This window comes from Oculina patagonica, chromosome 10 (genome assembly GCF_052425735.1).
Source record: "Oculina patagonica isolate OP01 chromosome 10, crgOcupat, whole genome shotgun sequence".
Classification (NCBI taxonomy): domain Eukaryota; kingdom Metazoa; phylum Cnidaria; class Anthozoa; order Scleractinia; family Oculinidae; genus Oculina; species Oculina patagonica.
In genome coordinates this window covers 19,934,159-20,077,024 of record NC_135767.1, presented here as the reverse complement: position 1 = coordinate 20,077,024, position 142,866 = coordinate 19,934,159, and the positions used below count along the sequence as shown (strand labels likewise).

Sequence of the window (142,866 nt, the reverse complement as noted above, 5' to 3'; positions counted from 1 at the left end):
ACCAATCAGAGACACTGCACGGATCCCTATAAAGCTACGTTATCAGTTTGGAATTTTTAAGGCGGGATAAGAAACGTCAGTCTACTCCAAGCATCAAATAAGATATTGACCACACCACAAATGGCCTTGCAGCAAAACCACAAGTTCTTTTGTTTTGTTTTGTGTGTCTTTTTGTGGCCAAATGAAAACCACAGGGGCTTTAGGGAGCGGGGTGGAAACTCCCATATAAAACGGACATAGGGGTGAAAGTTAAGGATTTTGGTTTTACTTAAGCCCTTTAGGACAAAATCTGGTAATATTTTTTTAGTCCTCAAGATCTTGTTTAAGGTTCCAAGTGAAAAAATAGGTGGTTTTCACTGTCACGCCGCGAAAAAATAAATCCAAAACTATTGAGTCAAAAAAAATCAAGAATATTACAGGTTGTAGAAAACTACTATATTAAGTACTTGTCTAAGTCTCATGTCTGTATGGTATTCCGTACTCGAGTTATCCATCAAAATGCTTCACGCAAATTTTGAGAGCACAGTATGGAGACGCCATGTTGGAGCCCAACTGCTTGGGCTCCAACATGGCGGCCGGAAATCAACGAAAACATCTGGCATTCGCTTCTGCTACAAAAAGCGGTCAGATCACCATCATGAACAAGTAAAACATTCAGATGAACACTTCTCGCAAAACCTCAACTGTTCAGATTGTTAAAAATAACAAGATTAGGCATTTTTTTTCAAGCATACGTGACAGCCTTCTGGCGGACATCTTGATGTCGTGTGGCGTGAAACTCCGAAATTCAAAATGCTCTATCTTAAAGAAGGCGGATGCTATCGAGCTAAAAACCTTCAACAAGATATGTATTAAGGACGTCTAATAGCCAGTGAAGGATAAAAACTCAGGGGCCTTGCGATTCTGGATTTTAGAATTTTGATGACGTCACATGAAAACCAAGAATAAAAAATGTAATACTTTCTGATTAGGCGTGAAATATTGCGTCTTTCAGTGGTAAAAAATGCTTGAGCCACAACAAGATTGGTCTCCTTCAGAGGTTTAATTCAAATTTCCCGACGAGCATCTTGTCTCTTTTGCATGGGAGTCCCCCTGGGAGTCTCTCTGGGAGTCCCCCTGGTTCCTAGGGTCACTCTTTGGGTCTCCCTTTGAAGACGAACCCTGGTAACAAGGTTGGACATTCCCATAACTTCCCCCTTGCTATGTTATTCATACCATTACAACGTTTTATCTACTTTCGTGATTTGTTACAGATCCAGTGGCGGATCCAGGGGAGGGGGCCAGGGGGCCCGGGCCCCCACCTTATTTTTTTGGAAATAGCGCATTTTCTTTGAATTGCCGGAATTATCTTCGCAGAATTCAACATTCATGGTCAAGCGGGCCCCCTCCTTAGCTGAAGGTCTGGATCCGCCACTGAGACCCGCTGGAAATTTATAAAGAAAATAGAAAACAAAAGTTATTCCTAGGAGACAGTACAATAACACTGGTAGTTGCTACGAAATTACTACCTTAATGTTACTATTGTTAGCGACTACTAGTTTTAGCGATTTTTTCAGAGCAAGATTTACCCGGCGTAATTTAGTGATTTTCAGAAAATTTTAAAAAATAGTGACATCGTGTACACCAGTTTACACTAAAAGATGGGAATAAATGGTCAGTCAAAAAACAAACTCACTTGACAATGAACGAACATTTGCATTGCCAGAAAGAAAAAATTACCGGTCATCCATTTTACAAGTCAACTATTATTAAATTTCGTTTTCCTTATGAGGTGGAAGCAGGGGGGGGGGGGGTGAACTTAAATTTAACAAATATTTAGCCCGGGCCAAACGAGGATGAAAGTTGATGATCGAGAGTTAACTCTCATGGAAGTTTTCGTCAACTATCATCGACTCGGGCCAAACGGGAATGAGAGTCCGTTAAACTCTCTTCGACTCTCACAAAAAATTTGAGCACGTTCAAAGTTGATGAGAGCGCACGAGAGTCAATGAGAGTGCATGAGAGTTCCAGGTCAAACGAGAGTAAGGGGGGGGGGGGGAATATAATCAACTTTCATCCTCGTTTAGACCGGGATTTAAATTTGACTAAGACAAATTTTAGCAAGTACTAAATTTAGCCATTTTCACCCAACTCGCTAAAATGGCTAAAATGAGGATATACGAAATTACTATACAGTAGCTCAGTGGTTAGAGCGTCTGACTAGATCACAGATCAACTTACATAACAGTGTTAATTCCTGAGAGCTGTTGTATCGCCTGCAGCATGCAGCCTACCAACAAAGCTCTCCTTGTTGCTGAAGTGGTCAACACTTGAAAAGCTACACTTTGAGTAAATGAACATGATTCTGGAGAAAGAAATCGTGAGATAACTTTGTTAACAATTCCATTTCTAAGAAATCCCAAATTCATTAAGAACCTCAAGTTTCTTTTAAAAGTGATTAGGCCATCCCAATAAAATGTTTCGTTTCCCATCGCCCCGTCTCTTGTGATGGTAGGTCGGTCGGTCGGTCAAAAAAATAAAAATAAAAAAGGATGAACACTTAAAGGCCTGGCTGCTAAGTAAGAAAACCAGGTTACAAAGTCAACTCGAAAACGACCTTTTCGTTCTTATTTCTGAACAAATGTCTGAACAGCCTTAAAAAACGAATTAGATGTTAATTAAAGACAAGGACATCACATCATACCAATTGTTGTTAATAAAACACGATCAAGATCATAATAAAGTTCTTGCTTCTTTAACTAGTGAATGTGGCCCGGGGGGGGGGGGGGTACTCAACAAAGTTTTGTACGGGGAGGCTCCGCCCCTAGCTCTTACCCTTACCCTTTTATATACCATTTTGACAAAAATTGTACCCCCTTCGTATACCTTTTACTGAAAATAGGTACCCCTTTCATATACCTGAAAGACATGGTTATTTACTGAAAATAGGTACCCCTTTCATATACCTGAAAATAGGTACCCCTTTCATATACCTGAAAGACGTTGGTTATTATCACTTCATATCCAACAAGGGCGAATGGGATAATTGTTCTAGTAAATTCTCAAACCGATTTTTTGCCGCCGATTTTTATTTCAGTAATTTTACAAAGCGGTCAGAAGAGCATATAACTTTCGGTCACACGCGCACTATTTTCCATATTAGGTACACCTCCGACTAATGGCTAATAGTCGGATTTTTTGAGCCAATCAGAGAGCTAGAAATGCGATAGTAGGAGCTAAGAGTTTACTAACAAAGGATATCCAGAGTTTGAGTAGCCAATCAGAGCGCGCCAACAACGCTATCCACCGTTTTAGTATATACTACTAATAATTATTGAATGATCTGGTGATCCAATACACTTACTGCTTTTCTGCAAAGATTCTTCTTCATCACAAACATTTTTCATGTCTCCAAGTTCTGAACTCACATCTGTTGTTCCCCGTAGTTTCACAAGCATTTTCTTAGCTCGTTCAGGGTATCCTTTACTAAAAAGCCAACGGGGACTCTCTGGGAGCACTAGACAGCCAAAGAACATCACAATTGATGGCACAGCAGCTAAACCAAGCATGAATCTAGCAAAAAAAAGCAAAAGTTGTTGCACAACATCTTTTGAGGAACATAGAGTCAATTTTTTCTACACTGACTGTCACTTTTGCCATCCATTTTGTGGTCCAAACCTGGGTTAATCCACAATTGTGAGGCTCCCCCAGGGATTTCAGGGACCAAAAGAACATGACTGGCCATTAAAGATGAATTCCAGTCCGTACTGCGCAATCTCGGCTGCAATGTTTATGTGAGCCTCACAAACAAAGCAAAACTAAAAATTACGTGACAAACTTACCTGTTTCTTCATTATTAACGCCAGATATCCTTGCAGAACAAGTAATAACAAGTAGAAGAACCTTGACGCTATTTCAAACCGACGTTTCAGCTCATCGGAAGTTCTTGAACGAAGCGAACTGTAATGGCGGACTAAAAAACTTCATGTATGCTGTCACCGAAGTGTAACATTTCAACGAATTCAAAACAAAAAAGTAAACAAACCCCGAGTCTGCGCAGTACGGACTGGAAATCAGCTTTAGCGTTTTGGGAACATGCAAACAAAAGAAAAATAAAACTGGAAACAGGGGAACAAGAGAATATTTTAGGGATCAGGGAACACCAAAATCGAAATACTTTCAGGGAACACAGAAACACAAGGAAAATTTTGTTGAGAAAAGGAGACTACACTACTAGACCATTACAAGTTTCTACTAATAATGTATATAGTAATAAACTTTTTTAAAAGTCACAAAAAAATTGTGACTTATCTCTGTACCTCCATCCATTCTTTTTGTTAGAACTGAAGATGCCATCAATGACTGCAGCAACAAAAAAGCCAGCAGTAACAAGAAGTTGGTAAAGAGTGACCAGACGACCTCTAGCGCTTGAAGGTGCTGTTTCAGCAATGTAGACTGGAACGGTAACAGATGCTCCACCTGTGTTCAAATATTAAAGGGCACTGCTATCTTAGCGTTCTCTGACTGTTTTAAGGTTAGATAATGCTATCCACTTGATAAATTACTGCCAAGCAGACACACTGGGTTTTTTAAAACTTATCTACTACCCTGTTGGGCGGCACATACCCCTATAGGTATTTTGGGGGAGTACCCCCCTCCCTGGGAATGATAGACCAATTTTTACTCGAGTGTCAAATTTAATTAAATTAATTCATGTTTGTTTTGGTTTGGCATTACTACGCTTGTCCCACTATCTGAACCAACCAAACAAAAACACTAAAACCAATCTTGAAATCACTCGCATGCATTTTCCTGCACTTCACACAGGTTACATATGTTTGCTCAGTTTTTATTGGTTCACTGGATTGTACATCTGTGCCCTCTGTGATTGGCCGGGGTGATTAGTTTGGTTTAAGCCTGCCATTTGAAACAACACCAAAGTCGTACATCAAACTATGACATCTGAGCCTCTCTACGGGTATTTCCGAAGTAATAATATACGCTGAGAGCACGGCAATTTATCCCAAACAGTGCAGCAAGTTGAAATTGAGTGCAAAAAGTTGAAATTGAATACAGAAAGTTAAAATTAAATTGATTGACAGGAAAGTCGCAAAGCGCGCCAAAACAAAATGGAAGCCGATGTCGGAGTGTTTGAGAGAGCAAAAATCGAGCAAAAACATAACGATTCATGAAAAGTTTGACCGATTTAACGAAAGTTATAAGTATATAAACCAATGTACTAGGAATTGGACGTTTGTACAGCACAAGAGAGGCTTTACGAAACTACTGAAAGCTACCAATCGTGGATTCAGTCTTTACGCGACGGCTCGTAAAGAAGAAAGATTACAAGCGTGAATTGAAGTTGGCCATTTCAGCCCATACCAATACAACTGAATAAGTATAAAAGCACCTGATAATGCATGACAGAGAGCTTTAAAATTCCCTAGCGGCATCTGGATTTTACAAAGCCCTTCAACTCCGTTATGTTAAAGAACGAATCGGAAAGGTAAGCCACTGCCACTGGCTCAAGTGAAATTTTTGTATGTGTATTATTGACAAGTAATCACATGATTTTTCTCGTACAGTTTGGGATAAATCAGCATTCGTAAATTATTCAAAGACTGCAATTTGGTTAGCCTTTGAAAAATTTACTCTTGCTGATTTATCCCAAATTGCACTCGAAATCATGTGATTACCGTAATGATTCGATTTAGCGCTCTCCTTCCTATAAGCGCCCCCTTCCGAATAAGCGCCCCCCTTCGAATGTGTTTTTGTAAATAAGCGCCCCTATTCCAATAAGCGCCGTCATTCAAATAAGCGCCCCATTCTTATAAGAGCCTCTATTCTAATAAGCGCTCCTATTGTGGATAACTGCTCCTATTGAAGTCATCGACGTCGAATAGATAAACTCATGAACATTCACCGTACCGTACCTGTATATATTTACTGCTAAAATGAACAATTCTTTTAAAAGTAACTGAAATTTTAACAATTTGTTACTGTTATAGTTTCTGTTTTTGTTAGTTATTTTAATATTTATTTAAGCTTTGTTTTGAACATGTGGTTGTTTCTCAAAAAATAATAAGCGCCCTGTCTCAAATAAGCGCCCTGTCCCGAATAAGCGCCCTTCCTTGAGCTGCCAAAAGTAAATAAGCGCCCCGGGCGCTAAATCGAATCATTACGGTACCTATACAAATTGATGACGTAATGATCACCGCGGAAAAAGCGAAGATCTCAAGATTGAAGAGCGAGAACACTCCGATATAAAACTGTAAAAATTTGTAAACAGTAAGATATAATGTTTGTAATTTCTTAATGTTGGCATTTGATCACATTTCACGAACTAAGATCTGCTTTGAAAAAAAAAAGATTTGCAAAAAAATTGTGAAGAAAACAAAGACCGTGGGTACCCATAGAGAGGTTCACATCTCACACAAGCTTATGTTGTTTACATTTTGCATAATGTGAGTCACGAATATTGAACAAGGTGACATTTTAAAAAAGTGCAGCTAATTTCTGTTAAAAGATTATAAATTGGACGTTTGAACCCACGCCAAAACACGATGACTATCACATGATATCATGTGATAATCATATTTGGTGATAATTTTTTGTGTGATTATTTTTGAAGTACCTTTAACCATAACAAGTCACTTTAGTGGATTTCGTTACGTTTCTATCACAAATGAATAATGAAACGACTCTAGCTCTTGAACATAATACTTCAATGTTTGTTTCATTACGCCTATTCCAAATCCCACAGTGTACTGAGAAACTGAGAATACTGAGAACGTACTACTGATCAAAAATCTAGACTTGATCGAAAACTAAAACTTGATCGAAAACGGTTGCTTCTGCGTGACAGAAGAGACAGCCAAAGTCCCCCAGCAGTAATGCACCGTATCGACATCTTCTCGCGCACAATACTTGCTTCAATGAACTTCACTACCCGATTATTATTTCTCGCTTTTTTATAAGGATGGATCAGCCAGTAAGAATACAAACTGAACAAATCTGTTTGAACTGTACTGTACAGTACAGTTGGGATCTGCACAAGTCATTGAGTTAACCGGCCAATTAACAAAGAGGTACTAAACAGAACTTTCCTCTGGCAAGCGCACAGTTGGAGGGCAACGAAAGCGCTACAAGGACAGTCTGAAAGTCTGCCTAAAAGACTTTAACATCAGCACTGAGTCCTGGGAGTCTCTTGCCTCCGACAGACCCTCCTGGCGCCAATGCATCACAAAAGGAGCCCAGGCAGCAGAGAAACGCAGGTCCCGTCAAGCCGAGGAGAAGCGAGCAGCACGCAAGGGAAGAGCCGTCAGCACAAACAGCACAGCCCCTACCCACTTCTGCTCCACATGTGGGAGAGGCTTCCTTGCCCAGATTGGCCTTATAAGCCATCTGCGGACTCACCAAAGAATCTAGATGTCTTATGGTCATCTTCGAATACGAAGGACGAACAACACAACACACAACACACACTAAACAGCTAGTGTAGTGTCGTATATTTGCCAAACAGGGCTACATAGTGTATAGATCTCGTCATTTTGCGAGGTTATCTAGCTTTACTTAGAGTTGTTTGTTTCAGTTTGGGATATTAAATGAATGATAGATTTTTCTACATTAAGTAAATAAAGATTTTGTTAGTGCTACTTTTGTGTAGTAGTATCAATAATGACCTTTCATTCATTTACCAGGGCAACAGTCGTACTGGCCAAGATGTTTTAATTTTACTCATGTAGCGAGGCGTACTCACTTCAAAATTAAAGACAAATATTTGTAGGATTTCAATGAAACCTGATCAATACTAGGGCCGTGACCAGACGTTTGCCATAGACGAGGCAAGATCGTGCCAGGGAGTTCTGGGGGCACACCCTCCAGAAAATTTTGAAATCTAGAAGCTTTGAAACTCTCACAGAGACATTTTTTATGACGTATTTCTTGAGAAAACTCAATCTTCTTCCACTGGGGAATATTTTCCCAACAAAGCATATTTTGTTTTTAACACACGATATTTGTACTTGCGTCATTTCCCCGACCAAAAGATTAAAAACCTTGGGAAGTCATGTGTGACCTAGCCTCCCGCAGTGTTATCAGAATGGAATTTTCAAAAGGAACAGCATCTTTTCATTCCGTTTACGTGTTGAAATAATTGTAATGTTCTTTTTGTCGAAAAACTCTCACCGAAAAGTCCATGTAAATGGAAAGCGCTCACTGATTTCGATTGGGTCTTTGATTTCGTACAGGTCTTTGTTTTCGATTGGGTCTTCGGTTTAGTATGGGTCTTCGTTTTCGTTCGGGTCTTCGTCTTCGATTGGGTCTTCGTTTTAGTATGGGCCTTCGTTTTCGTTCGGGTCTGCGTCTTCGTACGGGCCTTCGCACCCCCAATATCAGGCGATGATTTTTGGAAAAAAGGTGCGGCTTATCTGCGGATTTTTACGGTAATTTCCTAAGCCTGGTTTTCACTAGCGACGCAAGCACAAGCGTAACCATAACAGCTCCCATTTCTCCCTGAAAACGGCTCCGACTCAAGCAAAAGCACAAGCGCATTGCATTTTGATGCTTGTGCTTGTGTTTCCCGCAAGCACAAGCACAAGGATCAAAATTTGTCCCTTTTGCGTGATCGCTCTTGTGCTTGCGCTTGTGCTTGCGTCGCCAGTGAAAACCAGGCTTTAATGTTGGCATTTGACCACATTTCACGAACGAAGATCTGCTTTGAAAAAACGAAGATTTGCAAAACAATTGTGAAGAATGTATGGGTATCCATAAAGAGGCTCACATCTCACACAAGCTTATGTTACTTACATTTTGCATAATAATTGACGCTAATGAACCAGCAAAGGTTGATAATTTTTAAATTTTACGTTGTGAGTCACGAATATAGAACAAGGCGAGATTTTGAACTGAAAAAGGGCAGTTAATTTCTGTTAAAAAGATCATAAATTGGACGTTTGAACCCACGCCAAAACACGATGATTATCACGTGATATCATGTGATAATCATATTTGGTGATAATTTTTTGTGTGAATATTTTTGAAGTACTGTTAACCATAACAAGTCACGTTAGTGGATTTCGTTACGTTTCTATCATAAGTGAATAAGACAGTGGCGGATCCAGGGGAGGGGCCCGGGGGCCCGAGCCCCCACCTTATTTTTTCGGAAATAAGGCATTTTCTTTGAAGTGCCGGAATTATTTTCGCAGAATTCAACATTTATGGTCAAGCGGGCCCCCTCCTTGGCTGGAAGTCTGGATCCGCCACAAAAGACTCTAGTTTGACATAATACTTCAATGTTTGATTCATTACCTATCCCAAATCCTACAGTGAGCCTTCCAATGAGAATAACCTCTCTCGAGTGTGCAGCTGCCATAATCACAGCTCCGACCGTGAAAACCATCCCAGAGGCAATAAGCATCGGTTTTCTACCGAGTCTTTGATTCACAAAACCGCCTAATAGGGCTCCAGGTATAGCTGTTCCGATTGTGGCGCTTACAATGAGCTCCTGCCAGAAATAAGATAGATGAAACTCCTCTTTTATCAAAATCATAGCGCCGGAGATTACACCAGTGTCATATCCGAACAGAAATCCACCAATGGCTGCGAAAACAGTCAAAAAATAGAGGTATAGTGGAGTTTGTTGCTTCGTTGAAAGATCTGAGCTTTGTACCAAAGCTACTTTCTCAGTTTCCTTGTCGAAGAATGGTGACTGATCGTTGCATTGATCCATTACGTTCCCTGTTTCGTCTACGTCCAGAACCAAAGAACGTTCAATCATGTATTATATAATAACCTAATTTCTACGCGCATTTTGATTGGTTCTTACTTATGATCTATCAGAGTAGACGCATAGATGACGTCACGCGGTGGTGTGACTCGCGCGCGTGATCAAGTTCATAGTCCAAATCAGAGTTGTCGGCAAAGTTTGTCTAACTTACAGGGCCACGACAAAGTATCAAAGTTCAGCTTAATTACAAATCTTCAGTGAGAAATAATACGCCAAGCATCGTTCACCTTTCGAAGCATTTAACATGGCGAAACCATTATAGCCCGGCATTATAGTCTGTCCAGTCGTGAAAATGCGACGGCAAAATGGAATCAGTTATTTGTTAATCTGATGCTCGATTTAGGAACTGATGGGAATTACCGCATAAAATTTGTGATCCCATCACACATAAGGTATCACAAGGCATCACAAGACATCACAAGGCATCACAAGACATCCAAGACATCACAAGACATCACAAGGCATCACAAGAAAAGCGCACTAATGACGTAACCGAATTTTAACCCCCGGTGTGCCCCGGCAAAAGTCAGACAAACAAACCGCTCTCCGTAAGAGCGATGTATGGCAAAATGGAGTTGGCGGGCACTTCGGATGCATATTTAGCGATTGTTTCACGATGCTATTGCCAATTGGGCTCAGAATTCGAAAGAAATCTTAAGCTCTACAACGTAGAAAGCTAAAACCTTGGTTTGAAACAAAAGGTTTGTCAAAAAAGCGATTTTTCAAAAAATGTAATGTTTTCTCTCAGTTACTGAATGGATTTATATTGAAGAAGGATTCGCTGAAACAGAAAGATATCATTTATTTGTACGCGAAATGCAGAATGTTTATGCTGTTCTAAGTGGCTCATTGTGCAACACAACAGACTCAACCTCAGATGTATGCCACGACAAAATTACGCAAAGAAACGCTTGTCCGACCGGTCTCATTGCCTGACCCGAATATTACTGAAAGGTCAATTTCACCGAGTTGTCGCGGCAAAATACAATTTAGAGTGATGAGCCCGACAGCTATAGCTGCAGTCTTTCATAGTGATGGGGATAAGACAGCTTTGTTAAGAGGAAAGTGATTCAAACTGCAACAATATATCTGATTATAGCGGAGCTCCTTAGCGGCCCGTAAGGGCCGCAGAGCGGAGCACCATACCCATAAAAAAAAACACATGAAAAAAAAAAAAAACACATGAAATAAAATAGGAAACCTCTGCATCCGAGTTTTCATGGTCATCATGGCTAGCGGCATGCCTCGCGGGCGCGTACGGCGGCGTACAAACGTACGTACGGTGTTGCGCACATCCGGGATCTTGAAAGGTCTTGACAACTCGCGCAGTACTGGCGCGAAATAATTTTGCAGTGTGAGGAAAAAAAAGTGTGAGGTCTAAACAGCTAGTCTGAAAGTTAGAACTTGAGACAAACACATTTATTTTGGCTCCTTGTTATGCCGATGACTACAAACGAGAGCAGGGTAAACTTAACTTCGAGGAAACAGGGTTTAAGCGATTTGCGACGGGAAAGAGATCGCGAGAGATCCAGAAAACCCGGACAGAAAGCAGGCGAAAAAGTATAGCAAAGCGCCTGTCGAACCTGGTAGCAAAGTAGCGAAGAAAAGCGACTAAAATAGCAAGAGAGGTGCCGAGGAAACAGGCAAAGAAATAGCGGAGAACAAGGGAACGGAGATAAAACGAGCAGACGAGTGTACCTACTGCGGCCAACTGGTGAGTACAAAACTGCAGTGTTTCCGTCATTTAATATCTCTACGTTTTGTCTTAAGCTTACTTTATACGCAAAGTAAGCTTATATTGACGGCACATTTTACTTGCTTTCGCCACTAAGCATTTGCTTGTGACATGAACAATGTTGAAAAATACTATTCCTTAAAATTCAGTTTTACCAGGTTTTACTGATCAAATAGGAGGATTTGATTATGTAAACAAATAATTGTTGGGCCTTCGAGGAACGAATTCACAAAGAATATCACTTCAACACATCTCGAAGAAAATTAAGCTTACGATTTTTAAATGCTTGTGATATGATTATTTTGTTTTACAGTGCTGGAAGAGCAGCTGAGATGAGAATGAAAGTGATGTCAGTTTGCACGAAGCACCTGGAATTTCGTTAACTCCGAGTGAAATAGATCGATTCAGTGTATGCAGTTTATTGATATTCATGATGGAGGTAAAATTACTGTTCATTTAGTCAGAGTAAATAAACTTCAGCTTCATTACTTAGCTCTTTCGTTCCCAAATATATTAAATAATCCACTTGTCATGTAGTTCTGTTCACTATTGAGCGTTCATGTGGATTACATAACAATGTCAACAATTTTGAGATTTTGAGGTCTGTTTTGCTGGTTTCATTCAGAATGTCAACAGTAAATGTTATATTTGTCATAAAAAAATCACAATCTTGTTGTGGAATTTGGAAAATGCACACAACAAAGGTTAATGACTACTGGAAAACTGGAATCTTTGTGAGTAAATTCATGCCATTTTAGACACTGTATGCAGCTGTGCATGCAAACTTATTATTAATTAAATGTGTATCTTTAAAAATCTTAGTATTACTGTTAAGAAAAAAGCTTTTAAGATGTGGCAATGTTTTTCCTATGCATGTACATGTATATATAGGGGTAGAGGGGAGGGGGAGTATTTAAAGGTCAAACCTTTTAAAGAGGGAGTGTAAGGGTTTGCAGTGATGCTTTGAGTTTATTAAAATATCAGGACCTGAACAATCGATGGAATCGATAATCGATGGCAATCGATAACAATCGATGACAATCGATATCAATTAATCGATTGATATTGATAATCGATGAACAATCGATCGCTAAAGTTTTTGTGATTATCGATTGTCATCGATTATCAATTTCATCGATAATCGATGACAATCGATCAATTAACTAACATCGATTTTCATCGATTATCAATATCATCGATTACCAATTCAATCGATCATTTAACTGCCATCGTTTTTTATTTGACTAGTATTTGATAAATATGTTTACTTTAAAACACACGGTCTCTCTTGTATGTTATATTTTATTAGCAACAACAATGATAACCTTTCCAAAAAATGTCAATACAACGAGAAACTTACTAACTTAACAGTAATAAGGCAATAATTATTTAAAACAAACGTTTTGAGCTTAAGTCTTATTCGCCTCCATCAACGAAGCGTACGCTTTTCGGTCTGGTTTGCTTTCGAACCAACTCCTGGCAAAGTAAATAGAAATCGCAACTTACAGAATTCCTCGCTGTCTAAGTACAATGTAATTTTTCTAAAACTCTGTCTTGTAGTCCATAAACATTTTCTCGCTCGTCCGAAATATTTCAAATCAAACAGTAGCAGAGAGAACTCAAAAATACGTCGTCCGTACGTCGGAACGAAAACGAGACAACAGTGGGAGTCTGGTGATGAGTTTCGCCTGTCACGTCCGCCATTTTTGACTCGGTCACGAATAACGAAGTGTCTTTGGAATTCTAGCGCTAGCAAACAGTAGGAAACTCGAATGAAAAACAGAAACATTAAAGCTTATGATGTAAACTTCATCTCAATGGAAAGGAGCTTTATTATTTTTTTTTACAAAACAACATATGTAAGTATTTACTTCATGCTTCGGATTGATTGTGTGTTTAATGCCAATCGATGGCAATCGATGAAGTTCGCGACCACCAAAGTGTGATTATCGATTGATCATCGATTGGCCGATGCCAATCGATGCCAATCAACAGTAATTAATCGATTGTCATCGATTGATCGATTGATTTTCCGATCATCGATTTTCATCGATTGTTCAGGTCCTGAAATATTTACAGTAGAACCCTGCTAACTCGAACTCTGAAGGGAAACGAAAATGAGTTCGAGTTAGCGGGGTTTTTCGAGTTAGCGGGGTTGATTGAATATTTTATTTGCCAAGTTAATAATTGATAGTTTACTGATTTTTAAGCACTTCAGTATACAGTACTGTGCAAATTGAACTTATCTTGCCAGAAACTCTAAAGCGACCACACATTCTTTTGTTAAGAGTGGAAAATGACTGTCAAATACATGATCTGTTCATTGCTATAATCAATGGGCAACCGTTGCGAGTTGCAAGTTCTGGAATTCGAGTTATCAGCGTAAAAAGTTTGACCCAAATTTTGTTCAAGGGAAACAAAATTTAGTTCGAGTTAGCGGGGTTTTCGAGTTATCCGAGTTCGAATTTAACCGAGTAAAAATGACTGAAAAGTGGGGTCAAATCCAAGGGAAATGGAAGTGAGTTTGAGTTAGCAAGGTTGTTCGAGTTATCCGAGTTCGAGTTACCGGTTTTTTTTTCTGTAGTTGACTTCGCAGTTATCAGTAAAAAAAATAGTCTGTGCTGATACATCTCTGTTAAATATATAAGGTATCCTTTCGCATCCAGTAGTTTTGCTTCACTTTATACAAGCTTGCGTTAAGTGTTTTGTTTTATAAATTATTGATTTTCATACCAATTAATCAATTTTAATTTAATCTGTGGCATTTGACTTTTTTCAGGGTTAACATGAATTTCAGAATTTGCAGAGCCACAGACACAAAAACAGAATGTGGACAAGGACATCAAAAGAAAACAGGAAGGATTAAGATTATCCAGCTTGATGTTTGGGTGTCTTCATGATGCCATTTTCAAGAGACTAGTAAATTACATGTAAATTGAAATCAAGAAAAGCTGCAAATGAGCAAAGTTTATATTTTAAATGTTAACGTATTTACAGTGTACTTCAGAAAACAACTTCTTGATTGACCTGTCTCTTTCACATCTTTTTAGATGTAACAAGGGCATTATGAAGTGATCTTTTTAAGAATAATTTATGCAGCCAAAACAGTAACAGCAGAAATGAATGGGAGTTTAAAATTGCTATTTTCAATGTTTTGGCTGGTAAGAAACCACATGTGACCAAGCTAAAATCTCTTTGGCCGGTTAACATGACCTGTAAGTGTCCAAATATTTTGAGCCCTCGACTACACAGGACTTACATGTAGTTGTCTAATTACTGTATATCATAAGATCTTTGGTTGACCTTGGGGGAGGTAGTGGAGGTAAAAAGCAATGTAATAATTTGAATTTGGATTGGTAATGCTGAAACTGGTGTAATTCTTAAGTATAGAGGTTAAAATCGTGATTGCAAGCAATATGCAATACCAATTTCATTCTTATGTGTTGTATGCTGCGTACAATTTATAAGAACAGCTATAATGTTAAAATTAGTGAAATATTCTAAAGCCAGATTAAATTTGCAGTATCCATTAGGTACCATGAAGCAACCAAATTGTGACTCATTTGCTTACTTTGTGAACTTCATGACGAATGGGCAACATGACTCCACAAAAATGTGTACAATAAAGCATACAAATTTTTAAAAGAGCAGTCAAAGTATTGATGCTTTTTTTCTTGCATAGTTTTATACACAAGCAAACATGATTCTATTTTTTCTGCGTAATCAAAGAACAAAACTGAGTTTGAGACACACAAACAATATTCTATCTTCCCAGAATTTTTGTTTTTTTTTTATTTCTGTAAGTGAAGTGAAACCCCTTAAGAGGAAGGGGACTCAAAAAGACATGTAAAAGTAAAAAAGGTGCTATCATCCTTTTTTTTTGGGGGGGGGGGGCGAGGGGGGTGGGATGGGGTTACAGAATGTCCCTTCTTTGCTTCCAGTTAGTTTCACTCCGGTTTGCTTGTAGTTAGGTTCACCCCTGTTTGCTCGCAGTTAGCTTTATTCATCCGGTGTGCTTGGGATTAGCTTTCACTCTAGTTTGCTTGTGGTTAGCTTTCACTCCGGTTTGCTTGGCATTAGCTTATGGCAATATGCTGTAAACCCTTTGCTACATGTATGACCTCTGCCATTTCCATTCAAAATTAAAATATAGGCAAATAGTGAAAATAAAAACAAATGAATGAATGAAAAAAAGAAAATTAACCATATTCTTAATGTAGATGTATATTATTTCCTATATACTCTAAATGTTAAGTGCTTTGCTAATTTACCACGTGATATGCCTATCTACCCCAACATGCAGCCCTACTACCCCCTCCTTATCTTCGAAGGTTACATAATTACCCGTTTTGCAGCATAATTTCCCATCCAGACTTCTGGATCATAATGCTGTCGGTGGAATTAAAACGTTTTGATTGATTTTGTTTGTTCTCGGCTTATTTGGTGTTGCTGTATACGGTACTCCCATATAAGGGCTATACGGGTATGTGCTGCTCAACAGGGTGTGCCTTTTGCCTCTCTGACTCTGAAACAGGGTATACAAATCACTCTTTTGACTGTGGAACACTATCAAGTTTAGCTATGAAAATCCGCTCCTCTCATTGGTTTTTCTCCAAGCCACAGACAAAGTCAAGTGAGCGCTTTGTGATGTACGCTAGTGTTTTTATATCTATCTTCATATATTTTTCATTGTGGATATTGTCTGGAACAGGGTACCTATTTTGCACTGTTTGTCTGGAACAGGGTCGCAAATTGAGCCGTTTTTCTCTGGAACAGGTCCAGAGTCTCAGCGACTCAGTGGCACACCCCTTGAGTAAATTTTAGGGAGTACCTCTCCCCCCCCCCCCCCCGGGACACGGTAAAAAAAAGTAAGTAACAATATTAAAATTTATAAAAAAAAAATAAAACGAATATTATATTCTTAGCCTTAAAATTGTACAATGGCTTGAATTCAGGTTTCAATAAAGTGCAAAATAATTAACTGGGGAGCTCCGCTTTTAGGCTTGCCTAAATCTATATATTACCATGAGAAAGTCGTTTGAAAAAGCAGTTTCAATTCTTCCTCTTTCTTTCATGTGTCAACAGACGGCCGGCCTGGATATCGGTGCCGCAAATTCGAGAATTTCTTGCAATCGACGTTCTTTCTATCTAGGGCCTAAATGAAGCAAACATACAAGAATTATTCTTCGCAATTCGTCGCAATTCTATGCTCTAATCAATGATAGTAATTCGCTATCCGCCGCTTAAATTTCCCGGCATCTTGAATAATATTGCAGTGAGAACCAAGGCGTCATTGCCCGAACTTCGACTAATAAATTCAATTTTGGGCCATATTTTGGATATCTTGAATCTGTTTTTCACTAACTAATGCAAGAGTGTTTAAAAATCTACCATTTTTCGAGCCTTTCGAAAGTCTCGGCCTCAAATTGTGCCTTTATCACCTTTTTTTCTGGTCAAGAATGCGTCCGCTCCATACAAAGCCTTTGGCCAAACTAAAATTGTTGTCTGACTCATGCGGGGGGTCTCATGCGGCAAAATCTATTTTTAGTAATAGTGCGCTTCGCTAATGTCACAACGTATCAGAAGGTATCAAACGGGATCACACAGTATCACCACAGGCCGCCCAGACGTTGTATTCGATTTAGGTGATTATAAGACAATGTATGAGAATACTTTGAAAATTGATCTTAATAGTACTTGTATGGAAGATTTGAATAAAATTGTCTTACCTTATGTTTATCTTGCGTTATTTTGACATTTCTGTGCTTCTGGAGTGGGTTTAAAGCCGTTTAGACGAGTTTTAATTTTCTTTTTTCAATATTCAACAAAACGCTGCCAAACTTTGCGACTTTATCTAAAATTTATCTAGGAATAATTGGCTAAGATAGGTTGCTGTGTCAGGAACTTTACGTCACCATGGCAACGGCATTTTGACAATTAATGCAATTATTTTCACCCTTTCACGGATTTTAAGCACAGTTTTATTGATTTTGAGTACTTTGCAGTTATTTTGGGTAATGCAAGAAGCTTCTAGGAGTCAACATCGATAGTCAGTTGAATTTCACCGAGCACATTAGCGGTGTCAGTAAGATGATCAGAGCAGCTAGATCTAAAGGGTGGGTATCATTATGAGATTGCGAAATCTGATTCCCACGAGTGCCAAATTGAAGCTGTACAAGGCGGCGGTCCTACCACACTTGACTTTATAGGGCCTGTTAAAAAGCAGGTAGGGTAACCCTAGTGCTAGGGTTACCCTAGCACTAGTGTTTACAAGGCAGCTAGGCTTGTGATTTCTCGCGATTGGCACGGAATGGATATCTGAGTCACCCACACGAATACTGATGTTGTTTAGCTTTTCCAGCTGTTGTGGTACAAAAACACACCTTTTTATCATGTCATGTGATACCCTGTGATACCGTGTGATACCTTGTGAAACCGTGTGATACGTTGTGATACCGTGTGATACGTTGTGATACGTTGTGATACCCTGTGATACCGTGTGATACGTTGTGATACCGTGTGATACCGTGTGATACGTTGTGATACCGTGTGATACGTTGTGAAACCGTGTGATACCGTGTGATACGTTGTGAAACCGTGTGATGCGTTGTGATACCTTGTGATACCGTGTGATACGTTGTGATACCGTGTGATACCTTGTGAAACCGCGTGATACGTTGTGATACCGTGTGATACGTTGTGATACCCTGTGATACCATGTGATACCGTGTGATACGTTGTGATACCCTGTGATACCATGTGATACCGTGTGATACGTTGTGAAATCGTGTGATACCGTGTGATACGTTGTGAAACCGTGTGATACGTTGTGATACCGTGTGATACCGTGTGATACGTTTTGATACCGTGTGATACCTTGTGAAACCGCGTGATACGTTGTGATACCGTGTGATACGTTGTGATACCCTGTGATACCATGTGATACCGTGTGATACGTTGTGATACCCTGTGATACCATGTGATACCTTGTGATACGTTGTGCTACCCTGTGATACCGTGTGAAACCGTGTGATACGTTGTGAGACCGTGTGATACGTTGTGATACGTTGTGATACCCTGTGATACCGTGTGATACCGTGTGATACGTTGTGATACCGTGTGATCCCGTTTGATACGTTGTGATACCGTGTGATACCTCGTGATACCGTGTGATACGTTGTGATACCGTGTGATACGTTGTGAAACCGTGTGAAACCGTGTGATACCTCGTGATCCCGTGTGATACGTTGTGAAACCGTGTGATACGTTGTGATACCGTGTGATACCTTGTGAAACCGTGTGATACGTTGTGATACCGTGTGATACGTTGTGATACCCTGTGATACCGTGTGATACCATGTGATACGTTGTGATACCCTGTGATACCGTGTGATACCGTGTGATACGTTGTGATACCGTGTGATACCTCGTGATACCGTGTGATACGTTGTGATACCGTGTGATACGTTGTGATACCGTGTGATACCGTGTGATACGTTGTGCTACGTTGTGATACCCTGTGATACCGTGTGATACGTTGTGATACCCTGTGATACCTCGTGATACCGTGTGATACCGTGTGATACGTTGTGATACCGTGTGATACCGTGTGATACGTTGTGATACCGTGTGATACGTTGTGATACGGTGTGATACCTTGTGATACCTTGTGAAACCGTGTGATACCTTGTGATATGATACCTTGTGATACTGATTGATATTATGTGATCCCTTTTGATCCCTTTTGATACGTTGTGATACCGTGTAACACCTTGTGATACCGCTCAATATGTTGTGATGTCTTGTGTTGTCTTGTGATGCTTTGTGATGTCTTGTGATACTCTGTGATACCCTGTGATATCGTGCGATAATGTATCAGTCAAATCCAAAATCACCAATCCCCCCCCCGGGCATACCCCGGGCATTTGACTTCAGGTTAGCTCCGCTTAACTATTTTGTCTTCAAAATCCGAAAAGTGTGGGGAATTTGACGCTCTGTGAAGCCCTAACTGGTGGGGCGTCTAAACTACCAACAAAGCGGGGAATTTGACCAAAATTTTTCTAAAAAGTCAAATGCCCGGGGGTTTGCATGGGGGGACATGGGCGGTTTTGGAATTGACTGATACATAATAATGCCATTCTTGGCCCCAGGTCCACCCTGGATGTCTTGAGGCAGCATACAATTACAACTTCTTTCTTTCTATTTATTACGCCTTGTTGATTGTGTGATGGGATCTCAAATTTTATGCGGTAATTCCCATCTTCCTAAATTATGCATGGTATATTCAATCATGTCTCAACTTAAGCGACAGAACTTGAAGACCGAATAGGACTGAAAACAAGCACGTATGTCACGGACTCAAGACCGACCGACCGGACTTGGAACTATCGGACGGACGGACTACATCCTAGTCGTTTCGCAAAATGCCAAAATCGTATAACTCGATTTTTCTCTAAAATAAATGACTTTAATTTTTCCTTACACCACTTAACGGATATAAAACCTAAAAGAAATAAAAGCTTGACAGTGTTATACGCTGACTGGCCTCAAACTCGTCCCAAGGGCGTTTCCTCCCGCTCTGAAGGGAAAAGCGCCCTGGGGACGAGGTTGCACGACGGTTGCACTAGCCTGGGCCCCAAAAATCAGCCATCTTCTTTTTGCTTATAAACCTGACGGGAGTATGACCAGTATCCTAAGTACTGGAGGAAAATTCCGTCTGCAGTGCAGTGCCATACCTTCACTAACTTGGTACTTCCTTATAAAATCGTTCCAAGGTCTTTCTCTGACAGTGTCAACTACCAATTTCATTAGACGTCAAAGCAGTTTTCTGGGCTTAAGCAGTGTCAAGTTTAAACGAGAGGGAACTCAAAATGAAACGCACAAGTTGAACAAAAAGAACTCCAAAAAACGGTGAAGTTAAACCTCGGCACGTACAAGCTATTTCATACCCCCATCATCGTACAAGGGGGGGGTGGATGGAACCCCTCCCCGGAGTTTTCGTCATATTAAGGCATAGCGAAATTATTTTGCACTGAGAAGAAAGCCCTTAGCTTACTCTACAAGATGACATACTTTTTATTGGCTGTGACGTCATATTACATCATGTGACGTCATTAGAGCCGCCAGCTTGGATCCGCCATCTTGGATTTCAGCATTTTGTAAGAAAATCTCAAAATAACGGAAATTGATGCAGAATCAAGCCAGAATGCTTATGGAATGTGAAATCAAACAAATCTTGCACTTATGTTTCAAAAAAACTGGAAAAAAATAAATAAAAATGTTTAAAGTGATGCTTTTTGGCAAGACCTGCTTGTATTTGTGACGTTGCCATGGCAACGTCAAATGTCATGGACACATGGTTGACATATCAAAAATTTCGCAAAGGATGAATGAACAGTTACTGAAAGTTTCAGCGTTGTAGAGTAAATACTTTTTTTTAAAAATTGGAAAAAACCTTATGGGGGGGGGGGGTGGCATCCACACCCCCCCCCCCTTGTACGTCCGAGGGTTAAAACACGAGGGAGCTCAAAATTAAACGCACAAGTTGAAACAAGGGAGAACTCAAAATGATATGCAGACGTTTAAACAAGAGGGAACTCAAAATGAAACGCACAAGTTGAAACAATAGGAAACTCAAAATGAAACGCACAAGTTAAAACAAGAGGGAACTCAAAATGAAACGCACAAGTTAAAACAAAAGGGAACTCCAAAAAAAAAACGCACAAGTTAAAAAAAAGAGGGAACTCAAAATGAAACGCACAAGTTAAAACAAAAGGGAACTCCAAAAAAAAAACGCACAAGTTAAAAAAAAGAGGGAACTCAAAATGAAACGCACAAGTTAAAACAAAAGGGAACTCCAAAAAAAAAACGCACAAGTTAAAAAAAAGAGGGAACTCAAAATGAAACGCACAAGTTAAAACAAGAGGGAACTCAAAAGGAAACGCATAGGTTCACATAACATAAGGCGGGGAGATTAAAATGAACGCACAAGGTGATTTGCTGATGATTGGAACGCCAAAACTATTCGTAGTGAAACATGGTGGTTCATGAGGGAAGTTGTCTCTCTGGTCTAATCAAATTAAATGGTATATGGATACGTCCGCTGGGACACTGATAGAAAATTTTCTTAGCGAAAGGAAAGTAATAGGGTTGAAGCTTGCTCCAATGTGATGTGTGTTTTTTGTTGTTGTCATAGGTAGTAGAAAACGGGAATTTCTCGATTCCCGCGGGCCCTAATTCTACTCAAACAAGGGATCAGTTATATTGTGTCCAGATATGTGAAAGCGGCAGATTTTGCTGGTGTTCTCCGCACATATATGTGGTTGGGTGTTAAAGGGTTAATCTACTTTAGTTGTACACAGGTATTAGCCTTCACTTACATCAAAATCAAATCCGGCAAAGAAGTGAAGTTGGTTGAAGCTGACATATTTAAAATCGTTAGCGTTTGGTCCGAGTGATTCTCCCGGCGTATCCAATCGAACGTTCGGTAATCGAACCCAATCGAACACCAATCGCTCGATTGCATTCGGTAATCGAACAAAATCGAACTCACAATAAAAATTGGACAATCGAACAAAATCGGACGTTCGATTACCGAACAGTAGAGAATCGTACTCAATCAAACGTTCGATTACCGAACTCCTGTTTGTTTATATTGCGGACATTTTGTATGGTGCACCGTCGCCCTGATTAGTACTTCGTGATTTACTTATCAAAAGACGGATTCCAAACAAACTCGAAGCGGATTTAGTTCGATTGTGTTCGATTGGTTCGAAAATCGAACTCACAGCAAAACAGATGTTCGATTTTGTTCGATTTCCGAACCTAATCGAACGATTGATGTTCGATTGGGTTCGACTGATTTCTGGTTCGATTTTGTTCGATTGGATACGCCGGGGATTCTTTACTTTTGAAATAATGTTAGCCATCAAACTTCGCTACGATGATCCCCCAATTTTCCTATGTCAACTTAGTGTTTTACTTCCCTGCAAACGTAGCATAACATTTTCTTAAAAACTCACGTCACGCTACCATTTAATTTACATCAGACAAGTATGTGATTACAGCAGACAAGTATGTGATTACAGCACTGACAGAAAGGTTACACTTTTGGGTTAGTTTTTATAACATGAAACATAAACGATTGTCCACGTTTATTCTCTTTACACGAAAGTTTTTGTGCAACATTTACGGGAAGATCGTTTGGCATTCACCGTAGCCTGCGTAGCAGGCGCCGTATAGTTTCTGCGCGCGTAAACACGCTTAAAACTACACAGACGCCCGCTACGCAGGCTACATTCACCGCAAGTGAAAAAGCAATCTTTCTTTAACCATGATTCTGGGATCGTTTGTATCTAACAAATGGTGAATACATGTTCAAGGCGCTGACAAAGAGTAAGATGTTGTTAAAAATGAAGTATCTTCGGGATCCTTGTACGACAGAATTCTGATCAAATCCTCGCATCAGCTCTCACTGAACAAATAAAAAAAAAAAAAAAAATAGACATTTGCGATTCGTCATAAAAAAGCTGGTACAAAAACAAAGTCCAAAATAATTTCATGTTTTTGTGTTCTATTCGTCTTCACAGTAGGCTGGTCCCCAACAACACTTCAACTGATGCCGGCATTCCGGAGTCAGGCACCAACCTTCTTCATCTGAGCACCCGCAGTTCTGCTTACAGCTTCTTATAAGATCAATGACTTCAGTCGTCTGCCTGCCCGGGAGGGTCTGGTTCAGAAAGCAAGTTGAAAAGATACTGTCTTGACAGGCGGTGGCCTGGGTAATAGCTTCCCATGTTGGACCAAAGTCTTCAGAATCACAGAAGTAGCATTTCAGTTTCAGCGTCATGTATACTCCTGTAAAAAAAACCCGTAGTAAAAAGGAAGCTGGGCAAAACAGACCTTTACATTGTATGAAGGCCCATGTTTATCCTATTGGCTTTGCGGCCGTTTTTTTATTGTTTTGAAACAAAATTGCAACTTCAAAACAATAACACGGCCGCAAAGCCAAATGGGTTAACATGGTCCTAAGATTTAATGGAGCCGAAACCAATTGTGTAATCCCTCTTTTAGTTTTCACGCATTTTAGGCACTTTAGACAATTAGATATTTACAGGAGCGCCAATTGTGTCTATGGTCTCTCACCTTGGAATTTAACTTGCAACAGCGTTTATTTGTATTGAAATTTAGATTTTCGTTTATGCAAAGGTGCTTGTCTGCCTGCTTCAGAGGGTTAAAAGTAGGGTCTTTTCGGCGGGCACCAATTTCCTCCTCCTCTTTTTGGCCCCAAGCCCCTAACGGCTTCGCTGCTCGTTGTCGCGGCTTCGCCATTTGCTTGTGTGCGTTTATAAACCCAACAAAACCACCAGCTACGCAGGCTCAAAATACCGTGACAGTTCGTCGGTACCCCCATTGATACTCCTGAGTGGAAAGAGGCACTGAGAGAGTAAAGTTAGCGGCTCAAGGACTTAGGGCTTAGGCATGTCTTTAAAAACTCCAGATTTCGCAAGAGCACCTTAAGTGAAACAAAACCATGAACGAAATTGGCTGTTTGACATGTAAAAAGAATTGTTGAGAAAAGCTATGAAAATAGTCTTTAGAAACTTTGCCTGGCACAAAGGAGTATCAATTTCCTTTTCAAGTTGGGTTAGGGAGAACATAGAAATTTATTTGCTACGTACTCACCCTCCCCTCTCTGTTCATGAACCAGAGAAGATGACACGGGTCCCTCAAGGGGCGTCCGTGAACCTTTATTCAATAAATTGTACCACACAGCTAAAGTGAACCCTGCAAAACCAAACAAAATCGGAAATATAAGCTCTCTTTGATGAGACATATGCAAGAGACCGATTAATATTATCCCTAGTTCTTATGCTTTCAGTGATCACATTTCATACTAATCTCCTACCGACAGTCTCCTTTTCAATTCAACTGGTCAGAAACAGGGAGGAGTGGGGGCTCTTGGAAAGTAACTGGGTTGAAATTTGAAAGGGGGGAAAAAATTATTCGTACTCGTACTTGATCTCATACCCTTGATGTGGTTATTTGACCTGATTTGTGTTAACCTTGAAATTCTCGATCAGTTGATAGTTTCTGTTTTCTGGCAAAATCCGTCGAAAAACCGCTGAAACCAGAGATTATTCAAACGTACCACTGACGCGACGAACCGCTGTGCAGGAAACCGGTAGACTGAATATAAAATTAATTTGGCTTAAACTTATTTCTCTTTCCGCCTCAGACAAAAACACCCGCGTGTCCTGGACTTAAGTTTATGTAATTTCACTTTGCTTTTTTAAGCATTAAAAGAAATATTTTGTTTTGAACGTTTCTAAAAATTCTGTCAATGAAAAAAAAAAGAAATAAATAATAACCATAACATACAATTACCCGTTTGCTAAGAGACCGAACAAAATCCACGCGTTATTAAAAATTTATGTCAGTTGGTCATTTGAGAGCGAATTGAAGCAGATCAGGAATTAACCGAATGAGGCAGTTCTAGTTCTTTAAGCGCTCACGCGGATTTTAAACGAATATTTACTTAGAAAGAAGATCAATAGACTTTTTCCTACGTTATTAAATAACGCTTAATTCTTACCTAGAAAAGTACTGACGGCGAGAATTTGTTGCCACTGGGGTTTAGCGTGAAAGCGTTTTACTGTTTCTGTCTGCTGATGCATTTTCTTTCCGATTTTCAAACTCCGAGATTCCCTGAGATAAACTGCTGACGAGCTTCGACGATGATTTAGGAACAATCCATGATGTCAAATATTAAATCTTTAGTGTAGAGCCACTGGCATTTCAGCTACACTAGGGTTGCTTTCTTTATGTCATAGTTTCACAACAACCGTGATATTTCGCGCTCGCTCATTGGCTGATATAAAATAAAAGAGACATGACAAATACTTTACTCGACTGCTCACTCGCTCATTTGAAGAAGCAATGTAACGATACTTTTGTAAAGATATTTTAAGTAATTTTTATGATAAGATATGAATTAAGAGGAAACCTTATTTCTAACATGAAAACGCCAAAGGAGTAATAAAAACCCAAAATAAACAAGGATGGTTTCGACTGAAAAAGATTAAGACAGATTACGAACAACAAACTTGAAAGAAGGTAATGAACGTTTATTGGTTTGTCTCACGATAGAATCGCTTTGAGCGGTTGATCGCGACGTTTCGACTGCAATACTGCTAGTCTTCATCAGGCGTGTATTGCAGTCGAAACGTCGCGATCAACATCTCAAAGCGATTCTGTCGTGAGACAAACGAATAAACGTTCATAACCTATCTTACACCACGATGAACAATATTCACATCTTTAATGAACTTGAAATAAATTGCCAATTTTTTTCCAGTTGCGTTGTCCGTGACGTAGGTCCTTTCAGTTTGCTATTGTGAATAACTTTTTTTGTCAGTTTTTGGACTCAAGTATTGCAATGTATGCATGTCCTTGGGCCATAGCAAATTGACAAAAAAACTGCGAAAAAAAAACTCTTAGCAATTCATGAAACTGCGAAAGTGTGAGACATTTATCATTTTGATATGATTTTTTATGATTTTGTTGTTACATACGCTACCCCTTTACTCATTAACTGTTTTTGTTCTTCTTCCCTGCCCAGCTTCCTTGCTTGACTTCCGGTGCAGAAGGAAGTCGTGTCCAGTCAGAAAGCGGAAGTTTGGTGCAGACGGAAGTAGGATTCCTGACGGAAGTCAAGGCAGAAAGGCGGAAAGCGGAGAGGGACCGAACTACCATTTCCGGTAAGGGACCGAGCTACGATTTGCTCTAGTTTTCTGGGAATCAATCCTGGGAACGTGGTTACAGGCGGACAACAATCTCATCCCTAGGGTCTTCTCGGCGACGAATTTTCAAAATGGCGGTCTCTGCCACCAGCCGCCTTCTTGAAAGCGGAGTAGACCCTGGGAACGAGGTTGGGCGACGGTTGGGCGGACGACGTTTTCAGTTGGCGGTCAGTCGCCATCTTGGAAAGCTAGCAACGTCAAGAAGGGCCTGGGGGAGACAATAAGAAACACGCCTTTTACGCGAATCAAAGGGAAAGAAAAGTCGGCTTACATGTTATTTAATGTTATCTTCCAATGTTACTAATCTTATGCACTTTGAAGTTTGCGCTTTTTAATCACTGAATTTACACAAAGCCAAACCACGCAAAACATTGCAATTTTTTCCGGTACCTTTCTTGCTCGATTTTTACTATTTTGCCGTACAAGCTACCAAACGTTTTTAAGGAATTCAGTTGTTCAGTAGATTCCAAGAAATAAACTTGTAGTTGAAAATAGACACTAAATCAATTCCCCAGAAATTTTGATTGGCGGGCGATCAGTGAGAATACTTAATTTTTTTCCCCCTTAGCCAAATAAAAATAACAGTTGTCTTTGGTTAGCTTTAATTTGTTTTTGTATGATCCTTACATTAGAAAAAAATGCGTATGACCGTTGACCGCTGAAAGCAAATTATCCGTTATTTTTCCCGCCTTTTAGCACGCAAAATATGCGCAAAAATTCGAATGAGAAAGGGCCCAAAATTGCAGTGTACTGTATGTATTGAAGCCCGCTAGCTACTAGTTTTATATATTTAACAATTTAATTTTTTTCCGCGGACTTTGCAGAATTTTACAGATAATATACAATGGCACGAATAACTATTATAAACTTTAGTTCCGCACAAAAACTGTGTTAACGTTGGCGCTTTGTTTTTGTTTTTGTTTTTTTTACTATTATAATATTTTACCGTGAAAACGAAAATTTATTCAGCTGAGTAAAACGTAAATCTTCCAGGCAGATTTGTCTTTAATTTGAATCAAAACAGATCTAGTCCTTCCAAAACGCACGATTTTACTCAATCGCTGCTCGAATCAAACATGGTTTCGGCTTGTTTTGTGTTGTCTGCATGAAGCTTATCTTGATTCCGTTAAGTAGTCTTTATCTGAGAGTGCCCGGCACCGACCACAATTTGCATTTGAAACTGTAAGATTTTGTCTTAGAGTAAAATCCAAGGTTTTGTTAAAAAAAATAAGCTGCAAAATTTCGAAACGGATCAAGAACTTCCTATGTTGAATTCTCCTACGAATTCAAAACAATAACACATTTAATAAAACCAGAATCATTTCCTCTCTTAAAATATTAACGCAGTCTATGAAAAACAGCTAGTTTTTATGCCACTTAAATTCAACTCATTTTAAATCAATGCTCAATAATGTTCCCATTGTTAAGCATTTTAAGAAAACGGGTTCTGCGTTACCTGAAAGGGTTTCTGTTAATCTTAAATATAATCCAGAAATAGCTATTTTATGTGCACTATACATTCATTTATCGTAGTGAATCGAAATACAAACGTTGGCGGCTTACTTGAATGGGATTTATTGAGTGAGTTGATGCGTGAGGCTTTTGATTTCGGGGCCAGAATGTTCACTGACGTCAAAACAATAATGGAACATAATAAATCGATTTGTCGACGACACTGAACTAATCAAATAAAACACTTTCTTAAATTAACCGGCAAGAAACATAAATCTGGTTTGGGAAAAAATACATCCCAACTATATAAACAAAATCCTAGAAAAAAGGAAGAAACCATTTAAAAGTTTTTTAGTCGCGAGCGCCATCGAAGAATTAAAAATTACACACTGGCGCGTGCTCAGTGAAATTTTAAAAAAAAATCCGTCCCCTCCCTTTCAATTTTTTTTTTCGCTCACCTCTAATCTCATTTAGCCTTATATTTAAGAAATCAAATTCAAGATAAAAGGCAAGACATTGCTAATTTATAAGTGGCAAAACGATATCAAAGTCTGGCTCTTCTGATTGGCGTTTTTGGTTATGGAAAACAATCAACAATGTTTTATTTTCTCTGATCACAATTGATCGCGCGCGCATGTCTTCAAATCGAACTGAGATCGCCCAATGTCCTGACTTGTGAAGTCAGGGGCATTTGAGTGCGTCGTAAAGAAAGCGAATGCTGTACTGTTTTTGACAATCTGAAGATGAAGCAAGGTTAAAATTCTTCGTTGGTATGGCACGGCCGAGACGGGCTTCGCCACTAGGCTCTGAAAACACTTTGTCAGGTCGGAGATCGAGAAATGTTGAAAGGGACAGCGGAATAGCTCATTCTCAGGTAGGCATTCAACGTAAACCTCACGGTAAAAGAAAGAAATTGCAGAAAAATAGTAAACTGGCTTCGAACACGAAATCAGAGTGCTAGTTAGTTCATTTCAATCGAATTTGCATGATTGTGTTTGCACCTTTTGTAAACAACTTCTTCATTTGCCGTAATCATGAAAATTCACACAGATCTATGATACCCAAACATCGCAGCTCTCCTGGGGAAATCTTATCGTAGCAAAAAACTGCATTCTTGTCAGAAATACAAAATGAACCCTTTCGTTAAGAAACATTTGGCTTTGCCAGGTACGTTTTGTACAGAAAAAGGCTTTTTGAAGCCGGTCTTTCTTTCGATTTTTCCAGGGAGCGTAGACGAAACACGATATGGCACTCGTATAAAATTCTGATAGTCTAGGTTTAATACATGGATGTGTGGGTTTGATTTAATTCCATAATTTTATTTTTACTATAACTTAAATATTCTGAAATCTGGGACGGCTTATTTTCTACGCCGGAGGGCTTGTTTTAAAAGGATTCGCAATGGCGATGAAAGCGCGCCTTCAAATACACAAGCTTTTTGATAAAAACGCCAGCAAGACTGAAAACATCTTAGCCGAAACGATGTCAGTTTTTCTAAACGCAACAGTGCGCAGTTTAGGAAGTTTTATCGCATTTCTGGCCTCAAAGTTATAGCGAAAAGTAAAACATTTTATTTTAGAAATTGAAAAAGAAAAATGGTGTATTTAATGTTTTCTTTTTTTATATTCATCATGTTTTTCGGTCAGTCTAGTAAGATTATCAAACGATTCGAAACGTGAAAAGATATCAATTTTATTTTGACTTGCGCGCTTAAACTAATTCAGTTAATACAAAACTGATTTTTTTTTCGGTACCGAATAAACATTTTTGATTTACATGGTTTTATTTCACGGTTTTGCTCGCACGAACAAATGGATCAGTGTTTTCTTTTTCGCTTGCAGACGAGGAGAATGAACGGAAATTGAGTATACGGGGACAACTATTGTGCGGTGCAAAGAACCGAGCGATTAAAGTGGCTTTTATCGTAAAACGCGGACCAATCAAACTCAAGAATACCAGAGGCTAATAGCACCCAGCTGTCTTGTCTTTCAAATTTTGCTTTATTTTTCCACCGGCCTAGAATAGCTTAAATTATTCACAGAATCCTTCCGACAGCACGATTTTGAAAGGGCGAAAAAGCTTCCTTGCTTCCGTATTTTTTGAAAATTAGCGAGAGAGAAAAAACATTGCGGTAAAAAGCGCGTCAAATGTCATTTTTTCGCGGTAAAATAGCGCGCGCGATTAAATTTCAGCTTAATTTTCCGAAGCCATATTTCATTGTTTTCTCATTTTCAAAGAATATCCGATTTCAAATATTTTGTTCGCGTCAAACAAAGGCAAACTGGCAGGAGGGCTCCGTATGTGATAAACAATTGAAATTCATTGTGTGCAAATGTCCTCACTGACAACATAAAGGAAAAGTGTGACCGAGCGAATAAATTAAAATGTCTTCTTCCGGGTATTGCTATTGGCTGAGAGTGAACGGATAATAGCTCATATTTTTTTTTTCACTTTAGGCAATGTTTACTGGGTAATATAAATACACGTATTTGTCATGTTGCCCTTGCCACTGACGTTTTGAGGTTTGCATATATGCTTTTTATGTCATTTAGGTCGCGCAAGGCGAGAGTCTTAGAAGTGAAGATCTGGAGGACTTCGAATCCGGCGAGCAGGACAAACTTAATGGCATAATGGGGGATACGGCAAAACGCTTCTCTTCGCTTTTAACAGTTATTTGTCGCACGGCAAAGAGGTCGGCAAACAAGGTGGCGAAAATACGAAAGAAAAAGAACGGCGGGGAAGACATGCAACCCACAATATCGTCAAAAACTGAGGCAGTTGTCGGAAGCCCTTGTAAAGCGCGTGTCTCGAAAAGCTCTGCTTCTACCGAGGATGACAAAGGTATGCCCTTTTTAGAAAATTATTTAAGCGCTTCTTCATTTGCCTAAGTTCAAGTTAAAAGTTACATTTTAATAAGCGTTTTATCACCCACAGTCGAACAGCATTTCAATGAGACTTATGAATTGCACCATATCCTCGGCCAAGGAGGATTTGCTGTCGTATATTCTGGCACAAGAGTGCGAGATGGAATTCCGGTAAGTGCTTTTCTTTTTTCCTTATCAATTCACTGCTAATCGATGTCTAGCGGGAAAGACTGCAGATAGCGCACTAAAGCCCTGATTGTTCCTGGTTATAAGCAGTTTCTAAAATAAAAGCCGCACAAACTTACGTAGACTCCACATTAAAATTCCACTGATAACAGACTGTTCCAATGAATGGTATATCAACTTTACGATCGAACGTTTTGATCGTTTGTTCTGATCAAAGGAAGTATTGATGCTGTTATGCTGATCAAACGTTCTAATCGAACCCTCGTATCAGGAGTTTGTATTGAGGATTCTGAATCCATCTACTCTTTATCGTTCCGTTTGATCAATCGTTGACAATTTTTCTCTCAGTTTTAAAAGGAAACAGCAAACAACACCCTTTTACATTGCTGTGTTTGTCTTCGGAGTGTTTTGAACCCATTTAAATGCAATATTGGTCGAGTACCATACCTCGCAACCTCGAATATTATTATTTTTTATTTTCTGCTATACATAGGACTTTTTGAATCTAATTAACAAAACGCTTGATCAGAAAAGCTTTTTACTTTAATAAGAAATTGCCACTTATTACTAGTTTATTGCTTATGAACGCTTCTACAGTGAAAAACATCGAATACAAACTGCAAACGCTGTGAACTTTCTGGAAGTCGGAAGTGCAAGGCACCTCCGATCGAAAGTGGCATTCAACTGATCGGCCTTAACACTTGTTTTAAGCCTATTTATATCCCGGGTTATATGGATACATGCCCCAAGTTCTTTTTCTTGCAGCTAAATGTAAGATTGTGGTCATATACTTCAGTAAATTGCCGTGGTAGGCTCTGCCTCAAAATAAATATTGATAAGAGGCACATACTGCTATAAGTTTTCTCTATATCTGGTCGATATGGCAATTATCTCGCACGGCAAGTAATCAACTGGTAGAATCTTGTCACCCGAGGCGTAAAAGCCATTATCTACTCCATAACATGGAACTTCTTGATAATTCGTCAAAATTACCATATTAAGAATTTTTTTCTAGATATTTTGGAAGGCAACTCAAGCTCGCTTTTAGCTGTACAGATCCTCAAAGCTCATTCAAACAAGAGTCTTTTCGGGTCAGCCACGATTTTTATAAATGTTTTCAAGTGCGGCGCAGAATTGAACAAGAAATAAAAGCAATTTTCTGTACGATATAAAGTTATTCTACTTAAATTCATGAATTATAAATTTTAATTTTGTATATATTTTTAGACATATTGTGTCTCCATAACCGACAAGGTAGTATTTTTTTTTTTTATTTCAGCGACTGAGCAATAATATTTTTATTTGATTTTAACTTGTGTCCGTAGAATATCATTTTAAATTTCAGTTTTTTTTTCAAATGGGTAGAAATCATCTATTTGTTATTAATTATAAAACCCTTTGCAACATCCTAATATTCTTTAGATCCATATATATAACCTATTGTAATTCATCGCTTCCAAAAGGTCAATGTCATCCAGGCGACAGGTGACACATTGGAAAACATTGAATAACATGGAAAATCCTCAACTGGAAATATTGCCTTCATGTAGTACCAAACTTCTCAGAAGCATCATTAAAACAACTCTATGGTGCTCAGAAGGAGAATTAAAGGGACCGTGTCACGGTTTTAAGCCACTGGCTGGAAAGTCCATCAAATTCGTTTAATTTCCCCAGTGAGGTTCAACGCAAACAAGGCGGATGGCAAAGGCGAGAGACGGATGGATGTGGGTTTTGATGGTCCGGGGCAGTTCGTGCTGTCTGACGCCTGGGGACACATTTGGCTGCATGGCTTGTTTTTTTTCATTTGATCATGATATTCTGCAATTTCGTGACAATTAACAATTTGCGTGACATAGTCCTTTTAAGGCCTAGCAAAACGAGGACACGTGTTTCCAGAAACATTCGTAGCGTGCGCATGCTTCTTCAATGTTTCCCAGTTTCGCCACACGGGAAGCATTGTTTCCAGATCCAATCTTTGTCTCCAGGGAGAAAAATTTGCTTCTGCCCCTACACTGTGCGCCATGGAACCATGGAAAAAAGAGGAAACAATTAGGAAAACATGTTTCCTCGTTTTGCTGGGCCTTTAGTTTTTCGGCCTTGGGAGGAAAATGGCTCAAAATAATTGTGAAATTCCCCAGGCACCAGGCGGCCAAAAAATACATTTTTATAGAAGAATATTTCAACCGAATATTTTCTCTGATGAGAATTAATTATGTTATCTGGAAAAACACCACTGGTTGTCATAAAGGATATGGAGTTTAATTGAGTAATCGATTATGTTTTCGCTTATTTCCCAGGTTGCAATCAAGGTCATTCCCAAGTGTAACGTATACTCGTTTGAAGAGGTTTGTAAGCCTAGATTTTGAACGTATCTTAATGATTATATTTCATATATATTATTTGCATGTCATTTGATGATTGGAGGCTCAAATTGACGTCCGACCAGACAAAAATAAAAATAAATCTCTTTCTTTATCAAATTTTGGCTAGTGCAGCGCATTGATCAGGAAAAAACTATCGCATCAATGGATCGACTGGCGATCGATCAAAATATACAATCGTCCAAAGAACAATAAAATTTAGGAAATTCTGAAATCGCGCCACTATGCAAAACAAGAAGTTTTGGAAAGAGAAAGAACTGGGGAGGAGAAATTGTCCCCAGTGTTCTCTCTTTTCTTCTCTAAACTAGCCCCAGGTCTCTCTCAAGTCGCCTGAGGCTAACTTTGGTTCTCACAGGAAAACGAAGTTCCAATTCCAATGGAAGTTTACCTTCATCGCTTTCTGGATCACCCAAACGTCATCAAACTACTCGACTATTTTGAGCATGCGCAGGCGTATGTGATGGTGTTGGAACGCCCGCAGTACAACAAGGATCTGTTTGATTACATCACTGAAAAGAGGCGATTGGACGAGAGCGAGGCTAAGAGTATATTTCGCCAAGTCGTGGAGGCAGTTATGTACTGTGAGTCTAAAGGAATATTTCATCGTGATATAAAGGACGAGAATATTTTGTTGGATTCCATGACTGGTCTGGTGAAGTTGCTTGATTTTGGTTCAGGCACGATTCTCGAGAACACTTTATACACCGATTATGAAGGTGAGTTCGAGTTGAGGATACCGACGTATAATGTCACGCAACAAACTGTAACACAATCACGATGTACAATGTAACGCATGAAGCCCACGAGCTCGAAGTGGTAAAACCCGCATGTGGTAAATAAAGCATAGTAGAAAAAAAAAATCATGTAAAATTACCGCACGGCAAGAAAAGGATGAACAAAAGACTGCTTCGCTGACGAGTGAGTAATTTAAATTTTTTTTTAAAAAAATGTTATTGTTAACGTTAGAATTAACGTTTTGGCCTAACATTTGCTCCTATTACTAAGTAGCAAAAGCATTGCCAATTTAACGTATCTACAAGTTTCCCAGGCTAAATTTCATTTTCGAGGATTTTATGCTAATGAAAGCTAATTTTTTTACGCTAATGTATAATTCAGGAACGTTGATAATACTGATCCAAGCGAGCAGTCGTTCATAGGGTAGAACTTGTTAGTATAGTAAAATCCCGATTTCTTAAACTTCCAACGGATACGAAAATTGGTTCGAGAAATCGCAAAGTTCAGAAATCGGGGGTAAAATTACAGTGTTCGACTGGGGGGAAGGAAAATACTTTTAGTTCGAGTTGTCGGGAGGTTCAAGCAATCAAGGCTTGAATAATCGGAATTCCGCTGTATTGGCGCACTTATGTTACGTTACGTTACGTTACGTTAGATTGCGTTACACGCCAAACGTAAAAACGCACCTGTAAATTTCTTTCTTCAGGGACCCGAGCGTACTGTCCTCCTGAGTGGTTTCGCTTCCATCGCTACTACGCACGCCCAGCTACTGTCTGGTCACTGGGAATACTGCTGCACAACATGATCATGGGCGACGTTCCTTTTACGAATGAGGTGGAGATCGTACGAGCAGAGTTGAATTTCCCGGATGATGTTAGTAAAGGTAAGGAGAAAAATGTTTTTTCACCGAAACAGGAGGGTCTCGGGGGAGGGAAGAGGAGAATATGGGCGGATATAGAGTGGCAGGCGCGCAGCACACCGATTTCCACCGTTTTACGATCGGTCAGAGTTTCATAGTACATCTTCTCCAGTGTAATCGAGAGACGAATTGTCCGCCAATTGCAAGGCTTCATCCGAGGAGAATAGAACTGGCCAATATCCTGTCTGAATGATTAGAAACCAAGGGGACAAGGGATTTTAGGGGGTTAAAATCAAAACATTTTCCTGGGGGTGCATGCCCCCGGCCCCCTAGACTTGTTCCTTCGGCACTCGTTTGGATCTTTCCTTTTTCCTGATCCGCGCCTGAGTGGGGCGAAAGTGAAGGGGGAGATGGCAAAGGGGAATAAGTAGGAGAATACGGGGGAGCAAAAAAATAAGGAAATAGTTTTTAGAGGGACCATGGGAAGGGTGTATAAGGAAATGGGGAGGGAAATACGAGGAGGCGTAGGAGCCGGCCAAGGGGAGAAGGGGCAGATGAACGGAGCTTAATATTAATAAAGAGGAGCAGAACATGGGGGGATGGAAAATAAGATAGTGGGGACTAGGAGGATGATGAGGAAGGTGTATAAGGTAAGGGGAACTAGGGGAGGGGGGAGGGGAAATTAAGGGGGAGGAATAGGAATAAGACTTCACAAGACGATAAGTGTGACGATAAGAAATAGCTTGCGAAGCTGCAAGGGGCCCCTCGCCGCTTCCCCGCTTGCACAACCGCCAGCTACGCAGGCTAGGAAAGTACAATAACTGTCTTTATCTGTTTATATTCAGACTTGCAAGATATCCTGAGATGTCTTCTAGCCAAGCATCCCTCGTACAGACCTTCTTTGGAGGTGATAATAGAACATCCATGGCTGCAGCACAGACACAAACATCGTCCCTCCGACAGGAGACTGTGTCAGAGCGTTCCTAACCCAGGAGAGACCCCTGGGGAGAGACGTGAGCGAAAACCAAATCGAGGATCAGTCCTTTAAGCAAAGAGCAGAAGATGTTATAAAATATTCTTCTAAATCAAGCCTGCTCTGGGGTGCTGATCCTAATGATCTCCAGTAAACAATTTTCCTAAGTATGTGCACGAGAAAGCACGTGCAATAAGGACAGTGTATCACGTGCTTAAAGCTACTCAGGTCACGTGCATGGACACCACAAAGGAGGACAGTTAGGGACCATGAAAGATCTGCTAAAAAAACCAGGATTCTGCGGGAGCATGCCATTCGTATCAATCGACACCAATGCTTTGTCGAGTGGACGGCAGCATTATCTTTCATTTTTTTGTAGAATGATGGACAAGCCTCCAGACTGTTTTACGGTATTATGTCGTTCATCAGTAATTTTTAAGAAAACCGAATGTCAAAATATGCCTTTTAACAGAGTTCATTCTTCTTGGCCAGCGGTCGAGAAATGTCAAACGCTGGCCCAAAAAAACGAAGACTCAAGAGTGCGAGATTGAGACCATGATGGAAAATAAGAGTGGTACAGTCTACTGTGTTGTTTGTGTTTAAACAAACGTTAATTAACACTGGAGAACTTAAAGAACGGCCGAGATAGTCATTTAAGGCATTTTAAGGGACATCCTATTCTCCCTTGGAATAACAAATAATAATAGTATCAGTAAAAACTGCGGCAAGGTTTGACCAAGGAACTCACCTGAACTATAGCTGCTGTAAAACAATTTTGATTTCAATCCTTGTTTTTGTCCTTTACCACAAGAATGGAAAACACATTCTCCAGGCAACAAGTAATTCCATCACTCGCGTTGGAACATCTCAAAATTTATTGAACCCGTATCGAAGTTTACTCGAGAAGTTGCTAGGCCTGGTTGAATCCTTGTGACGTCATATGACAAGACGCGACAGCTATGGGAAAGGTCGCCAAGGTTCGCGCCATTTTTGGAGTAGAGATTATCACTCGGTAGCTGCTCGGGTCACGAAGGTTTGCCGACTGAGCCCGAATGGTACATTTGCCGGAGTTTTAAGAGCGGTAGCGGTGACATGCGCTCGGAAATGCAGCTTTACTAACGTTGAGAAACGTTTTTATTAAATTAATACGAAAAGTAAAGTTTGTAAGAAAAGTTTTAATGTAACGATTAACAAAGAATACTGAAGAAGAGATGTTTACATCGGAAAGTCCTTTAATAAATTTGACCCGAAAAGAACATGTACACGGCTTTTGCTTTAGAATTATTAAAAAGTCAGCAAACGTTTTTCAGCAAACCCCATTCTCGTTTTTTCCGAGGCCTGGAAACTTCTGGTTATCTTGAGAGAGATCTGGGCACGAAACCTAAGGACCTGCGTTTTAGAATTACTTAGTAGAAGGGGATTTTGGGTGCATAAAATAAAATACCATGAAAAAAAAAAAATAAAACTTTATAGCCATAACCACACTCACTTAAAAGCTGCGAATAACTGTAAAACATTTATGAGCCAAATACGTTAACTTGAAGGCTAAAACTTTTCACCAAGAATACAGCAAACGTACCCTAAGATATCTGGTCTTTCAAAGAGGAGAGCTAACTCGGGAGGCGACCAAGCGGATTGATAAAAGGCTGCGGGCGGAGGGGGAGGGGGAGGGCTAGGGGGAGGGAGAATACCACTTCCCTGTTGCAAGTCGTAGTCTGGGAAAAGCAGCTAATGTTTTCGTACAATATCAAAGAAAAAGACTGTGAACACCAAAAAACGATTTATTATTTTAATAAGAAATTATTACCTACCGTACCTACTTCATTCTTTAGTTACAAAAATAATTCTTCACTTTCATCATCATAAATATCACAAAAAATGCAGCCTGAAATATCAGAAACATTTTGTACTTGTGTTCTTACAGAATTCGTGAAGCTTAGATCGCATATTAAGCGGTCGTGTGTTAATGTTTGTCCTAGGTTTCTTGATTACTGTGCTTGTGGATTTGGTGTACAAAACTCGAGAAAACATGACTTTCCAAGAGTGATGTCCCCGTAGTCATTCTTGGCTACGAGATTGCTTTAGTTTATTTTTTTTAAAAAAACATTCAATTCAAAGACCGAAAAACAAAACAAAATGAAACCGAAAATAACCAAAATCAAAATACTACCACCCTCCTCAAAGGTAAGGGATCAATAGGAAATTAAAAGTGCAAAAATAACGTTTGCTAAAATATGTAAAGTTTTAACGCCAGTGTGACCGTTCAACTACAAAGAAAGAGGAGATTTGGGGCGAGTAAAAAAAATAGTCCGTCAAGGGACTGGAGGGTAAGGTTACGTTTTGCCTCGCCCACTGATATGAAATTGAGCGTGCGTAGGATGCATACCGGAATGACAAAATTTTCTTTCTACATCTATTGAAAAAAGATCTATTTACAAAACCAACGAATGTTCATTTCAGACATAAGTACACAAGGCTAAAAAAAAAACAATAAATATTCCTACAAATAAATAGAATCAGGTGCTTTGTGGTCCTGCCACTGCAAGGGCTGATCCAGGAGCTACAGTTAAGCCCCTCATTCACCCTCCCCGCCCACAGCACCAGCGTCTTCCCCTAGGGGTGGTGCTACGGATCTGCGCCGCTCCCTCTTGCGCGAGGCCATGCGTTCCTTTAGCTTCTTTGCTCGGCTCTTTTCGTCCAGGAGCTGAGACGAGCGCTCCGCGTGAGCACCTTCCTCTTCTGAGGTTTCGGCTGAACTGACGCTCAGTGATTGGCCAGGAGGAGCGAGCTGTCAATCAAAATTCCATTGTTAGCCAGTTTTTGTGGCACGTGTGTTCTTGTTGTGTACGGGTTACAATTCTCGAGCAATATACCTGATTACGCTATTCTGCCGCTGGAATAGGCTTTTTGCGTATTCTCGAATAAACTGGACACACGATTTTGGGCAATGCCATCAAGGCGCTAATTTTTACGTGGACATTTGTTTCTTAAAAGTTTCCTCCACTCTCCCTTTTTATCGATATCTTTCAAACGTGAACACTACTAGATTCAAAGCCCTAAGAAATAACAGTTCTGGGAGAAAATAGACGGGTTTTTTTGGGGGGGGGGGGGGGGGAGGATAAATATTTCGGATATTTCAGACGCTTGACTTCTACTAAGTGCGTATAGTGTGCGGAAGCTAAGTTTGTTTCAGAAGGTTCTGCCAAAACTTGTAGCTTGTAATGGAGGCTACTGTGGAGGAATGTTTCTCAAATGCAGCTGACATGGAGCTGTTTTTAATGATATTTTTAAGCAATAGACCTAACAGCAAGCTAGTTCTAGTCCATATTCCATGAATATGAAAATACCCTGTTCTGGAGTATCATTCCAATTCTCAAACAAAGATTTGCTGAGAATGGCACTTGCTTCCCTGACTGACTAGGGGTGGGGGGGGGGGGGGGGAGTGGCGCGACAAATGTGCGCGTGCGTTTAGGTAACTTACCGCTGTAACAGTTGACACGCGGCGCTGTTCACTTTTAAATTTCTCTTCCATTTTTGCAGCAATTCGTTTCATTTTCTCCTCTTCACTTAGCCCTGCCTTCTCCTCCTCTGTGAGTAGACTCTCAAATCCTTGCCCTTTGTCGTCCTTTGGCTCACGCATTGTCATCGTGCGCTCGTATTTAACACGCGCGATTCGCTCACGCACCATCGTGATTTGACGCTCACGTTCTTCCTACGAGGAGGAAAAAATAAATAACATAAAAATAAAGCACTATATTTAGAGAAGAAGCCACATCATCTCTAGCTGGTTTTCATGCGGGTCCTCTTTCCAGATCAAAGTGGAATTTGGAAATGTTGGTTTTTCAGGAGGGAGGAAAACCGGAGAACCCGGAGAAAAACAATCGGAGCGAGGACGAGAACCAACAACAAACTCAACCCACACATGACGTCCGCAAAAAAAAACAACAAAAAAAACCAACACATATGACGCCGGGTCCGGGAATCGAACCCAGGCCACATCGGTGGGAGGCGAGCGCTCTCACCACTGCGCTATCCCTGCACTATTTGATGGAAGATAGAGAAACTCCACAGCGGACCAATATATCTGATGTCAATTAAAGGGACTGTGGTCACGGCTAAGTTTATTTTATTTTATTACGTTTTGCAAAATACTCGCTATGAAACTTAATGTTTGCTAAGAAATTACTACTACGGATCTAAATGACGAAACCACTTTCAACCAAATGTGTCTCTCGGGCATTATAATTTAAGGTTACAAGCAAACGAGATTAACTTTGAAAACTGTTCAGCCCAACAATATTTCAAAAACCCATATCGTAATCCGTTTCAATCTTATCATTTTTGGCCATCCGTACCTTCTTTTGTATTTGCTGTGTAATTGAAATGTTCCTTCACTGTTTTAAGCGGTTATTTTTATATTGCACCGAATTGGATGGTCATTTTCTATGCCTAAATTTGGCTACAATTCATGACACAGTCTCTTTCCCCCCCCCCCCCCCCCTTAAAAAAAAACAACGCCCTTTAAGTGGAGATGTAGATAGGGCATCAAATGATACGTAAGGATAACAGATTGAAACAAAGAAAACGAAAAATTACTAGAATACGGCGAAAATCTAGGGAAGGGGAACGTGTTTAGACTGGTGAACTGTGGAGCGATGGTACAGGACCGCAGCAGAAAGCGCCTAAGTGGGGAGGGTTAAGTCTTGCAGTGGACCTCTGAGGAACCTGGCCTGATAGAAGTATAAACAGAAATATCCCATTAAACAAATAAGAGTTAAAGGAGAACACAAAACGGCAGACAGAAAGAGGGTTTTCTCGCCAAATGACAAAAGAAAGAAGGCACACTTACTTTCTTCTGTTGTTCCACAAATGTTTTTTGTCTCTCTCCCAGGCCCAAAATGGTCGCCACCTCTTCCTGTTTCTGTTCAATCTTGTTCTTCTTCCGTTCTTTACGAGCCCGCAACTAAAAAGAAGAAGAAAACAAATCAGAAATGAGAAAAAAAAATAAGCCAACAGAGAACTCCTCGCTGGAAACCCAAATTATACATGTCTATTTTTTTCATAGTTATCACAGTTTTGTAAACGCAAAACCGTTCAAGACACAATAAATTGATTTTTGACAGTAAATAAAAAACTGCTTCAGAAGATAATATATAGATTTAGGCACGCCTAAAAGCGGAGCTCCCCATTTATTTAATTTTCACTGGAGCTTACAATGTTTTCATTCTAGTGAATAAGCGGCCAAAGTGCTAATGTTTATGGCGGTTTATAGGTGCAAGACAAATTTAAATAGCTCACGGTTAAACTGAATGTCAGCAGTACGACAAAAATAATAATCTTAAAGCGGGGCAAAATCATTACTCATGGCACGAAAAATTACTTTAGAGTACAGTAAATTATCTGCTTTCTAGCAATAGAAAATAGTTTCGCGATCCTGTTATAGTTTCGCAGCAGTTTAGTAGACTCCACAATATCTATTACATTGATATAGGATATATTCAACGCGCGTTAGAGTCTGTCGGATTAGCTCAATCGGTAAGGTGCCAGTCTGCGGCTCGGGAGGTCGTGAGTTCAAATCCCAGAGGGTCAAGTTTTTTTTTTTTTTTTTTTTACCCCGTAGCAATAAAATGGTTTGTTTATTATATCAACCCGATTTAGCTTTCGAATGCTCCTTCATGTACGATGCTGGCTTTACAGATAGACACGAAAGTGATCGATCGATTATGGCTCTCAATGTCCCCTTTTTTGGCGGTCGATTACTTTCTACACGTAATTTTCAGCCACATTTTGTTTCATTGCTTCTTGTTTTTCTTTTCAAACCTCTTTAAATTTTAAAGGCCGCCTTTATACGGCCTTCTTCTTTCTACCATCAAACTATGGCCGCCATGTTGCGCGACTCCGTATGTACGCCGTACGTACGCGCCCGCGAACCATGCCGCTATCCATGTTGACCATGAAAACTCATTTCGATAGTGTTCCTTCTTTCATGGTTATGGTGCTACGCTTAGGAGCTCCGCTAAAAAATGAATAATGAAAACAGAACGCATTTTTTTTCAAGAAAAGCGAAAGGTGAATTGATATTAAAAGACTGATGTTTCTACGACTACCAAGCAATTCTCGCCTTTCGTTGTCTTAAATCTCTTAGCTCTTGAGGTTCACTGTATACTTGCCATTTTGACGGTTCTCTGCCGACGGCATTTTTTTGTCTAACGTTGTAGCTTGTGTAGTGGCGCTTTGAAGCGGTTTCACGTAATTGGCGTTTGATTTGGTTTTGCAATACTACGTTTAGTGATTGGTTTAAACACTCGCGCTATTTTTTCAGCCAATCAGAAATAAAGCCAAATCCAATCGTGACTCGCTTGCGCACGTTTTCCCGCGCTTCGTGCCAGTTATATGTATTTGCTTTGAGTTTTGATTGGTTCACTGGATTGTCTGTGTCCTTTGTGATTGGCCAGACCGGATTACTTTGGTTTTGGTTTAACGGCACTCAATTAACCTTAATAATGCTACACATGGGACTTAGTAAGTTGGTCTTACCATCTCCTCTTGGCGTGTTCTCTCTCGTTCAAACTTCATTCCAACATTGGTGTGCTCGCGAAGGAGAGATGATACAATTTCTCGCTTTTTGTCCTCGGACACTTCCACGTCTATTACAGTCTTCTCTCGCTTCATAGAAAAGCCAGGCTAAATAAAATAAGGAGGAAAAAACAGTCTGGTAAATGCCGAGATTAACATGTTAAACGCCCGGCAAATTTTAAGTGTAATCTCGTCGTACTCCGTAACCATATCACAATAACGATAAGGATGACGATGATGAACACGGTAACTAACATCAATACCTAACGAAAATGGACATGAAAACGAACAGGACCACGATTACAAACAAGACAACGAACACGGACAAGATGACGAACACGATAACGAACACGTACACGGCAATGAGCACGAACACGGTAATTATCACGAATACGCTAACGAACATGCATACGAAAACGAACAGGACCACGATTACAAACAAGACAACGAACACAGACACGGTGATGAACTTGAAGAAAAACACGACAACGAGTACACACACGAAAACGAGCACGGACACGAAAACGAACACGAACAGAACACGATAACCAACACGGGCACGCTAAATAACACGAACATAGTAAACCAACTAACACGAACACGATTACGAACATGAATACTGTAACGATTAAAAATCTACACCGCAGTAAACGTAAAGTAATCGTACCGGTAATGGCCAGTCCTGTGGCTGTTTTTTCTTTTCACCCTCCTTCGCTCCTTGTTCAGCTGCCTCCTCCTCCTCTTTCTTTCTTCTAGCCTCTTCTTCCTCGGCTTTTTTCTTCTCTCGTTCCGCTCGTCTACGCGCCAATCGTTCGTTTAGCTGTCGCAGAACACAAACAACATTAGAGTGGGTTTTCATGAACAATAACAACTAGTTTATAATTGGGTAATAAGTAATTGTGCTTTACCCTTTAGTCTCGTATTACTCTGGATGTTAAGGAGAATGTGAAACTGAAAAAAGGGAAGCCTCGAGCCAAGCAGCCCATACCTCCGGAGTTTATCCCGGTTTCGATAGCATTAAGCAGCTAGAAATATTTCTACTCCCCCCTGGATGGGATGCTAGTACATGGCCCCCAGAATTACACCTGGGTGGAGAGAGGCACTATGAGGGTAAAGTGTCTTGCCCAAGAACACAACACAGCGACCCCGGCCAGGGCTCGAACCCGGACCGTTCGATCCGGAGTCCGGCGCGCTAACCATTAGCCCAAAGGGACAGTAAATTTAGTTCTGTATTTTATAACTTTTATCTCCAAGAGAAAAAGGCACAAAATAAGGCTATCTTATCATAAAAACAAAGTGATTAGTTTCTAAAGAGCTGTTGCGCTGCACTGTCGGGCTAGTGAAGTACTTAGTTTATAAAGGTAAATTAACTGCCTAAGCAAATTTGGAACAGCTCGCTACGGCGGTTTATTTATCTACATCGACTGATCTTATCAGAGAGTTCTCCTAGCCCAATAACAATCCCACACTTACAGTATCTTTCTGTCCCTCTCTCCTCAACATTGTCTTCTCTCGGATGAGAGCAAATTGTTTCTCTGCCATTGTGACAATTGAGGCAGCCATGTCTTCTTCGTATTGTTGTTCTTCTCGCTTTCTTCGTTTTGCTTCCAGTCTTTGTCGCGTCATTTGGCGCTGCCTTTCCACAGCGTTCTCCATTGCCTGAAGGAAAACGGATAAGATAGATAAGATAAGATTATGGCGGGAAAACGCACAAGGGGGATTAGCTAGAAACTGTGATGGGCGGGAACATTATGGCGGGAAAGCGACAGGAAACCGTGACGGGCGGGCACATTATGGCAGAAAAGCGACTGCTAACTGTGATGAACGCGCATATTATGGCGGGAAAACAAGTGAAAACTGCGACGGACGAGCAGCTTATGGCGGGAAAGGAACTATTTACTGTGACGGACGCGCTGATTATGGCGGGAAAGAATTGAAATGGAATGGGAATTGACTTGAATGGATTTACTTCTTCAATTTTTATTAATTAGTATTGAATAATAGTATATTTGTATTAATTTTTATTATAACTGTAATTTAGTAGTATCTTCCTGATGTTTTTAACCGTGTATAAAGAAATGTAATAAATAAATAAATAAATAAATAAATAAATAAATAAATAAATAAATAAATAAATAAATAAAGCGACTTAAAACTTTGGCGGATGCCCACATTATGGCGTGAAAGCAACTGCTTACTGTGACGGACGCGCACATTATGGCGGGAAAACAACTGGAAACTGTGACAGACGCACACTTTATTACGGGAAAGAAACTGGAAACTGTGCCGGACACGCACATTATGGCGGGAAGACAACTAGAAACTGTGACGGACGCGCATACTATGGCGGGAAAACAAACTGGAAACTGTGACGAATGTGCATATTATGGCGGGAAAACAGCTAGAAACTGTGACGGACGGGCACATTATGGCGGGAAAGCAACTGGAAACTGTGACGGACGCGTACATTATGGCGGGAAAACCAAGCGGGAAAGACTGGAAACTGTGACAGACGCACACATTATGGCGGGAAAGCGAATGCTCACTGTGACGGAAGCGCACATTATGGCTTGAAAGTGACTAGAAACTGTGACGGACGCGCATACTTTGGCTGGAAAACAAGTGAAAACTGGGACGAACGCACACATTATGGCGGGAAAACAACTGGAAACTGTGACGGATACGCACATTATGGCGGGAAAGTGTCTGCTAACTGTGACAGACGCGCACATTATGGCGGAAAAACAAGTGAAAACTGGGACGAACGCGCAAGTTATGGTGGGTAAACCTGACAAATGGAAACTATTGCGATCGCAGAATGTTATAGCGGATAGGAGAAAACCAGACAATTTTCAGAACCTGTTAAGGTTATGACTGAAAGGTTTACCTTCCTCTTCGCATCGTGTTGTTTTTGTAACACCTCCAGTGCTTTCTGTATCTCTTCATCCGTGGCTCCTGCCAGCTTACGAGCTTCTTTCTCCTTTTCCATCTCAACTTCCATTTCTGCCAGCTTCGCCTCTTGTTCTTCCTCCAAGCGGGCTTCCTCTTCATCTCCTTCAGCCAGGTTTGACATCGTAGAAGACGACTGTAAAGGAAAAGGAAATTTTTGTACTCAATTTAGTGGCAAAGTCTAAAAAAATTAGCAATTTCTCCTTAGCACTGTTGAGCTAATTGGAAGTCACTCTTAATAAACAAATGGAACAGAAACTTGTTAAAAATCCCAACTGGTGGGAGGCTGACCAGTTGGTTATCTATAAAGCACGGCTGAGGAGTTGAACTTAGGACTACCGAGGGACCTCCTGAAAGGGTAAGCCCTACATCGTCGTTTTACAACAAGATCTTCATCAAAACAAAATTCTCCAAGCGAACGCAAAGCAAAGCCGCGAGTAGCAAAATCCCCTGACATTTAGCAGCGATTAACTTGAAAGCTCTCATTACATTGTCCATAACAAATTCAGATAATTAGATAGGAGAATCTTTAAGTTGATCTGTGGTTATTATATCTTACCGCCATAGTTGTGCTTCTTTTTCTCATAGGACGGGAACCCATTAAAGTGGCCGCCAGGTTGTCCATCCATCCTTCCCGGCGTGCCATGCGCTGGTCTGTCCTGACACGCGTCAGCACAGACTCGTCCTGTGAAACAAAACAACAGGCGAACTCTAAGCCAGTGTTATTTTTATATATACAACTATTTCCAGGTACAAACAAACCTAAAATAATAATTTACATGGTTTGAAGATATGAAATTTATATACGGGAACTGCGAATGAAGAAATAAATGTAAAGAAGATCGTCGCAGTTATTAACGCAACTTATTCAGTTGCGAAAAGAAGGCCTGGAAAAATTCAGACTTGCCGGGATTCGAACCCTGATCTCTGCGATACTAGTGCAGCGCTCTAACCAATTGAGCTTACAAGCCAACTGAGAGCTGGCCATTAAATTGGTCCGTAATATACCCGGGAAAGATGAAGATGAAATTTTGAATGTATGAAATTCATATATTTGAACTGCGGAATGAAAAAATAATCCTCGCAGTCAAAAAGGTTGCGTTAATAACTGCGAGGATCTTCTATACGTTTAATAATTTACTAAGTTAGAAAAACGCCAGAAAGGTGATGATAAGATTAAGACGGATTGCGAACTGCCGAAAAACTCGGCACTACCGACAACAAATCCAGCATAGTTCAATTCCAAATACGAAATCGTGTGCAGAATTTTCCCGCCTTTTTTCGCGCGGATGGAATGTGACCTTGACTGACCTTGTCGGCACCAAGAACATTCCCTACAGCGTTGCTCTCTGACGTTTGTTTTTCCTGTAAATCCGCCATGAGAAGAACGGAGATTTCATCTTGAAGTTTGTCTTCGTCGATCCCTTTAGACAGCAGTTGTGCTCGTTTGCTCTCTATCTGAAGGATAAGCGCATCTGAGAGAAGCTTCGTGTGCTTCGCTCGGCTCTCGGCGATGCGAGTTGCGTTCACCTTCTTCTCTTCCTGTGAAGTTTGGTCGAAAAAAGATTCAAATGTTAGCCACAATCTTTACGAATTAAAAAAATGATATACGAGTAAATAAGCTTTAATTGAGGCTAGCCAACTGTCTCTTAACGGACACCTCTAGGAGACGGAAATTGGTCCCGTCCCTGCCGTTTTTCAGCCGGGAAAATTTAACTCCTTTTAAGATGGACAGGTGGAGCCGGTCCCGACGGTGTCCATCTTAGAGAGAGTTGACTATTTCGGAATTCCTAGTTGAAATTCTAGAGGGCAGCAAGGAAACGCGTACAAACGAAGTAAAAAAATAATCTCGAATTACGAGACCTGATGGAAGTATAAGCTTTCCTCCTGCTTGTTAACCATTATTTGTATTTTAAAAAGCCAAGGTAAACTCGTGTTTTACGTTTGAAGCCCGTTATAGCTCAGGGCAAATTTTTCGACGCATATAGAATCAAAACCAAACTTAAAACGTTTGCTCTTTGTTTTTGTTTTTCGGTTTGGACTAACTTTATCCTCGTCATCGGTAGGCATCCTTACTTTTAAAACTGTTTCTGTGATTTGTTGAGTAGTTTTCTTCAATGACAAACAGTATAAACTGTTGAATTTCTCTTCAACTGGGGTATAGCTTTAGCGGCTTTCAGAACAATCAGAAATCGTGATAAAAGTCGATCCATATAAACTAGACCTTCTTATGGCCCGGCCGTTTGTTAAGGAGGAAAGATGTCGTGACATGCCAATGAAAGTTTGGAGAAACGATTTGCGCGAGAAATCAAGATTGCGTGACGAGCGAACGAACTACGACAGAAAAGATTACGTGACAGCATAAGCTCTGTCTAGGAGGATACCTTTAAAGTTACGGTCAACAAAAAAAAAAAAAGATTTCAAATAACCTCTGTTTGTAGATCATCAGGTATTGCCTGCATAGCATCCCTAACTGCATCCATCCTCCAGGCTTTTCTTTCATTAGCTATCTCCTCCACGCGGTTTTGTCGCTCCCCTTCGCTCAAGTACCTTGCTGCGGCTAGAGCTTCTTGATCCCCTTCAGCTTTCGCCAGCAGATCTGTGAGCGCCTGCGAAGAAAGAGATGAAAATACAAATTCTCCTTTTTGATTTTCATACATTACACTAATGTTAGTTCTGGGAATATGTCATTCCATCAAGATAATGTTCCCTAGTTGTTGATTTTCCTTATTCGTATCACTGTTTGCTTGAGAAACTAAACATGATCGCTCTTGGTAATCTTGAACTATTGGTGTCATAGCACCGTGTTGTTGTGGTGACGATGATGATGATGATGATGATGATGATGATGATGATGATGATGATGATATGCTCTTGGTAATAGGCCATTTCCGAGTTACTCTTTGCCTCTGTTTCAAAACGAGTCTACGTGCGAAACCGTTCATATGAAAATGAGTTTCACCTGCACGTGAAATGCAAATCAAACTCATTTTCATCTGAATGGTTTTGCACGTAGACTCGTTTTGAAACAGAGTAAAGGGTAACTTGGAAATGGCCTGTTAGCGACAGAATGATTCACAGTAATCGAAATATTTATTTAGTAGTTTATAAAAATTAAGGTTTTTCTGATACATCTTCGACGTCCTTTTGTTCTCCTTTAGAATGGAAAAATTTTCTCTGACTTGTAATGTTTATTTAATGACTGCAGAACCTTGTTTGCTTCTAAAAGTTATGTATTGAGACTTCTATGTTTGGAAAAGGTATTGCTATTTGAAGTAATATATCAAACACGAGCGACACTGTTTTATCCGGATATCCAAACACCGAGAAGAGAGTTGAAAACACGACGCGCAGCAAGTATTTTTGACGAAATTCGAGGTGTTAGGGTAGCCAATGAAACACTGTCTCGAATGTTTGATATATCTTCTCAATCGAAACAAAAACTACGGAGTAAACGGAGGAAAAAAATCGTGAAAAAACTATGCGTATTTAGACCGGGTATATAAACCTCCTTCATGGTTATGAGTTTCTTTGTTTTAACTTAATGAGTTTGAAAATGTTATTGAAGAGAGACACAAACGCCCCTCGTTCCAACAACTTTCCTTTCTTCCATCCCGGAAATAAGCCCAAGCAAGGAAGCCTGTTCAACAAGTATATGCCTAGTCAATGGCTCAATTTCGGAAGCCTTTCGACCCCCTTACCTTCCCAGAAACGCATTTCTACATCAAGTGAGCCTACACGAAACGTACCTCCTGTTCTGAAGAGTGCTTTCTCTCCACCTCATTCAAAATGGCTTCCTGCAGTAGTGCCAGTCCTCCTTGTTCCATATCCAGCGCGTTCCTCTTATCAATCTCGCTGTCCTCAGCTTGCTCCTTCAAAAGTTTCTCTTCAAGCTCCTTCTGTGCTTCTTCTTCAGATTTTTCCTTCTTTGCCGCTCGGCGAGCTTTCATAGCCGCTATGCGTTCACGGGCTAGCTGTTCCTGTCGTGCACGGTCCTTCTCATAACTACAAAAAATGACAGATAATTATTTTTTTATTCCTCTAATTTAGCTTTTCTATAATTTGCAGAACTGAGCGCCAGGAATGTCCTATTTCAAGGCAGCATAAGTAGAAAATAAGAAAGGGGGCGGGGGTGAAATAAACAAGGAATTATCAATTTAATCTACGCGTAAAGTTATGGCTTCCAGTGTATAAAATGTGATGTGAAGAATATTGAATGATTCAAATGTGAACTTCGGATAGAGATTTAAGTGAAAACGATCTTCGCAGGGAATTTTCCAATTCAATTAATTTGGAATCAAAGTAGCCTGAAAAAAAGCAGGGCTTCTTTTCATCGTGTATAAAATGTATAAAAGAAAACCAAACTAAAAAAGGAAAAGGTTTTTTCTTATTTGGCCTATGTATGAAATGTGATGTAAAGTATATGAAAGTGTTCATATGTGAACTGCGTATATAGATTTAAGTGAGAAACGATCTTTGCAGGGAATTTTCTAATCTAAGAAACAGGATATTAAAGAAGCCTGAAAAATTTCGGGGACTCTTTTTCATCGTGTTTAAAATGTAACTTACTTGGCCTCTCTTGCAGCCCGTTCTTGTTTGGCCAACCCAAGCAAAATGGCCGCTGTGTCAAAATTGTCTTCTTGTTTGAGTCTTCGCTGTTCGCGTCTCAGCTTTGCCAGTTCCAGCTGCCGTTTCCTCTCGCTACTGAATTTCGCGTCTTGGTCACGGAGGGCTCGCAGAAGAGCTTCTTTTTCCTCCTCGAATTGGGCCTGGAATAAAAAAAATTTTTAAAGTTATGTATGGGTGATCAGGAGAAGTTCATAAGCCACAGGGGTAAGATGGGAAGGGGGATGAGAGGGGAGACGGAATGGGGGGGGGGGGGGGGGAAGAGGGAAAAAAGGAAAAAGGAAGATTGAAGAAGGAATGGGAGGGGAAATAGAAGACGGGGGAAGGGTCAAGGGAAAAGAAAAGGGGAGAAGTGGGAAAGGAGAGGGGAGGTTAGAAGGGATAAGGCAAGAAGGGCGACGGGAGAAGGGATAAGGGGAGCAGTTGGAAAAGGCAGTGGAGGGAAAGTGAAAACGGGGAAAGTGGGAGAGGGAAGAGGGGGGAGAAGAAAGGGAGAGAGGGGCGAGGGAGAAGAGAAGGAGGGCGAGAGGGGGCCTTACCGATAAGTCATGCAACAGCGTGCTCGTTGTGACTTCCTCTGTATTAGTCATGGTTTCCTCAATCAGTTGATTCAACACTTCAGCATCCACTGCATCAACGCCTTCAGTTTCCACCTGTTCCAGCGCAGCCATTTCTCCTTCGTTCACTTCACCTCCTTCTTGTTTTAACTTGCGGAGCTGCTCGAGTCTTTCTTGTAAGCGCTGTTTTTGTTGCGCTTTAGACTCACCCATTAAAGCTCGCAGGGCTGCGTCATGTTTCATTCCCTCGCCAAGCAGCCTATCGATGGAAAAATAAAGTGTGTAATTGAAGCGGAATTCCAGTGGTGGTCTTCAAACCAAAAATAAAGTATTCATAGTAACATGAAGCAAAAGTAGGTAGCCAGTGGCATATGTGACAGAACATGTCACCCGTGGAAAGGCCGGAAAAACAAGGGACGTTGGAAAACGCAGGAAAATGTAACCCGTGGCAAGCGATGGAAAACAAGTAACCCGTGCTAAGCGCAGGATAACAGATAACCCGTGGAAAGAGCGTAAAACAAGCGACGTTGGCAAGCGCGGGAAAACATGTAACCCGTGACAACGGCGGAAAACATGTAGCCGGTGCCTAGCGCGGGAAAACATGTAACCCGTGACAAGCGCGGGAAAACATGTAACCCGTTGTAAGCGCGGGAAAAAAGGTAACCGGTTGCAAGCGCGGGAAAACGATTACATGTCAAGACACAATCCCTGGCTTTTTTAAGTGATCGATACAAAATATCTCGCTGACCTGGAAGCCTCGTCTAGCTTTCCCTCCTGCCTCAGCTTTCTCTCCTGCAACTTAAGCTTCATCAGTTTAGCTTGTCTCTCCCTCTCGGACAGCGCCGCCCACTCGGCGTCTCCCATCTGCTTCATAAGGGCTTCTGTCAGCAGCTTATCCTTCAGGGCATCATACTTCTGTTCCAGAGCCTCTACCAGTTCCTGCTCTGGAGACTCCTCGGCAGCAGAGCGAGCCTGCTTCCTCTTCAGACCCAGTACACAGGCGGCCAAGTTATCGTACCAACGCTCTTGGCAAGCCATCGTGTGAACGCTTTGAAGCTGTTTGAGTACCATCGGATTCTAAAAAGAAACTTTGTTTTAATATACAGGACGCTCAACAACGATTTAAGCTCTCAACTGAAGATTTTGACCCTTTAACTCCTTTCACAACCAACAGCATGCACTAATTACCAAACTGAGAAAATCTTAAATTTTATATTGCAAAACAAACAGTACCACATTAAAGTACTGCTCAATATTCTCTCATTTGAATGAACACACACTAGGGTTTTATCCACAGACTTGAAATTAGAACCAGCTTGTACAGCATAATGAATAGTATCACATGAAACTACTGCTCAATAGCTTTCTTTTAAATAGTCACACACTTGGGTTTCATCCACAGAGTTAAAAGTTAGAACCCCTATTATAGCATACTAAACAGTACCACATGAAGGTACTGCTCAATAGATTTAATTTGAACGGCCACACACTATGGTTTCAACCAGACTTAAAAGTAATATGGAAGGAAAATGTTTGCCGCTGAATGGAATCCTCACGGTACCTTGACAGCGAGGTCTCGCATCAGATATTCAGCTTCTTGTTCCTGCAGTTGCTGAAGAGCAGCCAATAGCGACACAGCATCGTCATCCGGCCCCAGTTCCTTCCCTTCCTCTGCAGCTTTCTGACCCAGTTCCTCGCGACTCAGTTCAAGCTTTAAGCCAACGCCTTCACGAAGAATTGCCTCCTGTTCGTCAGCGGTCTCCGTCATTTCCTCTGGCCCAGACTCTCGCCACTGTTTTCGTAGTTCCTTAAAAATGAAACCAAAAGCACTTTTTGATGAAGACAATGAAAACTTAGATGATCCTGTGATTTTAGTGTGCAAATAATCTCTTGAATAGCGAAATATTGCTAGATATGAGTTGATTTTCTTTATTTTTTAAGAGGCCCGCATAGGATTATCCTTAGTTATTTTCTTTAGGGCACGTTTGTTTGGGAATATTCTGGAATAAGAATGTACTCAGGAATATATTCCGGTTATTCTGCTCCCTGTAATGGAAATCCAAGTATTCCAGAATAGAAAAAGCAGCCAAACGAACGCTAACTCGCATTATTCCAATTTTTCTTATTCCGGATTAATCCGAAACGAGCGCGCCCTAAATTCAAACATATTAAATAAAAAACTTCCACACAACAGCACTTTGGGTAGATAGCGCTCGTTTTTGCTGTCCACGTAATTAACATTTTGCAAACTTAATTTGTTTTATGATAGATGCAAGTGCGGCCATACTATTGTAAACCTGAAAAACATTTCAGGCTCTGAGCGGGAATCGAACCTGCTGGACACACATTCACTTCATTCATTAATTTGTTTTGAAAAAAAATGGACCAGAGAAAATAATAAGAACTATTCATTGTACAAACCTTTAGTTCAAAAAGCCTTTCCTGCTGTTGTTCTTTAGCAAGTTGTTGTGTAGTTTTTCTGAGGTCACTTTCTTTCTCTTCGTTGATCAAACGTTCCATGACAAGCATCTCGCACAAATGTTTGCGTTCCATCTCTTTTAACACCGCTTCCTACAAGATGATATCACAAGACATTGTTATTGACAACTTTTGGATCCATAATATTAAGTCGTTAAAAATAAAAGATGCAAAAAACGGACAGGCAAATTCTCGGCAACTGCAAAAAGGTTTCTCTCATTGAAAAAAATGTATATAAACTCCAGATATAGAAAATTAACGTCTTAACGAAATTCGATGCTGCAACACTATTTTGGCAAATTTGAAAACGTAAAGGCTCATAATTTCCAGATTGTCTGTTTTGTAATCCATTTCCATCCTCGCCATCTTTATTCATCCTCCCTTCCTAATAGGTTATGGTTATCTGTCGAGCATTGCTTCACAAACTTAAATCATTTTTGTCGGGCTTTTTACAATCTAAATGCTTTTAAACATTTTGAAATCATGTTCAGTGCTAAAAATAAAACTTAAGGTAAAAGCTGTTAAAAATTGATTCTAATTCTGATTCTCACTCTGATGATGATCGAACAGATCGAAAACGTTTAGAATCAATTTTTAACAGCTTTTACCTTAAGTTTTATTTTTAACCTTTTATCGGCGAAATGTATACATGTTCAGTGCGTTTCCCTGAAGTAGATTTCGTCTTCTCTCAGCTAAGAAGCAAAATCAAGTCATGTCCAATTCACATTTCTTAAAAACTGAGCTAACCGCCGACCGGTTAGCTCAGTTGGTAGAGCGACGGACTACAGTGCGGGAGGTCTCGGGTTCGAGTCCCAGACCGAACTAACACTCAGGGTCTTAAAATAACTGAGGAGAATATCCTGCCTTTGCAATAACATCTGCAAATGGTTAGATATTCTAGTCTTCTCGGATAAGGACGATAAACCGTAGGCCCCGTCACTTGCATCTTCAGTGTTATGGTCAGCAGGGGACGTAAAAGAACCCACACACTCATCGTAAAGAGTAGGGCATGGAGTTCCCGGTGTTGTGGTCTGGTCTTTGCCCCTTGTACTGTGCTTACTGTGAAATGCTCGGAGATATTAGCTGTATAAGCTACTGTTCAAATCCGAGAGTAAACAAAGTGATGATGATGATGATGATGATGATCTTCTAAAAGACAATCTGAAGCGAATCAAATCTTTGTATGTTTGTTACTGAACATACCTGCAGTGCTCCAATGTTTGTGCTGGAGACTGGTACTGGTTTGGTAACAGTCTCCAAGGTTTTCAACTCTTCCTTTACTTTGCTCATTTCTGATTGGTCTTTCTGCTGCCACGTGGCCAACCTTTGCCGAGCCAACTCCTTTTGACGATCTTGGTCGTGTTTGGAACTAAGACAAAGATAGTCACGATTAACTTCAGTCAATGCGATTGCGTGACTCTTGTAATATTTTGTGTCACGTTCAGTGAGCCACGCAGACATCTAAATTAAAGTGTTGGGTTTTCTATCCAGTTTTTGTTTATAAGAGGGTTTTTTACAGTCTTAATCAACACCCCCTCCCCAACGCATTCAATTGCGAGTTTTACCCGTCCTTGCTACCCCCTCCCACCCTAACATTGCTTGGAGGGAAGTGGTGCGGGAGGAAGCGAGGTGGGGGGGGGGGGGGGGGTGGTTAGCGCTTGTAGAATCAACTTGCTACCAAGGTATTTTCTATACACATTCCTCTAGGGATTGTGGTAGGTTTGGCAGTGTGTCAGAAGCAGGGATATAAATTTAGCTCAAAGATACTCAGAGACGCTTACTTGCTGTCCAAGTTTATCTGCCGAGCTTGTGCAAGCCCCATTACCAAAGCAGAAGGCTGGAACGTGCTCTCCTGTAAAGCTTGTCGCTCTTCACGACGCATGCGCGCTAGCTCTGCGTGTCTATGTTGCTCGCTTTCATATTTGGTGTCTGCTCCACGTACATCTGCTAACAATGCTTCTGTCTCATTGTTAAGACGATTCTAGAGAAAAGAAACGCACAAAGATGAAATACAGTAGACATCGGAAAACATGCAGACACAACACGACCTCCGACAGAAAGTCCTCACCACCCTCCCCACCAAAAAAACGTCTATGCATTCATGTAAGGTAGTTGTATGCCACTAATTACTGGTTTGTATGTGAGGTACAGTAAAAACCCGCGAGTACTGAAGGACCTAATTTTTCCAGGTTAGCTTAAACAGGTTCTTATATAAATGGTAGTAAACACAAATTTAGGCTATTTAGGTTCTTAATAGGTTCTTATTTTCTTAAGAAATATTTTCATCGTTGCTAATATAACTTTTAGAGGTATTTGGCCTATTCCTTGTATAAAGTTTGCATACCACATAAGTATTTATGTAAAATGAAGCCCTATTCATTCAGAACATAAAATTATATACATATTCAGTAATGCTTTGTCCAAACTTATTTTTCCAAAAGTAAAATTTTTTAATCAGTTTTAGAAATAATAACCTGTTGTCAAATTTTAAGCTAAATAGGTTCTTATAAAAATGGGGTCTAATTTGCAAATTTTAGCCTAACAGGTTATAGGTTCTTACTCGCGGGTTTTTACTGTAGTTGCATGACATTTATTACTGAATTGTTTGTGATAATGTTGTATTTCACTTATTACTGGTTTGTATGCACTGTAGTTGTATGACACTAATTACTTCTAGTCGTGTGGGACAAATAGATTTTTACGCCGAGCAAGAATCTTTTCATGCCGGATGGACGAGCGCCTAGGCCAGTCGCCTTGTAAAAGGGCAAGCTTTTCTTCGTTTTTTTTTTTTAAGCGTCTTATATGCGTTTACCTACCTCAAGATCTTGAAGCGTGTTTCCAGTGGATTTTTGAAGAACCTCCTGTTCTGCTTGCGTATCTTCCTCAGCTTCAAGTTTGGCGATCTCTTCGTCTGTCATTCCCTGAGCTTTTCTTTCCTCGCGCTTCTGCTGTCGTTCAATCTGACGTTGTTTTTGCTGTACTCCGCTATCGCTCATTAGAGACATCAGATTAATGGCGGTCATTTCACCCAAAACTTGCTGTAGTTCGTCTTGTTTGCCTGTGTGTGGCCAGAAATGAGAATGAAATAAGTTGCAAGATAAATTAAACTCTTCTTAAATAAGGCCAGACTAAAAGAAACTGGTAACAAAAGGAGAAACTAAAGCTCTTTGTTGACAAATTCTGGGGCGCTAGTCTAAGGCTAGTATCAGCAAAAGAGGTTTTCAAAATTGTAGTTACCAATTTCAAAGTAGAAGAAAATTTGTGTATGTGTATGTACAGTCAACTCCCGCCTTGTGGACACCTCGCTATTACGGACAACCCGTTATTACGGACAGGAGTTGAAGTCCCGGCGAAAAAAAAAATACTGAAAATAACTCCCGCTATTATGGACTTTCTCTATTGTGAACACCAAATTATGGTCCCAAAGGTGTCCGTTATAGTGAGAACTGCCTGTATATGTGTATGACGTCGATTAGTTAACGAAAAGTTGATTTCTTTTTCTTGATATTTCCAGGTTCAGATGTACAAAATTATTTTTAATTGAGAAAAAATTCAAAATACTAGAAAAAATAAACGAAGACGCTTACTACCTTCGTTTTGTAACGCCTGTACTTTTAACTTCATCTGGGCCAATCTGGTGAAGCGATCATTCTCAGAGAGTGCAGCCCACTCGGTCACGCCAACCTGCTGTACAAGAGCGTCACGCAATAACTTGTCTTTCAGGGCATCGTATTTGTAGTGCAGGGCTTGTGACAGCTCACGCTCGCTGGCCGTACCCCAAACTTCAGCTTGCGTGACAACCGTGGCTACGTTCTGATGGGTGCTATCTTTGCGTGACTGGAAGAGGTTCTCTTGAAGTTGTACTAGCTCCTTCTTATCCTGTAGCAAAAAATAATAACAACTTAAGCATTAGCTTGATGAAAGTGACAGACCATTATCTTTTTGAGGGGAAGGGGATTGGGCAATTTTTCTGGCCAAGATACTTTTTTCATATTCTTAAGATTTTCACAATCTTAAGATTTTTTTACATATTTTTTCTTTGTGCAAGAATTTTTTTAGAGATTTTTCTTATCTTTTGTCCTCACGGCCGTTTTTCTGTGCAGGAATTTTTTTTTTTGAGCTTTTAAAATAGTAAAATCAACAAACGCCGTAATAAAATGCCTAGATTTCGAAGCTAGGTGAATATTTGCTTGACATAATAGCAACGCTTTAACGTCATCTGTTTATATTAAAAGTCTGATTTTCTATCTATAAAGGCTAGTTTTCACTAGAGACGAAGTCGGTTTCAGAGTTGTAATCAGAAGCACAAAGCGTTACGATCTAGTGAAAATCAAACCGACGAAGTCGTAAGCAGAGTTTCCGATTCCGCTTATGACTTGTGAAAACTTAATTGTCGGAGTCGCACGCAGAAAAGAAGTACTTGGAGGGCCTGAGAGCTAGCATTGGGATTGGTTTGTTATTCCGCGCCTGGTTGCGACTCTGACAATATTAGTTTTCACTGGATTATAAGCGACGGAGTCAAAAGAGGAATCGGCAGAAAATGGAAACGTTTTGATTCTTCTGAATCCGATTCTGTCGAGCTTATGACATTGTTTACGACTCCGATTTTCGATTTTCACTAGGTCGTAAGCCCTGTTACGACTCCGATTACGACACCGTAACTAGTAAAAACATAGCCCTAAGCGTAGTTCCTTTAACAGAAGTCAGTTACCTTGTCCTGCATCTCGTTGACTAGTTTCTCACTTTCTTGATCCTGTTCTTGTTGCAGATCTGCCAGCAAGGACACAATAACATCGTCTTTCTCCACAGCTCCTTCTTGAGTTGTCTCGAGATACTTTTGTCGGTTTACAACCTTGAAAACTGCAGCTTCCAAGAGAAGGTTTTGGCGAGCTTCTTTGTTCGCTGAAAAGAACAAAAGAAAAATATTCAGTATACTTTAGATCGTCTGAATGTTATGAACAATATGAAGACAACGGCACACAATGCGACCTTAACAAAATGAAAAAACCTTATAATGAATGGGCAGTTCTAAAGACAAGCCTGGAGTAAATCACGAACATGATGGGCCACGTAAGAACCGCTGATTTTGTGTGTGCTTATATATGGTCAAAGTAGCTTTCACAGTAGAGTGATTTTTACTTGAGTATCGAAAGTAACTTGTGTGCTTTGGCTTTGCATCGCTACACTTAGGGCGCGTTCGTTTGGGATCAATCCGGAAAAAGAATAATTGGAATAATGCGAGTTAGCGTTCGTTTGGCTGCTCTTCCTATTCCGGAATACTTAGATTTCCATTTTGGCTTTTCTGCTCCCAGGAGCAAAATAGCCAGAATATATTCCGGAATATATTCTTATTCCAGAATATTCCCAAACAAACGCGCCCTTAGTGATTGGTTAAAAGACTCGTGCCGCTTTCTCAACGAATCAGAGTAAAACCAGAACCAATCGTGACCCGTTCACGCTCGTTTTCCCGCGCTTCACGCCGGATTCACGTATTTGCTTCGAGTTTTGATTGGCACACTGGATTGTCTGTGTCCTTTGTGATTGGCCATAGTGATAACACTGGCTTTGGTTTAACGAGACTCAATCGAAAATCGCTCTATGACGAATACTGGGCCTAACACTCGAAAAAGACAACTTTTGTTCTTTGACTAACACTGGGTTTCTTGCCAAAAATAACTAACGCCATACCTGGATCAAGAGCATTCATTTTACTGTTTATCTCTTGGAGCCAGTTTTCTCGCTGTTGCTGTGTCATAGTTGCCGCAGCCTCGGCTAGTTCCGGTTGTTCTTGTTGTAGAGCGTCAAGTAAAGCCTGAAAATAAACCCACGATGAACATGAAAATTCTCTTTACTTCTTTCATACATTTTCTTTAACCTTCTTTGGGAGAATTTTGTTTTCAACCAAGAAATTTATCCTAATATGTTCACGTACGTGATTCTTATCAACTGAAACAACAACAAATAACGGAGATAGAGCCAAAAAAGAAATCATAAGAATAAGTGGAGTCGAGTGCAATTATTCTCCCATGTAACAATTTAACTGGACCAATCATTTTGCATTAGGAGTCCGGTGACTTCTGCTGTCACACATTACTGGAAAAGAGCTGCGTTACGTCCCAGTTGAGGGGCACATAGAAGCCAACCAGGAGTCTAGGTCGTTATAAGAACCAGTATCATATTTGTGGCGTCAAGAACTAAGCATCAAAGGCTGTATGGGTTTCTCCAGGGGAGGCATTGTTCTTTTCCCTTAATGGTATGCCAGTCACCAGTTCCCCTTTACTCCTGGTCGGACAGAGAAACACTGAGAGTAAAGTGTCTTGCTCAAGAACACAACACAATGACCACAGCGAGGGCTTGACAAGTACCCAGACCGCTCAGGCGGTCCGAATTTCAACACGCTAAAAAAAATCATCGCACCCCTAAGGAAAAACGAGATTTTTATTTTTCTGAATTTTACCTGTCGCTCATCTTGATGTTTGTGTTCCAGTGCTTTCATCACAGCCTCTTGTAACACACTCATGTCACCGTCAGTCACCAGTTTATCCTCGGCTTCTTGTTGCTTGGCCTTTCTGCGGTCACGCAACTGAGCGAGGCGTTCACGGGCCAGTTGCTCTTGTCTCAGACGATCTTGACGAAGTCTTGAAAAAGAAAAGATTACTTTGAGGGAAGCCTAGTTTTAAGTTATTAAAATTAAACGGTTCAACATCCATATGGAACTACAAATACTCCTCTCTTCAACTTCGACCTATTTGCTGGGGAAAATTTCGTTTTTCCGAGCAATTTCCGAAGCTTGTCCAAAAGAATGTTTCTGGTAATTTTGAATAATTTGCGACGACTTCCAAGAATTTTTGAAGAACATTTTAGCAAAATAACTATTGTAGCGAAGTCACGAATCACATAGAAATGTGAAACTCGAAGAAACCTGAAGATTGTTCAAAGGAACATTCAAGATTTCCTGAGGGAGATCTGAACATAAAATGCTGGCAATGTAACGATTACAACGCAGCTCTATATTTCATAGAAATGATAAGCTCTAAATTTCAGAACAATGCATTTGATCGCATTTTCTCTGTCAAATCCCCGAGTCAACGATCATACCTTTCCTGTACAGCGGCCTTCTGCTTCTCCGCCAGCCCCAGTACCAGCGCGGCTGTGGTAAACTTGTCTTCCTGTTTGGCCTTTAGCTTTTCTCGTTTCAATCGAGCCAGTTCTGCCTGCCTCTGTTTCTCGCTCATAAATCGCTCATCTTGGCCTTGCAATCTGCGCATAAGCGCTTCCTTCTCTTCTTCGTACCTACAGACGGAATAGCAGTGATGAACTCGTAAATTCTCTTTGCCTTTTGATAGCAAATTGAAGAAGGCATGTTATGAGAAAGAAGGACCTGATTATCTCATGGAAAACGATTTCACTGAGAAACAAATTCTCCAAAAAGAACTGAGTATAGGAAATGCACGATTAAAGATAGGGAGAGTTTAAATGTTGAACTATACAGCTAATTAACGCTGAAACTGTGGCTGGGCTGTGAAATTTGCTCTGTCAAAACACCACGCTCAATAACTGTTAACTGTAATAGAGATCCGTCAGACACCAAACTTCAAGCAATACTAACGGCAATGGGCCATTTCCGAGTTAGTCTTTGCCTCTGTTTTAAAACGAGTCTAAGTGCGAAGCCATTCAAATGAAAATGAGTTTGACTTGCATTAAAATGGACCTGTAGGTGAAACTCATTTTCATATGAATGGTTTCGCACGTAGACTCGTTTTAAAGCAGAGGCAAAGGGTTACTTGGAAATGGCCTATAGCATTGTGGAGGGTTAAAATGTCCAGATGCTAAAAGTACAATTTTATTTAAGGTCTGTTTGTAAAAAGAAAGAAAAACGTTGCATATTTTCCCGCGCTCAATTCTTTTCCCGCTCAACAAAAAAGCGTGTGGGTTCACGACTGATGACGTAACTCTACAGTCATCCGTTCAGTGTCTCTGATTGGTTGTTGCTTGGTTACGAATTTCCGCGCGAAAGTATCAACCAATCAGAGACGCTACATGGATTCGTGTGGTGCTACGTAATCAGAACAGAATTTTTCGGCGCGAGTTAAATCATATAATCCTTAATGTACCTTTTGTCCAAATCTTCCAGAATAGCTTTGACATCGGTGACCTCTCCTTCTGCTTGACCATCTTCTAAGTCTTCTTCGTCTTCGTCATCTGGAGGCAGACCTTGAGCCAGGCGTTCCCTACGTCTCGCTAAACGTTCCTTCAGCTTCTCTTCGTATCTGTAAATAATAACAGTGTTAACTCTTTGTTAAACACATCTTTGGACTCACGGTGTCACTAGAAACGCTCTAAACGACTGGTGATAGGTTTTCCCGTGAGTCACTTGCCTCAGTATTTTTCTGCCTACATTTCATGTTATGTCAAGTATGGTTTCTGCAGTTACACAAAAGAAGCCTTTGCCTATTACATTTACTAATTGATCTGAATTTCAGGATCAATGAACACATATTGCGTTTTTTATTGAACCACAAAATGCTGCGTTGTGGTGCGATTATATATGTCGCTTAAAGGGGCATTATCATGGCGATTTTGATGCATTTGTGGCCATAACGGAGCTTAAATTATGACTTTTAAATAGCTTCGCTCATTTACAGTACAAGATGTGCCTTGAACACCAAGGCGAAGATATTAAGTGAATCATTCAAAGGAGAGCAATGTGTAATCAGGTTTAAACGATTTATCCAACACACATGGTCAGAGTTTGAAAACGTCTGCCAGACGTTTCAATTTTTGCTTGAAATCTCATGCCTGTATAACTCATGATAATTCCATCTTTAGTGGTTTGCTATAGTCATTTTTAAAGCTAGACCATTATTTTTAGGTTTCCACTACTGTAAATATTTTTTTGACTTTTAACTTCTGAAGGCAAACAGCAATCTCAAAATAAGCTAGTGGCAACACAACAACCTGAATGTAAAGAACTGTAATATTGGGATTTCACGTTTCAAGTAAACTGCGACAACCAAAAAACAAAGTCTATTTACAAATCTCGCCACAACGGCCGCTAAGACAAGTTATATATCTCGCCCTCAAACAACTACAAATCCTTTGCTCACTGAAAACAACCGCACACATACCTGGCCTTGTTCTCGCCCATAAGCCTCCTGAGATTGGCGTCCATTTCAAATCCTTCTCCTAGCAATCTGTGAAGCTCGTCCAACTGACCTTCTTTGCGTAAACGTCTCTCCTCTAACTTGAGTTTGACGAGTCGCTTCTGGCGTTCCTGTTCTGACAACGCCGCCCATTCAGCATCCCCTGAATTAAAACATCATAGGGAAATTAAAGAAATCAGAGGTTGTCGCCAGCACCAAATAGAGAGCTTACGCAAAAAAGCGACGGCAAGGCCAAGAGAACGTCACGAAACAAAAGGTTTAATGAGCAGAATAATAACTCTGCACGTGCGTTTTTATTCATGGTACATTTCTCTGCAGAACAACAACGTGAAATGACCACATTCTGCGTAATTTTGGACAGCGTCAGCCACGACGGCTAATTTTTTTGTTTGAATATTCAGTGGGAGCTAGTTCTTAAACCGATAATTAACCAGAATACGTCCCGAAAACCGCGAGATCCTCGAATAAAATATAAATTCATTTTTCACCAGACGCTGTCGTCGACGTTGCCGTCGTCGCTGCTTAAAGTGCCTATGAAGTAAAAAATAATTGCTGTTTATTTTAAAGGCTTTTCAAAGTAAAGAAGAATGGCGTTTTCCTTTTTGCAATATCTTTTTTCGTTTTAGAGATATTTACGTTTTTATATCATGCAAATGAGCGAAGTGATGACGTCATTAATTGTTCCACAAAAAGATTAGGCATTGAATCAAGAATATCTCTTGGAATATTTGAGCTGAGTTCTTCAAACTTGGCACGATTAATGTACACCACAAACGGCATAAAATGACACCTGTCGTGCCATTGCCATGGCAACAGTTTTGCTGCAAATACCTATTTTAATTAATACTGATATCCCCAGTTTTTGCTTAATCAAAGATGATCCACACCCAACAAGCTAATGAGGAGAGTTAGGGTAATAGGGCATTATGTGTGTTCCAAGCTGGACCCTCTGTCCCACTTTAAAGGGTTGCAAATTGAGATATTTTGTTTATGTCAGAAAGAGCCTGGAACCAAGAGTGTTGCCATGGTTATGTCATAGTATGAGCCATCTTGCACCTTTAAGGGAGGTCACTACTGATGCCAAGTTTCAGAAATATCACCTTTATATTTTTAGAGATATCCTTGATTTTGTGATCTATCTTTTAGTGGAACAATTTATGACGTCATCACTTTCCTCATTTGCATAACACAAAAACGTGAATATCTCCTAAACGAAAGAAGATATTTCAACGGTAAACGCCATTCTTCTTTATTTGTAAAAGTCTTTCAAATGAGCATTAATTAATTTTTACTTCATAGGCACTTTAAGCTCTCGATTAGCTATCTGAAACGGACTTTATCTATCAAGTGATTATTCAGCGTATTGGATATGGTCTCTCATTGGCTAACTCAACAAGGAATACTTATCTGTCGTTATACAATTTCAAATTTTGTTGCAAAAAGTTCGTGTTCGAAATGTTTATATTGAAAGATTGGAAATGAACGCATTTGAAGAAAGAAAATGTTATTGCCCCATAATCTTTACTTTCTTATCTATGTGATGGCAAACTTGAATTTTAAAGGTGTTTAGGTGGCCTTAATGAGTTTAATCCATACCCTATTTTCTGGGAGGATTTCTGCCCACTTACCAAGTCCTCTATTCTCATAACTTACAAGCCCAACATTTTGTAAATATTTGAGAGGAAATTACATGTCGATCACTAGAAGACATACCAAGCTGTTTCTTAAGAGCTTCCAATAACAGTTTGTCCTTTAGCGCATCATACTTCTGATCAAGAGCCTTAACCAACTCATCATCGGAGCCTGTACCGTCATACTCCAACAACACTGTAGCTACATTCTCCACGACTTCGTCTTTACGTTCTTGTTCTTGCTTTTGTTTCAGGGCAGATAGTTCTGGCTGGCTCTTTGGAGTAAAAGAAAGGAATATTCAGAGTAAAAAATTATAAACCTGAGTCAAGAGCCCTCTCTCTCTACAGGGGCAGCCAAGTTTTTTCCTCGCCCTAGAGGCATCTGAAAATCGAACCCAAAAACTTCTATACTGATGAGATAGCTCCTATAAAGACTTGCCTAACCTTCGTTTCTTGAAAGCAAAAATTTGGAACAGATAAAATTTCTCTCGTTAAAAATGACTTGACATTGCCTTCGTAGCGTTTACACTGCCCATAAAAAAAATGTTTGCAATCTTCTCCATAACTGTCCACCTTTCGGAAAAAATGAATTTTTCAGTGAAAAACAACAATCGTTTTCAATCGATTCGTTTACATGTGGACATGTCAAAAGAAAACCTTTTTTCATATAAAATCGAACGACACCGTCTATATGTGGACGGGACATAATGTTATGTCATTGTTCTTCACATTTCGGAGCATGTGAAAACTTTTCCACTTGTATAACTTGTCTTTGTAACCTTTTCCTGAAGCTGAGCCAGGAGTCCTTCGCTTTCCTTGTCCTGCTGTTGTTGTAAATCAGCCATAATGGAGACCGTCACTTCCTCATCATTCACATCAGTTTCCTTCTCGCTGGTCATTCTGTAGCGCTGAACTTCAAACTTGTAAGCTGCCGCCATGTCCAAGATATCGACGTGAAGCAACTGATCAGCTAAAAAGTCACAAAGGAAAACAAAAATTAAAAATTAAACAATTCACTCAAAGATTTGGGAACACAGGTTTTTAGCCGCCGTTCGTCGCGTGGCGGTGCTCAATTCTTTTGGCCGTTCGAGTGGCCCCGGGAATTTGAGCCAAAAAGTTCCACACTGATGAGCTCTTTCCAGGGGTTTCAAGAAACAAGGGGACATGGGGATAAAATAACTGGCAAAAAGGTAACAAGAGGAAAAAGGTTGTGAATAGGGGAAAAAACTGTGTTTCTGAACAGGGACCACAAAAATTGACAAAATACTTTTAGGGAACAAAGAAATACAAGGAAATTTTTTGGGGAAACATGGGAACATGGACCCTTCCTGGGACGGGCTCTGCAGAGATCGGCGCGCAGTGTCTGATGGGTTGTTACTAAGATTTGAATTTTCGCGGGAAAATAACAATCAATCAAAAATCAGAGTCACTACGCGGATCTCTGTATAGCTCGAACCTTGGGGCGCTTCTTGAGCGTAGATAGAATTGAACACGCGTAAAACAAACCTTTGTCAACTGTTGAAATTTCAAAGAAAACTAACCTTTAACACCCAAATCAAGCTCTTCTCTCTTTCCTTTAAGTTCGCTAAGTCGTTTTAGTCTGTCATCTTCGCTTATAGCTCTCGCTTCTTCCCTCATCCCCACGCTGCTCTCGTCTTGTAGTAAACCCATCAGGAATTCTTGTTCTGCTCTGTTTTTTTTCTCCAGTGACTTCAGCACGGCATCCTGCCAGCCTTGAATGTCATCTGTCGGTAAAAAGAAATAATGTTTGGCTTAGTACTCGATCAAGGCAGCATTACTAATGATAAAGCAATAATTCGGTTGGAAAATAACTGTTATTCGAAAAAGTCAATGGAAACATGCAAAAAATTGGAGAAGACATATAGGTCCCCCGAAAATCCGGATCTGATGTCTGACTCTGTGTTAAAGCACTCAAAGAGTTTTCAGATCTTCTTTTTTAACCGAAGGTAACGCAACCTTAGTCACGCCATGGCGTCACGAGGATACACATTAGGGAGTTTAAGCAAACTAGCACAAAAAATACATCTGCACATGCGTTTTGTATTTTGACACATTTCTCGGCTGTTCTCTGCAAAACAACAACGTGAAATGCACGACGACAGCTAAATTTTGGTATTTCCATTTAGGGTCGAGCTCTCTCTTTACATATTTAGCTGAAGCTAGTTTCTAAAGCAATCGATACAAAGACTGCATCCGGATAATCGCGAGATTCTCGAGTAAAAAATAAATTCATTTTTCACTGGGCGTTGTCCTCGGCGTCGCCGTCGTCATTGCTTAAGGTCCCTGTTGTTGCTTAGGAACGTCGATGTCCGCGGGCTCGGGCAATTCTCAGGAGTGAGGAATAAGTACCAGATGAGATCAAAATGCTTGTTGAAAGCAACAAGCATAGTAACTAACCTTTTTCGGGGTCCAGTTCATCTTCTTCTTCCTCTTCTTCAGGTTTTCCTCGCCTTTTTCTCCGCGCTAACCGTTCCCTCGCTAGTTGCTCTTGACGTTCTCGATCACGGCGTAACCTGGTGAAAAAGAAAAGTAAACAGAACAGTGACGTTACATCAGGCAACTACTAACGGCAGTTTTAAATCATGCAACACATGTCGTGTTGGTGTCACCCACTTCCCCAAAATTAAGCGACGAGTTTCTTAAGAAAACAAACTATTTCTGGTCTAATCTAAAAAGTTTTATCGTTTATCTCGCGGCGGGGAAGGTTAAACACGTGACGAAATACGTCTTTGTACTCAGGTTGTCTTTCTATTGGCTTTCCAAACTTCTTGGCCAATCAGCGTTGTGGCAGTAAGAAATGACAGCTGGCTGCCTTTGCACTTTATCTTTTTGTTGGCTTTCCAGACCGCTCAGCCAATTAAAAAGCCAATAACAGCACGTGCTTAGGACTAAACAAGCCAATTACTGCACAGTTATGTGCAAATTCTCCGCACGTGACTACAGCCCGTCTAGACACTGTTTCTTCGGGTGCTTTCCATTTTCAAAGTGCGACCGGTCGGACCAACTGGAACTGACCGTTGTAAGATGGAACGACATTTTCCGATTTATCTGGGCCAACCAAGTGGAAGGGTCCTCTCCATTTTGCATTCCTTTCCCCAGTTCCCCGAATCTTTGAGAAGCTGCTGAACTAAAGTAGGACAACTGAACAGTTTGTCAAAATGAAACGGTAAATTTCGGTCCGACCGGTGGTCGGACCGGTGGTCCCGAATATTCGGGTCACTCCGAACCGAAACGTACCTTTTTATTTGACTTCCGACCTAAATTTTTGAAATGTTTGGCTTAATGGAAAGCGCCCTATACTTGCTCGCGCACACACCTCCCTGATTTTCGCATTTGTTGCGGAAACTCGCCAATGGGGGAAACATTTGGCGAAAAAAAGATTTCTTTTTGGGGAGGTCTTTAAATTCTATCCTCACTTTTCTTCAAGATTCTGTCTGTTCCTCTCTGCCAGTCCCAGCACCAGCGCAGCCTCGTCAAATCGCCCCTCTCGTTCAGCTTGTCGTTTCTCTCGTCTGAGACGAGCAAGCTCAGCTTGACGCCGTTTTTCTGCTGCCAGGCGGTCCTGTTCTTCCTAGGAAAACAACGACAGAAACACATGTAACTTTATAACACTAAGTCTATCTGCCAAGTGACTAGTCACCCACGCCTTTAAGGGTTTCGGTCTTATATTTTATGCGGAGCACGTCTAAACGAAAGAGATCACTGTGAAACTGCTGAAGGTAAAAAAAAGACTTCCAGTAACACGACGTATTGCAATGCAATAAGATTTCGCTTCACCATACAGTTGTCATAATTTCGATGGCATTGAAAATGGCGGAGCACTGAACAATATCGCACTGCAAGTTGAAAAGCGTTGTTAACGTTGCGCATATTACGACGCGAGTTGAGAATTGCTGCAAAATGTTGTGCGAAAAAGAGAAGACTTCAACTTTGTGCGAAAAAGTTGCCACAATTTTGCAACATGGGTGGTAGTACATGTACATCTTACGTTGCAACATTGCTGCGCGACAGGTTACAGGAAAATGTTGCCTGTTATCGCATTACTAAGGCTTAGTAAAACCTGGGACTCTGCACTACAAGAATTTATTCAAGCAACAGTTTCATATGGCACTTAAACGAAAGCCTGTACAGGGGTGAAGAACAACATATACATCGCCGGTAACAACTGAAACATCCACTGTTTTTGATAACTCGAACCAAAGTCGTTTTCCTTGATTTTTCTTCTATAAAGTATAACACTGCAATTTTACCCTCTCTTTCTCGAACTCTCGTTTTAAAATCAATTTTTTTCCTTGGAGGTTACAAAATCGGGATTCAACTGCACACAGCTCTTTCAGAAAAGCAGATAGCTTACCTGTAGTCTTCGCAGCAAGGCATCTTTTTCCTCGTCAAACCTGTTTTGCAGGTCTTTCAGGATGTTTCCAGTGCTGGCGGCTTCCTCTTCATTCAGTAGCCTCAGCGCCTCTTCATCTTCCTCGTCAGGATCTAGTCCTTCCTCCTGCCGTCTCTGGCGCCGTTCTAACCGTTCTTTCAGCCGCTCCAAGTAACGCTGGCGGTTTTCTCCCAACAATGCCTTCACAGAAAATAAATGAAAAGAAAATAAGTTTGAAGATAGTAGTTCAAAAGATTGCGAGCTAACTCTTTGATTTAGAAATTAAAGGAATTGCAACTGGTTTGGTTTAAATGAAAAGAGCGTCTTACAGTGTTCAACAAAACCTAGTCAGTAACCAGCTTTTGGCAAAACGCATTATCTGATTGGCTACACAGGAACTGTCTGCCGATCGTTAAGACAGCTCTCGGGGAGCGCACTTAGTTTTTCGCTGAATTTTATCGATCATAACCTTCAATAAATCAATTTTAGCGATATTAAGTGTTAAATAGATCAGCCGCTAGGTTTTGCTATAACAATTACAGTCAACTCCCGTTAAAGGGGACACGCTCGGGGCGACCTTTTTTTGTCCGTTATAGCGAGAGTCATTTCCAGGCAAACCTCTTTCGCCAGGGATTTGGATTTCGTACGTAATAGCTAGGGTGTTTACCATTTACAAAAAAATTTCGGAAAATTTCCGTTGGGAATTTCCGTTGGGAAGAGTGCGTTCCATTTAGACGGGTCTCATTCGTTCACAGGCTCCTCTCTGTTCAGTTTCTGTTGCTCCCTCGAATCGTCCGCGAAAGATGTTTATACTCAAATGCCGTGATGAATGAAATCATAAAGTTCGTAGTTGACAAGGAAAATCTGATAAATTCAAAAGATTATGGGTAAAGTATCCTTGCAGCGGCTGCAACTTTCATGAGACGCTACCTGTGCCACAATAGTAACGCTATTTTGAATGTTTTTTGTCAGCATATTCGATCGATGAATTTAATATACTTGCTTTGCCCAAAGAGAGCTTGGCTTCAGGCACAAATTTTACCTACCATTTATCGTGATGCAGTATATTTTGTAGAACTGATGCAAATACTTGAGTAGAGCAATCGTTTAAACCCTGAAAACTCAACCATGAAGAACTTTATTTATACATAAGACTGACCCGCCATTTTAGTTGAGGAGCCGTGAGACCCGGCTGTGAAAAAGGCTTGGGACTGGTGAGAAAGACGAGAAATCTGTAAATGGAACACGAATTTCCATTGGGAAGTTTCCACCGGGAAAACGGGACTACCTTTTCAGGTTGTCCGTTTTTTTCGGGAATTTTCCAGTGGAACGAGCCGAAAAGTCGTGTTCCATTTACATTCCGCCCGGAATTTCCGGAAATTTTTTGTAAATGGTAAACACCCCTAGTGTCCGCAATAGCGGGCTGTCCGCAAGGCGAGAGTTGACTGTAGATGGGTTGTCCTCGGTTGCTGACGGCTTTTGATAATTGGCTTGAGGCTTAGCTCCTCGCCAATTATCATCCTTTTAAGAAAATCAAATTTCCTCGGGCAACTATCAGCCGATAGTTCCTCGACAGAAACACTATTATTTATAATTAAAAACCTCGAGCTTGCCATCTAATTTACTACTCGCTATTTAAATTTGTTCTAGGGGTAATACCTGCAACGTCTCAGCATTCTTGAGACCCTCACCCAACAAAGCTGCTGCATCATCAAACCTGCCCTGTTGCCTTAAACGTCGCTCTTGCAGTTTGAGCTTAGCTAGCCGCGCCTGTCGTTCTTGCTCAGAGAGTTTCGCCCACTCCGCTGCACCCATTTGTTTCTCCAGAGCTTCAAGAAGAAGTTTGTCTCTGAGCACGTCGTATTTGTCTTCAAGAGCTTTGAGAAGTTCATCTTCTTGAGAAACGTTTTCTTCTGTGCCAAGAAGGACGGCTGATATCCCGTCGAATAGTTCTTCTTGCCATGATGTATGTTCCTGTTGTCGAAGACGAAACAGTTCTTGGATGTCCTGAGAAACAGTAGAAAAACATGGTGATGAATGTCTTATTTCTCTCTGCAATATTAGTACATTGTAAAGCAGTGGGAGGCGCGGTGGCCTAATGATTAGCGCGTTCGCCTCCGAGTCGAACGGCCCGGGTTCGAGGCCTGGCCGGGGCGCTGCGTTGTGTTCTTGGGCAAGACACTTTACTCTCACAGTGCCTCTCTCCACCCAGGTGTACAAACGGGTACCGGCGAATTTACTGCTGGGGGGTAACCCTGCGATGGACTAGCATCCCATCCAGGGGGGAGTAGCAATACTCCTAGTCGCTTAATGCTACGGAAACCGGGATAAGCTCCGGCTGTATGAGCCTCATGGCTCGGACACAGACTTTACCTAAAGCAGTGAGGTATTAAGAATATAGAAAACTGTCAACTAGGGGATGATTAAGGAGTTTAGCAACCACGATGGCGACGCTGAACACAACATTGATTTTAAAAAGTGACTTAATATTTTACAGTGCACGAATCTCGCGACAAACTAACTTTACACTCTTTTTTGTATAAGAATATTATTTTTCCGGCCCAGGGGGAAATATTTGTATTTTTCTGCCGAGATTAAGATAGAAATATTCTTGTGAATATTCTTAGATTATAGGTTTAGTTTATGTCTTTTGTGCTGTATACCATACATCTATAACATGTACTGTTTATCGAAATGTCATTAGCATCGGCTAGTGCAGACTTTTTCGTGTGTTTTTTTTGTTTCGTTTAGCTTTGTTCGTTTTGTTTGTTAGTTTTCCCGTTAAGAGAAATGAAGAATTTTAAAAGGCTTAGTTAAATACATATAACTGTATTGTATTTACAAATTTTTAACACACAAAGTTAAATTATTTTCAAAATCTCAGCCTCGGGTTCATTTCTTACATATTCTTAAAACTTCGCAAATTTCAGCCTTAATAAATTCTTATATAAAGTACAGTCGAAGCTCTCTTAACGGACACTCTCGTAAGCGGACAGCTCTACTTACGGCCACCTTGTTTGAAACCCCGTTTTAACTCCCATACAAACTCTGTATTTTTACATTCTCGCAAGCGGACATTCCCTTAACCGGCCGTGGACACTTTCAGAGATTACGAATTAGACTTTTTCTTTGTTTTTAAGCTCCCGTAAGCGGACACCCGAAAGAAAATCCTACTAAGAACCTCTGTATCTTGTTATTATCAATCAAATTCGCATCACCGTTTGTGACAACGATTTTACAGTAATTACAGGACCACATTTTAGTGCTTGTTTTGTCGTCATCCACGTTCGTCCGGTTATTGTTAGCTGGGCAAGCTCCCGTAAGCGGCAATCTTTCCCCTACACCTCAAGTGGCCGCTTACGAGAACCATTCTCGTAAGCGGCCAGCTCCAGTTACGGACACTTTTTTCGCGTCCCGAGGGTATCCGCTTACGAGAGCTTCGACTGTATAACGGGGTGTCGCAACTTTACCTTGCTATGAAGTGAAAGAAGCATTTGACTTTCCACTTCGTGTTGGTGCTGTAGGTCGGCCATGATATCTGCCGCCACCTCCAAATCATCAGGGGATGCTCCCCGGCACACTCTCATGTCTGCTCGCCTGTCCTCAACTACCAGACCAGCTGCCTCTTGTAGGATGGCATAATGTCGCTCCTTGCTTACTAGTCGTTCAGTTGAACTTTGATTTCGCCATCCTTGTTGCTGAGTTCTTAACACAAGGAGCTGGTTGGATCGCTCATCTAAAGTTAAAACATTGTCATTGTCATTGCCAAATAACATTTGTTTGATAATAAACTACTTGGAAGAGCGTTTTCAAAATAAGCACTTGTGTTTACAATTTCCGGGATTGAATGTCAGGTCTGTTTTGTAAAGGTGGAGATTGAATATTTGAGGAAAAACATCTCTTTTCTCACGCTGTAGTCTAAATTAGATTTACAAACTCTTTATAGGGGAGGCAAATACTCTCTCAAAAACTGTGCGTCTTGCGAAATTTAAGTCAAATTTCAAGTGTCTCGACATCTCCAAGTTTTTCGCGACACTGTCTCCAAATCTTAATTTCTTTTACACGGCTAAGATAGTCTCAGCCTCGCAGAAAAGAGTTTTGAGTTGCAAAATCTCCCAATGTACCATCCCTAAGTCTTGTACAAACAACATGGCTTCTCATTCTTGGTCATAACTTGCAGTACCGCTTAGAGATACGCAAATCATGTGAATATCATTTATTTTTACTTAGCTTGATATGCTTTTTAGTTAAACGGAGTAAATTTAACCAGTTTTTGTATTAATATACGTTTTTAATTTAACTCTATTTTTTCCTTTTGGTAATAAAATGTATGTTGTTGCTGTTGTTGTTGTTAAACCATCAGACCAGCAGTCAACACGTTGGTGCGTTTTTGCCAACCGTTTGGAAAAGCGTTTTTCATCTAAGCATTCTGCTTTTTTTATTCATTTTGTCAACTACAACTTGTTCTTTTTGTACCTGCAGATAGTTTCTTGGCAGCACTGCGAGCTTGAACACTTTCCCGGCCCTGCAAGAAGTAAATAAGCAGCTCGCGTTCCATGGCATGTTTCCTCTCCAATGCCCTAACAGTATCTTCCAGCACATCGACTAGACCAGCGTCGCCTGGTGTAGTGAAGTTCAACTCCTCTCCCTTCCAGTTCCTGGGTAACTTTCTGCCTTTTCTGTGCAGTAGACGTTCCTTGCCTAACTGTTCTTGACGTTTGCGATCGTCTTTTGGTCTGGTTCAACAAAAAAGACGCAATCAGTATTATTTTTTTCTATGTGCATAAATATGTGCATTAATAGAATTCTTTATTATGAATGAATACAACGGAAACATGTCAGAAACATACGTCTGGCTTACAATTTCATGTAACTTACTGCTATAAAAACTAATTACAATATATTACAAAAATATGAAAAACAATTAGATAAAATTGAAAAGGCATCTGTTCACAAAACAGCGTTTATGGCGTTCAGTTCTGACACTTGGCAGAATGTAAGGATGTCCCCTTGTCCTAAGACTCCTTGATCTCTGGGTTGGAAGCAGTTCGTGAAGGGGATGAGTACTATCAGTAGTTATCTTATCTCATAAAAGCCTATCTATGGTTCATATCCTCCGTATTATATTGGGAATAAGATGGCCACAAAAAATATCCAACCTGGAAGTACGAAACATCTGTAAACAAGAGGACATCATGGTGAGCTTAACCCGCAGGAAATGGAGATGGATTGGGCATGTGTTGAGGAAAGAATCGGGGGATGTGGCTAAAGAAGGTTTATTCTGGACACCAGAGGGAAAGCGAGCACGGGGAAGGCCTAGAACAACTTGGCGAAGGTCGGCCGAGAAAGAACTTAAGTCCCTGCACCTGACCTGGAATGGGATCCGGAAGCAGCACAGGACCGCTCCCGCTGGAGAGAGACTGTATAGGCCTTATGCGTCCAATGGCGCGAAAAGGATCGATGATGGTTCGTATTACTTCAGTTATGGGTGTATAGTAAGGTAAGTAAGTAAGTACTTTATTTAGACACATGTCACCAATGAGCCAGGGGCTCGTTTAAAAGTGAACGTGTATTCTAAAAATTACAATGTAAAAAAAATTTCAATATGATTATCTATTCAATAAAAATACAAAAATTAGACTTTAAAATTTAAAATTTAAAACTAGACTATAAAAATTTAAAAACTACGCAGACAATAAGATTTAAAAATGTAAACTAATCGATACAAAGATTACAGGAACAGTTGGCCTCGGTGGTCAGGTTAATATTGTTCAGTAAATTTTTAAAAATTCTAAGAGAGGACGCTCCTCTTATATTGTCAGGTAGGTTGTTCCATAAACGTGAAGTTATTTGCTGGTATAACCATAACGTAAAGCCCGCTTGCAAAACCTATCGATTTGGGAGAGATATTTACCATAGTAGGCACAAGCCCACACCTCAATCGCACAGGACAGTAACAGCAGGAGAGGAGGAGAGTAGGGGAAGCGTAACCCTTTAATGGCAGGAGAGTAACCCTTTAACTACCTTAAAACTCTATATGGATGACTGTCACAATGAGCAATTAATAATAATTACCGCATCCTCACCTTTGCACCTGAGCTTTCACTCGTTCTGCAATCCCAACAGATAAAGCTGCACTCTCAAACTTTGCTTCTTCTTTAGCACGCAACTGCTCTCTGACAAAGAGACCATATTCTGTAAGCTTCTCCTCTGTAGCCATTGTATTGGTATTAGCGCCTTTCAATTTAGATGATATCTTTTCTTTGTCTTGATGATAGCGTTTCTCAAGGTCTATTAGTAGCTCTTCGCTCTTGGTCTGGCCTTGCATGGCTTGTTCACGTAATTTACACAGTTCTTCCTCTATTTCCTTGTTAGTCTTTCCTAAGAAACAGCAATGACAAAAGAATGATTGGTACGTGAAGTAAAAAGTGAAATCTGCCTTCAAGCATAGGTCAGGGTCTCAAAGGGGGGTTCCTGGAGCCCCGGAGCCCGATCATTTTACTGACTGGAGCCCTGATCTTTTTTTGGCTGTGGAGCACAGAGCCCAAAGAAATTTTTCGCGGAGCCCAAAGCCCAGCGTTTTGAAATTTGATTATTTGCGATCCCAAATTGCATTTTTTCTTGTTTTATGACTGCATTTTGTTAAACTTTGTTATTATTGATCTTAGTGATATTCAAGTTAAATATTCAATCCACTTTTAAATAGTTGGAGACATGATAACCGTCTTCTTGGGTTTAAAAAACTGGTCGGAATTGCGGACGTTTTATTTGCGGACTTGATTTAGCATTGCAAAATAATTTTTATATCTAAAGATTGTAGACCATAGTGGAGCCCAGAGCACGAATGCAGATGATATGGAGCCCTGGAGCCCTGAAATTTTTGTCTTGGAGCCCTTGAGCCCTGCATTTTTTAGCCCAGAGCCCTGGAGCCCTAAACCCCTTTGAGACCCTGATAGGTGGTTCACCAGGCCTGTTGTTAGCGCCAGTTTCTATACCAAGAAGCAACTAGGAGTATTTCTATCACCCCTGGATGAGATGCTACAATTTTAGTCCATTACAAGGTTACCCTCAGCATTTAATTTGCCAATACACTATTATAAAACCAGGTTAACAGAGTCTCTGTGAAAGTAAAGTGACTTGCTCAAGAACACAACACAATGACATGACTTGGGCCAGGGTTCAAAGTCGATGTTTAGACCACTGCACATCCCCATTGTCTTAACCAAAAGGGCAAGTTCATTGTTCCAGATAAGAGAGGAGACTCATGTCAAAAGCCCGAGGTCCCAAGGTCAGCTACCTGAGTCGACAAGTTTATGGAAGTTTCTAATGATTTGGTGGGAGTCATGGAAATTTTACTCTTGGGAATTTTTTGTTGATGCCTTCTACATGTAAACCCTTGATTTGCATTTCTTTACTCTTCTTTAAGGCTCTAACCTTCGTTCTCCATTTGCTTGATTTTCTCAGACTCTTCAAGACGCAGCACCTCTTCTCCTATTCTGCTAAAACCCATCAATGCCAGCAGATTGGACGTGTAGGTGTGTCCAGCTCCTGGCAAGCTGTTGGAGGCATCTAACTTGCCATCTTTCCGTAATCGCTGAACACGCATTTTAAGCTGCATGAAGCGCTCGTGCTGCTCATCTTCAGACAGTACTGTCCACATGCCTTCTCCTATGTGATGCCTCAACATCTCCAGAAGAAGTTTGTCACGCAGGATCTCGTATCTGTATAAAAATATAATTTCAAACAGTTATATAAAAAATAAAATTAAACTCCTTTACAAACTTAAGATAAACTGCCAAGAATACTTTTCACACAGCCTAGCTAATTATTATATACTGGCCACGTTTGTCAGCCCACTAGTAGCCTGCGTAGCTGGCGGTTTTGTTGGGGTTTAAAGCACGCACAAGCAGCGAAGCCACAAGCAAGCAAGCAGGCAAGCAAGCAAACAGGCAAGCAAGCAAGCAGGCAAGCAAGCAAGCAGGCAAGCAAGCAAGCAGCGAAGCCACAAGGGGCCTAACCTCCTCCTCAGTCCCCCTGCAGCTTTGCCGCTAGTTGTCGCACCTTGGCCACTTGCTTGTGCATGCTTTTTTGCTTTAAACCCCCAAAAAACCACCAGCGATGCAGGCTAGCCCACTAATGGGAAGGGGGGAGGGGGGTCCAAATAAAAGTGATGAGGTGATCATCTGAAAGTTTGAAAGGAGTCCTTGTGGGTGTGGCCCAAATTCATTTTCACCCCTATAAACAAGTACCAATGCTAAAACAGGAAGTACCCGTAGTTAACTCTAACAATGGTCATTTTAGATTTGAACACCCGGCTGTACATGTACAAAGCCACAAATTTTAAGACACAAAGGTAGGACAATCATCTCCATTATTATTAAATACCTTATTACATGAATTTTTTGCGACACGTTAATGTCGCGAACATAACCTGACGCGAAAATTAAGTGACTCACATTATGTCAACAATAAAAAATCTCGATGATTTGGTAAGTGCAGAATGCAATATGGAACAATTGAAAGTATGATGTTTTATATATGTTCGTGTTTATTTGCTTTACTTTACTTTCGGAAAAACTGTTCACAGGCTACTTGTATTCTTTCCTAGGTGTTCCTTACGTTAATCTTTGCAAACGTAACACGACACTTTCGTTCGTTTGTAACAAAATACTTTTGTTTTCCTTGAAAATGCCGTAACATGAAACTCTTGTTTTTTGTTTGTTTTACGGCGACATCGATGACATTTGTTTAATTTAATTAAGTTACGGTTTAAACTGCACGAAAGACGATTCTCAAAACTAAAGAACAAATCTAATCAAAAAACATCTTTTTCGAAAGGGTTTTTAAAACGCAGTACAGCTAGGATATTTGTTTCCTGGTTATCAGGTGTTCACGCCGAAAATCCCGGTGCAAGTTTTTGCATACCTAATTACGATTTACGAAAGCGCTGTGAACACGTCACACGCTCACTCAAGCATGAAGCCGAGAAGCACGTAGTGTGAAGATTTCTTTCAAGAAATGTCGGAACCGTCACGAAAGCATGTTCAAACACTAAAGCGGCAGAGGTTTTACAAAATAAAACGGAGGTTAGTTCAACCGATGGAGAACAAATAAAAGGAAAGGAAGTGACGGATGTAACATGATATTGTTGTTTTTTTCTCGCAGATCGCTGTGATGCCTTTTAAGTCTAATTAAATTAACGCCACGGATTCTACAGGAATTCAACCGCATTGAAAAGCACACCACGTTAGGCTTTAATACAAAATTTCTAAACACGTCACTGTTATTTTAATTTTCGATAGCTTGAATTTCAGTTTGTTATTGAAACAGCAAACGAGATACTTTTGTTTTTGTCAAAAACATGTAACATACTTTTGTTTTTGTCAAAAACGGATGTAACATGATGTTTATGGTAACGTGATTTATTTTCTGCAAAGAAGGCGACATTGATTATAACACAGATGTTATCAGGTTATCAATTAATTATGAGATGCTAGATCACCTTTTCTAAGAAAACAGCATTGCCATATCAAGAAATATTTCACATGATCTGCTATGACGCCTTACTGTCTAATTCAATTAATTTGTGGTTTTAACTTGGGGCCACGGAGTCTACACGAATCCTTCTGCAGAAGAAAAACGCAATGTTCGTGATGAAGACTGATCTGCGCATGCGTTTAGCACAAAGTATTTTTTCCAGAAAGAATTGTACCACAAGGAGAGCATAGTGCTTTCTGAAACAAATATATACCTTGAGTTCTTCAATTGTAAGTATCGTAATGGACTCCCCGATTTACCAAGGGCACACGGTCAGGTGCTCTCCATCCCCTCCCCCTTTACAGAAATAATTAATTAATTGATATTAATTAATTAATTGGTGATTAAAAGTTTACACCGCGTTAGCGGTTTAGTGGCTTAGTGGTTTAGTGGTTTAGTGGTTTAGTGGTTTAGGGGTTTAGCAAACGCCAACCCACCAAACCATCACAATAGTGCATTCTGCACTAAAAAATAAGCTAAGTACTACTGAAGGAAGGATTTTCAATGTAAATGGATGTTGTCGTCAATTGACTCAAAAACAATAACTCATGCACGTACAAGCATGGCATGCTACTTGTAGACATTGTGAGAACTGCTCTGTTGTTGCTATTGCTGAGAATTAGTCCCGCCCTTGCGTTTTTGTTAATTTTGACGTTATTGTTTCTTTGATGAAGTCTTTTTATTTAATTCAAGGGCATGTTAAATAATATTGCCAAGGAAATGTAAATTGTGTCTTTTTTTTAAATTGTTTTTTTTTGTAAATTGTGTCTAACTCAAAAACGCGAATTTAAAGGGATTCAAAATACAATTTTTTCGCAAAATCGCGAAATTTAAGTGTCGCGGAATATGCGCACCTCAAAATCGCGAAATTAACGTGTCGCGAAAATTTCATGTAATAAGGTATTTAAACTTGGATGAAATATAATTCAAGTAGCACTATGCTTAGGTGCTTGGCTGTTTCAAAATTTAACCTTCATCAGTTGTTCAATTTAATTTTGAAAGCTACTGTTTTAAAAAAAATGTAGTGAAATATGACTTCAGTTTATCACTGTAAACTGTACAACACACATGTATGTACATGCATATGGCAAGAAAGACCCACATAAGTGGCTGAACTGAAAGTAAGGGAGAGGTCTGCCTCATGCACCCCCTACCCCTCCTACCATCTCTATTTTTGGAGAAAGAAAGGAATAAGGGGGCCCACCCATCTTCACTTTGCCCCCACCCCTTTTGAAGCAAATTAAGTGTCTATCTTCAATTCCATCTTCACTTCAGACCCAATTGTAAAAACACCTCTGGATCTATCACTGCATAATGTATTTTAACTGCACTTTTAAAGGAGTTAACAACAAAGAGCTTTAATAGGGTTAGCAGTTTGAGTTTGGATTGGAGGTGCATGCGCACTGGTGTGTATATCTCGACGGTGTGAGGAGATTTTCAGCCAGCATTGCGTTCCAAAAACCTTTTTTCATGGAGCTCTTCCCCCCTCCCTCCCCCTTTTTTTCCACTGATAGATCAGTGTGACAGGTGCCCGTTTTCATTTTCCTTTGCATAGGGTTTCATGGCTGGGTAGCAGCGCCATACCAGCCATGGGGACATTATTCAGTCTAGGGGATGGCTGCTAAAAGTGAGGCCCCTAGACATTCCAGGCAACCAACCTCCATTAATCGATGCAGCTATTAATGGCTATAAGCAAGAGTGCCTTACTTTGTTCGTAGAGCCTGTATAAGGTCTGTAGCTGTGACTTTATGCCTGGCTTTCTTTGCTGCTTTCTCGTCCCACTCCTCATCTTCATGCAGCAGAGCCACGACACCCTCATGATCCAGTCGCTTGGTGCGTCGTTCAGCTTCTTGTTTCAGTTTGTTCGCTTGTTGCATTCTCTCCCTCTCCTCTGCAGCAAGGGATGCTTCATCCTCCTTTTAAGAAAATAATTGATACATGATTTTAAAATGTGGCTTTATGGAATTTAGGCTAAGTTTAACTCAAGCTAATACTGGTTACAGGCTTTTGGCAGTGGACACCAGCAAACAGACTGCATAGAAACAAGGGATAGCAAGGGCTTTGCATGTTTTGTGCTCCCGTAAACTTCTATCTCTTGAATTTTCTCCAATAAGTGGTGAAGATCCCATGGATCCCCTTGTATTCTTTGCTATATCCCTGTGATTGGCACAGAGGGAAAACCCACAGTAAAGTTTGCCATATTAACAGGGCAGTATCTTGCAACAAGTGTTTATATTCTTAACCTGACCTAACTTAATCAATAAGTATTCTCTAATCATAAACCATTTATGAAAAGGGTTGATTTTGCTGGAAAGTTGTAAAAATGCCTTCAGTTGGTGATTTTGTTGTGAATTGTGCACGCTGACTGAGAGGGGTGAATAGGGGTATGCAAATCTGCCAATCCGTGCTATTTTTTGCCTAAATCTGTCAATCCGTCACTATTTTTGTTCAAATCGGAATCCACATTTCCGTATTTACTCGAATAAGCGCCGCAGCGCTTATTTAATTTTCCTCGCCTCAGATACAGCGTTTATATTTCGAGGGTGGCGCTTACAATCAAATTATTAATATAGACAAAACTTCTACAGTAGTTACCGTAAAAACCCGCAGATAAGCCGCACCTTTTTTCCAAAAATTTTCGTTCGAAAGCGGGGGTGCGGCTTATCTGCGGGAACATTCATAAAAGGTGCCGCAAATTTATGGAAAATTACGTAAATTAATATAACATAAAACTACAAGAGAGTACCGGTCATTGCTCTTGCAAGTTTGACAGCTCTTATACTGTTTGCAGTGTCGACAATGGCCTATAACTTTACAGTAATATTGATACTTTTATACGAGCGAGAAAAAACCACGAGTATATTTCACGAGTATGATGGCCAATTGTTTCTTTCTCATTTTGCACTTTGATGGAACATTTGTCGAACTGATTACGAAACTCTCTTCATGCAACGAGTTTATCTCCAATAGATGGCTACCAAATCTCTTTAATTTGTCAATATAATAGCCACGAAACCCGAACGCCTCCACCGCCATCTTGTTTTGCTTTACATTCTCGCCCAAGTCCCATATTTCACGACTGAGCAAATGCCTGGTTACTAAGCTACGAACGTTCGGCAAACGCAAGTTCTTGTTGTTGTGACACAAAAATCTGTGGAAAAACTGTGTTGAATGAAGAAATACCTGTCAACAAATTAATTAAATGCCAGAAAAAGATCACCCATAATAAGTCAAAGTTGGTTTTCATTATATTAAAGAGCTCAAATTGTGGGTAAGACTGAAGTATTTTCTGTTTCAATGTTCATCGAGTTTACGTTCGATGCGCGCGCGATGAAGAAGACTTCCTAAAGACTCAACTTTGAATTTTTGATTCGACTTTCGATTTTCTTTGATTTACTTTCAAGAAACTTTTTTCCAACATTTGAGTTGTTAAACTCAGGGTGCGGCTTATCTGCGGGTGCGGCTTATCCGCGGGTGTTTACGGTACACGGAATTCCTTGAATAAGCGCCTCATTGTGACTGCAGCTTATTCGGGGGCGGCGCTTATTAACTTCTTGGTCCCTTATTCGAGGGCGGCACTTATTTCGGGGGTGGCACTTGTTCGAGTAAATACGGTACTTAAAAACTTTGTTTGGTATAGTCTCACTCCAACGGACAGAAAATGTTTTTTTTTGCCAATTTTTCAGGAAGTTTCTTTTCATTGCTTGTTTTTGTGACAATTCCACCAACATACCAACAAACACCGGTACCGACCAAAGTGACCCAGCGTCGCTAATTTTTGATCTTCGGATTTTTTGGGCTTTGTTGGAAGCCCTAGGGATTTTCTTGGGTCTTAATTTTTGCCCCCATTCGATCATCCCCGTCACTTGAAATCCCGAGTACCTCCCCCCCCCCCCCCCCCTTGGATGTCATGTGACTAAGCTTGCAACCTTGATATGGCTTTGTTTTGCAACTTGCACGCACTTGGGAGGAAACTTGGGAGGAAACTTGGGAGTCCGTCTGACCACACAAAGCAAGTGTCTTTTCAAGTTCCACTTGGTGTCTTTGTTTGGTCAGACCTTGATGGTTACTGTAAGTTAGATACATGTAAGTACATGTACCTGTAACTTCTCCAATTCCTTCAGATTTGTGTACTCATTATCACAACATCTCAAGCCAACAGCCTTCTCCTCCTCGTCAAATTCTTCCTTATCACATGGCCCGCCATCTACCAAGTTACACAAGAACATTTTGATCTCGTCAAAACAAACATCTGATTCGGGGTATTCCCGTTGAGACAGAAACGCTCGCCATGTCTTCATTGAAAACAGTTCATTGTGAACAGCTTTAAAAAGTAACAGAGCTGTTTTGAGCGAGATCCTTCCCTTGCCTTCAACATCAACTGTCTTGAAATCCCAATAGATTTTTTCCTCGAGAACTTTTCGTCGGTCTAGCTCGTTTAAAACGTTTGTAAACTGTTCTCGCGGGCATAATCCCCGTGAGGCATCGCCGCATACTGTTCTAATGGCGGCTTCGATTTGCCGGGAATCGATCGGCGAAAAGTACAACGATTCATGAAAATCTTGAAGCTGGTTTGAGGTCAGATATCCCCTCATATCCGTGTCCAGCAAGTCAAACATCAATTCCAGGTCGAGAATGCCCATCTTGATTGTTGATTAAATGCAGTCTTGTACAATCCCGACTTTACGGACTTAGCTGATAGCGGAATTTTCTACAGCACCAAAGTCTTCTCTAGGACTCCGTAGAATATTTCTCCTCGAACCTTCTTTAAATTCCCTAGCCATACGACATAATGATCAATACATTGTTTTATATCTTCGATGTCATTATAGACGCAATGGTTTTGCGGAGAAGTGAAACTTCCCTGCAAACGAAGAATGCTCTCAGTAGCTATGGCTGCCGCAGTATTTACAGCGTGACGTCAGAGGTCACAAAAGCAAAATCACGGGATTCGACCCGCAACCGCGGGGCGCTGCGGGTCTTGTTGTAAAACGAAGTCCTGAACATGAAAATAATAAAAAAAAGATTACATAAAATAAGTGTCTTAACTCTCTTGATATCATAAATGCATTTTAATTTGGCTTAAAAATGCTTAGTTCTCTGAAAATAAGGCTTGTTCATGTAAATAAAAATAAAATAAAAACAAGAACATTCTATTATGAGGGACGTTTCTCATATCATTAATCTTTATTTTGGTTATCTTGAAAAAAAGTATTTTGGAATTTTTCTGCTTCATATTTCTTGAATTTTTCTTGAATGATATTTTTTCCCCTCGAAGTTCTTGCCCGGTAAGCACGTCATGCTTTCGTAACAAAGTGTCCTCAAATACATAGAACTCTGGGATAGGACAGTTGTCATTAGCAACGGTGTGTAGCATTCCGAAAGAGAGCAGCTTATGTCCCGCAGACAAAAAGAAAAGCGAACAAGAAAATATTTTTGTGCACATCGAAAGGGCTCAGTTAATCACTCAAAATGGTAAGGGAGCTAAATATGGACACTCAGCGTCAAAACTTTTGGAAAGAATCGATTAATAAGGAAGCGTTTGTGCGTTTGTCATGGCACGCGCGATATTCGAGAGAATTTGTGCGCGATGCTGCGGCGATGGCTTCCAAATCGCGTAAACAAGAAGGGCTCAAGATCAATGCTCTGGAGGCGTTTAAACAAGAAATGGCAGAAAAAGACAAGGAGAAGAAAGAGAAAGGCAGTCAAACAAAGCTGGCAGAGAAAGCAAAAGCAGATCCAGACGCACTTCTTGTCGAAATGCGACCCGTTTCTGGAACAACGAGGGAACTACTTTACGACGGCTTTAGCGCGCTCGGTGGCGGTCGCTATGCGTATCTGCAGAAGAGAAAACTGAAAAATCCCGAGGTGAAATATGAATTCCCAATAACCAGCTCTTGGGAATATGGATGGAGACTTGATGACTGCGTGAAACAGGAGAAATCGCCGTCATATGGTCGCACACGAGTGATCAGAGACACGTTCTATCGACCGAATGGAATCTTGTACAAAGACTAATGAACTATTTGCCCTGGAGATGTTGATACCAAATGTTGTGTTCCTAGCCTCTTAAAACGTACAGTGCTTTTGTAGAAAACCTGGTGTGTTCTTGTAAAATACGAGTGACAGTTTCAGTTAATCCATACAATCTGTTTTAGCTTTCATAATGCGGTGCTTGTTGTCATAAACATTATCTTTGATTTTGATATTGTTCTAATTTGATATCCTTAGCAAATAAGTTTAGCTTGATATCACACAAGTGATAGGAAAGACAGAAAAGTTTTATAGATTTTTTAGTGGTGAGTTTTCGTAATATATTGTTACTTTTCACAACTTTTTTGCTATTTTGCAGAAGGGTTTAGTGATAATTTATTTACTTGAAGCACAGAGGAATGTTGTGAATTTTTGTAATATTTACAGAATAAAAGAAAACCTATCCTAGTTTCCCTTCTGTTCTTTGCACCGTGTTTTCAAAAAGATAGTGGGCGCGATCCATTGGACCAAATTTTTCGGAAATTCCGGTACAAAATCAAATGGAACAGAAAGTTTCCGGAAACTCGTTTCGAAAATTTTGGTCAACTTCTGGAGGTTGTCCTCAAATTCCGGAAAATCGGAATTCTCGGAAAATCCTGTTCCATTCGCCAATTTATGCTCGGGCCCAGTTTTTCCCAACCCGGAAATCGACAAAATTCGACATGGCGGTCATTCCAGCTGCTCGACACTGATCAGTGTTCGTCTTGTCTTCTTGCGGCAGACAGCTTATAAACTGCGTTATTGGAACACGTGTGCTTAGCACGCTTTGGTAAGCAGTTCGAAAATACGTGCACACCACGTATAATTGACTTAAACGAATGCGATAAGAGCACATCTTGTGCATCCAAATGTTTCCGTAGATGTCATAAAAGCAGACGTATGTGTTTCCAGTGTAAACTTTTCGCATTCTTTACGTTTAAAAAAGCGTGGAGCTACGTTTTTGAGCTAAGTGAAAGGATAGATGGCTTCAGAATTTATCAAGAGGGAGTAATATCTTCAGTTTTCTTTACTGTTTGCGGGAATGGAACTAGCCTGGCCGATTCAAGTGGAAAATACCGTTCCATTTGACAGATGAAAATTTCGAAAATTCAAACCGAAAATTTTGGTCCAATGGATCGCGCCCAGTATAGACAGAAGTTTGGCAAATGACCTAAGGGAGTGAGATTAGCCTTTTAGTACAAGGATCTTCATAAATCTCAAGACAAAATGTGTGGTTTCAGAAAATATCCATACCTACCCAACAGAAGATCACTGGAAATTTTGAGGGTAGGGTTGAATTTCTGTAGTGGTGGTGGTGAGGGGGGAGGGGGGTTCAAGCAGGTATGGGTATTTTCTGGAACAATGCAATTTTTTAAGTTGCAAAATACAGTTTGCCACCCTAACTTGATGTTGACAGAACCCTCTTTTGTTTATGTGCGCATTTGCTATACATTGTGGGATGTTCCCTTTAACCTACAGGAGTGGAATCCTGATTTCTTGGATCTTCAAGGGAAACAAAAATTGGTTCAAGAAATTACAAGTTTCCAGAACTGTGATGGGGAGGGGGAGGGGGAGGGGAAATTGACTTTGAGTCTAAGGTAAATGACTTGGATCAAGTTGATGGGGAGTTTTAGAGATCAGGATTCCATTTTAGTTTGTTCAGTTAAGTTTTATGCAAGGAGACTCCACCCCGAGCTCTAACCGCTTACCCTTTTATATACCATTTTGACAGAAATCGTACCCCTTTTATACCTTTTACTGCTAGTAGGTAACCCTTACATATACCTCAGATTGGCATAGACAAAGAACACAATGTTTTCTTGTCATTTTCATGTAGCGCTTAATACATTAAAATAATACAGCAATAAATTGCATCTGTTCAAAATATTTCAATTAAAGGCCCTTTTAAAAACCTCAATAACAGATTTCCACAACCTTTTGTAGTCCTAAACTTGTGAAATCCCTACCCTTTTATATACCTGAAGCCTGAAAAAGGTACCCCTTTCAGGCGCAGCCTCCCCATATAGGTCATTAAACGGAGTATCCCCCTGGGCAATGGTGTACATGTGTGAGAACAGTTGGGAGCTCACAGCCCAGGGCAAGCCTAGAGTCATCTCTCTTGTGTGTCCCATGGCCTTCTACGGCCTGTTCTCACAGAAGATTTGTAGATGATGTACAAAATGAAGAGATTACACACTGTTACAAGAGAAACATAGCTTTATTGTTCACTCAAATGAGAAGCACAAAACTTCTACTCAGATTACTTGTTACAATATTGCTGAACCTCTAGGAGAGCAACACACTTGGTGTAACTACAGTTATAATGCTTCGCATGGCTGTTTGTCTGTTTACTCAGCAACAAAACTTGCAACCTGAACACTGCCAGGCTCAATTCCAGTTTGAGCTTTTGAAGGTCTTACAAACCACATTGTTTTAAGTTTTGACAGCATGGCCGTAACTAGCAAGAGACAAGACAAGGCACATGTCTGGTCTAGATTTAAAACCAAACTGAAAAACAAAATACGTTTAATTGGGAAAAAGAAAGACCTCACAAAAATGTTGCAAAAAGCCGTTTCAGAACTTCTAGATTTCTAAATTTTCAGCTGGGGGCATGTTCCCAGATCCCCTAGAAAGAACATGCCCCAGGGGGGTGCTCTGGCTTGTAAATGACGGGTATGATCAAAGGATTTTTTGGGGTTTGAAATTTTCGATTCCGGGATTTTTTGGGGTTGGAAAATTTGGCAAGTATTTTTTTTGGGTGAATAGATTTAAATAGGGGATTTTTTGGGTATTAAAAACGAACTAAAGTGCCTTGGCATATTTATGGTATGATGAATAAACAAACACGAGCGTTCAATTTTTTATGTTTTTCTTTGTGTTGTATTATTGCCCCTCCTGGCAATTTAGGGGTAATTTGACAAGGGATTTTTTTGGGTGTTATTTTTGGTCCAGGGATTTTTTTGGGTAATGTTGGAAGACTTAAGGATTTTTTTGGGTCCTTAGTTTTGCCTCTGTTCGATCATCCCCGTCATTTACAAGCCGGAGCCCCCCCCCCCCCCCCTGGGGAACATGCCCCATCTATGCCTTAAGTCTGGCTACGGCCCTGGATAGCAAAATGATGACGGACTTTGAAGGACAATAATTCTAATTCATAAATATAGAAAATACATTAGTACCTGAAAGCCAGTTTAAAAACCTGATGGCTCACCAGATTTACTTTGGTGCCTTAGACTGTTTGCATCCCTCTTTTTTTTGATACATTTTTCTTTTAATTGGTCGGTTAACACTGGAAAAGAATCATGAGAGAACTGCATGGCCGGTCACCATTGCAAAACAGGAGGTGTAAAGGGGTGAGGGGTATCCACAGCCCTTTAGCTTTACGCTTGTTTTGTTCCCTGTTGCTTTCATGTTCTTTTGCATTGAAAAATAAGATAAAATGACTAGGGGAAAAAACTAACACCAGTGACCATTCACTGTCCAAAACTGCAAAATTTATTTTTTCTTTAGGCTATTGTAACAGCAGGAAAGACTTTTATTAGTGTGTTGGTACAGTTATTGTATTGTATTGTCCTAGAAACCACCTATTGGTAATTTAAAATAATTTAAATCTTTTATTATTCATACACTAAAAGACCAATAACAGATTTTGGCAAGACTTCTAAAATTTGCAGGATCCATTCTCCAGCCATCGTTTTGTTGATATTGTGAATTCCTTTATTGTGATTGTCAGGAGAGAACATCCATTAAAGCTTGCCAGGATCTTCCTTCAAAGAGATTGTTCGATTAAACACCAGCTGACAAAGGAAACAAAGAGAATAATAACTGTCAACGTTGCAATAATTTACAAAAAATCATTTCAATTATAGTGGTTAGGACATGTTGTGTTTGTGAGCGACTCACTTCTTTGGAAAGCAACAAAAAATGATCTCCTTGCCATTATTGTTGGTTTACTTCTTACAGCTTTGCATTTGTTTTCTGTTCTTTTTTTAAATTAAAGTTAACCTATATCAACCTACAGGTGTGTTTGAATTTTCAAGATTTACCCTTGATTAGGAGTGTAATGCATACAAATGTACAGCTCTATGAAAATTTCTATGCCGATTTAGACCTCATAAAACAGGTGCCAGTTGTGGAAAGCAACAAGAAATGACCCCCTTGTGACCTTTATTTGTTGGTTCACTTCTAGCAAATCTGCTGCTTGCACTACGCATCCAAAACAAGAACATGTAAGCCTCTTGCAGGCTTGATTAAAAATCCTAATTTTATTTTTTTTTATTTTCTTTCCCCCTTTCCCTGCTTCAGCAAGGACTTGCAATGTAGTCAATGTAATGATAATATGTGATCATCACAACTCAGGTACTTGTTTGACTGCAAACATTTATTCCACAGCTAAGGGCTTCATACATGTACAAATAAAAGATGCCCACCTTTTGTTTACTGCTGTCAGGATCAACACTGAAGAAACCAATCCTTTCAAACTGAAATTTGTCATAGACCGCAGCTTGTTTGACTGTGTGTTCCACAAGAGCATCAGAGATAACTGTCAAGGAGTCCTGTCATGACAAAACATAACTTGAGGTTATTATAAAAAATTATTAAATACAGGTGACATATATTCAACTAGTTTGTTGTGAAATACTACAGCTGTTATCCCACCAAATGGATGGGATGGTTCTAGTCCGACATTCCATCAGGTTTCCAGAACAATTTGTTGATACTCATTTATACACCTGGTGTGAGGCATGAGAGAGGTGTGGTGGCTGGATCAGTATGGGCCCTGACAGGGCCACCTTGCGTAGTGTTCTTGGGCAAGACACTTTACTTTTACAGTGCCTATCTGCACCCAAGGTATCGGCAAGCTTAATGCTGGGGGGAACCCTGCAATGGACTAGAATCCCATTCAGGGGGGGGGGGGGAGAAATACTCCTAGTCGTTTTATGCTAGGAATCCAGGATAAGCTCTGGCCTCATGGGCCAATAGCCTTGTATGCAGACTTTACTTTGCTCAAGAACAAACGTCGCAAAATAGCTGTATGTCCACTTTGCATCAAGACTACTTAAATAGTGATTCTACAGACAAGGCTGTGCAAGTATACATAGTAACAGATTCTTACCTTGTTGCAGTCTGTTAAAAATCCACCTGGTACTTCAGCTGGGTCCTCAGGATTTTTATGTTTAAATCTGTAGGGGATTAATCACAAAAAATAATTTATCACAGAGGTTCATTTGGGGGGTGGGTGGGTTGTTATGTATCTTGTACAGGCTGCAAAACTATTGGTTTATTAGTCTAACTCTTTTAGTCCCCAGGTTAAAGAAAAAATAAAAAAAATACAGAGCCATTGAGAATTTTCTCGGCATATTAGTATATGTTTGCTAGGGGCCTAGTCAGCCCCGTCAGCTCTGAGGGTAAATAAATTTTATTGATTGATTGGGCGATTCCAGAAAATATCCGTACCATACCACGGACGGCTTCCATATTTTAGCCCCCCTTGCGCGGTTGTCAGTTCGTGCTTTATTTGCGACTTGGTAGTCCACAAAACAAGCATTTTCAAGGAACACACTCTTGTTTTCTCATCTGGAAATCCAAGACCTGGAACTCCCCCATGCCTTTGGAATTTCCAATCGTAAGTATCCCCCCATGCCTTCGGAATTCCTGTTCAATGACCCCCGCCTGCCCTCGGATTTCCAAAAAGCCGTCCGTGGTATGGTACGGATATTTTCTGGAATCGCCCATTGATTGATTGATTGATTGATTGATTTATTGATTGAGTATAACAAGACAATGTTCTGCAGTTGACAACTATCATGCATTGTATCTACCTGCTTGCTGTTAATGAGAAATAAGTAAAATTAATTTATCACATTCAGACAACTCAAGATTGGGAGATCAATAGTTGCCACCCCAAGAAGACAGTAATTTATTTTGTTTTTAAAGTAAACTTACAGTCTCTCGTAAAGCCTGACTTCACACGTCAGTGGTGATGATACCCAGTGGATGAAAGCCTTGGGCTTTTGAGCTGTTTCTGTAGATTCACAATTGACCAACAACTCTTTCACTTTACCACTGGAATCCTGAAACAATTTCAATAAAATCTTGGTGACAACAACAACAGCAAAGATATCAAAGCTGAATAAAATTACTGTCAAACCAAAATGTTTACTGCAAAGCTCTACAGTGTTGCAGACGTAACTTGCAGATTCAGTTCAAATTTGTTCAAACAAAATGCCAAGTTCTGTAAATGATGGGTGCAATTTTCTAATAGAAAAGACTGCCACATACTCTGCAAAGTAGTCAAGAGCCACTGAGAATGGCAACTACTGCAAGTAACCTCAAGGAAAAGACTAAAAATTAGATGCATTAAGGGAAACACCCAGATTCACTGCTTTTAGTGACCCATCACAAATTCTGATGATTTTGTGGATTGCACAGGACAAAAAAGGGCACACAATGTCGGAAAACAAAGCTTGTTGAATTAAAGATACATCTAATTTGAAGAATATTGATATCATCAAATTGAGTTAACATTGCATACCTTGACAACTTTATGAAGTTTAATCACCAGCCCAGCATACTTGAGCCCAACAGACTGATCAGGAGTCAGGCGACGGAAGCCCTTTTCTGACACCTAAAGCAGACATTTGAAATATTTGTTTCAAAATCAGGCGAAAGTCATGAAAGACACAGAAAGAATCCGATAAATAATAATACTAATAATAATAATACTGCCGATAAACACAGAACATGAGGACTCCTTGCTGTTTCAAGAGGTCACCCTCAGGTCACCTCAATCTTACAGCCACTTTCAGTGTTACGTGCATAAAGCTATCTTTCTACATTCATCTTTGGACACTATCTTTTGACATGCTGTTTAAAATGAGCCAATCAAAACCGATGCATATCGATGTTGGTTTCATGCAAATGAGCTCACAAGGTCAGAAGGTCATTCTAGTGGGCTGTGATTGGCGGATTTCAGTCCATGTTGTTCAGTTAAGCATGTCAAAAGATGGATGTCGACAGAAAGCTGCTATGCAAGTAACACTGAAGGCGGGTGTAAAATGAGACAATCATTGACTTACCTCTTTGAAGTCTGACTGTTCAATAAAGATTGTTTTCTCAATTGTAATATCATGACTCCCTTTACTTGGGTCTTGGGGGAAGTTGGGCACACTGAGCTTGGCTTGCTGAAAAATAAAGTAAAACTATTATGTTAAACCTCTATTTAGGCATAATGTTGCAGATCTATGCTACATTGCTTGCCAGAACAGCCAGTTGTCTCCAACCAGTTTGCAGGGCTTGAAAAAGTTTTCAGTTTACTTGGTTACTAAAAATTATTTAAATAAAAAATTAAAACAAGTAAATGTATGTTCCAACTGAACTGCAGCAGTACCTTGTCAAAGTTCTGAATTACAACTTTAAGTGGTTCCAGCACAGCCATCACCCTAAAGAAAGAAAATTAAAGTTAAAATTTACACACATAAACAACACATGTACTTCTACAAAATTTCTTTAAAAACTTTTGGATGTGCAACTGTCATGGACTATTAGATACCTAGGAGCAGTAACATTAAGCTCATCTCGCACACAGGACTCAAGAAGCAATGGATCTGTCACTGTCTGAGCCATTGTCACACCAACCTACAAAAAAATATATTGCACAAATTATTAAACATAAGTGCTTGTCTGCCTCCTTCTCCTCCTCCTTTCCCTTCGCTTCCTCTTCCTCCTCCTCTTCCTCCCGCTCCACCTCTTGATCTCCCCCCTCCTCTGCTTACAATTCATCCTCTTCCTTTCCTTTTCCATCACCTCTCCTCTTTCTCCCCCTTTCATGATCATCATCGTCATATTCTTTCTCCTTCTCTTCCTCCTTCTTCTCCTCCCCCTTCTTCTCGTCTATCCTCTCAGATTTTTCTTTTCTTGCTCCATTATTTTTTTATGAATTTTTAAACTTTAAAATGGCGTTTTTAGGGCTACTTTAGGATAAAAAATTCATTAAAAATTAATGGAGCAATAAAAGAAAAATCTGAGACACCGTTTTTTAGACCAATATATGTAGATCAAATTCCACATAAAAGTTTTGGCTCTTATGTAAATGTGTTCTCAAATAAACCTAAAGTTGCGCAACATCATAATTGCAAACAAAATGTTGACGTTGCTTATTATGGTCTATATGATGTAAACAAAATCCACAATTACAATCTTTATTCAATAAGCTTTCAAAAAATATATACTTTATTAGGGTTACCATTGATGGTTTGCACACAATTTGACTTGGAACACAAAAGGCCAATTTTCCTTCCGTGATACATTAAGGGAATTTGCAGTATTTAGCTGAATGATAAGCTGAATGATTCGATATCTTGTGAAAACCGTGTTAGATCTGGTATTCACCATTGCAATTTATTTTTTTTAGGTTAAAAGAGAATGTTGGTGGCTGTTACCTTGCTGCAGAATTTATTGATAGCTTCAGGAGGAAAACCTCTTCTCCTCAAGGCTGTTAGAGTAAACAATCTTGGATCATCCCAGTCCCTGAATAAAGAGAACACATTTAAAAAAGCTTTGCACATAGACATCTCAAGATTTTATCAGATTATTCTATCTGTTTAAGGTGTCCTGCACAACATCCCACTTTCTAGGGAAGAATATAACAACAACATGTATAACCCTCATTCTATGACTTTTTGTTTCCAAAGTCAACCTATTAAATTTCCATAACAAAGGAGAATAAAAGTTCCCAGGTTTAATTTACAAAATTACATTTGAATTCCAATTTCTCAAGCCTCCAAAGGAAATGAAAATAATTAATGTCAGAAATCAGGAGTTCAAGAAATGGGGGTAAAATTGCAGTGTTTGTTCGAGGGGCCTAAATGCATGATAAGTAAGTAATGGGTAGATGTATTTTACAGTGTTTCAGAGAGGTTCTACCACAGGGGGATCCCCGAGTCACTCGTCAGAATTTCAAAATGCTTGGTGTCGCTGTTTCATCAGCCATTCTAGGGCTTTTTGTCACTTGTCAGAATTTGGCGAGAAAGGTTATTGTTTGACGCAATTTTATTTCATGTGCTAGTGTCGCAACTTTTTTGGGTCATGTTGCTTGTCGGAGTTTACCCTGGCAGGGCCTCTTAAGTAAGCTAATATTTTCTTGCATTGCATTTTAAAGTTAATTAGCCACATTTTAACAATTACTGATCTTACCTAACAATTCCTGAATTGATCAATTTAGCGATCTTTCTCTTGGACACGACAGTGTAACTCAAGTTCAGTCTGCCATATTCCCACTGAACTGGGCAGTAAATGTCGAGAGCATTACACAGCCAGTAGTATGATGAACGTCTGTCAAAAAGCATAAAAAATATGTTCACTGTTAGTAGAAAAGATTTGGACATTTACCATGAGGGTGTAAAATAGTTTACACTTCATAGGCAGCGGACCAGGGGGAAAGGGGGGATGTAGCCTCTGCAAACAAACACTTGTAGGGGCTCAACCCCCACCCCCCCATTTTAGTGTCGCAGCAGATTTAAAACTGGTTTGTCAAGACACATGGTTTTATGGATGACATGCTCTGTCGGATAATAAATTTATGGTGTAGAAATTTCAATGAAACTCCTTTTCCCAAAATGCTAATGACATCACTCGAGACATTGGTGACTTCAACTCAGAGGGTACATTCTCTGTCTTCTGACGTCTAAAGAAAAACCCCAAAAGCACCATGTCACAAATTGATTACGGACAAATGACGTATTGACAAAAGACGTATTGGGAAATTTGAGTAGGGGATGCTTCGCTTGGAGTACAGTTTGCTTTACGCACCTGGATTGAAATTCTTTTGTACAGAGTGAATGAGAGATATCCTCTACTGAATCACACAGGCAGTGAGTAAAGTCATACGTCGGATAAATACACCTAATTAAAGAAGAATGAAAATAAAATATTTTTAACAACCTTCATTTTGTTATGAAAAATTATGAGACATGATTCACCATCTAGGGAGGGGTGGGTTGGATGAGCTAAAAAAAGGGGGGGCTTAATTAATAGAACTTTTATAGTTAATATATATCAGTACCATTCGTCCCCACTCCTGTGGTGTGGGGTGAATTTGATGCGGTATGCTACAGGGTCCATTTTGCCATCCTCTAGAGTGGTCTTCATTCTTAACGTTGCCTTGAAATAAATACAAAGAAAATAATTATTAGCAAGTGCTAATAATGTATTTTATTATAATATTATGCATTTTAAAAATTGATATTTTCGCATGAAAACACACTGCAAAATCACGAACACAAAAAGGTAAAGGTAAAGTCTGTGTCCGAGCCAAGTGGCCCATACAGTCGGAGCTTATTCCGGTTTCCGTAGCATTAAGCGACTGAGAGTATTGCTACTCCCCCCTAGATGGGATGCCAGTCCATTGCAGGGATTACCCCCCAGTAGTAAATTCGCCGGTACCCATTTATACACCTGGGTGGAGAGAGGCACTGTGAGAGTAAAGTGTCCTGCCCAAGAACACAACGCAGCGCCCCGGCCAGGACTCGAACCCGGGCCGTTCGACTCGGAGTTGAGCGCGCTAACCATTAGGCCACCGCGCCTCCCACAAACACAATTAATGGCAAGCAACTAGAAATCAACTTACCGTAAAAACCCGCAGATAAGCCGCACCTTTTTTCCAAAAATATTCGCTCGAAAGCGGGGGTGCGGCTTATCTGCGGGAACATTCGGAAAAGGTGCCGTAAATTTTCGTTAACTGATGCTAATTTATGGAAAATTATGTAAATAAATATAACATAAAACTACAAGAGAGTACCGGTCATTGCTTTTGCAAGTTTGACAGCTCCTATACTGTTTGCAGTGTCGACAATGGCCTATAACTTTACAGTAATATTGATACTTTTACGAGCGAGAAAATACCACGAGTATTCACGAGTAAGATGGCCAATTGTTTCTTTCTCATTTTGCACTTTGATGGAAAATTTGTTGAACTGATTACGAAACTCTCTTTATGCAACAAGTTTATCTCCAATAGATGTCTCCCAAATCTCTTTAATTTGTCGATATGATAGCCACGAAACCCGAACGCCTCCATCGCCATCTTGTTTTGCTTTCTCGCCCTAGTCCCATATTTCGCGTCCGATCAAATGCCTGGTTACTAAGCTACGAACGTTCTGCAAACGCAAGTTCTTGTTGTTGTGACACAAAAATCTATGGAAAAATTGCGTTGAATGAAGAAATACCTGTCAACAAATGCCAGAAAAAGATCACCCATAATATGTCAAAGTTGGTTTTCATTACACACATGTAAATTAGGAGTTGTGGCACAAACCGTGACAACTCGCTCGGCTCGCCCGGGCTCGCCTCGCTCCTTGTCACGGTTTGTGTCCACAACTCCTAATTTACATGTGTGCGCGGAACGCAAGACGCCTTTCTTACCCCCCCTCGCGAAACGAGTTGCAAAAAAGGCGTTGGCGGCACCTCTAACGGCCCGCAGCAACAGAGAGCGCCACCTGTGTGCTATATTTATTTTTCAATTGAACAAATAACACCTCAGGGTAAATGGAGCCAACGAGAGATGTTTTTCAACCAAAAGGACCGAGAACGAGAAAGTTTTACATCCAAAACGAAAAAATTTTTGATCGATATTTACAACAATATGTAAGTGTTGACATGACAAAATTTATACACGACTTGGTTGTAGCAATTTCAAAACTGAAAACTAAAGAGCTTAGCAAAGAAATTTTTGAAGAATTGTTGGAAAGAGACTTTACTTTAAAAAAAAGTATGAAACTGAAAAAACCAGAACTTTTTGGAAAAAGTGAAGACTTACCCAACAGTGAAAAAAACGAAGAATTTGTTCCAATAACGACAGTTTTACCAAAAAAATCGTTAGATTATCTTACTTTAACAAAATATCATGAAGCTTTTTTGAGGTTAGGAGAAGTGTACGACTATGTCTATGATTTTGAAAAAATTCCGGAAAATTTAAGGCAAAAAAAACTGAAATCGCTAAGCAAATCTTGGCTAAAGCTAACAAAAAAATCTGGAAAGCAGTCGTGGAAATGGAACTAAAGAAAAAGCAAAAAAAATGGGTAAACAAATTAATTAACTGCCGGAAGAAGAGCCGACAGACTGAACTTCGTACCAATCATTTAAACCAACCATTGTACTTTAGGGCGACGAACCTTTAATTGACAAAAAAGGTTTAAGCTTGCGACTTTTTTTTTTTTATTTATAAAAGAAAACAACATTAAAAAAACCTTCGCTAACGTTAAACGCGCTAAAACCATTTTTTCTGACCGTTTACAGACACAAAAAATGGTTGCCCTGCTAGCGGCACGCAAAATCGCGAGCGACTTACGTGAGTTGCGTGACATTTTCAGAGAGAGCCTGGAAACCATATTTCTAGTTCTCAGGCCCTTGGACGAGCAGAAAGAAACATGGCGGCCTAATCAGGATTTAGTGTTTGGGCCGATAAAAAACGAAACAGAACAGATATTACAAAAAAAATACGCTCAGTTAACGCGCTGTAATTTTTTGTGCCCCCACAGAAGCTGGCGAAGTGAAGCGAAGAGAAGAAATCGAGAAATAACAGGATTTGATCACAGAAGTTTAACGATCGATCGAAAGAACTTTCCCGAAACATCGGACTCAATCGGGCCTGTTTATTTTTTTTCTGCTTCAAGCATTGCTTCCACGACTTGATATGTTATCTGTCTGACCTCATTTTGCCAAACGGGAGTAGAAAGTTCGGTTAAAATAAAGCAAATCGCTTGGAAAAGCACCAACATTTTAGCCTATTTACCAAACTTTACCAAGTGTCTAATTAATGATGACATCATCCTGATGCCCAAAAGCGCATGCGTACTTGCTCAAAATAGGTGAAAGGGTACCACAAGTGAAAAACGTGACAAAGTGAACTATATATAAGTAAACGCGGCCGTAACTTTTTGTTAGTTCACAAATTCTGGTGAAGTCAAGGGAGGTAGTGGATGGCCAACCACTTGAATCCTGTTATAATGGCTTGTGCGGATGGTGAATTACGGGGTATAGGGGGACTCCTTTCAGTGGGAGATACCCCTGGGTGAACCCGCCTCGGCCCTACTGATAACGTGGGGGTGCTCAGAAATTCCTCGGGATTTCAAACCTCGGCAGAGGTAAAAATGTGGGACAGCCGCCTTGTCAGCGGCGGGGAAAAAGTCCTAGCCGGGGCTAGGCAAGAAACAGCCAACGAGCACCCCCCGACCAGGGTTTTGCCCTTTCGTTTGACCTGTCACGCAACGTCACGCGTGACTGTCACGCTCTGTGTCACACAATGTCACGCTGTGTGTAACACAATGTCACGATTTGTGTCATGCGTTAATTTTATTTTTCTGAACACTCAGATTAAATCCAGTGTTTATTTTCTCAAATCTGATTTCGACTCTGCTGATATTCTTTTTTTTAACCTATCTAATTCTTCTTGTCGAATTTCCTGTCTCAGTTTCTCAATGTCAGGCTGTGGGGATGACTTTTTTTGGCTTAAATTTTTTGTAAGGTGCATGCGAACAGTCTCTTTGAGGGCCATGTAACGAGAATATTCATCCAAAATAATTTGAAACTCTTTGTCATTAACTTTATTGTCAATGAGAGCGGCAGAAACAAGTCTATTGACAGTTTCCCGTTTGGCAACAGCAAGAGAAGTAATTTCATTATTTTTCATAATTTTTGGTTCAAGTTTTTTGCTCGCTCCAGTGAAAGCGGCTGACAAAACGCCTGTAATTGCAGCACATGCTGCGAGAGGAACGCTTACCGGCAAACCAACGACTGTTACCGCTGTTCCAAGGCTGGAAGCAGAGAGAACACTGGACAAACCACCCATTGAAATTGCGGAATAATGAAAAAAAGACTTCACCTTTTTATACTTTTTCAAAACAGCTCGGTATTTTGCAACTTCTTTGTCAAATTCTGAACAAATTTGATTGATTTTTGTTAACCTAAAGTTTTCTGGTTGATTTGGCAAAGCGGGATACAGTGTTTGTTTTACGCTGTTTTCTTCGCGATCACCATAAGCAGGGGCACTCGGGAGCACATTAGCAGATGACATGGCCTCGTATACATAAAAGTTATTTTTGTATTTAATTTAATTCAATTCCAACTCATATGTAAGATTTGTGCCGTTAAAATCGAATGGCTTTCCATTCTCATCTCTAATCGAAAGAGTCAGAGATGATACATTTTCTTCAGCAGAAACATCGCGCAAGACGTTAAAATGTGTATTTTGGTAATAAACTTTTTCATACGGTTTTCCACGTATGTCAAAAAACGCTAAAAGGCTTGATGGCTTACCATTTAGCAAGCTTTGTTGCTTGTCGATAAGGTCACAGTTGATGAAGTAATTTTTAGGATTTGAAACATTATTTACCTCAATTGTTTCAAAAAATTCCTTTTCAATACTTGCGTAATTCTCAAACCCAGGCAAATTAAAGAACTTAATAAGACTTTCGTTCAGTCCAAAAGCTTTTAAATTGGGCTCTTTTGCTTTTATTATCAATGAACGACCTGCAATGCCTTTTGTTACAGAAAACATGTTTTTCTCTGGAAATCCTTTTTCAAAAATACTCCCAATGTCATCGAGTGAGAAGTTTCCTTGCCGTATATAACGCGCCTTCTCTTCCTTGTTCACTTGTTTATAAAAAACTATTCCATCCTTTTCCAAACTATTCCAGCTGTTGTAAAGAGAACAACTTAAAAGCCGGATATAGCTTGGTTTTGGAATAGGCTGGTCAAAATAAACAGTGTTCGGATTTTCTTTTGTGGTAACAGTCAGCACAACCATTTTTATATTAAATAAAAATAAAAAATGTTTAATATAAAAGAGGACCATGGATGCAAAAACAAGAGGTTTTATGAAGTGGATGAAAACCCCAGAAGCAACTACAATTTCTAAAGCGGCAAAAGACAATGCATGGAAACCTTTTCTTGCAAAATATCCAAACGCTGACCGAACAAAATTTGTTGCACAGGTTGAGTTCGCGTACAACCACACAGCAACGGCAGACATTTATTACAAGGCAGGGCAAGGCCATTTGATAAATGTTTTTGGCTCTGACAGCAAATATTGGAGCCCAGAGATGAAAAAAGCACTGGGGGTGAATCAAATTTCAGGCGGTTTTCCACAACAGCTGTCACCAAGCGGCGCAAAAGGCTCATCTTTGCCAATTCCCGCGGTTGGATTTCACGAAGCCGCACCGAGTTTGAAAAAAATATTTAACAGCCAAATAAACATCTACGTCACACCAGACCAATATTTCACAACGAAATTAAGAGAGATTTTTCAAAAAACAAAACTGAAGCATACATCAGGAAAAGAGTCAAAAAGGTGGCTTGCTAGCCAAAATATGGCCTATTGGCCACAGCAACTTAACTTTGCGGTATGGTGCGCGACAACAGGCTGCGGTATAAGTCGAGATATTTTCGATGAAGAGCACTCATCTCTCAGCTTGCCACCGATTGTGCGTAATTTTTATCTTTTTCACGTTTATTTCACGATAAGGCGAATATTGTTTCAGATGGGGGGAATTCAGAGCGTAAGCGCCTTGCCAGGCGACCCCACTTTTAGCCAGTTCGACAACAAGTACGACGTGGCTTCTTACAAAAGAATATGCGCTGAGTTCGGTGTCGACCCGTCAAGCGATTTCCGTTTCACAACAGGCGCAAACCACGGACTTGGTAACGTTTATATCTGGATTACTAACATTGGACCAAACAAAACTGGAGCAAAATACCCCGATTACGATAAATTTTCGGATGAAGGTGGAACTGCAAGCAAAGGTAACTTGATTCAATACATCGAGCCAGACGACGCTGCATATGCACAGGCAGACTGGTTTTGTCCTAACGGCACTGAAGGGCTTACTCAGGCAGGTTTGTCGAGAGTAAACCAGTCGATAGAGGCTTTTGTCTACTGTATTCTCGGTTCGCAGGTGAACGTTCGAAGTAGCATACTTGGAACAGGCGGCCGTGCAAAGGAAGCGCAAAGTGAGTTCCTCGTGTTGGTTGAAGACGCTATAAGGCAACCTGATCTGGCAAAGTCGGTCCAAAGATACCAACTAGCCATCGACGAAGCTAAGGTTCGGCTTAACCTTGCAGTCTGCCCAGGTGCCTGGCTGATGCCCGCTCGAATGGTGATAAACACAGAAAGCGTTGTTGGCTACAATAACCAGCTTAAGCAGGCTGTTGTTGGGATGAAATTAGGAGTGAATGATGAGGTTAATAAAGCTACAAAAAAAGTGGGCGCAACAAGTATGAGCGGTGGGCCATCAAAAGTTAATAGACCAACAAGTCATTCGTCAAACCCGATTCACAAAGCTGCAAAAAAAGAGCCGGCGCCGCATACGCCTTCAGCGGGTACTGTGACAAAAACAGACGAAAAGCAGAAGCCAGACACTGAAGATACAGCACACGAAAAAAACAAGATCTACCTTATTGCTGGTGCCGTTATTGTTGCGTTTGCAGTCAGCCGAGCTCTTTGAGGGTGCCCAAGGGGCACCGGAAACCCTTCGGGTTTTCCCTCTAGAGCTTAGCGCTCGCTTCGTTTTGTAACTCGCTCGATAAGAAAGATAGCAACACCGACAATCAAAAGCCAAGCATTCTTGCCGAGGAAGCTGATCACCTGGCCGGCCGTTCGAAACACAAAACTGGCGATCGAGCCAAGGAGGCCCGGCAGAATACTTGCAATTTTTTTGCCAAGTGTCTGAAGACCGTCACCAACACCTTTTGCTAAACCTTTTAAACCGTTTGAGAGAGAACTCATAATTACGCCAATAGTCGTGCCAACGGCAAGCAAAACTGCTGTGACGGTGAAGCCATATTTTTTGAAAATCGCTTTTACCTTTTCTCTTAATTTGTCTGTTAAAGACAATCTTTCGATCTCTTCTTCTCTTTCATTTTCTATTTCATTCCTTTCTTGATTCAAGTTATCAGCTCTTTCGCGAGCTTGTTGTCTTTCTGCTTGTGGCCTGTTTTCGTCGTTTGCAATATTTTCTTGTTCTTGTCTCTCTTGTTGTATTTCCACTTCCCTTTCTTGCCTTTCTGTTTCGTGTTGCTGGAATTCTTGTAAAGGTATTGTTACCCCAATCACAGGCTCGTACTCTACTTTTTTCAACCGATCTAATTCTTTCTGTAGATCAGTGCGCCTTTCAATTTGTAGTTTTGCTCTTTCTTTAGCTTTTTTTCTTTCCTCCGGGCTTTCATTGTTATCTTCTGCTGTTTTTTTGTTGTTATTGATGCCTTCTGAAAGACCTCTTATTTCATTTTCAAGAGTTAATCGACGACTTGGACCAAGGGCTTTTAAAACTTCTTTGGGAAGTCTTATATTTATCTGGTATTCTTCCTTGCCTTGAATTTTGGTTGTTAAATTATAATAAGGCTTACCTGGTTTAATTAACCCGACTTGCAGCCTTCCATTTCCATCTATTTTGTATTTAATCTTTGATTTGTCAGCTGATGGAAACTCTTTGTCAAGATAACTCGAAGCAGTGAAGGTTGTTGTCGCACTATCGTCGGGGATTTCAGGAAACATCGTTGTTGTTTCGTCCGGCCTATTCATTGTGGTTCTTCTCCCAGGTATTCCTTCACTAGGTCCGGGCGTTGATGCCCCTCCAGGTTGGAATGGGCCTGTTGTATCGCTGTCATCGTTGTCATTACGGTCGTCACGGTCGCCTGTATGTTCCAAAAGAGGATCTCTGTCACCAAAGCCACCTTCTGTCGCCATGTTATATTAAATAAATACATTTTTTAATTTAAATATACAATGGCTGTCGTGAGCGAAAGACACCGACCAACGTTCGAAGAGAAAACACCAAACGCGCTCAAGGCAGACAGAGTGCGACATCGCATTACATTTAACCCGAATAAAGCGTCTCCAGAAGAAATTCTGAGAGTTGCTGTGCCTAAGCTTGAAGAAGGCGTAGTTCTCGTGCCAGGCTCCCTGGCTCTTGTGTTCAACTTGACGGTGAGCGGCGAGCCCAACAACTTTCTCGTAAACAACGTCACCCGGGCGCTTGTCTCAAGGATGGTGGTCAAGTTTGCTGGAGAAACGCTGCAGGATACGAACGCTTACGACGTCTACAAACTTTTCGAGGACCTTTTTCTGCCGGTAGAAAAGCGCAGCAACATGTTTCTTGAAGGTATCCAGTCCGAGGATTTATGCAAAATCCGTTCAAACGCTGGTGACAAAAAAAAATCAGGAGTTGACGCGGAAAAGAAGCTGGCAGAAGTTTATGGAAGCAAGTATCGTATCCCGCTTGATCACGAGATTTTGAGAGACCATGGCGTGTTCTATCCGCGCGCACTCGCAGACGAGCTTGTCTTCGAGATAAAACTCAACAGTCCAAATGTGGTTGTAAGAGGAACAGATCCATCAAAACTTGGGTATGAGCTAACTGACATCCAACTCGAATACGAGGCTATTTATCACAAAGAACTTGCAAGAGAAGTAGAAAGCACTTACATTAACGGCAAAAGTTTCTTTTACGAGCATGTGCATAATTACAAAACGATCACAGTAAAAAAAGCTGCTGAGACGATAATAAACGAAAGCATTAACGTCCCAAAGCGCTCCTTGAAGGGACTTCTACTTCTTTTTCCTGAACCCCACGCCGCAGGTGCAAGAGATACAGAATCTTTCTTTAACCCTGACATAACAAATGTAAAAATCAGCGTGAATGGCGTTCCAAATAAGGTGTACAGTCAGGGCGTTGAAGGAAGAGACATGTGGGAGGAAGTTCTCAGGTTCTTTGGCAAAAACGCAGACCAAAAAATGTTTAATAACGCCACAAAGTTTTATGCAGAAAAAAAGTTCGGGCTTTTCATTGACCTTCGCTCCATGAGCGACAACAACATGCACGGCAGCGGGCTCCGCTTGGTGAACACAAAGGATGGCGTTAATTTAGAGATACAGAGAACAGCCTCAGGATCAGGGAATGTCAAATGCTACATTTTCGCTATCGCTGATGCACAATTTTCTATTGTAAATAAAGAATTAGAAAGTGTTGAGTATTGATATAGCTTTCGCAAAGCGAAGCATGGATCCTGCCAACATACCCTTCAACGCTCTCATTGTTGGACCAACGAACTCAGGAAAAACAAGGTACGTGGTCAATCAGCTTTATGGCACTTTCCGAGGCAAGTTTGACTACATCGTGCTAATCTGCCCGACGTTCGTGCACAACAAGACTTATTATCGCTTTGCTGAGGAAGATCTTCGATTTTTTGTTTTAATTTGTGAGCAGCACGAGGTGGAATCTTGGTTAAGGCTTTCAAGATTTCTTTTTGAGGGTACGAACACGCTTATCATCCTCGACGACTGTGCTGCATCGAAAGATGTAAAGGGAAGAACGGGTGAATTGGTGAATCTTGCTTTCTCTGCTCGCCACGCAGGCTTGAGCATATGGGTGTTAACTCAAAAATTGACAAGCATAACATCCTCATTCCGCGAAAATGTTGCGGCAATCGTTTTCTTTTACACCCCCTCTGCCAAGACCACGAAGGCAATCTTTGAGGATTACGCTGGCGAACTTGCCCATGAGGATTACAAAGAAATCATTTTAAAGCTAAAAAAAAATAAGTTTTCGCATCTTGTCATTTCTCATCGCCACCCTTACGGCACAAAATTTTCTTATTGAACATATTTTTTAGAGTAATAAATGGCTGACCCGTTCGCAACTTCTCCTCCCGAGAGCGTCAAGGGCGCTGCAAGTGAACAAGAATTAGCTTCCGTAATGGAACTGCTAGGAGCTGAACCAGAAAGTACAGAAAGCGCTATGGCACTCATTCAAGGCCCTGACATTCCTGCTTTGCGTGAACAGCTTGCAATCCTTGTTTCAACAGGAAAAGCCAAAGAAGCAATCGGTGTGCAACTGACACACGAGCAGGTGAAGCGCTTGACAGATAAAGAAGTTGAAAAGTACTTAAAGAGATATGAGGCATACGTTGGATCCAAAACAACCGACAGCTTGATTGACAGCTTTATTTTTCTTGTTACTAAAGTCGTTGGTATGGCCGTAAATATCAAGGACGTCAATGATTATCAGAAGGAACTCAAAAACGACTACATCATCAGCAAAGAGCTGTCCACTTTGGCAGGCGGTCTGGCTTTGAAATGCGGCCGCTTTCTTGCCGTTGCAAATGCTGCGCTCATCACAACAAAGCACATTGATTTAAACGAAGCTACAAAGTCGCACACTTCGCTGTGCGAAACCAAAGGTGCTTCCAAAGATGCGGACACAAACACTACTGAAGATTTTTCTGAGCAATGCTAAGAAAATGCTAAGTAATTACTGAACAATGCTTAGCAATTGCTTAGCAAAAAATCTTGCTGAGCAATTTTCTATTTAAATATTATTTTTTTTTTATTATAAATGGCCGAGCTCGAACCAACTCCGATCGCTCAAGAAGAACAGAAACAAGTTACTTCAACAACTCCAGCAACAAAGCCTGCCAAAAATCCAAAGCGAGTTGCTGCTGGCAAGCTTGCAGCTGAAAAAACAAAACAGGCTCGTGAAGCACAGAAAAAAGCTGCTGTCGAGGCTGCTGCAATAATTGCAAAAGAAAAGGAAAAGAAATCTGCTGCTGCAAAGCTGTCCGGAGGACGGGGACCACAAGGGTCCCGAAATGCAACACCACCGGACGTAACGGAACCAGCTCCGCCCGAGGCTCAGCCGCAATCAAGCGGTCTCACCACAAATCAATGGATATCTTTGCTTGGTATCGGCGGTGCAATCGTTACAACTTATGTGAAACGCGAAGACATAAAAGGCTTTATAAACGAAAAAAGAAGTCCAACATTTAAAGCTCCGCCAACTCTTATAACTGATGACACACCAGGGGTCCCAGAGGAACCCCGCGCTTTGCGCGTTACAGCAGAAAGTATTGGAAGGGTTGCAACGCGTTCTTCAGACACGCCTTCGACAATCCAAAATGCCATTAGACCTCGCAAACAAAGAGGAATCCGTCCGATGGATTAAAAAATTTCTTTTGAACATTTATTTTTCATTTATTATACCGACAATGTCCCTTGGTTTTATTCTTGACAACCTTGTTAAAGGTGCAGCTATGGCTGGTATTGCATTACTTTGGTTTGAATTTTCCAAAACTTGCGTTAAAACCGCTATTCGGGTGCAAAAGGATGAGGATACAATTTTTAAAAGAGGTATAAAAAAAACAAAAGAAGTTGAATCTGGTGAAGAAGTTGCAAACTTTGCTTCGCAAAACGGTGAAGAATAAACAAAAAAATTTTTCAATTGAATATTTTTTATTATTTTATACTGAACCGCCATGTCCGACAACAAACTCGTGAAAACGCTCATGGATGCCGCCACCATTACAGGTCTCGCCGCCGGAATCGGCTGGGCTGCCAAAAAAGTTGTAAAAGAAAACTTCACATCCGACCCAAGCAGCAGTTTTATGAACTATGTAAAGTTCACAGCCGTCATGGCTGGCAGCGTTGCACTTAAACAGTATCTCGAGGACCAGAAAATTCTCCCAACCAATTAAAAAAAAATTAGAATAGTATAATAACAAAATGGCAAGCGTCGCGATTATGGCTGGCGGAGCTATCTTGAACGCTGCTGCTTTCATTGGCGGCAACTACCTTGCTCGAGCTTTGGGTGGCGGAGATGACGCCGCTTTAAAAGAAAAAGAAAGACACGACAAAGCTCTCGAGGCTTACCAGGCAGCTTACGCGAAATACTCTCGCGACCGCACGAAGCTTCTCGACTGGATCGAAACCAACAATGAGATCAAACAGCAAGCGAAACAAAACTTTACGAACACAGACTACGCTTTCAAACTCTACAACCAGGCACATCCTGACAAACAAATGATTCCTCCGAAAGAACCCAAGTTCTCTGATTTCTATCAGCCAAGTGAGCAGCAGAAACAAGGTGAACTTATGTTCGTTGGCGCTGGCGCGCTTGCACTTGGGTACGCTGCCTTTCGGTTTCTTTAAACTTTTCTTTTTTTCTTGTATACACATGGATGCAAAGATTTTTGCGGAGCAAAACTTTTCGAAGAAAATCTCGAAAGTCTACTATAGCCCCCAGGGCTACTGGAAGGGAATTGCAGCGATAAAAAAATTAGCCGAGGCGGCCAAGGTTTCCGAAGATGCTGCTAAAAAGTGGCTCGTTAAGCAGGCCCTTTGGCAGATCTACCTTCCGGCACCACGATACGTTCCTCGCCCAAAATTCGATGTTTCTTCTCCTAACGCGGTCCACCAGGCGGACCTTCTTTTTCTGCCACACGACAAACTGCCGCGAGGGCGAAAAGTTTACAAATACGCTCTGACTGTTGTTGACGTTGCCAGCCGATTCAAAGAGGCCGAGCCTTTGACCTCCAAAGATTCAACTGAGGTTGCAAAAGGTTTTCAGACAATTTACAGGCGAAGTGCACTAAAATGGCCACAGATGCTGCAAGTTGACCCTGGTCGCGAATTCATGGGAGCTGTTACCAAAGAAATGGAAAATCACAAAACCTATATTAGACGCGGGCGTGTTAACATTCACAGAGATCAAGCTATTGTTGAACGTTTTAATCAAACACTGGCAGGGCGCCTGTTTGGTTATCAGTACGGTGTCGAGATGAACCTGCCATCTGGCCAGCGGTCGACAGCGTGGGTAAAAAGGCTACCCGAAGTTGTTGCCGCTCTGAACAACGAAGTAACCAGTCTTACTGGTAAGAAACCTGCTGCTGCAATCAAAGAAAAGGCTGTTTCGTCAAAACCGTCCTCAAAATATACAAGACCTGTTGGCAAGAAAGAAAAAAAACTCCCCTCTCTCGTTAATGTGCGCTTCCTCTACCAACCTGGCGAGCTGGAAGGCGGCGTAAAAAGGGCTACAGATCCGATTTGGTCATTAAAAGTCTACAGCATTGAAAGGTCTGTTACTAAACCTAATCAGCCAGTGCTTTATTACTTGCACGATGGTCCAAAGCGCGGCTTCGTGCGTGAAGAATTGCTTGTTATTCCTCCAAATACACAGTTACCACCAAGCACTTAGTGCTTGAGCCCCTTGGGCTCAGAAAAGCTCTAAAAGTTATGTTTATGTAGGCTTTGTTTCGCAAAACTTATACCCGTAAGCATTTGTATGTATCCCATCATCCGCTATCCATCGCTTTGAGTCAAAAGGCGACAGCGATTTTTTGTTTACCACTATTGAATACATCTCGTGGGCATAGCTTCTTAGCATGTGCATTTCGTGAAAGCTTTCCTTGTTTTGAAAAAGTGTATCTTTGAAGTTTTCATGATCTATCTTATTCTTTGTCACACACTCTTTTACCCCCTTTGCTTTTTTTATATTTTTTTTGTCTTCTGTCATTATTGAATACATTTTTGGCCTCAAACAAACACACTCTGAAATTAGTTTTCCTGCGCATTCGTCTTTCATTTTTCCCAACACCTTTTTGTTTTTTGTTGAAAACAGCGAATGATCTTTCGGGTAGTCGCTTGTGTCGTACTTGTCAATGTTTTCTGCCATGTCCGCGTAAACGTCTTCTGTTTCTATCTCAAGCAAAAGGCTGTCTGTGTCTGTATACAAAAGCTCGCAACGCTCCCCGTACTCTTTTTTCAGGTGGTTGTAATAAAAATCGTACATACATAACTTGCTTACGTCAAGGATGGTCATGCCTGTGTAGACCGGTTTATTAAGAAAAAGCTTACTTTTTCGCATGTCTATTCCAACCAGATCGTTTGAAAACATTACATGTCTTGAATACAATGGGCTTGCAACTAATTTTCTTATTTTCTTTGTTTCGTCGCTGCGCACTATTCTTATGTCTACACGGTTTCTCAGGTTTTCCATTGTTTTTCCAAAAACTGAGTTATTCATCAGCTTGTAAAAGTTCTTTTCAAAGTCGCTTTTCGCTTCTTTTCGGAATTCTGTGTTCATCCGGATGTACGGCTCCATCCACGCCTCTTGTTCAAACTCTAAGACCCTGTGCACTTTTTTGAGTTTCATTCCCTGTTTTAGATAAAACTGCAAGTTTCGGTAATGCACGACGTAATTGGTTTTGTCTTCAAGAGTTAAAACAAGCTTTTCGGTGTCTGGCGGGTGCAAATCAAGATTTTTTATTGTTTTGTTTTGGTAAGGCGAAAACATTTCTTTGTTTATTTTCTTTTTCTCTGGTGCTAATGGATAGCTGTTGTGGGCGTCATGCAGCTCTTTCGGGTATTCCAAGTCCACCTCTAAAATCCATCCAGCTTTTGCATACTCTTTTTTTGTCGTTATTTCTTTTTCTGTTGGCATAACCTTTTTCCATCTGAAACCACTTTTTGGGAGCGGCTTGCTCATTGCCCACCCGTAAAGGTTATTCGCATCGAGGTACGTTATGTATATTTTTGGCTGGCTCGGGTCAAATCCCTCAACATAAGGGTTGTTCGCCTTTGCATATCTCTTGCTTACCATCGAAATTCCGCCTCTTATTCCCCTTTCGACAAAAAGATGCATTTCATAGTCTGTAAGTAACTCAAGCTCCACCCCTGTCTTTTTCAAGAGTGCGTCCCAAGAAAGGCCTGGCGTCGTGTAATAATTCGCGGGATCCAACCCGTACTTCTCAAGACCGAGTTTTCGGAAGCTTTCAAAGACGTCGGCTAACAGGGTCACGTCTGTCTTAACGTACAAATCGTGGTAGTCGCCCAGGGTCTGGCAGCCAAAGGTTTTCCACACTTTTTGCGCATGTTCATACTCTTTATCTGTTATGTGCTCGTCGTTAAGTTTGCTGTAAAACTTTTCTTTTTCTGGCAAACTTGTTTCTTTAAATCTTCCCCATGAGTCCATGTATTCGTAAGGATAGATTCCCTTTTTGCAAAGAAGTTCAAAACATTCTTCGCTTTCTTCAAATTCTAAGTTATCCTTTGTTATATTTAATGACTCCTTTGGTATCTCTTCTACAAGTTTTTCAAGCTTCCCAGGTAAAAAGTTCAAGCTGTCAATAAACCTTAAACCCCCCAGTGAAAATGTGATGTATTTTTCCATGTTGTTTGCGACACATTTTACCTCTTTCTGTGCCTCTTTTGAAATCTTTGACATTGCCTGCATTAAATGGTGTTCATCATAACCCCTCAGGTTGTGAAATGCAACTGGTATTTGAACCTTTTTCGGATCTATTCGCATCATAAAGTTACAAATGTTGTGTGCGGCTCCTCGAAACTTGCCTGTTATGTGGCAATGGTCTTTTACCACATCCTTGTAGTTCGGCTGGATAAGCGGCTTGTGGCACGCTAAGCAGTTTTTTTGGTTTTTCGCTGCTAATTTGTGTGTTTCTTTTTCAAGCTTTTTTAGCTTATAGTGGGTTTCGGTATCCAGGTTTTTTTCCTCTTTTTCCTTTCTGTAATAACATTTTTTGTGCATCTGCCCAAAGTAATTAAGCTCCTTTTTGTTTCCAATCCAAACTGGCAAAGAGTCCAAAAAGTTTTGTTTCATTAGCGTTTCTTCGCAAATGTGGCAATTGGTTGCATTTTTGAAGTTTACCCAGTCTTTTGCCGTCATCACAAGAGGTTTTGGCTTTGACAATACATATCTTATTTTTCTTTCTTCACTTAAAAGACAGTTCAAAAATACTTCAACGGCGTTTTGTCCTCTGTACACAAATGTTTTTTCGTGTTCACCATCACTCCTTACAACTGTGTAAGCAAATCCGCATGCCTCGTGCTGTTCTGTTTTGTCTGTGTAACTCGGCTTCATGTCTTTCACTTCTTCACCAAGGTCTTTTCTTTTCTGGCGCTCCTCGGCCGTTTCGCGTTTACATCCTTGCATCTTTCTTAACAATGCCTCAAAGTCGGCGTAAATTACAAAAGGCGCTTTCATTTGTTTGTGGTAGTTTTTAAAAGAAATAGTGTTTTTCCCCTCTTCCGGCATTTCGATTCTTGTTGGCCTGCCGTTAACTCCATTGCAATATTTTTCGTGCTTTTCGAGCAAGTCTGCTCTTGTAAAACCGGTCAAGCACATCATGCAAAAGTGTTTTTTGTTGTGTGATTTAGTCTGATCGTAAAGCAGAGCGCATACTCTTTTTACAAAACAGTAGTGCTGAATTAATCCTGACTCAATTAACATAAGGTTTATACGGGAAATGCTATTTTCTTTTTTGCTTGTTCTGAGAGGTATCACACAGTCGTCTTCCCATCCAAACACATTTATTGCAAGGTTGTTGTTTTGCGCCTCAAGCCTGTCAATCTGCTTTAGAGGCGTTGGAAAATCGATTCCATTGTAGTTTATTCCGTCGTCAACTGGGTATCTGCTTGTTCTTTGCGGATTTTTCCCATCTCTTGGCGGAAATAATGCAGCTCTCAAAGCCCATTTCAAACATTCGTTATCCCTGTTTTGCACGTTAATAACTGCTTTTTTGTTTGCCAATTTTGGTGGTAAAGGCAGATAACTCCCCCCTCTCAATGGCTGATAACGCGCGACATTGATATACGCCATTTCTATTCTTTCAATTTTCCACCCCGAGCCCTTCTCTGACCAAGCCTCAATTTCTCCCTTTGCTTTTTCGATAAATCTGACAAACTCTTTTTCGATTTCTTCTTTGGTGTTTTTTGAAAACACGTGCGGTTCTCTTTCACTGAAATAGTGGTTCATGTGTTGCGTAACTCCGTCTCTTTGTATCGAAAATTTAACTTCAAGTCCAAAGCTTGCTTTTAAGCTTCGTAAGTCATCAATTTCGCTTTCCAAAAGATCATAAAACTTTTTTTTGTGTTTTTTTGCAAAAATTAAAAGATCTTTGTTGTTTGTGTCAGTTTCGGGTATGTCCATTTTCCATACTCTAAGCCATTCGTTAAAATCGGTGTGGGCGAGTGAAAAAGACAAATTTCTTTGGGGGTTTCTTTGAAATTCACGGAGGTTTTCCTCCATCTTAGCTTGCAAAACTTCTGACGAATATCTTGCGGCAGCCATCTGTTGCATATACTAAAGAAAAATATTTGTTCAATTGAAAAATAAATCTAGCACACAGGTGGCGCTCTCTGTTGCTGCGGGCCGTTAGAGGTGCCGCCAACGCCTTTTTTGCAACTCGTTTCGCGAGAGGGGTAAGAAAGGCGTCTTGCGTTCCGCACACACATGTAAATTAGGAGTTGTGGACACAAACCGTGACAAGGAGCGAGGCGAGCCAGGGCGAGCCGAGCGAGTTGTCACGGTTTGTGCCACAACTCCTAATTTACATGTGTGTTCATTATAAAAAAGAGCTCAAATTGTGGGTAAGACTGAAGTATTTTCTGTTTCAATGTTCATTGAGTTTACGTTCGATGAAGAAGACTTCCTAAAGACTCAACTTTGGATTTTTGACTCGACTTTGGATTTTCTTTGATTTACTTTCAAAAAACTTTTTTCCAACATTTGAGTTGTTAAACTCGGGGTGCGGCTTATCTGCGGGTGCGGCTTATACGCGGGTGTTTACGGTAAATGAAAGAGACAAGATTGATTGTGATCTTATTCAACTGCAAAGTTTTAACATAATTAATGAACAATTACAAACAGGAATCTTTAAAATAATATTAATATATTTTTCCGCTGTCTTTAATAAGGCCTAGGCAGGTTCACTTCTTAAGCAGCTAAGCCTAGACCAGACTCCTAGATAGCTCTCAAACAAATTCATCAGAATTTAAGACGTAAAATACATAGCTGACAACAGTTTTGCTGTCTGTGGTGCACATAGAATACACTTAATTACAAATTCTTACCGCTCCTTCATCTATTTTTCCTTTTTTCATGTCCTGAAATGGTAGGAAACAAAAATAATTAAAGAGAAGAATATTAATGGTCTGCATAAGGAGCTGAAGAAATTTAAATTATTTTAATCAAAGGAGCTGCCAGTGACCAAAGAGCTAAATTTTTTGTGCCCTATCCATCACAGAGCTCCAAAAATAAAGAAATCTATGAACAAAGAACAAACCTCAAACAGCCTTAGTGATTCCTCTATTGGTCTGTCTCGCCAGGGGCTGGGTGGGGGATTATAACCTTTGATTTCTTCATATTGCTGATGGCAAACGTAAGCATGTCCCCTGAATTGGAACAAAATAATAATATCACATATAAAATTACTTAATATTAAAAATCATGGCAACAACAGGAACGTTATGCCTAGCCTATATGTTATACAAAATTTGGCATAATACTGTATTTATTCAATTAAGCGCCCTGGGCACTTAGTTAATTTTTGGACCTTTAGAGTGGGCACTTATTCGAGGTGGGCGCTTATTCAAGGCTGGGCACTTATTAAATTTTCGCCATTACTCGCAAGTAGTTAGTTAAATTCACAACAAAACAATGAACAATAGTAAAACGTTAAAATGTACCAAAGCAGAATTTTAACTGTTCATTGAAAGTTTCTTTAAAATACTAAAAAAACTCGGTCTTCGGGGAAGTCTCTACTTAGCCAATTTTGATCTCAATTTCAATAATCAAAGTACTCTTCTTGTACACATCACTTTATTTTTTTGAAGGGGAGGGTGGGCGCTTATTTGAGGCTGGGCGCTTATTAGCTTTTCCCACCTTCAGGGTGGGTGCTTATTCAAGGTGGGCGCTTATTCGAGGCTGGGCGCTTAATTGAATAAATACGGTAAGTGTATCTAGGTTCAATGTTGTACCCAACACCAAGTTTTGGAATAAGCCATTGAGGAACCTTATCTACTGGGTACCTTAATTCCTGGGATATCAAATCACTGACTATTAAGCACCAGATTTCAGAACATCATTGATAGTTATAACCTATTGATCCAAGACAGATGCTGTGCTGTATTTAAACCGTTACCATCTTTTAAATTATGTACCTTTTAATGAGTTCCACGGCAAAGTCATACAATTTTCCAAAATTGTCTGAGGCATGGGTAATTTTCCAAGGCTCAAATCCTACAAAATAAAAACAAACAAACAGAAATTAACAAACTGTAAAGAAAGAGATTTATAAACCGATAATACTGTAATTATTAGAAACTGCTCTTTGGTCGTTTTATTATTTTCAGCAGAACATACAATCATAAAAAGTCTTTTTTAAATTCTTTGGCCTGTTTTGTGTTTACCTAGCCATTCGACCATGTCTAAGATTCCAGTGAAAAACTTCTCCTCTTCCTTTTCTGGGTTTGTGTCATCATACCTCAGGTAACATACTCCATTGTGCGCCTGTAGAGAGATTAGTTAGAGCAAAAGTTAAGTTTATTGCAGGACAGAGGTATGTAAGTAAAGGTCAAGTCTACATTCTAGGCTAGTGGCCCATCAGGCTGGAGCTTATCCCCGTTTCAGTAGCATGATCGAAGTTATTAGAAGTATTTCTACGACCCCCTTGATGGGATGCTAAATAGTCCATCCCAGGATTACTACAAGCAGTAAATCTGTCAGTACCTGTTAATACACCTGGGTGTAGAGGCACTGTGAGAGTTAAGTGCCTTGCCTAAGAACACAACACATTACCCTGGCCAAGGTTTGAACCTGCGCCGCTCAATCTAGAATCCAGAACAGTAACCATTTGGCACACAAACTGACAGAGCCTATCCAAGTTTTAATAGCACTCCCCCCTGGATGGGATGCTAATCCATTACAGGTTAGCCCCCACCCATCTCCACTCTGGCATTAGAATTGAGTTTCCCTGACACAGTGAGAGTAAAGTGACACACAATGACCACGGCCAGCATTTGAACCTGGACCACTCGATCTTGAGTCCAACACACTAACCATCAGACTACAGCGTTTCCTAAGCCAAAGACAAGCACTAACATCCACCCATGTAAACACAAGATTTGTCTGTTAGTGTCCCTGTTTAACATAACTGAGCCATCACACTTACCCTTGCATAACCAAAGTTGAAGTTGATGGCCTTGGCATGACCAATGTGAAGAATACCATTAGGTTCAGGAGGAAATCTTGTTTGCACCTAAGTGTACATAATAACATCAACAGTAAAATAAAAATTAACTGGACAGGGTCTGCCATCAGTGTGAATTTTTCTTTGTGTTGTTTCTGTTTTATTTTGGAAAAAAAAATTCTTCCAGCCAGCATCTTAAGGAGTTTCTCTGTTGAACTATTTGACCTAAGATGCCAACTAAAAAACTAACAAAGTCTTTACACATAATATTTCTCTGCAACGAAGCAAAAGCCAGCGAAAACTAAATAGTGTGCACACATTGCTTAAAACATGTTAACAAACTGGCATGCAAAATTTGGAGTTGTTTTGGCAATGTTACATTTTGGCCAAAATCACTATACTGCCCTTTTTTCACTGAGCCTAAGCGTACAGTGTAGTAATACTTACTCTTCCACCGGTTCTCTCTAGATGTTCCTTCAGTAGTGTCATAGTCTTTGGAGTCACCACGTAACCAGGAGTGTGGTAGTTTTCCCCTGAAGGAAGTAGGTAAAGTTAATTATTAAGCTGTGCCCTTAGAATACAAGTAAGCGAGCTTACTCAAGTAACTCTAATGACATGAAACAAGCGAATTGGAGCAAGTCTAAGTGCTGTTATTCTTAAAAGGAAATTTCACCTGGTTTGTGGAACTTGCTTGCCTCTCCAAATATAGAGTTGGCTTCATCATCATCAGCATTGCCATTCACTGAAACGACAAATAAGGTAAAGTCTGTGTCCGAGCCCAGTGGCCCATACAGCCGAAGCTTATCCCGGTTTCCATAGCATTAAGTGACTGAGAGTACTGCTACTCCCCCCTGGATGGGATGCCAGTCCATCGCAGGGATTAGTAAATTCGCCGGTACCCATTTATACACCTGGGTGGAGAGAGGCACTGTGGGAGTAAAGTGTCTTGCCCAAGAACACAAGGCAGCGCCCCGGCCAGGCCTCGAACCCGGGCCGTTCGACTCGGAGTCGGGCGTGCTAACCATTAGGCCACTTCACCTCCCACGAAAACGACAAATAAAGTTGATTCTAAATACCTTGAAGTAGTAACAGGGTTGTCACTCATTAGAACCCAAAAAATTCCCTGACTTTTCACTGACCTTAAATTTCACTGACCTTGCATTAGGCAAATAATCATATAAGCAAAATCTAATTTACATTCGCTTCAGCTCCTTATGCAGGTCATTGATATTCTTCTCTTCATATTCGATCTCTTAACGTTTTTCACACGATTTTAAATTCATGGCAATTGAATTCCCTGACTTTTCACTGCCTTTGATAAGAACTAAGGCTTTCCCTGACTTTTTGCAAAACTTCTTGACCTTGAAACATTTTTGTTTCTCCCTGACTTTTCCTTGACCGTGGAAACCCTGTGTAATGAAAGATTATTTTACTAAGTAATACCTTGCATCTCTGCGGGAGCAGAGCGTGACTCCTTTGCTGGCTTTCCTTCCTTGTTGTTGGGTTTAGATTCCTTTGACAAGCAAACAAAAACAATCCACTGATGTTAAAACATACCATACAATTTTTTTTTCAATAATGACTTTTACCAGTGTGTGAATTTTCAGATTTCAAGCACTGTTTAAATGAAAAATTTAAATAAATAAAAAATATCATCCAGTAAGTCCTAGGCAATGGTATAATTACAGTCGAAGCTCTTGTAAGCGGACACCCTCGGGACGCGAAAAAAGTGTCCGTTATTGGAGCTGGCCGCTTACGAGAATGGTACTCTTAAGCGGCCACTAGAGGTGAAGGGGATAGATGGCCGCTTACAGGAGCCTGCCCAGCTAATAATAACCGGAAGGACGTGGATGACGGCAAAACAAACACTGAAATATGGTACTGTAATTAATGTAAAATCATCGTGATGAACGGCGATGTGAAGTTAATTGATAAAAACAAGATAGTCAAGATACAAAGGTTGTTAAAAGGATTTTCTTTGGGATGTCCGCCTACGGGAGCTTAAAAACAAAGAAAAAGTCTAAGTGTCCGCGGCCGCTTACGGGAATGTCTGCTTACGAGAATGTAAAAATACAGAGTTTGTATGGGAGCGTAAAACGGGGTTTCAAACAAGGCGGCCGTAAGTAGAGCTGTCCGCTTACAAGAAAGTCCGTTAAGAGAGCTTCGACTGTATGTCTATTAAATAGATTTAGCCAGGCCTAAAAGCAGAGCTCCCCAGTAATTTACTTTGCCCTTAATTTAAATATTTGAATTCACTGACCATAGGCATAAAAAATAGTTAATGAGCCCGCAATCCAATAGAAAAACCATTTTTCAGTCCGTCACGTCAGCGGTCAACTTTATAAAAAGGCGATACCTCCATGAGTTATACACCTGAGACCACAATATGGTCACGTGATACTGGTCAGCGGACACCTTGTATTGATTGCTGTCAATTGACTATAATGTGGATGCCCAGTAAAAAATTGGTGAGGGTTTATCTATTTCTGAAGTGCGCGACACCGTACGTACGCTGTACGGACGCGCCCGCGAGCCATGCCGCCAGCCATGATGACCATGTAAACTCAAGTTCATGGTTTTCCTATTTCTGTGGATTTTCTATGGGTATGGGGTTCTGCTCTGCAGCCCTTTGGGCCGCTGGGAGCTCCACTATAATGACCGCAATCAAAACATGTTGCAAAATTAATATCATAATCTACGGGTACCTTTGTTTTTGATGTCTGCATGTCAGCTTCAGTTTTAGGCCCCAGCAGATCTAAGATCTGAAAACAAAGTACATTACTGTTAGACTATCATAATGGCCTCCTTGCAATCCAAATAGTAAATTTAAAACCAAATGATTCTCTCTCTAAAGAGAGAGAATTTAACCGCCGCCTGGTTAGCTCAGTTGGTAGAGTGCCGGACTGCTGTGCGGGAGGTCGTGGGTTCGAACCCCAGACCAGACCAACACTCAGGGTCTTAAAATAACTGAGGAGAATGTGCTGCCTTTGTAATTACATCTGCAAATGGTTAGACATTCAGACTAGTCTTCTCAGAAAAGGACGATAAACCGTAGGTCCCGTCTCCTGTATCTTCAGTCTTATCACAGGGGACGTTAAAGAACCCACACACTATTCCCAAAGAGTAGGGCACGAAGCTCCCGGTGTTGTGGTCTGGCCTTGTGTAGTAAAATACAGTATGTGTACAGCGCTTTTGAACATATATATATGAAAAATGTGCTATATAAATTCATTATCATTATCATTATCATAAAGAGGAGACCCTCAGCTTGGGACCAACTTCAGCTGTCTCCCTTAGAGAGTTCAGTTACAGACATGTACAAACAAGTGAAATTCAGCCAGAACTAGCCAGCTAACCATGTCCGCCATAGAAAAGGTGTGTGCCCGACACTGATTTCCCCAAGAACTAACTGTAGATTTGCCGAATTTCAGTTTAAACTATCTATTAAGTTTATCTTCTGATCAGGAAAGTTTCCAGAATATGTTAAGCATTTTGCTCCCTTGAAACAACTCCAAAGAGAGAGCAAAAGAAGGCAATGCCCAACCTTTCTTTACAAATGTCCAGGTAAGGTGGCTCCAATTTGGGACATTTATAGAAAAATCTAGATTGTGGAAGGTTTGTAAATCTGGTGAAAGACCATTTTTGATATCTCTAAATTTCCAAAAAATGAAATTTTCTTTAAATCATGGAGAATGTGAAGAATATTGCAAATCATAATTATTAATGAAAATGATTGGTCAGTTGATTCTACATGTACATGCTTATGTTTTCAGTATATTACCTGCATATCAATTTCTGCTTTCACAGCTTTACCATCCGCCCACTTTAACTTCTCTCTTGCCTTTCCTAAAATATAAATTAGACAAAATGCTTCTTCATGCCAGAGATGTGGACCTTGTTGATTTACAAACAGTAGCCTCTTACAATTAATTCTTAACAGTGTTCAACATCTTTAGAACATTTCAACACTAACATGAGAACAACACCATTGCCAATATATATATATATATGTTGATAATTTAAAATAAACTTAAGAAGATCATCAACTTGCAGACATTGCCTTGATGCATATTATGCCACCTAAATCTCAGAATTAATTATAGTTAAGAGAGACAGTCAGGAAAAACTGATCAAAATCTTAATTTTGTGGCACAAAAATCAATTTCTTGCATGTTTGGCTCATTCTGCTACTCAATGCTACTCAAAGAGAATTACAAATTTTCCTGGCTCTTAATTTCTACTCACCCATTATCATCCCAACATTGAACTTATACCGTTTCTTTAACAGTTCTTCCTTGTGTTTCTTAATAAGTTCTTCAACCTTTAAAGTAAGAATGAGAAACTTAACCAGTTGAATCTGCTTCAAGCCTGGTGGAATATCTATAAAGCAGCTAGGAGTATTAATTTTTTACCCTCTATCCCTACCTCTAGGATTCACGAAAACAGAATTATACCATATTTACATAATTATGTTGCGGTTTAAATTAACCTTTAAAAATTTTCAAACCATATTCATTATCCTAATCTAAAACAAAGGGAACTAAAAATCAAACCAGTTTGAACAATTTTAAACCAAAGATATTTAAGCCAAAACCATTACATGTTTGGTACCAGACAAAATTCAGATTAATATCTCCCAAAGGAATGTCTTTGGGAGATAATTTTGGGTTTAATAAATTCACTGGGTTAAATAAATACTGGTCAGTAATAACTATTGCAAAAGCAGTCACTTTTGTACTGAATGTGAAATATAATGAATGGTACTCACACAATCCTCAATTTGGTCAGGAGTGATATTTACTCCAATGCCGCAGCTGTTTTCAAAAGAAGGCACATCAACAGGTAAAACTGGTTTGGTCTTCATGTAGTCAACTGCCGCTGAGTATTAAAATGACAATAGATAATTAACTGATGGACAGACTGACTGACTGACTGACCAGTCGGCTGACTGGGGAGTGGACAGAGAGATGGATGAACAAAAAGATTGCCAGGCAGTCTCAGAGAGAGGAGGGGGACAGGAGGGTGGGAGCCGGGAGAAAAGGGGCGGGAGGCCAGAGAAGAAACACAGGAAGCAGAATTCCCCAGGTGGCAGAAACTGGGAGAAGTTGAAAACTTTTTGCAACATTTTGCAAAAGAAATGAGACAAAGAGGAAGGAACCACTGTGGAAGAGGGCAGGTAGCAGGAGAAAAAGGTACAGGAAGTGAGAGTAACAGGTACGGGAAGTAGGAGGTTCAGACCCCCTGTCCCCTGCCCCCCAAGGGACAGCTGGAACAAATGGATGGGAGGGGAAGGGAGGGGAAGGGGAAAAGGTAGCAAGGAAGAAAGGAAAAGGAAGAGAAATGATAGGAGGAGGGAGGAAGAGAGAGGGTTAGAGAGTTGAAAAAATGAGAGAGGAGAGAGGGAGGGAGAGTAGAAGGAAGGGACATCTCAGACTGAACAAATGTCCCACATTGATCAAGCCAGTTGATCTCTTTCTCCCTTCGTAAAAAAAAATTGGACCCTGACATTGATTGACACCATATACCTGTCAGTTGTATTGAGGAAGCCAGTTTCTTGTCTGCAATATATTCTGTAACAAACTTGATTTGCCAGTCCTCCTTGATGCTGCTGCTTGCTAGTGAGTACAATAACACACCAGTGGGTTTGTCAATTGTGTCTGCAGATTTTTCTTTCATCTGTAATAAACACGCACAAAACCAACATCAATTTTTACTATTTGGTAGGTAGGTTGGTAAAGCCTGCTTTCGAGCCAAGAGGCTCATCAGGCCGGAGCATATAGTTTCTGTAGCATTAAGCCGCTAGAAGTATTTCTACTCCCCCCCCCCTAGTTCATTGCAGGGTTACCTCCCAGCAGTTAATTCGCTTGTACCCATTTATACACCTGGGTGGAGAAAGACACTATCAGAGTTAAGCGTCTTGCCTAAGAATTCCCCAGCCAGGTCTCAAACCCAGACCGCTCAATCTTGATTCCGGCATGCCTGCTAACCAATAGGCCACCGTTTTCATTTCTATTTGAAGCTGCTTTTATTCCCAATACCAAATTAATCTGAATTTATTAGGCCATCAAAACTTGTAAATATAACAGTCCTATATGAAAAGGCCATGCATAGCAAGGTTGGGCATCCATGTTTAGCACAGTGAGTAGTTTTAGTTTAATTTTATGCTAATATATTAAGCAATATTCCAAGCTAAGTGATTGCGTCTTTAGGTATTGAAAACTCCTACAACAGGAATAATAACGCACTGCAGAAAAACCGCTATCCAAAAAAATTTAACGTTGCTACAATGTTCTGGTTATTGCATCAGCTTAGCTCTTTCAAACTATAACGAATGAAGGGCCCCTTATTATTTCTAATAATTTAAGGTATTTTATTAAAAATTAAAGTACCTGTTGGATCATGTCACGTTCTATAAAACATCTCAACACATATACATAGGATATACCTCAGTTCACTGTATTCTGACATATAACTATAAATATTCTGAAATATTAAAACAAACTGTTCAATTTAATTGGTAAAGTACGTTTCACTTACCAAAGTTATGATGGATTCGAGTCGTCTAGAAAGCCCGTCATTCTTCAACGTTTCTTGTGCTTTCTGCTCACTTAGACCGATACTCTGGAACAGAGTAGCCTTGTCCATCACTGATCGGAAAAAAACCAAAGGAGAAACTGCTACTCGATGGGAAACAGAAGCGTGTAAAAGAAAACTTGCTCTACGAGGAAACAGCCACATGCATGCAAAGAACTAAAGCTTGGTAACCGGGCACGCGGTGAGAGGACTGGATCGATTTCAATTTGGCGGGAACACCCGCGGGATTGGCTAACGCAATGCAACAAGAAGCAACGCAATATAGACTATCAAAACTGCGCTACAGAAATGCAGTTAATATTTGTAAGTTAGGTTTATGCAATATCCGGTAAACTGCTTAATTTTATGAGTGTATAACGTTTCTTCTCTAACCTGAACAGCCCGGAAATGGAATTAACCAAAGTTCGAGGACGCATGCAATCATGCAATCTTTTCTCCCGGCAACCCGCCCGCAAAGAGTCCAATGGGTGTTTGCTTAGGTTGTGCCAGGGCACTAAAGAGGAAGGGCGGCGAAAGGGCGCGTTCAGTTCAGAGCTCTTGAGGACCTTCAGTGATGTGCAAAGCGGAGTTGGACTGTCGAGAGCGCTCCACTGCAGCGAGCATTCCATTCTCGTCGCCTCAGCCGCTTGTCTCTCTTAGCAGGCTGAGTCTGTGCACGAGAAACAAGTGGCTCTTGGGACACAATCAAATGAAACGTTATAAAAACCCTATGCTATGCGAGAGTTTGAAAGGTTTGATTTGACTGGCTCGATTTCAAACTCCCTTTTTTCAAATTTGGCCAATCAAATCACGAGTCCCCGGAGCCGCTTGTTTCTCGTGCACAGGCTCAGCCGGCTAAGAGGGACAAGCGGCTCTGGGGACGAGAATGGGCAGATCGAGAACTTCAGGCAAGAATAAATTCCCCCGCCCTTTTTTTTTAAAAAAAAGGGGGAAATTTAAAATTTTTTTTGTTTTTTGAAAAAAAAAAAAAAAAAAAAAACAATAAAAAAAAAACAACCCCCCTTTTCCTCGCGCCAGGCCAGCCGGCAAAGAAAAAAAAGGTATGGGGACGAGAATGGATTAAATGTAAGTTAGATGTATGACAGGTGGCGTGTAGCCTGCGTCGCACAGTCTTAATTTCCGGCTGCAACGTAGGCTACTTGTGTGATGTTTTGTTGGATTTTATATAAACTAAGATGTAAAGTATCGTTTAAGACAGAAGGCTGTTTAAGATCAGTGCAGAAAACCGCTGGCTCAGGAAATACATAAGGTTTCACGAGCGACGAAAGCGCAGCGCACTAGGGCCATAAATAGAATGATACTCCAAAGCGTAAGCATAAAGGCATAAGAAAATGGCGGAGATGTTACATTGACCTTTGATATGCTTTATATGTTTGGCTTTTTCGACTCACAGGAACATAAAGATCCTACGTTGCTTACGCGGAAAATCAGCCTTTAGACTGTATAAGGTAAAGTCTGCGTCGAGCCTAGTGGCCCATAGAGGCCGGAGCTTATACCGGTTTCTGTAGCATGAAACGACTAGTAGTATTTTAAATCCCCCCTGGATGGAATGCCAGTCCATCGCAGGGTTACCCCCCCCCCCCCATCCCCCACCCCCCCCCCCCACCCCCTCCGCAATAGTTCGCCGGTACCCATTTATACACCTGGGTGAAGAAAGACACTATGAAAGTAAAGTGTCTTGCCCAAGAACACAACACAATTACCCCGGCCAGGGCTCGAGCCCGGACCGCTCGATCCAAAGTTCAGCGCACTAACTATTAGGCCACCGCGCCTCCCATCTTTAGACTGAATAACTTAATGTAAATAAATGGACATAAGGCTTCGTTAACGGATAGCCTACACCTGGGATTAGTTGTGACCTAGTTGTTCAATGGGTGGATAACACTATCCATGACCCGGATAAGTCAATATCTAGTGGATAAGTGCTTGCAAAACTAACTACACTGCCACTGAATAGAGATTTATCCATTCATGGCGTTATCAAACCTTTTGAACAACTTCCGCCTAGATTGCAAAATTGTGTGCTCATTGGGTAGAATAAGGAATTCAAAAAAAATATAGGGATAATTTTGCACTCACGACACTCACTCACACACCTCTTTAGAAAAAATCAACCGATTGCGAAAAATGAAAAAAGCTTTATTAGCAATAAACGAAGAGCACCGAATTCGACTGTAAACTTGAAAAGCGGTCAGGTTATACTGTTTATTTTTTTAGTGATGGAGCTTCCTAATAAAAGATTGTTATTATTATTTATTTAACATAAGCGCACATGATTTCCAGTGAAGTTATTGAAGCTCGAAAGCTTCATTGAAACTTATTGATCACGAGGAATTGAAGTCAATTACATGAAAGCGAACTATTTCGGCGGATATAATTGTCTCTGAGAATAACGGGATAAAACTACTTAACGTAGACACTGCTTTCAATGTATCATAAAAATTACAAAAGACAAAAAGCTAACCATCGTCAACTATAACTGAATTCTTCACTTCGCTAATTTAATTTCCGACGCTACTTGATTGGCTATTGCTAGCATTCAACGATACTTTAAAATACATATTTACAGTCCATTACGAGGCTTTTGTGTTGCCGTGAAGACGATTTCATCTTGAGAGCAGCTAGAATACTGGCTCGACTCAACATTTTGATTCTTTCTTTAACTGCACGTAGGCTTTCTCAGTGTTTAGAACCTACAAGGCAAAAAGAAAAAAAACTTTTTTTCCAAGGATGAGCAACAGGCAGAAACTTGTTATCACAAATATAATTACGATGTAGGAAACCCTGCAAAGGGGTGTAATGCTATCTCCTTCATTTTACATTGGCAAATAGCACAATTTTTAAATATCCAGCCTGAGAAAAGGTACAGGCCTAGGTTTTAAAAGGGTTATCCTTTAAGGAGGCCAGGCCTAAATAGCCAAGACACCACGCTACGAACGTTTCCCTATTGTACGGTAACCATGAGGATGAGAAAAAGCTCTATTAAGCATCCTTCTCTTTTAGGTCCCCGCTCTCTACTAACCCCCCCCCTCCCCCCTCCCTCTTGCCAAGGTACACTTTCAGAGTTATTCACCCACTGTAGTTATTTTTTATACTTACTTTATTTTTTTATTACTTTGTGAAAAAGTGTTACTAGCCAGCAGCGACTTAATAGAGCTTTACGGTACTCTTAAACTATAAAGACTTGCCACTACAATGGCTAAATCTTGGTATGGCTTTACCAAAATTTAAGTTGTCATTCTTGAATACCTGTGTATACCAATAAATATAGCCTTCGCCGTCAATTTGAACACGAGGAAAAAGAAGAATATAGAAAACTCACAAACTTACAACCAACTTACAGTACAGAACGTCTAGTCGCTTCCACCAAATTCCAGTGTGACGTCATCACCGATGAGTACAAACGGTGCCCAGTACTTCACTTCACTGAAATCTTGAGACTCTCTCATAGACTTCATGGCTTGGTTCAGGGCTTCGCTTGCACTTTTTCCTTTGGACAAGTCTTGGTAGAAATACTTCATAAATTCCAGAGTGGCCTCGTCATCAATCGCCCACAAGGCAACCAGAACAGAACGAGCACCGGCTCCCATAAAAGCTCGCGCGATGCCAACCACACCCTCAGCTTTGATCTCTCCACGGCCACTATGACAGCAACTTAGCACAACCAGTCTTGCTCGTAGCTTAACTTTCAGCACATCTGCCATCGTCAAAATAAAGTCTTCCTCCTGCACCTGTGCGGATTCCGGTACATGGTTTGGTGCCAAGGCAATTTCTCCCGTTTCCATACGACCATGTGCCGCAATGTGTACTAAAGCAACAGAGGAGAGTCGATTCTAACACTTTATTCTTTGTTGCCTCCTTCCCAGTCAGGGGAGCACAGTCTTGATTATTCGCCCAATCATTTCCACTTCCTCCTTGGCGCTCGGCAGCTGGCTTAGCATTCCACTACCAAATGACAACTTGTTCTAAACAGGGATCTCCAACAAGCAACGCCCCACTCGTACAGTGGCGATTTTCTGGACAATCTGTGATCAATTTCAAACTGCTGAGAGATGGAATCACTCGGATTCTGAAAGACTCCCCCAGATACTTCGATTTTGGGTCCATTAAGGCAGCATAAGGAGCCAAACACAATGGACCATCAGGAACAATGCTAAGCTCGTCACTTCCACGAATCAAGTCTTCAATAGGGCCAATGACCTCGTCATACAGTGTTCGTAAGGTACTTGCCTGAATTTCTGAAGGATAGAATGTTGTCTGGCCGGACCTCTCATGTGACTGCACATCATTTCTCAGCTTATCCAAGGATCGATCCTCGCACCTTACATCAGCTCTTACTCCAAGCTTTCTCAAGGGAATTCTCCAATAGGGACTGAAGGCATGTGGTGCTGCATCTTTCGCGGGGTTATCGCTGATTTCTTTTCTCCTCAACTCTACATCTTTTTCTTTTTGAATGACCCAGTAAACGATTTCTCGCTTGTGAACTGCCATAAAAACTGTGTTTGGCGGAAGGCAGCTAAGTGTCGCATTCATAGATTTCTCCTCCGGATTTGACCCAACGCAAGGCCTTTCAATCCCGCGGTAATTTAATTCCAGAAGATCAATCAAAGCTTGTGCACGTCCTTGTTCAGCAGCAGACAGGGCATCCACTACCTTTCCTTGTTTCAGCATGAGACTCCATAGACTATTGTACACATCTTGGTACATGTGACGTAAGCCGATTTTCCATTCATCTCTACTCTGAAGACGTACTCTTAAATCGTTTAAGATTTCTACACTGGTCTGATAAGAATTAAACGCATCGGAACGTAAGCCTAGTGCTTCATAGCTACACCCAAGGTTGTGATACGTTTTAGCTACTCCATGCTTGTCTCCCACTTCTCTGGCAATTTGTAAATCGAGTGCGTAGTACTCAATGGCTTTTTTGAATTTCCCAAGACGGCTATAAGTGTTTGCAAGATTACCATAGGCGCTTCCTTCTTCAGCCCTCTTTTTCAATTCTTGGGCATTTTTCAAATGAAGTTCATGGTACGCTATGGCTTTGTGAAAATCCCCAAGAGAATGATAAACATTGCCAAGGTTGCCATACACGTTACCTTCTGCAGACTTGTCTCCCAGTTCCTTATGAATTTCTAGAGCACGTTCAAGGTTGTCTTTCGCTTTTTCGAAGTTTCTTAGATTGTGATAAGCAGTGCCAAGATTACAAAATCCGCTTCCTTCTCCAGCCCTGTGTCTAATTTCTTGAGCAATTTTCAGTTGTCGCTCAAAGTAATCTATGGCTTTTGTGAAATTTCCGAGACGGGTATATGTTTCACCAAGACTACTATATGCGCTTTCCTCACCCTGTTTGTCTCCCACTTCTTGAGCAATTTTTAGACTAAGGTCTTGATAGCCAATGGCTTTTTTGGTTTCTCCGAGGATTCCATAACAGATGCCAAGATTACAGTACGCTTCCTCTATTCCAGCCCGGTTTCCCAGTTTTTGGACAATTTTAAGATGTAGTTGATGGTATTCAATGGCTTTCTGAACGTTTCCGAGTTCGCGATGATCGATGCCGAGGCTGCCATATGCGGCTCCTTCAGTATCTGCGTCTTCCAGTTCTTTGGCAATTTCTAAAGCACGTTTATGGTATTCAAGGGCTTTTGTGGAAATTCCCTGCCTAAAGTAAAAATTACCGAGACTTAGATAAGCATTTGCTTCTCCAGCTCTGTCTCCTAATTCTTTGACAGTTTTAAGATCACGTTCATGGTAGTACATGGCCTTCTCAAAATCTCCTAGATATTGATAAGCACTGCGAAGATTGGCATACGAATTTCTCTCCACGTCTCTATTTCCCACTTCTTGGGCAATTTTCCCAGAATCTTCATAGTGACGTACGGCTCTTCTTACATCTCCGAGACTGTGATAAGCAATGCCGAGATTACCAAGTGCGCGTCCTTCTCCATCTCTGTCTCTCAATTCTTTAGCAATTTCTAGATCACGATCATGGTGACGAACGGCTGCTTTGAAATTGCCCATTTCGAAATAAGCCATGCCAAGATTACAATGTGCGCGTCCTTGTCCAGCCTTATCTCCCAATTGTTCGGCAATTTTAAAACAACGTACATAGTAGTGAATGGCGGCTTTGTAATCCTTGCGGTTGAGAAAATGTTTTCCAGAGAATTCAAAAACACTTTTCTGTAAAGTAAAGAGGAAAAGATTGTCTTCATCTCGCTATTTTGCCATAAATGCATAAAAATTGTAGTGTTTTAAGAGCGCCTGTCTATATTTTTCGAGAATTTTAAGACAGGACCGAAAATTCAAATGTTCTTATATTTCGTAAAAAAGAACCTCTTGTTGAACTGCTTTCAGACTTATCGTTTAAAAGTGCCCTTCATAGTTTTTTGTCTAGCCCACTCGATCAGGCAGTGTTTTCAACTTTCCTAGATTTCACAAAAATTAAACTCGCTAAAACATCAGTGTAAACAATATTTTTGAAAATAGTTCATCAAAAGGGTCTTTTTGATGAAATAAAAGAAAATTTGAATTTTCGGTCCTGTATCGGGATTCTCGAAAAATACAGTTAGACTCTTAAAACCGTCTTACCTAGGGACAATCTGCTCAGGGCCATAATCGACTTGAATTGTGTCACGATATCTTAAAGGGGCTACGTCACGGGGATCTCGCAGATTTTTGGTCTAAACTGTTCTGAAATTAGTGGCAGGCAACTTAACCCATAAATCTTTAAACCCATTATCTTTGGACATCTAACGAAAGATAGAACCTTAATTTGCGGATAGAAATCAAACTACGGCTATAAATATCGACTTTTCGAAGGCACACGCAAAAATCATTATTTTTATTTTTATTTTTAGCTTTCCTGCGACACAAATATAAATTTTGGCTGATCAAAAATCTGGTAAAATCCGTGACAATGCCCCTTTAAGTCATTTTTGAGTGCAAACATGGGTTCCTGGTACAAATCACTTATTGAAGGAAAAAAAATAGTTTTATAGGGTAAAAAAATCATCAAAAACAGTTTTTCAACATACTTCGTCCGTAACGTACGTATCTCCTTTAATTAGAGGTCGAGACTTTTGTTCCTGGTTTCATCCTATTCTTCCTGAGATTTTTTTTTCGATCAAGTTTTTCAGCCTGAAGTGGTACAGAAAGGGACTCACCCTTATCTAGCCTGAAATTCAGACATCCCTCTGTGGTCGCCTACTCCCCAGAAGGGACGTCTGAACACATCTGGCCCTAATGCCGTCCGGTGACGTCACTACCCGAAAACCGGGTAGTGATTTTGATTGTTTGATTTAAAAATTATTTGCATAATTATGTGAAATCATGACTGAATTTTACCGCGCGAGGATTGTAATTTGTGAACGTTTGGAAAGAGTTCGAAAGAGTTCACCTTCCCAGAAATGAATTTATTAGTCATTTCTCTTAAGTTTATTACTTTATTAGTTTACCTACAGATGAATAATAATAATAATAATAATAATAATAATAATAATAATAATAATAATAATAACAATAATAATAATAATAATAATAATAATGGCACATCAGGCAGTATATCCACAAAGTGGCTCTTCGCCTGCCCGATCCTAACTAAATTTACAGATGTAAAAGATTAAAAAATATCTAAAAATTTCTATGTACATGAAAACGAGATAAAATTGTATTAAACTTAATTATGCAAATTAAACTTCAGTGACCTAACTACGATATAAGAATGTAGGTAGGTTTTAAGTTGGCGGCATTCGTCGCTTCGACATGCAGTGTTTTGCCAAATTTATACGTATTCTTGTTTTGTCAACAAAGCCGATGATTTCTGAACTCAGTGCCCACGGTCAAGTAGGATATTTTTGTATTGAATTCCGTTTCTTGATGCCTCTGCAACCGTCTAAATTGATTCATTTAAGTACTCACGAGTGTGTTGTATTTGTCCGCTGCGTAACATATTATATGTTGATCGCTAGATAAAGCAAATCAGTTCAGATTAAATCGGTTCCGTAAAAGAATATAGCCTGCACTCGATTAAAATCTCATTCATTTGTCTCAAGTTTTCAATAGTTTCTATTAAAGCAATTTTATACCCTGTAATCCTTTATTGAAGCGATTTTTCTTTCACAATTCCATGGTCTCGACAGAAACTTTTGCGCATGAATTAAAACCAAAGTGTAGTGACGTCACCGGACGGCATTAGGGCCAGATGTGTTCAGACGTCCCTTCTGGGGAGTAGGCGACCACAGAGGGATGTCTGAAATTCAGGCTAACCCTTATCTTGAAAAGTAAAAAAAATGCAATAATGAAACTTGTATGAAGTGTACAGCACCCACACATAGCTAAATATATTTATTCAAGCAGCGTCCGCGTGACAGTTATCACGTCATACGGCGCGAATTGACATAATACATTTTATAAAGTGCTACCTCGATCCCAGGCTCTCTCCTTTTCCTCTCGGGAGCATGGGATCGAGGTTGACCGTTGGATGACCGACTTTTCTATAACGCGATTTTCAAAAATGTTACAAAATCTCCGATGTTTATTCGTTAAAAACGAAAAACCGAACTCCGTTAAGTTTCTGAGAAATTTCTTCATATTTAAACCAAACACTGTTAGGTATGTATGGTCCAGAGAAAAGAACTGTTTCAAGACACCATGAACAGAATACACCACTTTCATAATGGCGGCCAATTTATTTATTCTCTTATATGTATGTTAATTAGCCCTACTGGCCTCGTTTTAGAGTAAAAATTCTTTTGAATTTTTCACATGCTGACGAGGCCAGTAGGGCTAATTAACATACATATAAAAGAATAAATAAATTGGCCGCCATTATGAAAGTGGTGTATATAAGGCAGTCACAATACCGTAAATGTTCTAATAAACGCCCGGGGCGTCTATTAAATTTTAGGGGTCCTGAGGGGGGCGTTAAATAAATATGAGGCGTTTATTAGAGAGAGGCGTTTATTACAATTTTACTGTAACAACGTCAACAAAACAAAAAAAGATGGGTATTTGCTCGCGGAATAAGATAGAAAACAAAGTGCGAATGGGAGACTTATCTAATCTGCACTAATGCAAAGCCTAGAGACATCGTTCATAGTTCGATATCGATGCCTTCATTGTCATAGGAGTCAACCATGTTGGCATCGTTGGCCTCTTCGATGTCCTAATCAAGCAAAAACTAAATAAATTGGAGGTTTTACTTTATAGGGCGTTTCCTTGGTTTTCGAGGCGATTCTTAGGAGGCGTCTATTAGACACGGGGCGTTTATTAGAGAGGGGCGTCTAATTCAAACTTTATACGTCCGAGGAGGCGTTTATTTGAGAGTGGGCGTTTATTAGACCATTTACGGTAAATGAAAAGTATGCTCGTCTTTTAAGCCTTAAGATCTTCAAAGTGGAGTAAGCCGAGTTTAGCATAAACGTCTGACGTACAGTATTTAGTATGCTTTGCTAGAATTAACTTGTCTCCGGCTTCTCTTTTAGTTCTGCACTAATGTAAGGAATGCCACTAGGAAGCCGCTTCTTAAAGAAAAGGTTAACTAATTACCTCGCCTTCCGCTTTTTCACTGTTGGAATTGCCCTTCGCTTTCTCTTTGTCTGTCAGGTCCGGGAATTTGCTTACTTCATCAACAGACCTGCTCTTTAAATCCAACATAGTTTTGTTATTCTTGTCAATCTTCTTAGGGTCAAGTAATGTAGCAAGTAATTTACAAAAAGACCTTTAAGGGGGGTCCTTCTTAACTACCTATTTGTTGCTAAGAAAAGTTTCGGATAAGGTTCTTGCTCAACTTTGTTCCATTGAAGAGTCCTTCAAAAGTTTCAAATCACGGCTATGTTTGAGAAGACACGTAACCTGGATAGAAAAAACGTTAAAACTGAAAGGGCATATAAATCTGAAAATTAAAATCAGTGCAAATAGATAAAGAACGTCCACACGCTTAATGCTTCGTATGGTTTTTATGAACTTCGCATTATTATAAACGTTATGGCGTAACAAACACCCATATTTTCAGACTTTCATCAGTAGCGTTCCATTCTTACATGTAAACGGTAATTCCATACGTAGTTTTATAAAGAAAGCCAAGTTATCTCTAATTCTTTAAAAAATTAGAAATCGGAACGCTATCTTCCTTCCTTATAAATTCTAATGCGCAGTTTGGGACTGGTACTAGTCACGCGCGCCCAATATCAATTTTTTTCAATGCAATTGTCCTCCCCACCAAAAATTCAACATTACCAAACGTTCCAAAATGGCTTGCTACCAAAAACCATCTTTAGCAATTCCTTAGCAACTTCCCTAGATCTGATTTTCGGAGAGTATTCATACTTTGTCTTAAATGATATCCTTACAATGCAAAGATTTCTAGACGTTTTCAGATTTTTGTACCCTGGGAGTTGGCAGGTATGTAAAATGTTGAGTTATCTAGAATTTTATCAGGGTCTAAAGAAGCATTTACTAAAAAAAGACGTGCTTACTTCATTACCGTGGCAACCGTCCTGCATAGTGAACGTAAAAAACTTGATGCTTCGTTTGAGAAATCAGAAAGTTTGGCATAAACTGATGAAAATGCAGAAAATTTATATACTCGCATCTTGAATGTTGGCATTATTTTTTCTTGCCTTCTTTGTCCTAGCCTGGTAAAAAAAGAACAACTCACGGATGGTAAACGTGTATTTAAAGGATACTGTTAGTCCCTTGTCACACCAAGTAATGGATTCTTCATAGAGGTGCAGCTCTACGCAAGCTCTTGCTCCTAAGACACAATAAATGATTATGTAGACAGCCGCGCATTACATTATTGTAAAAACAAGAGTATTGAAAGTGAGAGGTGCGGAGGCCTAATGGCTAGCACGCTAAATTCGGAATGGAGTGGTCTCGGGTTCAAGCCCTGGCCGGGATCATGTGTTTTGTTTTTGGACAAGACACTTTACTATCACAGTGACTCTCTCCACTCAGGTGTATAAATGGGTACCGGCGAACTTATTATTGGGTGGAGGGGGCTGGGGGAGTGGATGGGAAAGGTAACCCTGATATGGGCTAGCATCACATTCAGGAGGAAGAAATACTCCCAGTTGCTAAATGCCGCAGAAACCAGGATAAGCTCCAGCGGTATGGGCCACTTGGCCCGATACCACCCAGGTGTATAATTGTGTACCGGCTTGTAACTTGTAACTTTGATAAAAGCCATACATGCATATCTGCCTTGTTTCAACAAAAAGGTGCCCAGCAGGCTGACAGAAAGGTCTGAAATTCACTAACAGCCACCCTCCCTCCCCCAGAGGGCCCCTGGCTAGACCAGGGGGCTAGGTGGAATGCCTAGTGCCTACCCCCAATGACAGCCAAGCTGGCACAGGGCTGCAACCAGCTGCCAAAAACAAGACAATCATCATTAAAATACCATGACATTGCTATGACTGGCAAAGTCTGGTGAAATTGACCCAAAACTTGACTATGCCCACCCCCCTAGCAAGCCAGCAATTCAATGCCTGACCCTGGGCTCCCTAAGGCTCAGCTACCCGGCACAACCTTCCAGGAGGGGGGGATGAAAAATATTGAAAAAAATTGTTTGCAGGGCCTGGAAAGACAAAATAAATTGTTTGCAAAAACGATATGTATAACAAAAAATAGTAAGAATTTCGAAAAAAAATGTTTGCAGAGGTGCATAAACTAAAAAAAAAAGTTTGCAGAGGAAAATTTTTCATCCCCCCCTCCAAGAAAATAATGGTCCGTCCCTAAAGTCTCCACTTAATGGAAATTTACCTCTCTCTATGGCTTTGATGTATGTTGGTTGTAACTCAATGGCAGCATTTGCATCATCTAGTGATTCATGATAATTTCCTAACAAAACAAAAAAAGGGTTTAAAGCAAAAAAGTAAGCAAAGCATTTTGAAAAAAAGAAAACGTTAAAAATTAAAATGGTAACACATTTTAACTGAAAACATTGCAAGTACAGTCAACTCTCGTTATAGCGGACACGCTCGGGGCGTCGTTTAGTGTCCGTTATAGCGAGAGTCCGTAATAGCGGGAGTCATTTCCAGTCAAACCTCTCTCGCCGGGGATCTGGATTTTGTCCGTAATAGCGGGTGTCCGCAATAGCGGGGTGTCCACAAGGCGAGAGTTGACTGTAAATGCCATTCTGATTACAAAGTTTACTATCCACCTAGGTAAACAGCATGCAACTAAATGGGCCATTTCCGAGTTACCCTATGCCTCTGTTTTAAAACGAGTCTACGTGCGAAACCATTCAAATTGATTTGCATGAAAATGGACCTGTTGGTGAAACTCATTTTCATATGAATAGTTTAGCACGTAGACTCGTTTTGAAACAGAGGCAAAGGGGAACTCGGAAATGGCCTATTGAGGGTAATGCATTCGAGAAACCATAAAAACGTAATGAAACCATACAGCTAGAACCTTGAAGTAGTTTAATCATTTTGAGACATAAGACTTGATTATAATTGACACGAATATATAAATACATATTCACCTATCTCTCCCTTCCCTTAGCTTCCAATCCACCGATGCCCCCCCCGGGGGGGGGAAACCCCCTGGAATTTTGGTCAAATTCTCTGCGTGAACATTTGAAGTACATGAATGGATTGCAAAACAAGACAAGACAAATACCCGGGGTATGCCCAGGGGAATGGGCACTTTTCGACCGATACATGATGTGAGATGTCTAGCGTTGAACAGTTAAACGGCGTTGGGTAGTTACACTTCTTGCCTGTACTGATCCTATATAAGGCCCGAATAAGAATAAATTCCGGATTAGCCCAGAATATCCAATCCGTCCCTATGTCAATAAAACAATTATTCCGTTTTTGGAATAATGGCCGACGATTTACCATAAAAAGGCCATTCTTCTTCAGCATTTTCCAAAATATGTTGTGATCACAATACTTTCTAAATGCAAGTATCTAAGTTTTCCATTTTTCTTTGACCTGCTCAGATAATGCGAAAAACTGAGGTAGGATTTTCTGTGTGATACTCATTGTTATAAGCTCACACATGCTTTTTTTTCTTATAATTTTTCGCTCTGAACAGCTCCCTACATGAAATTAACAGTAAATTGTTTTTTTTTTTTTGCTCCACAAAACCGGCATTTATTTGATTCCAGGAGTTTGTTCAAGCCCTATGTTTCTTAGAAATGATTTTTATTCAATATTTTTGACAGCAATATATTTAGACATTAAATCTAAAGCATGTAAAACCTTTAATAATTGTTTAAGGGGTATATTTTCAAATACAGCTTGGAGACCCGGCGTTTATTCGGGGCCTGGCGTTTAATCGAGAAAACGCGGTTCGGTTTTGGCTATAACTATCTCACATCCAACAAGCGCAAGAGAAATAATTGTTTTATTAAAAACACCCAAAGAATTGCAGCTTTTCTCGTTTATACATACACCTACCATATTTGTGGTCCATGGTATATGAGCTTACATACCATGGTGTCTAAACCAATCAAAACACAGGAATTGCAATATATCATAACTAGTTTTTAATAAACATGAATACATTATTAATAACTTGAAGGAACAGAACCAACCTAGATAAAAGCAAGCTGTTGCCCTGTTGTTGTACAGTTTGGCATTTAGTTCATCATCCTTGCAGTTCACTTTGATTCCTTTCGTGTACAATTTTTCGGCCTTGCTGAATTCTTTCTTTCTGTATTCATTGTTACCTTTATTCTTGTACTCTTCTGCTTTTGCTAAATCCCAAACGAAGATAAAATAATTTATTAAACAGATTTAGCCTAGCCTAAAAGCGGAGCTCCCCAATTATTACCCATGTAAAAAACCAACTGGGATCTTGGCGGGATCTTGCCCGGATCCCAGCGGTGATCCCGGCGGGACGGGACCGGGATCCCGCCTCCTGGTGGGAATCCCAGCAGGAATCCCGGCGGGATTCTTGACGGGAATAAAAATCGCGGCGGCCATAATCCCGGCAAGATCCTGGCGGGATGCCGGCTGGGATTCCTGGAGGGAAACGAAATTCCCGGCGGCCATAATCCCGCCGGGAACCTTGAAATCTTGCCAAGATTCCCGCCGGCCATAATCTTGCCAAGAATTTCGCCGAGATCTTGGCCTGAAGAGAAATTCCCGGTAACAAAAAATCTTGACAAGATTCATGACAAGAATTCTGGCAAGACTTTTGTTTACCGACAATTTCTTTTCTCGAAGAGATTCATGGCAGGAATTCTGGCATTTATTTACAGCGTAAATCAAATACTGACAAACTAATTAAAACCATAGTAAACATATCTTGGCGTTTCGCACACTGACAAAACAAACACACTGGTTCTGTATCAAAACAACATCATTTATTTACAGAAGCTTACAGAAAAAGATGGCCACAGTTTTGGTACCAAGCACATATATTTCTCATTGGTTGCACAAGCCGGAAAGCGTGAGCTTTAGTTCACAAGCAAAAAAGCGAATATTCTTCTGTAAAATGTTTTGAACGAAACAACAAATACATAAAGGCAACTAACCTTTTCCTCCTGCTCAAGCGAAGGAAGATGCAATGATGTGATCTACCAAACGAGCGAACTATTTTTTGATCATCAGCGAACAAACCGCCGAAGAAGACGAAGCATTCTTTCCTGAAGCTTTTTGAATGACAATACAATGTCAAGCATTAGGTTTACGTCTCAAGCATCAACAGGTACAACTTCGCATTGAATGGTCCTTACTCAAAATGTCTATCTCCTTTCACTGTTCGAATTTTGTAGTTTTTTAAAAAACACAGTTCAGCTGTAGCTCAGTCAACAAGTCTGTGACGAATCCCACAAGATAGCGCTGTCGAATTAACAAGCTGTCGCTCGAATTAACAGCAAATTCCAGCAGTTTCCACAGAGGAGCTTTTCCCTGAAGTAAGGTCAATTCTAAACTCAAGTTAATAACAAAAGCAGGCAAAAAAAACACATTTCCAGCCCTGATTGTGGAGAGAAAACACTCCAACTCTTCTCCAACTCAAAATAAAATTTTTCTCTGCCCACGGGATGGCGTGTACGATCGCCCACGTGACCTAAGGCAGCCAATGCTCAGTTCACGACACCATGCGGGAAAAGGCGGGAATATTCTGGGAACATCTTTGCTGTGTGGAGCGCTGTGTGTGGTCTACGGGAATGTAAATAAGCTCTAAAAATATAAAGCTCAGTCTGATAGCCTCTTCGGAGCCACAATTAAAATAGCATCTAGATGATTTTTTCAATGCAAAAAGCGCAATTACAGCGAATTCCCGATTGTATTTGCAATTGGAAGAAAAAGGCCAACAGAAATTTGTCATAGAATTAAGGTTCCTCAAAGGTAAGAAAAGAAAGAAAAAGTTTAAAAAGCTTGAAAAACAGACCACGAATCAATAAAAATTCTTATCTTTTAATTTATCTTCACTTATTATCACGCGCCTCTTTGTCGCGCCAGTTCGTCTAGACTGATAAACTTGGGAATCATGTCCGCGGCTCACCGTCACATATTAAATATTTTTCGACATTTTTAAAATCAAACTGGTTTATAAAGTAAGTTACTTTCATTAGTACTTTAGGTTTATTTCATCAATACACGCCATGACTTGCATTCCGACCACAGCATAATATTATTTGTGAGAATTTCAAAGCATCGACTTTCACCCGGTGAGTACTGAGAAGTGAGTTCTCGCTGGGAACACTACCGAGATTTATTCACGCTGTGAAAAATTTGCCGGGAATTTTTTTCTTGGCGGGATCTTGGCGAGAATATAATTACCGGCAAGACTCTTGCCGGGATCCGTGGCGGGAAATTCCACCCAGGCGGGATCCCGGCGGGAAGTCTGCTATCTTGCCGGGATCCGGGTCTCGGCAAGATTCTTGGCGGGATCCTGACGTGCTGGGAATTTTTTCCCGGTTGAGATCCCGGCGGGATCTTGGTGGGATCCCGGTTCGTGGTGGGATCCCGGTCTATTTTTTACACAGGTAACTTCGTTCTTTTCAAAAAATTTAATCCGAATTAACTGACTGATAACAGAAAAAATATAGCACTTGAGCCCGCAATCCAATGTAAACCATCATTTGGTCAGCAGTAAACTTCAAAAAAACTTTTGACCTCGATGAGTTTTATATGTGAGCCCGCAATATGGTCATGTGATACTGGTCAGTGGATACCTTGTTTTGACGTCGTCGTCGTCGCTAGGGCGCACACGCCCGCGAACCATGCCACTAGCCATGATGACCATGAAAAACCAAAAGCATGGTTCTGTTAATTTTCTATGGGTATGGGGCTTTGCTCCGCTATTAGCTTCCATGTAGTACAGTCTTCTTAGGTAGTTTAACAAAAGTGGCAGTTCATTTCATGAGTAAGCCTAGGCTGTTATAGAAACTTGAAAATACAGCTAATTTGAGAAAAAAGCACAAAAGTTCATGCGACATTACCGAAAGGGTAGAAGTAGAGTGCTACTGCTGAATACTAAATTATAAGATGGCGACACGACAAACACGAATTTGCAAATTTTCTATCTTTTCAGACATGTACAGTACTGTGGAAACAAGGTATTTCTAGCCACGATGAATTTTAGAAGAATTTTCAATACTAAGACAATTGCGACAGAAAAAGTAATAAGCATAACAGAAAAAGGCCTTCTGAGAGAAAAAACAAAATCTTAATACATTATTCACGTGCAAAAATACAAACTTAAGTACATTTCCTCTAGGCCAATATGCAAAATTTGAAGGGAATACTCAGGAGACCACCTTTCAGTCTTTTCACGAGCGTGCACTTAAATCTGTTTTCTACTTATAGTACACATGATCCGGATCATGTGTACTGTAGGTAGTGTCAATGGACATACATTTATCAACCGATGTATCAATATGTCGGTCAATATATCAGTCGATGCATCAGTTGATACCACAAAAAAAAGAGATCTTCCTGCGTAGCACTCAAAATAATTAACTAAACCATAAGGAGAATAAGTGGTAAACAGTATTTTCGGAGTGCTTTAAATGCTGTAAAAAGACAAAGACTCAACCTATCATATAAGATCGATATACCAACATATCAACCGACATATCGATTGATAGTCTGTCAACAGTTGGTCGATACATCGGTCGATATTTCAGTCGACACAACCTATAGTACACATGATTTCTAATGACCCTTGTAATTGCAATAATATTTTCAAATCAAAGCTTTTCAGACTCTTTTCCCTACAAGCTAGAGTCTTGTCACAAAGGATAAAATTTCTTTGCAAGAGGGAAAAGGTGAGTGTGTACTTTGGTAAAATCCATTTAATAGTCTGCGACAAATAAGACAGTCATGTTATCTTACCCACAGTTGTGGCTTATGCAACGAGGGGGCGGGCAGGGAAAAACACACCAAATAATCGGGGGGAGCTTCCGAAAAATGCAAGGAAAAAATCTAAAATCACCATAACTCGCCTCCTACATAAATTATGAACCTTCCGTTATGAAGGAAACTTATGGGATTGGTATTCGAAAATGTAACAAGGAATGCACAAAAATGCCACAATGCTTTTTGTGTCACGTGTTTTGACACATGACAAAGGCAAAAAGGCTGTAATATCTGAAAAGAAAATTGCAGCGAAAAATTGGTGGCAAAAACCCAAGGCTCTGAAAACTTGTAAGCCTCTAATTACCGACTTTTATTGAGTATATATACCAAGATCATCCCCTACAAACGTACCACTGTCCCCATCTTTTTAGAAAGTTACCCGCAAATCTTTTAATTTTCTTACCTCTTAAATTGTCATCATCAAAATCCAGTGCTCCTTCAGCCATGCCTGAGGTGTACAAAAGTATTTATAAATTAAAACACATAGATTTTGAGTCACTTATTTAGGTTTTGTGTCCATGCGCATGCTTAGCAGCACAGAGCCCTGGATTAGGATCTGCGCATGACGGTGCTATTTTCCGCCGCCGAAACAAAGCTGTTGCCAGCCACATCCCTCCAGCTAAGCTAGCAGTCCGTTATGCTATTTTGACCACCTGACCTAAACATAAATAGTTCCAGAAAATATCCATAGCCACCCCATGGAAGGTCATTGGAAATTCTGAGGGGGTGGGGGTCTCGAAAGCCAAATTTTTTGGAATTTCTAGAGGGGTGGGGGGATTCAAACTTAAAAACCTTCCGTGGGAGGGGTATGGATGTTTTCTGGAATAACACATTACGTTATTCTCTGCCTAACAGGATAATGGCATGCTAAACCTGCCTTGGTTGCAGCAGTAATTCGGAAATAAAGTTGAACAAGAGCTCTTAGAGCTTACAACTGCGCTGGTCTCGTGAGCACTTTAGTGGAGCCATGTGGGGGGAACAAAAAATGCACCCCCCTCCCCCTTATCCCCTTTACCTGCGTCGAACAATGTTGCGACTGACATACAAGATGGTAAGAAAACACCTTGCGTGACATTTCATGGTTGACTAGTTCCATTCGAAATTAAATATTTTTCTTATATGCTGATGGTGGCCAAATTTAATTCCCACGATCCTGATCCGTGAAACAAAAAAATCTTTTAAATCAGCATCCAGTGTTGTCTTGAATTACCGTTTAAAGATTGAATAACCAGCTCCGAAAATGGAATATTGGAGCAAATAATTAAATCAAATTTGAAAAGAACACTAGACCTGTGTTTTGCTGAATGGAAATTATCTGGGGAATTAATTTACCAATGACGTAAAAAGTGAAACTTGTCATGTCAGCACATTCTTTGACACCAACGTAATGGCATTTATTTACAGATTCTGGCCCACTGAATTATATTTCTCTTCGAAAGCGTGGAAATTTAGTATTTTCCATGAGTCAAATGCTTTAAAGTCGAATATCTCACACAAAACATTCTTTGTAAAGACAAAAATAAGAAAATTTTTCCATTTGTTACCGATTTGTAGCTTCTAAATATCGCGTGACATGAAGCTTGACCGAGTGGAGGTTTGGGATAGGTCACCGACAAAACGAAAAATAATAATAATAATAAACCCTGTGCAGAGCAAGAACTGCGCAGCGCAGTTAATTATACAGTCTAACTGTCAAATTACAACCATTAATTACAAGACTATTGTTGAACGAACAAATTAATAAAGTAGGCCAGTGGGCGGTCGCCTAATCCAAGTGCATCCATGCAAATTTGAATATTTAAAACAAAACACACTAACATGAGCACTACCAATTGAAATTAAAACTTGTTTAGGAAACTATTCTTTGCAGACATATTTGCTGTTACCTCCATTACCAACCAAAACACGAAAACATATCTCATGTAGATATGTTACAGTGTGAACCAGAAAACTGTGAACGCTTTACCTTGTCTTGCACATGTAAATTTCTACAGAAAACCATCCAATGATAGCTCAAACTGAAGAAAATATAAACAAATGGACTGAAAGATGGAGCCAACAGGTTATTTTTCGTGAATAATTTGTTATCATGTATTTCCTCTACTTCCGTTTTCAAAGTATAATTAATGTGTTCACGGTTTTTGTGTTCTAACTGTAACGGTGAAACTGATTCGTTTAACGCACTTTCCAAACACAAGTGATTATTTAAATCGCTTGATGTTTCAACCGACTTGAGACAATTTTTATAACGAGACACATGGCAAAATCTGTCTGATTTCGCAGACTAATGCTTCACGCTCTGAGACAAGATATTAACCCAGCGCGGCACATCGAACGTTCAGTTTTCGAACTCAATCGAACATAAATCGAACAATTAAATTCGATTTTGTTCGGTCATTGAACGAAATCGAACTCACAAAAAATAAATGTTAATCGAACCAAATCGAACATGCGATAAAGTCCGATGAGGTTTGAATTAGTTCGGTCGCTGAACGATACCTAAGCGAGCGGCTTACGTCGTGTCACAATATAAACTGAATCGAGCGAATGTTCGGTAGGTAAATGTGTCAATTGATCCAGCCATCTCAAGTTGTTTCCTTTATTTTTATTTTTTATTTTTAGACCCGATATTCTCAGAGTATGACAACATTTGCCGGGCTTTTGTTACCCGCGTTGTTACCACGGGAATGAGTTTCATGTGTTTTGTTTAACAGCTGCAACTTGAATCAAATTTTGCCATTTCCAACGGAATGCTCCCAGTTACATTCCTGAATAGTAGCATGTATTCCTTCTAATTCCAAAGCACATTGTATTTCCCCGAGGCCCTTCCAGGGTAAATTCCGACAAGCGACATGGCCCAAAAAGTAGCGACAGCACATGAAATGAAATTGCGACAAACAATAACCTTTCTTGTCAAATTCCGACAAGTGACAAAAATACCTAGAATGGCCGATGAAACAGCGACACCAAGCATTTTGAAATTCAGACAAGCGACTCGGGAACCCCCCTGGCAGGGCCTCTTCCCTTGCTTGTCGCTTCACCAAAACTGTCTCGATTTTCATGTGAACATTTATTCCGCCACCAGCTCGTCATCAGTCTGGGGATTTTATAAATGGCTTACTATGTATTCACAGACGTATTAGATTGAAGGAATATTATGTTTTGTTTCTTTAGGATCAAATAAAAGACAAGATTACACGATACCATGTCTAGTCACTTATTCCAAAACCATTTAAGGAATAATCAATAAATTTTTACTCGCTCATTAGGTTCCAATTTTGTTATTTTTAATTTAAGCTACAAGTTCGATTTCCGAATTTAATCGAACTACATCGAACACTTTATTTCGATTTCGTTCGATTTTGGATTTTGTTCGGAAATCGAACTCACAAAAAAATAGTTGTCCGATTTCGTTTGATGACCGAACATCGAATTTAATTGTTTGATGTCTTCCGATTTCGTTCGATTGAGTTCGATGAAAAATTCGTTTGATTTTGTTCGATGTGATACGCCGGTTAGTATGCCGGGTATTAATTAGGACTGGATAAAATCCTCCCGAAAAAAATGATATAAGCTTAAAGATGAATTCCAGTCCGTACTGCGCAATCTCGGCTGCAATGTTTATGTGAGCCCACACGAAAGGAATGTTTACAAGCAAAACTAAAAATTCCGCGACAAACTTACCTTTTTCTTCATTATTAACGCCAGATATCCTTGCAGAACAAATAATAACGAGTAGAAGAACCTTGACGCTATTTCAAACCGACTTTTTAGCTCATCGGAACTTCTTGAACGAAACGAACTGTAATGGCGGACTAAAAAACGTCATGTATGCTGTCACCGAAGTGTAACGTTTCAACGAATTCAAAACAAAAACGTAAACAAACCCCGAGTCTGCGCAGTACGGACTGGAAATCATCTTTAAGTTCTAAAAATTAAAAAAAATCGTTTGAACTTGACTTACAATCGCCGAAAGTAACAAGCGTTGCGTACATGAATTGTTTTAATATTCACATACACACAACAGCCGGCCACAAGTGCATTAAATGCTACGCTTGTCATAGAATATGGAGTACAGCTGTATATTATGAAAATACACTTACCTCTGTTAACGAAATAGAGAAACCTGGCTAGGTCCTCTCTCTTTACCGATGAATTATCGTATAAATTGCTCAAATGAACTGAGTGATCAGGATATCACATACACAGCAATTACTAATCATGCCGAAAATATAACACGCAGGACTGACCCTGGAATGCTTAAAATGTCAGCATGTCACTCGTGACGAAAGCAGGAGTATTTTATGTAACAATGGCTTCCGAAGATGCGAAGTTGTGGTCTTCGCCCGAAAGGGCTATTGTATCTCAAGTTTTAAGCTGTAGGTATATAGAAGGGTAGACATTTCACGTGCTGAAGTGAGGGATTTGATCAGGCGAGCGCCATCTTGGATTCGTACTCGGGAGAGGATTGGGAATAGCAAAAATTTTTTTGGAGTCAAGCTTTGATTGGCATATTAAAGTTAATGGCGTGTAGCGTAACCTCAACCTGGCGCAGCCTCGCCCTCGCGCACCACGTCTTTCGCGCGCTGTCGTTTCGCTGACGCGTACAATCGCAGTTTGCTCCCTCGCTGCAAGTAGTTAGTTTTCCGTCGCTGTGTTTTTTCCTTTTTTCCGTTCGCTATTCCACCAGCCCGTACTCCGGTAGCCGACCAACGGATCAACGTGCGACGCTGTAATGCCATCTGGTTAAAAACAAAAGGAAAAGCATGCTACAATTCGCGAACGACGTATTCGTAGACCGGTTGGACGGAGCCATGACAGACATAATTTTCGCCCACGCTGACTTCCTTTGCGCGAATTTTTTTTCGATTTAACTATTCAAACGTGTTCCTCTCAACTTGTCGCCTCTGCTTCCACCTCGTCGCTAGCAGGTAAGTCGGTTGCCTCTCATCGTTGCCTTCGTTTTCCGACCTTTGTCTCGCGTTGGCGACTGGTTTCGCTCGGCGGGCCACGCTCGCTGGAACCACGGCTTTCCCATCGCTCCGCCACCACCCCCTTTAGTCGTCGCACGGATCTTAACTTTCGCGGCCCCTTTTCGCCCACACTGGACCGTATTTGACGTCAACGTCGCGGACAGCCCTTGGAGTGGCCCCTCTACAATTCACAGGACTTGCAGGCATTGACTCACAAACGCTTCTGTCACGAACACAGGTTTCGCAAGCGCTCCTGTCACGGATGGCGGACTCTCAGACACTACTGTAAGTTACACAAGACTCACAGACCCTGCCGTCATCTACGCTGGATTATTGGACGCTGCGGTCTCGCACACTGGTCTCACGGACGCCGATCACAATGCTCCAAACGCTCCTGTCACGCACACAGGATTCGCAAAGGCTCCTGTCACGCACAGACTTCTCGCAAACGCTCCCGTCACGTACGCTCCTGTTACGAACACAGGACTCGCGAAC

At 40.4% G+C, this 142,866-nt stretch overlaps 7 protein-coding genes and 1 long non-coding RNA gene across 13 annotated transcripts in view; 3 read left to right on the top strand and 5 right to left on the bottom strand.

The window, feature by feature from the left end:
- The window catches only part of LOC144667086 (proton myo-inositol cotransporter-like), a 12,311-nt gene extending 2,464 nt beyond the window's left edge, over positions 1 to 9,847 (bottom strand). The window contains exons 1-4 of the mRNA XM_078528467.1: positions 9,289 to 9,847; positions 4,299 to 4,458; positions 3,344 to 3,552; positions 2,221 to 2,344 (exon numbers count right to left, since the gene is read on the bottom strand). Coding sequence (XP_078384593.1) covers positions 2,221 to 2,344; positions 3,344 to 3,552; positions 4,299 to 4,458; positions 9,289 to 9,757 — 962 coding nt within the window. The 5' untranslated portion in view covers positions 9,758 to 9,847. The remainder of the gene's footprint in view (positions 1 to 2,220; positions 2,345 to 3,343; positions 3,553 to 4,298; positions 4,459 to 9,288) is intronic.
- Positions 9,848 to 10,888: 1,041 nt separating this feature from the next.
- On the top strand, positions 10,889 to 15,920 carry LOC144667069 (uncharacterized). 2 transcript variants are annotated; one of them, XR_013573271.1, is made up of 3 exons: positions 10,889 to 11,480; positions 11,815 to 11,940; positions 14,281 to 15,920. It is a non-coding gene; the product is annotated as an uncharacterized LOC144667069 (long non-coding RNA). The 2 variants fall into 2 exon arrangements; XR_013573272.1 differs by lacking the exons at positions 10,889 to 11,480; positions 11,815 to 11,940 and adding an exon at positions 11,947 to 13,360.
- Positions 15,921 to 22,523: 6,603 nt separating this feature from the next.
- On the bottom strand, positions 22,524 to 25,334 carry LOC144629224 (uncharacterized). The gene is made up of 3 exons (XM_078487457.1): positions 25,096 to 25,334; positions 24,186 to 24,287; positions 22,524 to 23,357 (listed from the first exon to the last, which is right to left on the bottom strand). Exons 1-3 carry the CDS (start codon positions 25,175 to 25,177, stop codon positions 23,074 to 23,076), a joined length of 468 nt encoding a protein of 155 aa, XP_078343583.1. The 5' UTR covers positions 25,178 to 25,334; the 3' UTR covers positions 22,524 to 23,073.
- Positions 25,335 to 28,355: 3,021 nt separating this feature from the next.
- LOC144629067 (serine/threonine-protein kinase pim-2-like) lies at positions 28,356 to 37,004 on the top strand. Its single transcript, XM_078487238.1, has 7 exons — positions 28,356 to 28,628; positions 30,307 to 30,595; positions 30,689 to 30,789; positions 33,102 to 33,149; positions 33,541 to 33,901; positions 34,627 to 34,803; positions 35,625 to 37,004. The coding sequence occupies exons 1-7, from the start codon at positions 28,527 to 28,529 to the stop codon at positions 35,825 to 35,827; spliced, it is 1,281 nt and encodes a 426-aa protein (XP_078343364.1). The 5' UTR covers positions 28,356 to 28,526; the 3' UTR covers positions 35,828 to 37,004.
- Positions 37,005 to 37,519: 515 nt separating this feature from the next.
- LOC144628961 (uncharacterized) lies at positions 37,520 to 82,583 on the bottom strand. The gene is made up of 39 exons (XM_078487086.1): positions 81,764 to 82,583; positions 79,371 to 79,579; positions 75,561 to 75,847; positions 74,213 to 74,507; positions 72,603 to 72,862; positions 71,597 to 71,862; positions 69,786 to 70,133; positions 68,109 to 68,327; positions 67,171 to 67,325; positions 66,152 to 66,267; positions 65,275 to 65,478; positions 64,513 to 64,703; positions 63,816 to 64,008; positions 62,067 to 62,244; positions 61,053 to 61,208; positions 60,037 to 60,231; positions 59,396 to 59,576; positions 58,627 to 58,750; positions 57,650 to 57,840; positions 56,529 to 56,817; positions 55,755 to 55,996; positions 54,720 to 54,919; positions 54,142 to 54,307; positions 52,882 to 53,031; positions 52,022 to 52,267; positions 51,209 to 51,537; positions 50,443 to 50,719; positions 49,847 to 50,046; positions 49,027 to 49,282; positions 47,707 to 47,886; positions 46,589 to 46,819; positions 45,837 to 45,962; positions 45,216 to 45,413; positions 43,802 to 43,987; positions 42,996 to 43,148; positions 42,290 to 42,436; positions 40,602 to 40,715; positions 39,234 to 39,464; positions 37,520 to 38,540 (listed from the first exon to the last, which is right to left on the bottom strand). Exons 1-39 carry the CDS (start codon positions 82,304 to 82,306, stop codon positions 38,328 to 38,330), a joined length of 8,445 nt encoding a protein of 2,814 aa, XP_078343212.1. The 5' UTR covers positions 82,307 to 82,583; the 3' UTR covers positions 37,520 to 38,327.
- Positions 82,584 to 83,027: 444 nt separating this feature from the next.
- LOC144629214 (protein SPMIP1-like) lies at positions 83,028 to 84,105 on the top strand. Its single transcript, XM_078487447.1, has one exon. It carries the CDS (start codon positions 83,136 to 83,138, stop codon positions 83,679 to 83,681), a length of 546 nt encoding a protein of 181 aa, XP_078343573.1. The 5' UTR covers positions 83,028 to 83,135; the 3' UTR covers positions 83,682 to 84,105.
- A 1,769-nt stretch (positions 84,106 to 85,874) lies between these two features.
- LOC144629003 (glutamine--tRNA ligase-like) lies at positions 85,875 to 120,248 on the bottom strand. 2 transcript variants are annotated; one of them, XM_078487147.1, is made up of 26 exons: positions 120,021 to 120,248; positions 119,009 to 119,159; positions 118,252 to 118,361; positions 117,729 to 117,804; positions 117,265 to 117,329; positions 116,189 to 116,245; positions 114,927 to 114,996; positions 114,157 to 114,225; positions 113,931 to 114,016; positions 113,466 to 113,552; positions 112,705 to 112,804; positions 112,456 to 112,534; positions 111,579 to 111,687; positions 111,367 to 111,399; positions 93,736 to 93,833; positions 93,483 to 93,575; positions 92,868 to 93,005; positions 92,114 to 92,201; positions 91,225 to 91,310; positions 91,063 to 91,114; positions 90,752 to 90,856; positions 90,208 to 90,300; positions 89,619 to 89,746; positions 88,789 to 88,855; positions 88,103 to 88,228; positions 85,875 to 87,469 (listed from the first exon to the last, which is right to left on the bottom strand). In XM_078487147.1, exons 1-26 carry the CDS (start codon positions 120,219 to 120,221, stop codon positions 87,419 to 87,421), a joined length of 2,418 nt encoding a protein of 805 aa, XP_078343273.1. In that variant the 5' UTR covers positions 120,222 to 120,248; the 3' UTR covers positions 85,875 to 87,418. The 2 variants fall into 2 exon arrangements, with proteins under 2 accessions (XP_078343273.1, XP_078343272.1); XM_078487146.1 differs by having other exon boundaries at positions 114,157 to 114,232; positions 114,928 to 114,996.
- Positions 120,249 to 122,229: 1,981 nt separating this feature from the next.
- On the bottom strand, positions 122,230 to 124,761 carry LOC144628064 (uncharacterized). 4 transcript variants are annotated; one of them, XM_078486119.1, is made up of 2 exons: positions 123,404 to 124,761; positions 122,230 to 122,770 (listed from the first exon to the last, which is right to left on the bottom strand). In XM_078486119.1, exon 1 carries the CDS (start codon positions 124,746 to 124,748, stop codon positions 124,023 to 124,025), a length of 726 nt encoding a protein of 241 aa, XP_078342245.1. In that variant the 5' UTR covers positions 124,749 to 124,761; the 3' UTR covers positions 122,230 to 122,770; positions 123,404 to 124,022. The 4 variants fall into 4 exon arrangements, with proteins under 4 accessions (XP_078342245.1, XP_078342247.1, XP_078342244.1 ...); XM_078486121.1 differs by having other exon boundaries at positions 123,408 to 124,761; XM_078486118.1 differs by having other exon boundaries at positions 123,415 to 124,761.
- Positions 124,762 to 142,866: the final 18,105 nt, after the last annotated feature.

What these genes read in the sequence shown, in the direction of transcription:
- LOC144629224 (XM_078487457.1), bottom strand. Translation starts at nt 25,177, where the DNA reads ATGCATCAGCAGACAGAAACAGTAAAACGCTTTCACGCTAAACCCCAG. An exon ending in CGCCGTCAGTACTTTTCTAG is followed by an intron (nt 24,288 to 25,095) that starts GTAAGAATTAAG and finishes TTGGTTTTGCAG; the next exon opens with GGTTCACTTTAGCTGTGTGG. An exon ending in TCATGAACAGAGAGGGGAGG is followed by an intron (nt 23,358 to 24,185) that starts GTGAGTACGTAG and finishes TTTTTTTTACAG; the next exon opens with GAGTATACATGACGCTGAAA.
- LOC144629067 (XM_078487238.1), top strand. Translation starts at nt 28,527, where the DNA reads ATGGCACGGCCGAGACGGGCTTCGCCACTAGGCTCTGAAAACACTTTG. An exon ending in GCGGAATAGCTCATTCTCAG is followed by an intron (nt 28,629 to 30,306) that starts GTAGGCATTCAA and finishes TATGTCATTTAG; the next exon opens with GTCGCGCAAGGCGAGAGTCT. An exon ending in CCCGGATGATGTTAGTAAAG is followed by an intron (nt 34,804 to 35,624) that starts GTAAGGAGAAAA and finishes GTTTATATTCAG; the next exon opens with ACTTGCAAGATATCCTGAGA.
- LOC144628961 (XM_078487086.1), bottom strand. Translation starts at nt 82,306, where the DNA reads ATGGGCATTCTCGACCTGGAATTGATGTTTGACTTGCTGGACACGGAT. An exon ending in CGGGCTGCAAGAGAGGCCAA is followed by an intron (nt 49,283 to 49,846) that starts GTAAGTTACATT and finishes CATTTTTTGTAG; the next exon opens with TTATGAGAAGGACCGTGCAC. An exon ending in AAAGAAGCACAACTATGGCG is followed by an intron (nt 45,414 to 45,836) that starts GTAAGATATAAT and finishes TTTCCTTTACAG; the next exon opens with TCGTCTTCTACGATGTCAAA.
- LOC144629214 (XM_078487447.1), top strand. Translation starts at nt 83,136, where the DNA reads ATGGTAAGGGAGCTAAATATGGACACTCAGCGTCAAAACTTTTGGAAA.
- LOC144629003 (XM_078487146.1), bottom strand. Translation starts at nt 120,221, where the DNA reads ATGTGGCTGTTTCCTCGTAGAGCAAGTTTTCTTTTACACGCTTCTGTT. An exon ending in TCAATAAATTCTGCAGCAAG is followed by an intron (nt 91,311 to 92,113) that starts GTAACAGCCACC and finishes ATTTTTTTGTAG; the next exon opens with GTTGGTGTGACAATGGCTCA. An exon ending in TTTTAACAGACTGCAACAAG is followed by an intron (nt 88,229 to 88,788) that starts GTAAGAATCTGT and finishes TTGTCATGACAG; the next exon opens with GACTCCTTGACAGTTATCTC.
- LOC144628064 (XM_078486119.1), bottom strand. Translation starts at nt 124,748, where the DNA reads ATGCTGAAACAAGGAAAGGTAGTGGATGCCCTGTCTGCTGCTGAACAA.